This window comes from Parasteatoda tepidariorum, chromosome 5, assembly GCF_982258835.1.
Source record: "Parasteatoda tepidariorum strain Cologne lab strain chromosome 5, Ptep-v5.0, whole genome shotgun sequence".
NCBI lineage: Eukaryota > Metazoa > Arthropoda > Arachnida > Araneae > Theridiidae > Parasteatoda > Parasteatoda tepidariorum.
In genome coordinates, this window is record NC_141759.1 from 1,301,749 (window position 1) to 1,445,927 (window position 144,179).

General features: G+C 29.8%; 4 protein-coding genes and 1 long non-coding RNA gene across 10 annotated transcripts; 1 reads left to right on the forward strand and 4 right to left on the reverse strand.

Annotated features, from left to right (window-relative positions):
- Positions 1 to 557: 557 nt before the first annotated feature.
- LOC147808473 (uncharacterized protein F54H12.2-like) lies at positions 558 to 1,989 on the reverse strand. Its single transcript, XM_087165064.1, has 3 exons — positions 1,650 to 1,989; positions 805 to 1,511; positions 558 to 653 (listed from the first exon to the last, which is right to left on the reverse strand). Exons 1-3 carry the CDS (start codon positions 1,987 to 1,989, stop codon positions 558 to 560), a joined length of 1,143 nt encoding a protein of 380 aa, XP_087021190.1.
- Positions 1,990 to 4,635: 2,646 nt separating this feature from the next.
- On the reverse strand, positions 4,636 to 6,248 carry LOC147808474 (uncharacterized). The gene is made up of 2 exons (XM_087163098.1): positions 5,707 to 6,248; positions 4,636 to 5,591 (listed from the first exon to the last, which is right to left on the reverse strand). The coding sequence occupies exons 1-2, from the start codon at positions 5,779 to 5,781 to the stop codon at positions 5,088 to 5,090; spliced, it is 579 nt and encodes a 192-aa protein (XP_087019224.1). The 5' UTR covers positions 5,782 to 6,248; the 3' UTR covers positions 4,636 to 5,087.
- Positions 6,249 to 38,514: 32,266 nt separating this feature from the next.
- LOC147808475 (uncharacterized) lies at positions 38,515 to 41,428 on the reverse strand. The gene is made up of 2 exons (XR_015433573.1): positions 41,374 to 41,428; positions 38,515 to 38,914 (listed from the first exon to the last, which is right to left on the reverse strand). It is a non-coding gene; the product is annotated as an uncharacterized LOC147808475 (long non-coding RNA).
- Positions 41,429 to 58,537: 17,109 nt separating this feature from the next.
- On the forward strand, positions 58,538 to 75,058 carry LOC107444659 (uncharacterized). The gene is made up of 2 exons (XM_016058869.4): positions 58,538 to 58,734; positions 74,216 to 75,058. The coding sequence occupies exons 1-2, from the start codon at positions 58,543 to 58,545 to the stop codon at positions 74,645 to 74,647; spliced, it is 624 nt and encodes a 207-aa protein (XP_015914355.2). The 5' UTR covers positions 58,538 to 58,542; the 3' UTR covers positions 74,648 to 75,058.
- A 22,660-nt stretch (positions 75,059 to 97,718) lies between these two features.
- LOC107444662 (DNA damage-regulated autophagy modulator protein 1) lies at positions 97,719 to 119,327 on the reverse strand. 6 transcript variants are annotated; one of them, XM_043049056.3, is made up of 7 exons: positions 119,165 to 119,327; positions 112,026 to 112,171; positions 109,749 to 109,816; positions 105,901 to 106,043; positions 102,199 to 102,376; positions 100,864 to 100,949; positions 97,719 to 97,996 (listed from the first exon to the last, which is right to left on the reverse strand). In XM_043049056.3, exons 2-7 carry the CDS (start codon positions 112,160 to 112,162, stop codon positions 97,802 to 97,804), a joined length of 807 nt encoding a protein of 268 aa, XP_042904990.2. In that variant the 5' UTR covers positions 112,163 to 112,171; positions 119,165 to 119,327; the 3' UTR covers positions 97,719 to 97,801. The 6 variants fall into 6 exon arrangements, with proteins under 6 accessions (XP_042904990.2, XP_042904991.2, XP_015914360.2 ...); XM_043049057.3 differs by lacking the exon at positions 102,199 to 102,376 and adding an exon at positions 102,840 to 103,017; XM_016058874.4 differs by lacking the exon at positions 119,165 to 119,327 and adding an exon at positions 117,259 to 117,372.
- Between the last annotated feature and the right edge of the window lie 24,852 nt (positions 119,328 to 144,179).

Below are 144,179 nucleotides of genomic sequence, written 5' to 3' on the forward strand. Positions count from 1 at the left end.
TAATGTTTTCTTAAAAGATAGAAAAATTTTGTTAAAACGTTTGAAATATTTTTACAAAAACAAAAAAATATTATCTTAAAAGAGAAAATTTTTTGCAAAAAACAAATATTTTCATAAAAGATAGAAAGTTTTCCTCAATAATAAAAATATTTTCTGAAAATTTTGTTAAAAAGAATTAAAAATGTTACACTATTGCCTACATAACAATATTTAAATGTAAAATTTTATAATAATGACATGAGAGACACTAGATTTAGTTTCATTCCTTTTTTATTTTCTAAACACAAATCTTACACCATATTTTTTCTTTACAAATTGATACATCTGAAAATCATTTACATGTAATTGATTTGAAATATGATACATAGAATAGCCTTGACAGCGTTTGAGTAAAAAGTAAATACAATATTGTCCACATACATTGGATGTAGGTGATTGAAACACTTTGGAATTCCATAGTACGTCCGTGTAGGAAGCGGTATTCACGTTGTAAAATCCGGGAGGTTTCCCATATGAGTCATAAAACTCTAACTGTCTTTGATCATTCACAAATAACGCTAACCAGTGAGTTCCAGGTTGTGATGAGTCATCTGAATTCGTGATAGCACATGTGTTTTCTCGGAGACTCGGAAGCGTATCTCTTGAATATACGCCTTGAAAGTAAGGTGTTGTTATCTTATCTTGCGATAAAATGTAGAATAGTTGCAATCCATCCATTCTTCAATTTCCGAAGTCGAATAAAATATTTCTTGACTTGTTAATTTCAATCAAATTTTCAAATTCGGCAAAAACGATAACGCATACTGTTTTTTCCAGTGATTTGGCAAATTTCAGTTCTAATCTCAAATTGCTATGCTTAATCAGATTTAAATGTTCTCCTGAACATAGATCTGGGGAGAGATTAAATCCAAATAATGTATTTCCGTTCCTGTAGTCTTCTCTGGAAATAAATATTCCTCTATCTTGACCCATTCGTTCCGTTCCATCAAATAAAGTTTGATAGGCACGAATGTATTGGTTTTGTGAAAAGTTGAGTTCCAATGGATTATGGGGGACAGGTTGTCCATCTACATACACTCCAATAAAATTTAAATCAAAATGTTTAAAATCAAAAGGAGATTTTGTCAATGTTCCATGAAAAGCTTCATTATCTACACAACCAATAATAACCTTTTTAGGCATTTGACCCGAAAATATATTATCTTGAATAAAAGACATGCTCCCTTTAGGAATTGAATACACTTTGCATAGGACTCGATTAATGGGGTATTTTGCACTTGTTTTCTCGAGTGCTTTAGCATGACCAAGAAGCACTCCAGGGTTCACACGAACTTTTCGAATGAATAAAGAGACATGATCCAATACTACTTTAAATCCTTCAGATCCTTGTAGACAAAATTCTGGCTTACTTCTTATTAGTTTTATTTTCAAATCCACTAAATTGAGTAAAAGACGTTCTTGATGAAACAAATCTGAATGAATGCAGCCAATCATGTCCACTGTTGCGCTTTCTTTGAAAAAAGCAGTTCTTTTATTTAAACCATCCTCAGAATCTTTATAAAATAACTCAGCAGTTAATTGAGATGTTTTGCTATCATATCCATGGTTTAGGAGAGTTTCAATGTAGGCCCTATAGGGATAGGTATTACTTGAATTGGAAACTGTACGATCGTTTAAAGACACATCTACTTGAGAAAATAATGAATGTAGAAATAAATTCACAGGTCCTATAACATCATCTTTAGTGATAGCTGTATTGTTCGTTTTTACTATTTTCGCTTTCACATACAATTGTGTTTGACTGAGATCTATGTAATCTTCTACACTTCCAGAGACATGAAACTCTACGGGAGCATTATCAAAAACGTTAGAAAGAGGATGAAATTGTATCCATTGACCATCTTGAATAACTGTTTGAGTTCCAGGTAAAGTAAAAAGTTCCAATTCCGATTTTACGCACTCAGGAGAATCTTTCAACAAAAATGCCATTTTATGGATCAAAAATATCACGTCCACTCACTTTGCGTGCTTTAGATGAAATGAATCGTTTTTGCTTCTTACGCTTCCTTTTATAGTTTCCTTTTCCGACCATAGACTGCACTTTATCAATAGCTTTTCGTGCTAGATGTTTTCCACTTTCTTTAGTTCTTGTTTTGACGGCTTCCTCAAAGTTTTCGCCAGATAATACATCAGATGCTACTCGAGTTCCTGTTTTTAAAACTTCTTTTCCAATAGTTTTACCACCTCTTACTAAAAAGGGTAGTGCTGCTCTAAATAATCGACGAAATATACCACCAAGTCCATAGCCCTTTTGGAAATTAATACCCTTATAATAGGGCAAACCCGTGCCAATTTGACTCGCATAATGATCTTCGAATTTTTCAGCACAACAAACGTACGGTACACTCATCTTGACGTCTTCTCTTCAAATGAATGATTCAAAAAACGCATCGTACTATTTATAGTATTTGTCTCATGCGGAAATGTAAAACTATAATCACTTTACCACTTTCAAAAGGTACGAAATCACCTGAATTCAATCTGAGCTCCACATGGATAGTTTGAAAGGAGTGTCTCGTTAAAGGTAAGTATTGAGGTCTATCATAATACTGGCTGATTGTTTCACCATCATGTCCTTTTATTCGAACGATCCGCAGTAAAGGAGCTTGTGTATCTCCGACAATTTGTGGTGAAATTAAATCTGAGTAGACGTAAAAAACGGAAAAATTAGACCACGCGTCAGCCACAAATTCGCTTCTCCGGTTACCCGTAATGACTGCATCAGGTTGGAATCCTAACAATTCACCTAACTTTTCTAAATGAAGGCTGCAACCTTGAACGGCGTTAATTTTAACTCGTTTCGTAGCTTTATTGTAATTTATTGTAAATCGACTAGGATTTTTAGGTAAAGCAAGTTGTATAGCTGATACAATATCGAACATTGATTCGTAACACCCCACATCAATTGTTTGCCTCGCAGTCGATATGATATTACCGTTACTTATCTTGTAATGAAAATAATTGTTACTTTCATTTACGTTCAGCCAAGAATGCGGATAGATGATTTCAGATAGGCCTACTTCCCATTCCGCTTTTAGATTAACTGGTATCGGTAACTGCGTCTTAAAATGGGAAATTTTGTTGTTAGGAAAAAACTGCATGGAGCTATCAGAAGGTAACGTCACATAGAAAGACATTTTTGAGAATGAGTCTTCATAGGTTAAGTTTCACTATTTATACTTTTTGAATATCACTCACCCAGGCATTAAACTTTTCAGGATAACCTAGAAATTTAACAAAATATTCCGTGCTTCCTCCTTTCTTTCTCTTTTTGATAACTTTTTCTACGGGATAATAGCCCGAGTTGACTACTTTTTGTAATTCTTCTGCATAAAAGGTACCTTCGATTGATTCATTCATTAAATCTTTCAATTTATACACTACAGGATTTCGATGAACTATTTTATCTATGACAAATAATTCTCGAGTCCAATTATTTTCATATCCTTTCTCAAATGTAAGTTTTGATTTACTAATGCGAACAGTGTCACCTACTTGAAAAACAGGGTTATCAATATTCACCTTATCACTATATAAATTATTCCAGACTTCTTTTTGATTATCGATATTCACTGAGGCTGGTTCCATTTTTATACTTCTGTGTTTGGTATGATTATAACTATCGATTAATTTAGAAATGACGTCAATATATTTTTTCGTATTATATTCTGTAAAGTATTTCCACATCTTCATTTTTAAAGTACGGTTAAACCTCTCAACAATACTTGATTTAGTTTCGTTATTCGTTGTAAAGAAATGAACTCCTAAATTTTTAAGATACTGCTGTATAAGTTTATTAGTAAATTCTGTTCCTTTATCTGATTGCAGTTTCTCAGGTTTTCTTTCTCTAAAAATAGCTTTTAAAGCTGGCAATACATTTTTGGCTGATTTGTCTTTAATAGGAATAGCCCACGCATACTTTGAGAAACAATCTATACAAGTTAACAAATATTTGAAGCCATTATTAAATTTCGCTAAAGATTGCATGTCAACTAAATCAATTTGAAATTGCTCATCTATACCTCCAACAATTACTCTATTACGTTTAAATTTATGCCTCACAGGTTTATGCAAAGTATAAGAATCTTTAGTCTCCAACCATTTCTTAACGTCGCTTTTCTTCACCTTACCTTTCACAGAATTATAAATAGCATTTACACCTCCAAAACTTCCTGGATGCCCAGGTTTCGTATAAACAGATGAAAGTAAACGATTCATTGTATATTAAAATTAAATCAAAATCAATAAAATTCTACTGTAATTTTGTTACTTGCTAAGTTTTAAGAATTTTTAAAAAAATTACAACTGAATCTAACTCTTACAAAATATATATTTTAAAAATGCTGGTAATCAAGAAACATTTCATTTAACTTTTTAAAATTCTTATCTAACATGAATATTTCAAAAATAACGATAATAAAGATAAACATTCTGATAAAAGAAATACCCAGTCAGCTGAAAAAGAAAAAAATGTCTAGCAGCTTAAATAGAAAAAAAAAATCCAATTGATATCTGAAATAAATACACTTCTATACTATTTATGCAAAAGTAAACAGAAAACAAGTTTAGTTAAATTTAAATAATGTTTTTTATTAATTCTAATAGAATGCAAAAATAAATAAATAAATAAATTATATACTTATATATACTCTGGTACAGTACAATATTGTTACACATCCATAGATTTGAAAACATGTTCGTTGTCTTCAAAGTATTCATAGGTATAAGGAGGACAAAGAACAGACTTTGCATCACTCAATACACTAACTAAATTAATGTTTTTCAAAAACTCACTGGTCACATAGGAAACGGGCTTTAATAGTAAAAGTTTTTGGTTAACAAATAAGTTATCGTAAAACCTCTTTGCTAAATCCATAACATCGATAGATAGTGCGAGGGAATTGAATGTACTTTCTTTGTTTGCCCACAATTCCTCAGCTATCGTAACTGGTTGTTTCAATCCACCTTCCTTCAAAATTTCGCACAATGTGTTTCGTAAAATTTGTGAGGCAAACTCCTGACCATGACTAACGTCCAATGAGGGGGGGTAAAGTTTGGTCAATTGGCATTTCACAAAATTGCGTATAAGCCTTTGCAAAGTCCATAACTTGAAATACGTAATCCAGTACACCAGAAGAAATGCCATCATAATTCGAAATCATTTCGATCCAATGAGAAAATGTTATAGTTATTTTCCTAATTGTGATCTTTCGATCAAGGCCACAAATGTAACGTTCGAAATGAAAATCAACGAAATTATCACTTGTAATCCTTAATTGTCCTTCAGGAATGTATGCACACTTTAGCTCACGTTTTGATTTAGGAACTGAAGCTATTCCCATCAGGTACTCAATCCAATCAGGTTTCAAAGTAACTCCTTGTTTTGTGGGGTAATACTTTCCTCCGTACTTGTTGTATCGTCTCAAATGCACGACAACACTTTTGTTAAAGCTGCTAACTATTATAAACACATTATCTCCAAGGGCAAAGACATTGTCTGGCATGCTGCCTTCAACAAGGACACCATTCATCTGAAAATAAAAAGAAAATGAGAAACACGAAGTATGTGACAAATAAGGGATGACATACTTAAATAATCAACAATGCAGACAAAATACATTTTATTTAAAAAAAAAATCAACTTACTTTTGAATTATCCGTTCGGGATTTTTTGCAAACTTCTTGTTCAGAAACTTCTTGATCGCATTTTCTTTTATCCATAATAAGTCAAATTCAGTTATAATATCTCGCTCTTGGAAAAAGTCCTTTGCAAAAGTTATGGTAATCAATAACGAAAATCGAATGTACACTCCTCGAAGTAATGCCTGAAATAATAACTGGTTCAAACTAAATACTAACACATGGAGTTTGGTTGCCAACACTATAAAATAAAATTTTGATGTCCAATCACTAAATAGTATACTGGTTTAACATGAATTGAAGTGAAGCAAAAGGGAAAACGTCACTTGTTTAACAAGTATTGAACGTTCCCTATCGGTGAGATCCTGTTTCTGAAACATACATACGTCATGTATCCGAGATTACGCTTGATAAATCGTGCCAGAGCAGGAAACCCTTATCGTAATCAGCCGTGATGTCAGTTCGTTATCACCACATGATGAGTTCAATCCTCAGCATTAATTATATTTAAATTAAATAATAAAATAGATTTAAAGTTATTTTATTTCTAACATTCCCACACAGATGGCGCCACTAGAGTTAAAATATGATATCATGTATTTATTATGTTATAATTAACACGTGTATGGTCAGTACCGTTGCCATCCAGAGAAAGTTATAATAACATTAAGAGGGGCAGAAATAAATATTTAATAACTGTCAAAGGTTAAGTGAAAAATATATCGATTAAACTGTATTAAGATATCGATATCAAACAGTTTTTTATTTATACACGTGTTCACTATACAAAGGTTTAACTTATTAACACATATCTAACCAAGCATTCGTGGGTCAGTGGTTATGATATCCAACTACTGACCCACGAAGGCTTTTTGATGGCGTGAGTTCGATCCTCAGCCTTAATTATATTTAATAAATAGTATTAAAAGCAGAAATAAATATTAAAATAGATTTAAAGTTATTTTATTTCTAAAATTCTCACATAGATGGCGCCACTAGAGTAAAAGTATGATATCATTTATTCATTATGTCATAAAAGATGACGTCATAACTTCATAATATACAATATCTCCCCCAAATAACAAAGTTTACAAGTGTTGCCATCCTTAAAAACTAATATTAAAAATAATAAGTGATGCCACCCTCAAAAAACTAATAAATTAAATAATATTTAAAAAAACGAAACTAAATTAAAAACAGAAACCGAAACTAAAATATATTAGGCTTAAGAAAAAAAAGAAATAAGCTCCCCATGACGCTGCAGACGAAGTTTCAATTTTCAGGCGGGCAGAAATAAGCAAACGGGCAGAAATAAGCAACTTCCGGTTATAGGTGGGCAGAAATAAGTCACTTCCGGTTTATGGGCGGGCAGAAATAAGCAACTTCCGGTTGGGGCAGAAATAAGCTCCGGTTGACTGTGACGTCACTTCCGTCCCCTATATCGCGGCCCTTACTACTATCGGGAAATATTAGGTTAATGAGAGCATCTTGTGAATCAATGATTGTGCAAAAATCGTCCGGTAATTTTATGCCTCCAGTCTCATCCTTACTAACTTTTCCATCACCGATATCTAACAATTGTCTTGAGAATGTTTCAGCAGAAGGATCTTGAGTATTTGGACGCGCATATTTACTTTTAGTTGAACTATTTCAACATTACGCCACAGTGGAGATAATTTCAAGCAAGCATTGATCTCATCAGCGTACGTTGAACGTGGAATGACGGGAAGTGTTTGTCTGAAATCACCTGAAAGGAGTAATAGAGTGCAGCCAAATAATTTGTCATTGTTTTTTATATCTTTCAATGTCCTGTTCAACGCCTCAAGTGAATGTTTGTGTGCCATAGTGCATTCATCCCAGATGATAATTTTACAGTGTTTCAACACTGTGGGCATAACGATTACTTTTTGATGTTGCACACTGCATCTGGGTTGTTTTGAATATTTAGTGGCAGCTTAAATACTGAATGAGCTGCTCTGCCTCCCTCCAATAAAGTTGTGTCGCGATGCCAGATGATGCAACGGCCAACGCGATGCCATTATTTGATCGTATTTCAGCGAGAATTAGCGAAATAATAAATGTTTTGCCAGTTCCACCTTTTGCATTCAAAAAAAAAAACCCACCTTGTCCTGCCGAAACTGCGAGCAAAATGTCTTGTCATAAATGTTCCTTTGTTCCTCATTCATTAGTGGAACATTGCGAGTAACAATCGCTGCCATTTCTATCGTATTGTATTGAAGTTCACGATTCATGTCAGTGTTTAATAAATCAGGTGCACTTCGATTTGGCGAAGGCATACCGAAATGACTGTGTGGCAAGTTGGCAATAATAATGCAAAGATCCTCAATAGCAATCAGTGCTTCGTTGTACATAGCATCGCTGAATGCTATCGTTAGATCGTTGCAACGCGTGCGATGTTGATACCGTATATCATCAGTCATCGAATCTGTGTAATTATCCCATAACGTTTCTATACGGGCCGGAAAACATGTAGTTAATACTATAGCAAATAGTAGACGAATTTGCTTTGCAGTACAGTTCAATGCTGCTTCAGCAAGCATACAGTCCCACTGGTTGTCGTCTTCCAGCAAGCCGAGTGCAAGGCATGCATCTTTATACGTTGGATGCTGATGTCCATCGACTTTACGTATATCTTGAAATGACAATGAGACCTTAACCAACAACAGTCGAAAATAAAAGCACTCAGTCTGCTTTGGATTGACTGTAAATACTCTCCCCTAGGCGTTTGATTTAAATAAACCGCGACATGCATCAACCGGTGTGCCTTGCTTGCAGGGTGTCCATTCTTTTGCATGAGCCCATGTGAAATAGTGTGGTACTTCTGAGTAGAGTAATATCCGTGCAAAGGCACCAGAAGCATCCGCACGATTACACAATTCACAAAAATTCGGTGAGTGTAGTTTTTGGTGGATTTATAGCTCGGTCAATCGCTGTCTCGTTCGTGAAATATACGCTCTGACCGTTTTCAAGATGGACGGCTAAATGAATAACGGTAGGATCCCGTTCATGAATTGGGAATCCAAAGATACGCCAAACAGCTTCATTGGAGCTGATGTACCGGCCAATTTGGTACAGCGTTATTTAATCGTTGTTATTCAATGGAAGAGCAGCCACATTGGTATTTTCAACTCGAAATATTGCCATATCACTGCCTTTACTCACATACTTGCAAATATATTCGATGCTCTTCTTTTAAGGGCGAGCATAAGTATTAGAGCTAAATTTGTCTTGTTGCAACGTGCGTGAATATTGTTTTTGATTTATTATGTTTCTACGTCTAGTTTGGATTCGAATACGATTAAGTAAAGATATATTTAAAATATACGTTAAATTTGTCCAAAAAATGAAAAAAAATTAGTTATAAACCTATTCTCAGACCTACTGAATATACATGTAAAATTTCATCAAAATTGGTCAAGCCATTTCGGAGGAGTTTAAACACTAAAACTGTGACAAGAGATTTATATATATAAAGATATATAGTATATTATCAATTAACAATTTGTTCTCAGCAGATTAATTTTGCTATAAGTTAAAAATATAGTTTCATTAATTTTGTTCCTCACATTAATTTTTCCATATTTCTTTGTCATTTTTATGTTTTCTATTTCAAATCACTTTTGTTTCCTCTCATTCACGTCTGGCACAAATGAAAAATGAACGCCTGTTTTTGAAGCGCTTGAAACATATCGACTGTTATTTTCTATTTGTATATTTTTGAAGTTTTTAATTAGATAACATCCTGCCGCTTCAGTATCTTTGAATTATTTATTGAATAGATGCATGTATAGTATTTGACCCATGACTTGAAATAGTGTGACATTTTATGAAAGACCTCTATATGAAAGGTCGTTCAAAGAAAATTCTAAACTTTTCAACTTATTTATTCGTGTTTTGACTTATTCATAAAGATCCATAATAATTTAACTATTTATTAAAGGTCAATGTGTATAAAATCAAATGAAGGTGCAAAATGTTAAAATGGAACTCTCAAACTCGCCTTAAACTTTGATAAATATATTATACACCTTGTGTGTTAAATAAGGAAAAACTAATGGTTTCACTTGACTGATATAATATCGATAACGTAACAAATTAAGCTTCGCCAAGCAAATACATTTCCTCTCACCCCATCCCCCCCCCCTTTTTTTTTTATCCCGTATTGCTGACAGGATAATGATTCATTGTTGCGTTATATTGCGTTCTGTAGATATATATATTCCCCATGTTCTGCAGGTGAACCCCCGCTGAATGTGGTGAATTTATCAACGGGACATATAAAGTACCTCTTTCAAGATTATGACTTCAATCTTTCTTTTTTTTTACTTCTGCGGGGAAATTCACTGAGTAACTAAAGCAAATAAAGATAAAAAGGATTAACTCAAAGATAATATCTTCATCCAAATAGAGATAATATCAGAAAAGTTATTTTGTCAACATGCCTTAAATGCTAGAAGATGATATACTTCGGATGACGTTTTAGGAGTAAAATAATATATTTTTTAAATATGTGTTGTATTATATTTTTATCCGCTTAAAGACTATGCTTAGCGAGTATTGTAAATTATTTAAAATTTCAAAATACTGATAAAGATGCATTTTTGATCACTTAAAAATCTTTGTTTTTTATAATTGACGTTACTTAAAGTATTTATAGGCTTTCCTGAAATTTCGTTGAACTCATATTCTTTGAATGAAATGTAATTCAGTTTGTTAAATTTTAACTTGAAAAGAAATTATTTTTAGAGAGTTTCTATAAATTTTATTTTGGAATTTTATTTTTTTATCAATGCGCTTTACAACAGTAATTTCTTCAATAATTTTTAAAGACTTTATAAATTTTATAATTGTAAAGAAAAATAATTATTTCTTATAAAATTAAGTAAAACGAGAGGACAATAAAAGCTAGAGTCCCCAAGAATCGCAAAAAAGTAACACTAAACCAAAAAGTCCAGAATAAAGGCGACGGAACGTAAAGCACTTCCATGAAGAAAACTACTTAAGAGACATTCCTTTTTTTAAATAGTAAGAAATAGGAAAAGTTTATCTCTTTAAACTTTAAATTAATCCATTTATATGAACTGCTTTTTTAAAGAAAATTTCTAATTTCATTGGAATAATTGTTTGATTACATTATATTCTGCCTCAACGGAGAGAATTGAATCGATTTATATATTCATTCTCTTCTCCGCTCAATTTATTTCATTTCTTTAAAATTCCGGCCTTTATACTTAAATAACTTTAATTCATTACGCTAATTATAAAGAGCAATGGTTCCCAAAAGGTGTTCCTCGGAACCCTGGGATTCTGGGAAATGGTCCAAAGGGTAACGAATGTTAAAACGTTATTTTTTTTTAATGTACTCATTATTATTATTGAAACCTGTTATGATATTTATATTCAATTAAAACAATCCATTATTTATTTAACATTTCAGTCATTTTTATGAAATTATTTAAGCAAAATGTCAGTGAAAAATATGTTATTTAAAAAGATATTTTTTCTTGTGATGTATTGAATAACTTATTTAAATGATAAGAAATTATCAAAGATTTGCATTCCTTCATCAAACTTTTGAATTTTAGGAGAATAATAAAAAGTGTGTTTCTTTCATAAGCGTGTGATAACAGTTCCAAACACTTTTATCATTTATATATATATATATATATATATATATATATATATATATATATATATATATATATATATATAATGAAGATAAAACAAAGAAAAATTATAGACATATGAAAAAGGGGGGAAAATAATAAGTAAAAAAATAACAAACAACAGTTTAAATTAAAAAAAAAAAAGGATTAAATTTTATTCAAAAAAACCGGGGAAAAAACTTATTACTTATTATTCCCCCCCTTTTTTTTAATATGTCTATAATTTTTCCTTGTTTTATCTTCATTAAGAACTTATCTAATGAGTTCTGTTTACTTGCAGCTTATGCGCAATAAATGAAACTTATTGTTTTTCTTAACTTTCTTCGTGTTTTCTTGTATTTATTTATTTATTCTATATATATATATATATATATATATATATATATATATAAATTCAAAATGAGGAATAAAACAAAGAAAAATTATAGACATATGGAAAAAAAAAGGGGGGGGGGAATAATGAGTAAAAAATAACAAACAACAGTTTATATATATACAAAAAAAAAATGAATGAATGAAATTTTATTTAAAAAACCGGAAAAAAAAGATATAATCTTTTCTTCAGCCCACACGATTATATCCGCAAAACAGAGTGCTTTCTGATATTGAATCAATAAAGCCAAAGCAAAATATATTAATACAATAGTGTGAGGAGCACTCAAAAATTTTTTTAATAAAAATGACAATAAATAAAATAGATCACAAAAAGTAAAAATAAGTAAGAATGACATGTAAAAACAGAAAATAAAATGAAATAAAAAGAAAAAACATTAAAAAGGGGATATAAAGCGAGTAGCAAAATCAGATCAACTTACATGGACGAAAAATTTTTCAAGAATGATTTAAAAATGTTTTCGCAAAAAGATTGCCAGATTACAAAATATGAAAACAAAAGCGCAAATTAAGTGTAACAAGAGGGTTTTAAAGTGTCGTTCTTACTGCACTGCTGAAGTGATTTGTTATTCTGAGATTTGATTTGTTAGTTACCAAGGATGGGCCCGAAATGGATGTGCGCAAGGTAATATTATACTGGATAAATTTAAAAATTGATCATAAATAGTTTTAGAAGATAGATGTTTATTTAAGAAAAAATATAAAAGAGAAACATAAATTGCCTGTTTTGCAAATAATTTTAGCCGCGGATTTGCACGATATGGATTAACACATAGTAAAATTATTTAAATTATCAAAGAAGAAAATTTTAATAGATAATTTTAACACGGATTTGCCCGAAATGGATTTGCACATGGAAAAATTAACAAAGAAAAAAATTTTAGTAGATAATATTAGCCACGGATTTGCCCGAAATGGATTTGCACATGGAAAAATTGTATAAATTAATAAAGAAATTTTTAGCAAACAATTTAACCCACGGATTTGCCCGAAATGGATTTGCACATGGAAAAACTGTATGGATTAACAAAGGAAATTAATTAGTAAAGGAAATTTTAGTAAATAATTCTAACCACGAATTTGCCCGAAATGGATTTGCACATGGAAAAATTAACAAAGAAAAAAATTTTAGTAGATAATATTAGCCACGGATTTGCCCGAAATGGATTTGCACATGGAAAAATTGTATAAATTAATAAAGAAATTTTTAGCAAACAATTTAACCCACGGATTTGCCCGAAATGGATTTGCACATGGAAAAACTGTATGGATTAACAAAGGAAATTAATTAGTAAAGGAATTTTTAGTAAATAATTCTAACCACGAATTTGCCCGAAATGGATTTGCACATGGGAAAATTATACAAATTAACAATGAAATTATTTTGTAAATAATTTTGGCAATGGATTTACCTGAAATGGATTTGCACATGGTAAAATTATAAAAATTTACCAAAAAAATGTTTAGTAAATATATCCACTATAATATACGATTAATTCAATGATTTTATATAAATTTTTATTACTTCAGTTGGGTATCCATTGTTTTTTATCAAATTTTGAAAGAGTTTATCGATTTGTTTTTTGGATAAATATATATTACTACATATTCTTTTAATTCTGTTCATTTCATTAAAAGTGGTATTTAAATAGATGCTCCTAGAAACATTAGAATTCCAAGTAACTAGTTTATTATATCAAAATTAAAATCATTTCTTTTATCGTATAAATCAACATAGCAGATATTTTCAACTTTCATAATACCCAAATCCAAAAAATTGAAATTAATATTATCATCATGATTACGAAGTAAGATTAATTCCTCAGGGTATATATCACTCAATAAAATAGTAAAATCTTGGAGATTAAAGATAATTAAGTCATCAATATATCGAAAAACAAATTTAATACTAAGAGTATAATTTTTTTCATAATAATGCGAAAATAAGTTAGCTAAGAAAGATGAATAATTAGATCCTTGTGGTATTCCATTAATTTGAAGAAAAATATCCTTTCCATTGTAAAGATAATTACTAAAAAGACAAAAATTAATTAGAATTTCCCAATAATCAAAATCGCAACAAAGGATATTTTTAAAATCATAGTAATAATTCAAAAGGACATCTTTTAGTTTAGAAAGGGGAATGCTATTGAAAAGATCCTGGAAATCAAAAGTCGCAATAGAATTAATTTTATTATGTTTAATGAAATCTAAAATCGGTTGATTATTAGTGATAATCCAAGAGAAACCTTCTTAAGTAATATAGTTAACAATCTTATTTAAGTAGTTAGATAAAATGGTGCTAGGTTTAGTTAAATAAGTATTAGACCCACATGTGATAGTTCTAAATTTTACTGGAATTTTATGAAATTTAGGACTGATAATTAAGTAAGGAAATTGTATATTGCTAATTTTAATTTTTAATCTCTTGTAAAAAGCTAAAATTTTTTTAATGACAACATTATTATTGAAATTACTAAGTTCAAATTTTTTTTTTTTTTAATTCCGTATTTAAAAGTTCAGCATAGAATTTTTTACAGAATATAGCATAATTATTGTTGGCTTTGTCTATGGGAGTAATTACAAAATTTTTTTGAAGTTGCTTAATTGATTGAACAATATTAGAAAAATTTGTTGAATTGTTATTCTTATTTAAATTATCCTTATTATTGAAAATAAAGTTTTTAAAGTAATAATATATATATATATATATATATATATATATATATATATATATATATATATATATATATATATATATATATATATATATATATATATATATATATATATATATATATATATATATATATATATATATATATATATATATATATATATATATATATTTCATTTTCAGCTTATGCATACATAAAGAACAAATTCTAAATTAAAGCCTCTTCAGACCCGGGATTTCAACTGTCTGACATGTAATTTAATTTGAAGACTTATATTGATAAAACAACAATAAAAAAAAATAACATTAATATTTTCAAAATGATTGGTAGTTTTTCTTTGGTTAAGTTTACAATTGCTAATGAACATTATTTATTAATCGCCAAAAGAAGGTTGATTAGTTACGGTTACGTAGCCTTCAGAAATTGGGAAGCTTAGATGAAGAAGCTAGATTTGAAAAATCTCAAAATGTAACAGAATGTAATAATGCTTCTAAAAATGTAATAAATACTTAAAAAAGTGAACAGAAATCGCATGAAGTAAACACTTCTGAAGTTATTATGTGATTCTTTTAGTATTTCTTGAGAAACATGAAAAACTGTATTATTAGTTTAGAAATGTTTTCATTATTTTGTCAATCAATCTGTTCATAAAAAAAATGCTTACAAACGAAATAAACCAAATTGGTGTCTTGGTGTCGCCATCTAGAGTTCAATATAAGAAGGTATTGCAAATGATGTGAAAAAGAAGAACTTCATAATTTATTTTAATTTTAAATGATAAAAATTTCTAAATGTTAAATACATTGTTTTTTAAGATAAATATTTTATTTGATTATTTCAATTTTTAAAAATTTAAGCTTGAAGAGAGAGAGAAACAGACAGTAAAATCGGAGTTAAATTATAGAATACAGAATTATTGAGATTGAAAAATTTATTTTCCCCTTAGAGAATTATTTTAGAATAATTAAGCATATGTAGTTAATTACTTAACAATAAATCAAGAATTATCATAATAATATTTTTTTTTAACTTACTTAAATTTTAAGAAATGTTCAGGGCATATTTATGCCAAATTATAAGAGAAGTAAAGTGTTGAAATTAAGATTTTTTTTTATTTATTAGGCAGAAAATTTTTATTATTTCTGTTTTATCTGTCTAAACAACAAACTCTTATAAAAGCCATGATGGTTGAGATTAGAGGAGATTAAAGATGATTTACTTTTTTAAAAAATATAATAAACTATGATCACTACATACAACTTATTCAGTTGTATTAACAATAAAATCATTTGTGTGGTCTAAGATTTAATGATTAGGATCGACATACTTGGTTTTACAAGCATTCTTGCTCAACTTTCATTAATTTCTTTTTTCTATTTATTCGGGTCGTTTCTTTAAGTGTTAATGAATAATGCGATGATAAAAACGTGTATATCTGGCGTAACTACCACTACGATAATTAAACATCAATTCTCTAGCATATGAGGCATGCTACCTCGATTTAATCTTGAATTACCTTTTGATAACTGAAGATTGACATTGTCCATTTCTACTTTCTCCAAATTTATATTTATTAATTAGTTTTTAAAAAAAAGTAATTTGCGAATGCAACGTAGGAGGTGTTGTTATTTGAGGCGAATGACAGCAGGCAGAACAACATGATCATCAGTTGGATTAGAAATGTCTTCAGTATAGCATTGTAACGTCCCTTCTTTCTTTAGTGTGACTTATTAAACAAACAAAAAATTAAGAAATTTGGTATTCTTTCTTATGCAAGCGAAAACAAAATGGAACATGTTTTCGTTTAGAGAAGGAACATCCAAAACACATCAAAAAAATATTTGTAAATAAACAGGAAAAAAATTTATCTTCTTAGAGTTAAAACCTAATGCCTGCGAAATCGCTCTACAAAACTTAATGATCTAATATGAAAGAGTTATTTAAACTTTACATTAAATATTTTTCTGAATCATATTACTTCGCACAATAAAATATGCAAAAAGTATACAGAAACCATTTAATTTTGCAAAAAAAAAGTTTCTTAACAACAAATTTCAATAAAAAATCATTATTTATAAACTAAAAACAGTAAAATAAAAAAATGCTCACTTCATATATTTATTCTTAATCAGTCGCAAAAAACCATTCTGTAGAGAACTATTATCAAATTAGAAAAAAAATTACTTTTATGGAAATTTTTTATAATAAAAATCATAACGCTTACCTGCTTTATAAATCCATTGAATTTCAAAATGAAAAGTTCTTCGTTTGAAAATGTCCTTTTCAGATAATATATTCATAGATTATCCCTTCATTACTTTAAGATGAAGTACCACACAATAAAATTTTATGTTTGTAAGATCTGATATGAATTTCAATGTGTAACTTAAAAACAGAATAGCTGAATTCTAGTTGGAATTAATCACTCAAAATGAAAAAAAATACTAACCAAGAAAACGATAAAAAGTTATTAATAATAAACACAAATCATACTATTTCAAGTAATTCGGATGATTCTCTATTGTTGTTTTCCGAATTATATAGATACAGAAATATATACTATTCTATGAAGAAAAAGAATATTCTTTAACTATTATACAGTTCTGTGTACGTTCTGAATTCACATTTATTCATTGGAATGACGAAAGCAACGTTGACTTCACTTTAACTTATAATGAATTGAAGACAAAAAACAGAAAAAGGTATTTTACCGTCATACACACATCTGTAACAGTACGCCATCGTGAAATCGGAAATTATCTGCTGCGAGTTTGTTGTTAATAGAAAGGAATAAATTACTGAGAAATTGTATTTTAAATGTTGGGCGCGTTCTGTTTTAGAATGATTTACCAATGTTCTGGGTCGTTTCTTCAAGTTCTTCTGCCACTTCATTGGGGAAATTTTGCTTTTTATTTGTTACTAAAAAAAAGGGGGGAGGGGTCCTACTCTAACAATGATTCTGATGAAACTAAATGAAAACTTAATAAATAGTAGCCTGAAAATATCCTCCCAACTAGAGGGCGTATTCAAGTGTTGCGATCGCGAATTGTGTAGAATGCTTTTCAAAAATCTTTGATGCTTGTCCTATTTAGCAATAAGTATCACACTTTTTTTAAGGGTGTTTTTCTTTTCGACCGAAGTCTTGGAGGCGGAAGAGGAAAATATTAAATATGCTTTTTATCAATTTAGTTTAATTTAAAAAAAATAATAAGCTAAATGGTGATATTTATTCTATTTGACAATATCTTTCGATACGTGTAACATAAACGGTCGTTATCCAATCAGAATTTGAAATATAAAGCGTCCGGTTTTTCAGATTCTCTTTAAATGTTTCTGATAAAATTATACCATTGCAATACAGCAATAAGCAGTTTTCGAAAGGTATTTAAGTAGTATGTACTGTCTGCTTTTAGATTTTTGATAAAATATCTTTATTTTAGGATTATGAATTTAGATTAAAAGAATTTTTTAGCATCATTCAATTCCGTTTTCGCAGTTTAAACTAAGGAAAAAATTAAGAAATTAAAAAACTGAAGAAAAAAAAATTTAAGTTTTAAATGATTGACTCAAAACAACACATCGCCTAACACTATTGGTTTAAAGTTTTGAGGAAAAAGGAGTTTCTGAAAATAAGCAAGCGTTATTTTTCTTCATCTAATAAAGCTTTTCCACCATTTTTGAAAAGTATTCTTTTGTCTAATAATACTCCATCATCAATAGTTTGTAGCTGAAAAAAATATTAAGAAAATGCAAATTGAAAATTGAACCTAAAATCCAAATGGCGAGGGTTGAGACCTTTAAAGGAAAAAAGAACTGCAATACTAGGATATCACTTTATTTTTAATACAGGTGCATTTTCAGTTAATGAAATTTTAAAATTTTGGTGGTTATCATCAATTACATTGTAATAGAAAGATATCTACAGTATCAAAACTTTTTGAGCAACTTATTCCATTTTTTTATCAAAATTAAAACTATTTTTTCGAAATAATTTTCTAAAATCTAAATTTTTAACCGTAACAAAGTCCCTTATGCAGTATTATAAAATTTTCCAAGGAAACGGAAGAAAGAAAAAGATACTGACCTGGCAAAGATATTGACTTGGGCTGTGAGAATAGTCTTTTTGAAAACGAAGTATTTTACGCTAAACCATAAAAAAATTATTGACCTATAATTGTAATCTGCGTTTTCCCTTCATGCTGTGATGAACACTTTTTTAAAATATACCCATTATGTCTATGAAGAGGAGCTTTAAAAACGTTAGTTTTATTTTTCACCCAAAGATGGCAGCATTAAAATACAGTAAAATTTTGAAAGAAATCACCCAGTAACTTGATAAATTCTGTAGATTCTTTTATCGTTTTGAAGTTTATCAATTGTTGATGATAATTTAAAATTTTCCAACCAATCATTTTAACCCAGTTTGTCAGTTATTGTCACAGCAGATAAGGACCTTAGCTATTCTAATTTTCTTTTCCTGCAATTTCAATTACCTTCTGCAAAAAATAAAGATCAATATTTCCGATTTGTGAATAAGAAAATAATTAATTAAATCTATCAGATGCCTACGAAAATAATGAATATAAATAAATGAGTTAGTTATAATTCAAGTTATAAAGATAAATAGGAGAAAAGGAATGATCTTTTTTAAACATATCTCAAGACGCTTTTCGTTACCATGTGAAAGCTTTTGACCTGTAAGTTACAAAGCAAAATACATAGCAGTTTGGAATAGATATTTTTTTCTGTGGTAAGAATGCGATCTTTAAAGTTTGATCTTTAATGAATTGTTCTTAGTAAAAAAAACATTTTCATTTAGAATAAATTGAATTTTTTATTATCAAACGATGGACAAACACGATATTATAGATAAATCATTTTTAAATACGCATGCGGCAGATGGCAGCACTACTTACACATATTCTAATGGTTTGGGATTTTTTTTTTTTTTTTTTTCAGATTAAAAAATTTAATTTTAAAAAATTTAGTATTAAAATTAAATTAGAAAAAAGACATTTGAAAATAGGCAAATGTATAATTTCAACGGACTTCCCGCAACAGTTAATTTCTTTACATTTTTGAGAGAAAAAATCTATGAATTTTTTAAAATTATGAAACATTATTTCTTGAAAAAAACGACCCTAATGTTGTTTGACACTTTATCATCAAAACTTATTCATTAAAAAAATATATCAAGAAATGAAGGGATAACTTTTCTCTTAAGAGACCTCCACCCTCGTCATCTTGGAGTTTAGGCAAAAACGTTAGGTTTGCGTCTTATTAATATTTTTTTTCTTTTCTCTGCATTAAAAAAAAATGTATAATATTTTATTCAACAGCAGAAAACCTTTAAAAAATAGATATATGTCGCTTTATTGAATTAGAAGAAAATACGAGTTATTGCTTGGAAGTGATCCATGTTAAGAAGTTTTTACCTTCCACGCAGAGAAAGACACCGGTGTTTCATGTTTTACTTCATAACTCTTAATTATTGAAAGGCTAAATATGATATTTTCTCTTATTTTCACATAATTTAATATAAAATAATAAAAAAAAGCATAAAACATCTGTTTAATACAAGTTCTAGGTCAAAGTGACCCAGAAGTAAAAATGAACACAAACAGCAAAAAAATTTTTATTCTTTTTGGTGTTTTCAGATACTTTAAGAGCGAGATATTATTTCGTTTTATAAAACAAGATGCTCTCTGATGAAACATGGTTTCGTGCAAAAGTATTCTTTATCTCGTTTTGTATGGTTCCGAAGGCCAGAATAAAATCTTTGTTAATTATTTTACTGGTCCTGCATCACATCAGAAGTATTTTATTTTATAACCGTCGTTGAACAGCCGATCCAATTTTTGGATTTACGGCTGTTAATGTTCAACGCCGTAGCCTTGTCATTTTGAATCCAATCCAGAAGACAAAGGAACTCCTGGATCGAGTATTAAGAGACATTTGAATTCGTGGAGGACTTTTTGATGGAACTCACCCGCAATTTCTTTACATGAAAAGGAAAACCTCCCACGGATAGCCTGACGACAAGGCAACTCTCACCCATGATCCGTCTACCACTGAAGATCTTTTACGTCAGAACTGTGGTCGGTGTAAACCAGATGCGGATTTCGAATCGACCAGCCATCACTGGGATTCGAACCCGGTTCACTCAGTGAAGGCGAATGCTCTATCCCCTGATTATTAGAACATGGAACAAGCCGAAATGGTTGCAAATTTCCGTTACGACAATTGAAATCCCTCAGCACCCACAAATAAAGTGCCAAATAAATGAGTTGATGGCTCGATAGTTTAATTTTACGTATTTCTTAATTTTTGTTTTATTTTAAGAATAATTTTATGGTAAAAAAAAATCATTTAAGAATATAGTTTTCATTTAACTTATTCTTTTAATTTTGCTAGTTAATTTTCTCTCAAATTGTCTCTTTTCTTGTGTGTTTTAGATGACCTGAAAAACATTTTATATTTTATTTTATAACCGTCGTTGAACAGCCGACCCTATTTTTTGGGGGTTTACGACGACTCATATTCAACTCCTTAGCCATGTAATTTTTAACCCAATACAGAGGACAAAAGAACTCCAGCATCAAGTATTGGGAGAAATTTGGTTTCGGAAAGGAATTTTTGAGGGAACTAATCTGCGTTACATGGAGAAGAAGAACACGAAAACCCCCAACTGTTAGCCTGATGGCAAGGGGACTCAAACCTATGATCCGTCTACCATTGAAGACGTTGTATTCGTACCGACCAGCCATTGCTAGGATTCGGACCCAGGTCGCCTCATTAAAAGGCGAGGCCTCTGAGCCATCGTGCCTCCCTCACAAACATTGTCGTCGACATTAAAAAAGGCTCGAAACACCGGAACTAGTTTGTTAAAAAACGAGTTTTATTCTAATAGACTTTGTACGAACCAAGTACGTTATTTCAAATTTTTTCATTACAGCTGAGTTCAACAAGAGAATGTTATAAGCAAGTTAAACTGTATATCTCTTTACTCAAAATGATTTGTGTAGGTTCGTAGTTACCTGACTGAAATTTTCAGTCAAAAATTTACCCTGCGGGGAAGGGTTAACCCGAACTAAAAAAAAATATATATATAAAATAATAAATAAACAAATATTAAGAATTATAAATAAATAAATAAAAGCAGAAGGGATATTTCCTTGGGTTAAAATCTTTCAAAGGGGCAAATGAATTGATACAAGACATTCAAATAATTTAAATTAAAGGAAAACTAAAAAAAAACTTTTGGGGGGTGGGATTGGGAAAGATTGCTTTTTGGTGTCTACCAGTGTAAAAAGAACATTTTTTTTCTTCTTTTTTCTGTTATTTTATGACTTAATTTCCTAGGTTATTTAAACAAAGGAATCGGAAATTGTGTGAGAGGGAGAACTGACTGATATTCCTTTCATGTTGAAATCTGAACAAAGAATTCCACATTCCAAAAGAAAGAAAAAAGTGGAATTAAAAAAAAAGTATAATGAAAGTGAAGAAGACTGGGTCCCGGCAGAAATAAAATAAAATAAAAAATGTGAAGGACCCAAAAACAAGGGGGTCCCCTCTAATCATGGAGCTCACCTGCTGATCGTGATCGTGCAGAGGGTCTCCGAGTCACGACTTTTCGCCACCCCATCGGGAAGGGGGGAGGTATAACGCAGACGATACAGTTTTCAAACGGCATGACTAGTTGTTGCCTGGTCAGCCAACATGATTGTTTCCCCTCTATTGAGGAGAAAAAACGAAATTCCTTTTATAATTGCAAAAAAAATTTTTTTAAGTCTCTTTGTGAAAAATATAGTTTTGAACCTTGAGTACAATACATGCACTCTTATTATTCTAATTCATCGTTTCTTTGTCTTTCTTCTATTATCAAATTAATTATTTACAGAAATTTTATTATTTTTTTGTGAATTCCATTTCGTGCAAATTAAACGATTACTCAATGAAACCTTTGTGTCTCTCTCTCTCTTTTCCTTTTCGAAAATTTATTACGGAATGAAGAAAAAAAATCTAAACGCAATTTAGACTCTATACAAAAAAAAAAAAAAAAAAAAAAAATTATATATGAAAATATATTGCAAACACCTCACATTTTTCTTCGAAAAAATAATTATAACGAATTATTAGCAGATTTTAATTATTTCTTAAAGAGGTAGATTATTATTATTGTAATTATAACTATCTTTAAACAGCCCATCCAAATTTTGAGTTTACGACTACTAATGTTCAACTATATAGCCATGTAACTTTGAACCCAATCCAGACGACAAGGGAACTCTTGGATGAAATATTTGAGAAGTTTGCCTTCGTGGAGGACGTTTTGATGGAGCTAACCCGCATTTGCGTTACATGGAGAGGAAGACCACGAGAACTTCCCACGGTTAGCCTAACGGCAAGGGGACTCTAGCCCATGATCCGTCTACCACTGAGGATATTTCACGTCAACACTGTGGTCGTAATGAGCCGGGTGCGGAATTCGAATCGATCCGCTATCACTGGGATCGAACCCGGGTCACCTCACTGATAAGTCGAGAGATTCTCACTCTCTCTCTCTCTTATATATATATATATATATATATATATATATATATATATATATATATATATATATATATATATATATATATATATACTGCAAACTAATTATCGATTGTAAACATTTACAGGTGAAATCAAAACGTACCAACATTATAGATTTAACGCATATTAACGGATATTTAGCGTACTGTGTAAACGCGAGTGATCTTGCAGCAAACGTTTTGCATTTTTTGTGTTTAGAGCTTAAAAACATCCTTTAAATTGTATATGGAATCTCTATTTGGGATAAACTTGAAAGAAAAAAAGTTCCTATACACTACTTTTCGTGTCGTTCAACACCAAATTTAGGGAGACCTTTAATTTACCAGATTTACAAGACCTTTAATATACTTTCAATCTTAATGCTCAAATTAGGTATTTTTAGATAATTTTATTCCCTGCTTTGTTCTTATAACAGAATATGTCATTCTCATTTGATCATTAAAATGTATTCATTCGAATAAAATCAGTTCATTTGATTCCAATGAAGTGAACGCTTTATTCGAGTTCTTTTGTCCTAACCCTACATGTTTACTTAAAATTCTGTTGTATTTTAAACTAATCCGCTTCATTCATTCATAGCAAAAGAAGGTAGAAATGAAGGATCCATTGAAAGGTCGTCCTTCAACACCAAATTTACAGTTAGACTTTTATCGGCATCCCGTGGGTGCCATTTAAATGAATTCAATAAATTACGTACAGGAATCCTACAACTCAACTTCAAATTATATCGAAAGTCTTTATGTCAGTCACGTTCCTGTGCTGGAATGATGATTGGTGAATCCCCCAAGCGTTTTAAGGGGGAATCGAACAACAAATTACTTGGAAGTCGAAGAAAGGAGACTATCGGGAGTTAAACCACGGGTGGTGCATTACGGGCAGAACATTTTTCTTTCCTTTTAGAAAAATAAATCATAAATCACAAATACTGATTTTTTTTCCCCTATTGGTTAGAGTCAGAATTGTGGTGTCGTTGTAGAAATGTTCGACTTCATTAAAATGTCCTCCAGGAACATTTTGATATTATTACGAAGACAATGTTGATTTCAAATTATATAGTCCTATTCTTTATATACGTTTACAGCAGTGATCAAAAGTAGCGCATTACAAGTAGCGAAACTACTGTAGTCGCTACTTTTTCCGTAGTTTGTAGTGTAGTGAGCTACTTTTTAAAAGACGAAGTGTAGTGAGTAGTGCGAAATAAAAAAATAAAAAAGCAGTAATTTGTAGCAATTCCTGGCAACTACTTATAACGTTAGTTAAATAAAGAAACAAAGTTAAAGCTCAAATAAAAAAAATCGAATCTGATGGGTATGAATAATTCGCATACCCATCAACATACGAAATGAGAATGCCGCCGTGCGTTCATAAGATCTGCGTCTGATGCTCGGAAATCAGTGCGAAATCGGTCGAACTGTTTCTAGGAAAGCGAAATTTAAATGTATGATTTTTTTAAAATTCGATTTCACAGGAACTATAAAGTACGTTTTTGTGTCTGATTTCATAATTGAAAATATCTTCTGCATTCATTAATTAGCATGTTTGCAGTCACCCCCTCAAACCATTAAGATTGAGTCCTAGAACGTGAAGATCCGATCATTCGATCAAAAGCTATTCAGTGTGGTCCGTTTTTCGCACAGTACTTTATTTCTCGGAGTATATAAAAAAAGCACTGATCACTTAAATCACAAATATTTGATAATTTCCTAATGTTTCTTAAATTACTATCGAGAAAAGCATAGAGTTTGAAATCTAAAAAAACAAATAAGTAAAATGTGCTTCAGAATAAAAAAAACTATTTCATGTAAACATGAATAAAAACATCTTAATATCTCCTCACATTTGAAAAAGCAATTTTTTATTTAAAATCACTTCGAACGTTGATGAAAAACTGGGTTTGTCTTCTAAAAGTAGTCACTACATTCGAAAGAAGGTAGTTGTTTCGATAAAGACTACAATTGTGATAAAGTAGTTGTTGTCAACTACAAAGAAAATGTAAATTTTCCGACCACTGGTTTTGAGTAATTATTTAAAGTTTTTTATTCTAACACAGCTGTTCGAGAAACAAATTTTACTAAATATTGAATCTGTTCACCACATTGAAAACCATTAATTATAAGAAAATATCAAGATCTTACATCCATAATCGCACATATATGCTATCATATGTAATGAAGTTTAGGGAATATTCATAATCTAGAAAACTATTCAAATGTATGAAACACATTAGATTATTTTATTTTTTTAATCAACTTAGCATTTGAACTAAAAAAATTTGGTTCTGGAATTTAGAAATTAAAGGATAATTTATTAATCATTCATTTAGTAATCTTGATTTTTTTTTAATTATTTCGATGATTTTTTGTGTAATTTTTTAAAAGTTCGGTTAGGGGCTCAAAAACATTCGAATGCAAGTCATTAAGTTTGTAATAAGTTATAATTTAAACTAGGAGGCTTCGCCCCCTGCTCACTGGCGCTCGTCAACCCCCGGAACTGCTTTCGCAGTTCATTTCGGATTGCTTCGCAATCCGATGCTCGCTTTGCTCGCTCATTGGATACGTTCTTAACGTCTAGCCTTTGTATACTTTTTTGAACACTGAAGTTCCGAAAACCTTTCACTGTAGAAAATTCTAAACCTGTGCATTTCAATATTAATTTGAAAATGCAAACAGTTAGCATATTTTTCTTAATCACACTATTCTAAATTTCAGTTGTTGAGAAAAGTAACTTTTGTAAGTTTTGTTTTAAAGTCTTTCCCACCAGAGGGCTAAAACCATGTGTTGTAAAACAATATGAAATACACTGTAAAAAATCTCGGTTAATGTTTATCCAATACTTGGTGCAAAGTTTGCTAATTGCACCATAAATAGGATAAATCGAAAATTATTTTATCTAGGTTGCACCATAAATTGGAAAATATGATCAAGAAATGCGTTTATGGCGCAATCGATTGCCCCAAACTTTCGTACTATGACAGGCACGTGACCGATGACTTATTACGTAGTTGTTGACAAGATGGACGATTTTGTTGTTGAATCTTGATATCATCTCATGCAAGTTGTCTTTGAGTTGTCAATTTCTTTTGAAGGTAAGTAAACTTTTCTTAATTATTTGCATTAATTACAGTTAATTTCTTTAATATCCACTTTAAAAATTTTGTTGTCTGTTCTGAAAGTGTTAGCTTCAAATTTCTTCTAGGAAACTGTATTCGTTGTATGAATAATTAAATATTTTAAAATCTATATTAGCTCTTTTTCAGTAAATAAGGAGATACAACGATTTTGTGTGCACAGAAAGTGTATTTACAGTTTATTTGGCTAAAGGAGCATAGCTTTCCGCCAAACTTACTGCCGTTGAAAGTTTTCTAGGTTCGTGTTTTTATTTTATTCTACCGAACAAAAAAATTCTTATGTGCTTTCTGTTAGGATTAAAACTTTTTATCAATATCTATGCTTCTGTTTTGATTTTCATGTTCTATTTTGCTCATTTTCGTTTGTAATGTCACATAATTACACGAATTTTGGTCTATACATTGTAAAGTGCTTCTGTTGTAAATTTTTCAATGCGAATTATTCACTTCAAATTAATACTAACCGTTGTCATGGAAACTAGATTTTTCTTTACGATCGTTGAGCGCACGAGGTAGGAGAAAAATATAGTGGGTAATATTAGTGTTAAAGAAAACAAAGCGATATATTTTTTTTTTAATTCACCAGGAATACCTTACTGAAATTTAGAACAAAACACCGGCACGAACAGGATTTGTTATAGAACATTTAGAAATAAGCTGATTTCTTATTATAATTTTTTTTTAAATATATTTTATTTTTAATATTTTTTAACTAAGCCAAATTTTTTTTTAAATGAAGCAAAGTATTGTATTTAAAAAGATAATAAATATATATTTTTTTAAATACAAATAAAAAAACACTTTGATACTCATAGATACTCTGCTTTAGATACTTATTTTTCTATGTTTTTTTATTTTTACTTATTTTTTTTATTTTTTTTGTAGCTTTATGTATATTAATTTAGCCAACATTTGTGTTTTATGGGTGAGGGGAAGAATAATATAACCATGAAATTGAACGTTTTCATTGATCCTCAAAAGTGTCATACGTATTCTTTATGATACTTACAGTTGTTTTTGTTTTTTTAAATATTTTTTTTTGAAAAGTTTCATTTTAATTATAAAAGTGAATTTTTTTTATTCTGAAATATATGTGCTTCTATGAAACAAAAGACCTTAGTTAAAAAGGCAATCCTCACAAACAGTATACATGTGGAGTTTTAATATTATCCACATAAATACTGCTTGTGTGTTAATCAGCAGATTCCACCCTCTTAGACTCAACACGAACTCTTTTATCTATACGAGTGATGATCAATTTGTTTATTTATTATTTTAACTGTTAACAGTTCCTTCAGCAAATTTTTTACTGTGCCGCTTTGCATAAAATTCAATTCACAATTTCTCAAGTGGAGAAATTCTATTTTGGTGCTTTAGCGCATTTTAACAATAATAATAATATTTTAAAATATCAATATCTTTCTTTCCTTTCCGGGATCTTTGTGGGTGAAAGGAGGCTTAAGATAAACCCCCCCCCCCCTGCATAAATAGTTGGTCTCGAATTTTTTTTTAAGTTAGTGAAATGTTTTAACATTTTCTTACATGAGAACTCAATTTTCTTTATATTGATTTCAAAAATAGTAATTAAAATATGACTTGCTTTGATTTATCTTTCTATGTTTTAAAAAAGTAAGGATTCAAATTTTGTTTCTTCTGTACATTTTATTAGCATAAATTACATTATTTTTAATCTTCTTTCATTAGCACAAGGGCACCAACAATTTCAATGATTTTAATTGAGAAAGAGACACAGGAAAAAAATATTGTCATACCCAGTGCCGAACCTATTGATAAAAATATTTATTCTGCCAAATTCACCAGAATTCCGGAAGGTTATAAACAGTTTTTTCACACTTGAAAAGTGCTAGTTTCAAGAACAGCTTACAAACAAGGAATGTGCATAGTTTCAAGTTTTAAGAATGAAGAACCTGTGCTTGGAAAAACAATTATTCTTTTGTAAATTGGCTCCGAAATTTTATTTGTGTGTAATCTTTTTAAATCTTGTTGTGTTTTTTTACAATCTACTGAAAAATGTGATAGAGTTAAAGTAATAGCGCCAGAAAATCTATAATAATGAATATGTAATAAAAATATTGTTTTTTCTCAAATACTCACCATTATTTACTAATTTGTAAAAAAAATTACAGTATTTTTTTCCAAACTGTGTGAAATTTTACTCTTTTTACCAAGTAGTAAATTATGCTTGTAAAAAAGTAATTTAGCTATATTGCAGATTTTAATTCAGATGAGGCAGAATATAAGTATCAAGAAATTTAGTATCTTATTAAAATATAGAAAATTATTTTCAGATGATCCCAAATTTCAAAACTCTAAACATTGAGGCATAACATAATTTTTATTTTAAATTACTGTAAATTTAAAATAAGTTTGAATTGAATGCACTCTCTTAGTAACAAAAACATACTATCTATGACATTTTTGAGTGAATATTTCATTTTTTAAAATGCTGCGATATTTATAAAAAGTATAATATATTTAAATTTTAAGATTTGGCTAAAAAATTATTACATTCTGTCTATGTATACAAATATCAAAGTGATTGTAAATGAATAAATTATGTTCAAATATTGATTTGTATATTTTTTGTTAATATTTCCAAGTTATTTCATTATTTTTACATTTCTTAATTTATTTGAAATTTAATATTTCCATACTCCAATGCAATTAATAATGTTTCCTTAATTAGAGATTGAGGGTTGACCAATACAATATTTGTCTACTTTTTTATATAAATTTTTATTTGTGAAAGTAATATTTTCATTTTTAAATAATAAAATAATTTCCAAGTACATAAGAATTTGATTCAGCCTAAAATTGAAATTTTTTTTTATTTTCTCATTAAAACATTAGCGGTATTAACTCTATAGCATTCGTTGGTGCTTTAAATGAAATGTAAAAAATAATTCAAATTTTTCATATATGTATCAATTTGAAGTAAGAAAAAGTTTTTATATGAACGAAAATATTTTTAAATCGCCAAAAAGCAGATAAAGTTAGCATCATTAATAAACATTTATAAAAAAAAAGAGAAGATAATTTAAATCAAATTATAATTTAATTTTTATTTATATTTAATTTTATTTAATATATATATATATATATATATATATATATATACTAGCTGTACCCTGCGTGCGTTGCAACGCTTTCAGTTTGAATTTAAATTTTGTATTTAAGTGTGTAAATGAGATTTGTGGATTTGTGATTATGATTTGAATAGAGAATTTTATTTAATGGTGAAAAAACCAGTGATAGTTTCAACAGTTAATTCTCCAGGATATCGTTAGTGCATTTTCAAACAGACATGTATGGTGATGCACACCGACCATGAAACATATTTTGGATGATGATCTGAAATAATTCTGGATCAATGGCGTCATGAATATTTCTGCTGATATGAGCTGACCAATTTGTCCTGGTGTGAGTTTTTCAATAAGCCAAATCATGTGGCAATTCTCTTTTTCTGCCGTTCAATAAAATGCATCAAACACCGTGTCTCTCTAAAAACATGACTTTTCGCAATAAAACCAAGTTTAGAGCTTAATATTTGTTTTAACTCACGTGTGATAATGTATCATGAAGATCCGATGATGTTTGCCTAAGTTACTAAAGCTCTTTAATTTTAGCTCAAGCAGGATTGCATGTGAATGTAATAAATAACTCTAGCTGTCCATATGCGCACCGATACTTGTAGCAGCACCGAATGAAGTCATTTGGAAACACGAATGTACTGACCTATATTCGCCAAGAAAAGTTTCTATTGATTTGCTTGACCCGATAACAACGTTGATAATGGCTCGGCTGGCGACGTTAAATCTGGTAGTTACACTTTGCCTCCAGAACAGCAAATTCCAGCTGTTTCATTCTTAAATTTGAGAGCACTACAAAACATACATAATTGATCCATTTTTCCGATGATGACGCTTGGGTGAAAGACTATAGTTGGTTGTCGGATCATAGTGAAATGCACTCAGATTCAAATCAGAGTATTGGCAGCGTCTGAATAGCGAAGTGCGTTCTTGATTGATTTTTATTCTTGCATCCCGTTGCTCTGATGTTTCCGACGAACGGGCTTGATAAGTGCGTAGTTGATTTGTTAACAGTCTTCTTTCCCGTTGCTCTGATGTTTCCAAGGAACAGGCTTGAGTAGTGTGTAGTTGATTTGTTAACAGTCTTCTTTCCTGTTTCTCAGACGTTTCTAAGGAACGGGCTAAAGCATTGTGTTCTCGATTAGTTTCAAGTCTTTCTTCCCGTTGCTCCGATTTTTCTGAAACACGCTTAGTTCTCTTCTTGCGTGCTTGAGATGTTGATCGACTAAGAGCGATTCGTTTAGGCGGCATATTTTTGCAAATATTCTCTTTCAAACAAAAAGAAATGTAGAAGTTGACAATGGTCGCAAATTTGCTAATTCGAAAATTCACGTATTTATTTTAAATAATAAAAAAGCAATAAAAATGAAATAAATTAAATAAGAAATATAATAATGATAAAATTTAAAACAAAAATCTATTTTTGGTAAAAATATACTTGTGGGTGCCCCTTGACGAAATTGGTAACTTATGTTTATCACCATTCCTGTTTGCGTGGAACACCGCGGTAACAGGAATGGCTGCCGAAACATAATGATATTTTAATAATACATTGGAAAATTTCAGCAAGACATCGGCCAAAACTTTATAAAATTGCAATGAACCCAATGTAAGCAAAATTAATAAACCCAATAAAATGCATTTTGAATCGAAATAAAAATTAATGGAGTAAGCACAGAAAGAAAAGGAAAAAAAAAACATCTCACTTATTCATTAAGCTTGAATTTCCTCAGTTTTAGGTGCACAGAATTCTCTAATAGCAGTTAGATACTGTCTAAATTTATCATGAATAGAATCTGTGTTCCTCCATCGCCACATAAATTCGGCGAAATACGAATTGAAAATGGCGTCTGTGGTATCGGAATGGCGGTGACATTTTTTTCTAAAGTCCCTTTTTTATGACTGCCCACATACCTTCGATCCTATTGATCAGAAGCAAAAGTAACCTAATCAGCCGGTATCCAACATAGAACTAACGGACTTCTGAAATTACATATACCGTTGAACATTTAAAAATAACGCTGAAATTTAAACGAATCAGAATCACGATTGGGATTCAACATCGGCCAGCTTGGAGATCAACCGCTATCACAACTTGGTGAGAGTCAAGGGGCACCCTCAAATATAGTCTACTCCTATTTTTTAAATGAAATAATTAAAATGAATGTGAATTCGCAAACTTTGTAATAATAAACAATCTAATAGTTTTCAAATGACAACTGTCAGCAATGAAAAATTGCATACTGAATTGAGCTAAAATTGCATACTAAATATAAATAATTATTAAAAGCGTGCAAGATGAATAAAATTTGCTTTTGCCTTGATTTTTATTAAACAGTTTTCACAATACTAAATCCGTGATACGACCAATAATTACGAAACTTATTCTCGTTGATTTTACGTGCTTGTGCTCACCTGAAATAAAGAACCGAATTATGATTAAATATTAAAGTATATGTAATTTATTTTTCTAAAATAATAGAGCTATAAGATAGAAAATATCACTGTTGTTATCTTCAAGATATTTGAAAACTGATTCGTATACAGCAAAATTTAAAACAATGGCTAACTTTTAACCAATCAGAAAATTCCATTTCGATTTTCGCTGATACCGCTGGAACGGTTTGTGGCAGAATGTTCTATTGTGAATCTAAACCATTCTCGAATCCTTCTGAAGGTACACAGAAAATTTCATTTAAATCAGTCCAGCCGTTTAGGAGGAGTTCAGTGACATACACACGAACAGTCGAAATATATATATAAAGATATATATATATATATATATATATATATATATATATATATATATATATATATATATATATATATATATATATATATATATATATATATATTACAGATTTAAATAATTTAGTTATAATTTGATTTAAATTATCTTCTCCTTTTTTTATAAATGTTTATTAATGATGCTATCTTTCTCTGCTTTTTGGCGCTTTACAAATATTTAATAATGGTGCAACCTTCCTCGCTTTTAGTTCCCTTCAAAAATACCAAATCATGGTGCAACCTTCCTCCATTTTTAGTTCCCTTCAAAACACTTATTTTTGGTGCAACCTTTCGCCACTTTTAGACTCTTTCAAAATTCCGATTTTTGGTGCAACCTTCTCTCGTTGTTTGGAACTACTGAAAGCACCAATATATAGTAAAACTGAGCACGACTTTATGTAGCCAGCAAATGAATACCAATGTTTGGTGCAGCATAGCTCGAAATTTTTTACAGTGTAGTACTGAACGCCTGATGTAAAGCATCGGCTTCGATGAAGATAATTTTGGGAGAATTTTTTTGATAATTCGGTGAGAATTCACCCGATTAGACATAAGATGCTCACTACGAGCTCTTGCGCGCCGAAGCCTATCAATTAAAGCGTATTAGCGTTTTATATAATATAGATTAGCCATATGATGCTCACTACGTGCTCTTGCGCGCCGAAGCCTATCAATTAAAAATGAAAACTGTTGCCAACGCGAGAAAAGAAATATCATCGGTTTTATTGATACATACGTATTAGCGTTTTATATAATAGAGATAATTGTTATAATATTTATTCGTGCAATATTTATATTTACGTAATTATAAATATTTTTCATCCGATCAAAGAGTTTTCTTTTCTATAAACAGTTACCGAATCTAACTTTAAACTACCCGGAATGAGAATCTAGTAAATATTTTTGACTCCAACTCCCATTCTGACTTATGAAAAACACAATTTTTTGATTATCAGGGGAGAGTGCTTACGCCTTCCAATGAGGTGAACCGGATTCAAATCCCAGCAATGACTGGCCGATTCGAATTTCGCACCCGTCTTGCGCTGACCACAGTACTGACGTAAAGTATCCTCAGTGATTGACGGATCATGGCCTTCATGGATTAGAGTTCCCTAGACTAACTGTGGAAGGGTTTTCCTCTCCATGCAACACAGATGCGGGTTAGTTTCTTCAAAAAGTTTTCTACCAGGGCACATTTCTTCCAATACTTGATCCAGGAGTTACCTTGTCTTCTGGATTGGGTTCAAAATGACAAGGTGTCGAACATGAGTAGTCGTAAATCCAAAATTGGGTTTAAGCGACGGTTTATAAAATAAAATAAAATCATATTTAATCTCTTAACATTGCTTTGATGTTATGATTTTTATAAAATATTACTAAATGATTTTTAAATTTATTCTTTAATCAGTAAAAAAAAAATTTAAAAAATTATTCGTATCATGACTAGTGGTACATTTAATATTGAGCACGAAAGTCTTGTTAATCACTTAAACACTTAACAATTGTTTATTATTGTATTTAACAAATGTGCAATAAAATTTACTACATCCGTAAAATTCATAAAAATGAAAAATATTAAACTTTTTAAGTCTTTTAATTGAAATTATAAAATTTCTTACTTTTTAATTAAAAATATTTTTTATCTCTCCTTACTAAAAAATCGCAGTTCGTAAACAGGTCCCCCGTCTCTGTTTTGGATGTTCACCTTAACGTTGCATTTTGTTTAGCTGCGAAAATTTATAAAACTTCGAAACTTGAAATTACTCAGACAAGTGCACTGGAATTATGATTGAATAAAACAGAACATTCGATAATGTTTAGTTCGAACTGTTAAACTCGTTAAAAAAAAAAAAAAAAAATACTATACGGGCTGCTCTACAAGCTAGAGTTAAAAGTTTTTTTTTTCTGTCGTATAAGATTTTTTAAACAGTTCTTAAATGCCTTCGTAGCGATGATTTCAAATCTGCAATCGGTTTCTCGCGGCAAACTAGAGTACCGTCATGTGGGGCTACTTTGTGCAAAATCGAATTTGGCACTTTTCAAGTGCTGTTATTCAGTATTATGTTTTTTTCACGTTAAAAATGTGTGGAATTTGAAGATAGAAGTCTCATCTAGTACTACAAACATATTTTCGAATTTTAAAACAATCTCAGAGTGTGTTTTGTTTATCCAATGTCAACAACTTTCCGAGAACGTCGGACGTCGAAAAGTGTGCGTGGAAACTTTAGCTGTGAAATGGAAAGACGTTGATAAAACAATTGTCGTAAGTGCAAAATTTTTTATTTATACATTAATGAGCTATTATATCATGCTAGCTCTAAAAAAATTTTAAAATTTATAACAAATAAACGGAAAATGAAAAAAAATGCACTCTGGGGCTACTTTGTGCAAAGTTTCATTCGTTTTTTTTTTTTCGACCGAAAAATTGTCAGACGTTATAAAAAAAATACATCGAACGAGAAATTACTGTGATTACACTTTAGAAAAGCTGCAACAATGTTTGCAAGTAGTTGCTGGTGGTATGTCGATTGCAGAAGCTTCTCGGAATTACAAAATCCACAGAAATACTATCTCTAATAAAATTCACAAGAAACACATGAAACGTGCTGGTAAACTATTATTTTTCTTCTACAAAGGTTTTCTAATGAATTAATCAAACGATTTAACACAAAAAAATATACAAGTATTTTGTAGGACATTAGGTGATTTTGACAGAAACTGAAGAGCAAGTTCTGTCGTGTTCATTCAAGCATGTTGTGTTCAAATTTATCAATATTATAAATGTTAATGAACATGTAATAATTATTATTCTTGAAATTTCATCCATTTCAATGTTCAAAAATGTATATGGTTTCCTTTTGTTTAAACTCAAATGTTTTGAAATAAACATTCCTTTTAAGAAAAAATTCTTCATAAAAAATGGTTTTTTAACGCTGAAAATTATTTCCAAACTAATATCTTTACATATCTTGATATTTTTGTTATTAAAAATGTCAACAATTAACTTTTTTAACAATTTTATATCAATATTTTAATAAAAACATGATTATTAAACTGAATTCCTATCGCTGCACAAAGTAGCCCCACTTGGGGGCTACTTTGTGTAAGGTAATTTTTGACTTATTATTTGTAAATATTACATACAAATAATGCCAATATTGATCGAATTCACTCGACTGAGTCCAGTTATGAATATAATATCGATAAATTTTACTAAAGTTTGAATTAACATAGTTTTTTAACATGTCAAAGTTCAAAAACTGCGAAATCCTGCACAAAGTAGCCCCACATGACGGTATTCTTTTTTTAAACTGGCATTTTTAGTCTGCCTTTTTTTGGCAACATATACAAGTTAAAAATCGTTATATCTATCAGAGAATCGCATGTATGATGCGACGAATTTCTAGGGGAATTGGCACACAATATCAGAATAAAAATTGCACAGGAAACCATGCCCAAAAATGTCGTCATTCGCTGCTTGGGGTTCTTACCTGTTCTGAACTGTTTCTTCGCATACTTTGAAACAGGTCATAATAGGGAAGCTCCCACAAGCCTCATTAAAAGACATTTTCGGCAAGGTATATTATGCATTTTCGATCCTGATGATTTGAAATACCTCTTGTAGAAGTTTGTCGCAATTATAAAACAATTCGAGGAATTGTCCTCTTACCCCATAATTACTCACATAACGCTCTTAACACATGATTGCTTGGAGTAAAGAATTTCTTCTAAAAACTTTTGATTACTTATTTCCAGGCACATTTTGGTATTCTTGGAAAAATTGACGCTCACTTTATAACATGGACAGAATTTCAAATGATTTCCTCATTGCAAAAAATTCGCCAACTGTCCTCCTGCTCTTCAAATATACATATGCTCTTAAAACAGGATGGGTCGGAGTAAACAATTTCGTCTTAAAACTTTCGATTATTTATTTCTTGGCACATTTTGGTATTTTCGGAAAAATTGGCGCTCACTTTGTAATGTAGACCGAAATTCAAATGATTTCCTCATTTCAAAAAATTCTAAAAAATTCGCAAACTGTCTTCCTGCTCTTCAGTTATACATATGCTCTTAAAACATGATTGTTCGGGCTAAATTATGTCTTCTAAAAAATTTTGATTTCTTATTTCTTGGCACATTTTGGTATTTTCGGAAAAACTGTCGCTCACTTTGTAATATGAACCGAATTTCAAATGATTTCCTCATTTCAAAAAATTCTGAAAATTTCTCAAACTGTCCTCCTGCTCTTCAAATATACATATATATGCTCTTAAAACAGAATTAGTCAGAGTAAACAATTTCTTCTTAAAACTTTCGACTATTTATTTCTTGGCACATCTGGGTATTCTTGCACTCTAAAAACTGTACCTCTGATTTCAGAGGCACATTTGGATCGTTTGTGCCTCTGAATTTTAAGGGCACAACGTACCTTTAAAAATGAAAGGCACAATGAACCTCTGATTTCAGAGGCAAAATCAGATGTACCTCTTAGCTTGAAAGGTACATTGTACCTTAGATTTTGCTTTTATGAACCACTCATTGAAATAAGCATTTAGTGGTACCAAAACCTGTTATTTACCAGATTTGAACACATTTTTTTTTACCCATTTGTAATTTGCTTGCACTTCATATAAAAAGGGGTTTACACTATTACCAAGATATTAATTATAATAATTCTTAATGAAAAATATTTCTCAATTCTTTGAATATTGGCCACTTGAGGTGATCATCTCAAGGGATTCCATCTAAGGCTTTTTCATAGGCAATTATAAAATATGTAAATTTATACAATTTCTTTAATTATGTAGCGTTTAATGATACTTCAACAATTACAATGATGTTTTTCTAATCAGATATAGGTATAAAAAAATAATATTTATTTCTGTTAAACCAAGTCAATATAATTCATGGATTTTTTTTCCAAAAAGTATCCTCAAAATAGAAATTTCTTATAAATTTAGATATTTTTTAAATATTTAGAGATTTAATAAAATAGCTTTATAAGAATCAAAATTAAACACTAAATATCATGAAATCTAATATCTTTTATTTTCACACACAAAGAACAATATTACATAATTTAGTAACAGTTGCACAAATATGGAAAAACATAGAACTTTCACAATATTTTAAAATTATAGATGTAGATTTTGAACAATTTGTATGTTTTATAACATCAAATATGTTTAATCAAATGACTTTACAAGTGTAAAATCAAAGATTTCTTTCTACTGAAATGAATTTTTTTTTAAAAGCCTGATTTTGGCGAAGCATATTAATCCATTAGGCGCCATCATTCCCATTTTGCGAACATTAGCTTTCAATTTTTTTAGAACTAACTGTACTTAATATTATTTAATTGACAATTTTATTTGAGCTCTGAATATATGAAAAGCATTTTGCAATTTTGTTTGAAAGCTTGTTTCAGAACTTTTATTTTTTATAGTATTTTAAAAATCGTGAAATTCCGCATTTTTATCCCCAATCATTAAACATGCATTTGTTTTATAAATATTATTAAACTAAAAATTATTTTAACTTAAACTTGATTACAACAATCTAATGTACAAAATAAAACTAATCCATAGAGAAAATGTACAATGGCTAGTTTACAATTGAAGAAAAAAGGCCTTGTTCCCTTTTGGGGGAAAGTATTGGCGAAAGCTGTTTTCAAACGAAAAACAAGATGCAGATTATTTTAGCAGAAAAAATATTTTATCATGACAATAATATATGCACTAATTTAAAAACGCAGAACATAGCGTCGATTCACATTTATCTTTATATTACTACACTAATCTAATACGTTGCCAAAAATAAACCTCAATCTATGTTTATTTCCTCCCCTCAAACACGATAAAACATCTGCATTTTTCAATCTCTCCCCCATTCATTGCACGTTTACTCCTCCCCAACAGCAAAATGACTCTAAATTTCTATTTGCATTTTTATAAAATAATTAATTTATAATAAATTTGTATTATGCTTAAAAGTTTCCTACAGAAAAAATCTATCATAAAAAATTTCTAACATTTTCCTTTGGCTAAGAATTTTAAAATCTGGCAAATAATTTGAAATACTTAGTATAGGCTATGTCTGTATATATAATAATATCGTAATTAAAGGTCAATAAAGAAAAAGTGCAGGTAAAAAAAGAAAACACAACACCGGAAGCAAAATTATAATGGTAAACATACTTAATACAATGAGTAATTTAACCAGTGAGAATAGCCTAAACCAAATTTACAAAAATTATAGTTCAAAATAAAACAAAATTAAAAAAAAATAGCACTATAATGAGAAAATAAAATATCATAGTAAAAGGTGATAACATATAGATAAATTTGCTTTACAGAGTGGAACAACTGTAAGTCAATTTTACTTGGAGATGGTAAGATTCGTTTAATGCAGACTCTCATAAAAAAAAAGTCCGCATGTTTCGCAGAGAACTTTTATTAAAACATTTTCCAAATTTTGAAAAAAATCAAATGACACACATTTTTCTTTCTTTTAGTTTTCACTAGTTATTAATACAGAATCACAATAATTCGGAGAAATAGCAACGGACATTTAAAGGTTGTATCCGGAAGAAAAAATGCTTAAGTTAAACACTTTGCCGGGGGAGGTACATGGGCAAAGCATTTGCAGAGGAGGCCTGATCAAATCCTTCCCACAGCATCCACATTATTTATAGTTTAGCATTGACCACAGTGCTGATGTAAAATACCCTCAGAGGTAGTTGGATCATGGGTTTGAGTCCCCTGGACGCCAGACTAACTGTAGCAGGCTTAGTGGTTTTCCTCTCCATGTAAGTGTTTTATCATGCATTCAGCTCGGCTAGAACATTTAAAACAGGACTTATCAATGTAAGAGTATTTTATTTGAATAAGTAGTTAAAAGTTTCTATCACAATGTACACAAATACATTCATGAAGATTTTATTACATTAAGAATAGGTTTAGCTAAAATAATTTTTATATATAATATTATTGAACTAATTTAACACGTTGAATGCCATAGGGGTCACCGGTGATTGGTGCTGAGTTTTTTCGTAGAGCCACTGGGGTCACCGATGAACGGCGAAACCTAGATTATTCGAAATACATAATTCGAACAAATTTATAATGCTCTAATTTTTTTTAATATTATTATTATTACTAAAATGGTTTATATACTGAAAAAATCATTTTGGCCAGACGGGCAAGCCATGTAAAATTAGTGTGGCATTCAACATGTTAAAGAAAAAAAAAGTGTAAATCTATCTAAGCTTAAATACATAAGAAAGTGCAAGGATTGTTTTTAACACAAAACAAAATTGGAGTCAACAAAGAAAATTCAAATGTAAATCGAAAAGTAATTATTTATAAAAATAATTATTATTTATAAAAATATTTAATAATTAAAAACATTTTTTTGCATTTACTGGAACACAGTCAAGACAGAAAATAACAGCAAAAAAAAACTATTAATCATTTAGTTATACTAATAATATAAATTTAGATTACACAAACATTAAATTGCCTTTCAGAGAGCAAAAAAAAAAAAAAAAAAAATTTCACTGTATCAAGTTTATACACATATCAATCCTTACAATCAATATATTTTCTTTCTAAATATTGTTATCAAAATTGCTTCGCTTCATATTTTTTTTACTACAGTTCAGGAAAAGCATTAGTTATAGATTAATAAAAGTTTTTTGATAATGTTATTCGAAGTAACACAGGTAAGGTAGCAATAACAATAAAAAAAAATAAAAGTTTCTTAAAAATTATTATCACTGATGCTGAATTAGAAAGTTTTACTAGGTAGCTTTACGTAGCAAGAAAACATGGAGTATAAGGTGTTGAGCATTGAATATGAAGTACCAAATATTTTTTTAATAAATTATTCAGTATATATCGATAAAGCATTAAGAATTTATCTTGGAAAATGCCAGTGACACAACAGCGATTCTGCATATCTAATCCATTTGTGATCCAATGAATGTTATGCAAATAATTTTTTTATTTTTTATATATAGTTATTGATATCAAAATTATGTAAATTACCCTGCTCTAGTTAACAATACTTTAATATTTTTTAAAAAGTTCAAGCTGTTAAATACTTGGCATTATATTATTTTAAACAAAGAGTAAGGTACTCATCACCGCCCATCACTCAACCATGACCAAAAATCCTATTTCTAGGGCTTTACTTTTTAACGGCCATGGTTAAAATGCCATGTAATTTTGATACTGGTCAGATAAAGTGGACTCCGCTTGAGCTAGCTCGTTTGAATCTTCTGCATGATAACCAATGAGAGAACTTTCAGTTGTGGCAGAATTTATATGCAAAGTATACACGCCAGTTGTTTTATACATTGCCAGGATCTAACTCATTACCCTAGTTCTCTAATAAGTAGTGTGAAAGATAATTTAACCAGCTGTGCCACAAGAGCATCCTGGAGCAAGCTATTAATCCTTTTAAAAAATCAAATAAATTAAATTTCAATTTGAAATGTTAAAATTTTTAAAAGGAGTTTCACAGTCGTAAATAATTATATATCCCATGTTATCTATTTTGAGTCTTAAATTCAAAACTAAAGTTTGAAATTATACACTGAAAGCTGTGATGTTAGAATAAAACATTTTTAAACATTACTTTTTCAAAAAAAATAATAACTAATTAAAAATTTATAAACCATTAGAAGATTGCCTTTTTCTCCCATGCTTACACCATATTTAAAATATAAATAAAGCATAATCTTATTTTTTTCTTCAGGCTTATATCAACTGTAAGTTTAGTAACAGTTTGAAATAATTATAATTAGATATCAATGTCAATTGTTTTCTAAAATAGCTAATGATTAAAAGTATACTTTTCATAATTATAATAAAAATTCGAAAACATTCTTCGTTGTTTTTTAAATTATTCAATCATTCTGTGAGAGAATTTCTGTGATAGCTCTCGAATGTAAACTAAGATAAACAAAAAAGCAAATTGGTATTTCAAATAAAAATGATTTCTTATTCATAGCAATCGCCACATTGAAAACCTCATACAAAATTATAATCAAACACTACAGAACAAATATAGGGCACTTTAAAAACATTCCTCTAAATATTATAATGATAAAACATAAATAATACAACTACAACAGAAATGTAAACATAACTAGGGTTAGCTCTCTCGCTTAACATTTTTATAAGATTTGTAGCATTAATAATTCACTAATAAAAATTTAAATGTATTAATAAAAAAGATGCCGTCGTTACTTAGGAATTAATATAAAAATAAGATATAAGTATTAAACTTACCAAATTCAAGCATTTTTATAACATCAATAGAACACATTTGTAGACAAACTTCTTCCATCGGTAGCGTGGACAAAAAACGTATTTCGTCATAAAATTTTTCACTGATGTGCGCATGCGCTTGTTCTCCGTTACATGATCGTACCGAAGAAAAAGAAATGAAGCGAATTTGAGAGGCACAAAAGTCTTTTCGTACCGCGCATTGACTGGCGTTTGCTTTGGTGCCTTTAATTTCTTGTGGTGCCTCTCATTTTTAAAGGCACATTAGTTATGTGCCTCTTACGCGGGAAAATACACGGTACATTTAGCTTGTGCCTCTGAAATCAGAGGTACAGTTTTTAGAGTGTGGAGGAATTGACTCTCACTTTGTAACATGGACAGAATTTCAAATGATTTCCTAATTGCCAAAAATTCTAAACAATTCGCCGACTGTGTTCCTGCTCTTCAGTTATGCTCTATGCATATAGATATGCTCTTAAAACATGATTGTTCGGGCTAAATTATGTCTTCTAAAAAATTTTGATTACTTATTTCTTGGCACATTTTGGTATTTTCGGAAAAACTGACGCTCACTTTGTAATGTAGACCAAATTTCAAATGATTTCCTCATTTCAAAAAATTCTAAAAAATTCGCAAACTGTGTTCAAGTTATTTTTTTTCTAAGTGATATTTTCTTTTAAATCTGATTATTTTTTTTAATCCAGCTCTCTTTTGTTTATGCTTAACAAGTTAAAAGAAAGTTTTTAAATATAATTATGCTTTTTCTAAACAAAATTGTCTTTCTTATCGCCTTTTAAGAAAAAAAAACTTGATTTAACAATTTATTATTATATATTTGAATTTAAATATATATAAATATATATGATTTAAAAAAAAAATCAAATAAATTTGATTATTTTTCTATTCTAGCTATACTTTTATTTCGTTACGATTAACATATTAATTAAAGGTGCTTACATATAAATATAATAATTATATATACTAAGCATAATTATAAATTAGTAAATAAAATTATCTTATTTTTGCGTGTTTTAGGAGGAAGACAGGAACTGTTTTTCCACACCAAACGCCCACTTTGTAGAGTTATAACTCTCGGGGAGATGACGGTCCCAATTTCCCCCCCTTTTTTTTATTTGCCATAATTTAGTCATCCTCAAAATACAACAGATTACAATCCAATCGTCAAACCTGTCGATAGTTCTAATAAGTAATCTTTTACACGAAAATAATGACTCAGATATGTGTTTTGCATCTCAATGGTGTAGCGAAATATATTTCATCAGAGACACACGACAATTTGCATAATTTTACTCTGATGAATTTCTAAAACTTTTTCCTGTCTTTGATACAAAAAAAGTATTGTTGTTAGTATTTTTTTTAAAAGCACAGAACACTGTTTCTTTCTTTTCTGTTAGCTATGAAAGGCAATTTTTCCAGGCAAAGCTTTTAATACTTGACCAATTTCTGAATAAAAAAAAAATTTTTTTTACTCCGTTATCCCGTTTGAACGGAAAAAAAATTTCTTTTATTGCAGTTTGGCACCGAATATTATTAATAAATTCAATCTCGTGTGTCATTAGAAATAATAAAGTGTCAGTATTTTTAAAAACTACAATAGACGAAATAAAAATTCTACAAAAATACATTTCCTTTCTTAAAGTGGCATTCAGGTGTTTAAAAACTGTTTAACTACATTTTCTTCATAGTTTAAAACAAAAATATTCGTTCTTTTGTTCGAAGCAACATAACTTTTACTCACAGAAAGTGTTTCTGGTAAAATTCCGATATTCGGTAATTTTTAAGGGAGATCACGTCCACTCATTATTCCTGCTGCTACGCCACCCGACTTAATGAAGATTTTGTACTCTTCTCATTGTACTCTCATGTACTGAGCTCTGAGCAACGCAGTTACCGCAACTGAGCTCGCGCAAGTCCTATGTACGGGAGAGTGCTTACTTTCACAAAGCATTTCACACTTTCGAATGTTTTGTACGTGCGTAAATGAAAGATGCTAAGTGCTAAATCTTTCTGATGGAAGATTCGAATCCCAGCTAGTCACTCAGTATACTGCTTCATCCGCCCACGGTACTAAGGAGATGTAACCCCAGTGAATCATGGATTTGAGTTTTCTGACTGGGAGAGGCTTTTCATGATTATCCTCTTCATAAATAATGAGTTTTAGTTTCATTCACAATATCACGAGAGCAAGTTTATCCCAATGCTTGATCCAGGAATTTTTTATCTTCTGGACTAGATTAAACGTTGAAGTTAACGTGCGGGGAGACGAAGTAACGTACAAAGTTAAACGTTTTTATTGCCACAAATGTGATATAGATGGGTTGTTTAACGCCGATGATAAAAAAAATAAAATGTAACGGTTGCTTCAAAACCTTTTCAGTTTAGAGTGTGGTTTTGAAAACGATGACTGCTGGGGGAGGGTCATTATGAACCGCAGTGGACTCTTTGCGGAAGGAAATGTTCCATAAAACGTTCCCATGTTTCACAAGAACCCCCTCTCCTTTCCACTACCTGAGAAGATAATGGCTTTTTACAATTACACTTACATTACCTGCTGATGAACAGTGCGCTTTATTATTCTTTTTACCTGGAACAAAATAGGAGGGGGGAGGTATAAACGAGTGTACGTTCCAGAAGACATTTTATTTTCTCGTCTGAATCGTGACGAGGCCGGACCCGACAAGCGAAAAAAAAAATCGAAAACAATTTCACCATATCGTCTCCCCACATCGCAAAAACCATCATTTTTTACATCACCTCGAATCACTTTTCCCACGCTTTTTATACCTTCTTCTTGAACTCAGGTAATGGGCAGGTGAAAAGGCACTTTCCACCCCACACGTGACCCCTGGGCATCGTTCACCCCCCCCCCACTCACATTCCACAGCGCGGATAGTTTTCGGTAGTGCACCTTTGTTTTAGTTTCGTTATTTTCCCCTTATTTTTAGAAGAAAGCGCAGTTCTAATTGCTTGTTAGCTATTAAAATGAAAAGGCTCAATAATCCATAAAAGTAAATCTTACATAAAAAATTTTAAATCTGAGCTTTTCTAAAACATGATAAAAAAATATGACCATTCTTAATATTATATATAAACACGAAATAGACTGAAATGATAAAATAAAATGAAAGCTTTATAAACTGAGCGTTTTAAGTGGTCTAAAAAATAGCACAGTCGAACTCATTTATAACGAGTACGAAGGGGACAGCAATATTTGCTGGTTACAACAGATGGTTCGAAAACTAATCCAAAAATTCATACACTCTTTCTAAATTTTAAATACAGTACTTGCATAATAGAGTACTTGTTTTTTCTTTGCGTACAGTACAAAAGAAGTTATATAATTTGCTTCTTATCGTCTTGCATTCTTCCAGAGAAAATAGCGGCCCGAAGGGAGTCGCAAGCGTCAAAAAGGAATTCGTCGACCCGAAAATCATCCAAAAAGGAATTTTTTCTCAGAAGGGATTTTCTGAGTTGTGGAATCAAGTAAAAATTTTATGAACCACAAAAATTAATTCTCGCTAAAACCAGAGTTTGTTCGTTAGAAACCAGGTATGCTCCAAGAGATTTAACATTGTACTCATCCATTATTTACAATTTCTTCATTACATTCTGGTTGTCGTTCAATCAAGGCTCGCTATAACTGAGTTTCGCCATACTCTTTTACAAAAGAGTTAAAACGCACCATTTTCGAAGATTTTCGGGGGTGATTGAAGTATAGAATGTAAGTGATATGTATTAGTCTATTAAGTGTGACAAAAATGGAGTCATTTTTACCTTCAATTGTCAACTTTGAGCATTTTAATTTAATTTTATTAGTTTTATTTTTTTTTAGGTAATCTGTCTATTCTTCTGTTTATGGAAAGTGGTCAACGTTTCAACTGGCAATAAAATCGAGAAACTATTTGTTTACAGCAATTTGTATTTTCTTCAGCCACGAAGAAGCTTCAGTTGATATTTGAGCACTCAACCCAACTCGAGATTAGATAGACGATAAATTCCATTTAGAGAAGGTAACAATTGAAACTTTTATTGCCAGAAACATAGTTCACATTTTAACTAATTTACAGTGACAAAATGTGGTCGAAATTTTTATGGAGGGCTTCAATTCCCACGTACCCCCCGGACCACAATGGGCAGGTTTTGCTTTTTACATCAATGCACACGCCTTTTAAATTATTTTTCACCAAACATAAAACGGCTGATCTGTTTTGGAATTGCAGTAGTCCATATTCTGTCCCCTAGATGTGTCATTTTAAACCCAACCCAGAAGACATGGAAACTTCTGGATCGAACATTAAGACAAACCGGCGTCAGCAGATGACTTTTTGAAGGAATGAATCAGCATTCGCTTTAAATAGAGAGGAAAACCACTAAAACCTCCCATGGTTAGGTCGATGGGAAGGGGGAATATAATCTTTGATTCGTCTACCTCCTTCAATATTTGACGTCAGCGCTGTCAAAGGTGTTTTTGCCGCACTTGCGCAGAGTATAAATTCATGAGTTGACTCAGAATTCCTTTCATTTACAAGTCGAGAGAGTGTGTTTTCCCTTCAATAACTAAACCCTTTATCTTTCTCTTTGGCAGAAATATTTGGGGGACCAGAAAGTAATGTCATTTCGGTGCATTAAATATTTGTTAGTCTTAAAAACCAATTCATTTTTTTCGATTCATGTGTTGCTATCGAAGGTAAATATATTACTGATTAAAAATAAAATGTTGATAACAAGTATCAAAAGCACCGAAACGACATTATTTTCCGGTCCCCCTAATAGTTCTCCCTTCTCTCTTTGTGTAGGTTTTCCTTATTTATTAGTTTTATTGCCTGTTACGTGTACAAAATCCAAGTATTAAACGAAGAAAAAATAATAGTAATAGATTTCTTATTTAGAAGGAGAATGAACAAAAATGTGAACTGATTGGGTGGTTCCTCTCTTTCGGTATACTCTTTGTCCACTCTGTTGTCCTTCGTCCCACTGGGCAGAGAGGGTGGAGCAGTTTAATTTCAGACCATCCACGCATATTCTCACGCTCTCCCTTATATTTCTCAACATGAGCGTCTCTGCGTAGGCACACTCTCTTATCGCGTATTTCTTAGAAGACACCTATTAATTATTATTATTTGATGGAATAAAACAATTAGATACAAATAGGAAAAGTAGATTAGTCATGCTAAACTCTAGCCGAAGCAGTTTTTCTTTTTCGACTATGTGTTTCGTTTTTCCTTTTAAATAACTCTTATCGTTTACTTTTAACTTTAATAATTTTATTTTCAACCGAAATAAGATCATTTTCCAAAAACTGTGTCAAATCGAAAAAATCAATTTTTAAATTACAATAATACAATTATCTGTCCATCCAAAATTGGGTTGATTCAGAATCTTAATTTCTCAATGACAAAAATAGTATGCACTTTCTCCGATATTCAATTGTGTCAGAAACTCAATTTGTAAACGGTCCCCTTTACTGTTGTTTTATTTAAAGGGCACTTTTTAATGTTTTTAGTGAGAGAGTCAAGAGATCAAGCTCTTTTGGACTTGAAACAGAAATTTATCGGGATGCGCTAAAAGAGAGAGGAAGAATGGGGAGGGAGGTCACGTGTGGGTCAAAGATGAGGGAGGGAGGGAGAGCAGAGATCTGATTTAAGCAGAACCTTACGATGAAATGCTCTTTTTCGAGACCCATTGTGTTCTGCGGTATTTTCAGAAATTCATTTCTTTAAAAAACACTTCAAGATGAATGTTATTTTTTCAAAGTGTCTTCTTTATTTCTTGCATTTTTTTTTAAAACTTGAATAGCCTATGTGACTATAAGAGATTACAGAGGAGAGTTTTTATTATTTTTCGTGCAGTAAGAACCGTCTTCGAATGTTTTTCTTAGAAAGTATAATGTGTCTTCCCTCCCCCTAACATTCTTCTTGAATTTAAAATACATCGAATAAATTATACGTGAAAAATGCGATGGATGAGATGCAACATTGCATAACTTCACCTCGTACGAAATTTAAAATTCTTCATTTTTCACATTGTTATGCAACAAATACTTATTGATTTACAATTTCTGATAAAGAAATTTGAAACTATTAAATTTATTAGAATTGAAACACGTCCCGAAATTTTTGCAATTTTAAGCCGTTCTTACGAAATTCGGGCATGAAACGAGAAAAAAAAAAGTACTTTCATCGTTAAGAGATATTTAGAACCATTTTCTGGTCATTTTACTGTATACAACAGTCATATACCACGTAATCAATAAGTATATCCGAAATTCATGCAAAAATTGAATTTTAGCCACTTGTGCAAAGTTTCTGCATGAAAGGGTACTTATATGTTTTTCAAAACAAAACCTTATACTGTGTCACTAAAAATTTGACTTGCATCTTATACGTCTGCATTGACGATGTTTATACTCTTTCTAAACGAAAATGGCGTCTCAAAATTACGTGATTTTTCCACTCTCCACACTTCTCTTCTCTTTGTTACCAAGGTTTCGGCAAATCTTGCTTTTTTTTTTTTTTTTTTTTTTTTTTTTTTTTTTCTCATGACAGTACACTTCGGTAAGAAGTTGGAATATACTGCGTGAGGAATGAAATATGATTTGCCAATAACAAAATTATATACAGAAATCATTGATATCTCTTCAGTAATTATCAAGAGAATTGTGCATTAGTTCGGGTTTTTTTCACACGGGGTCTTATTATTTCATTTTATATTTCATAACCGTCGTTGAACAGCCGACGCAATTTTTTGGGTTTATGACCACTCGTGTTCAACTCCGTAGCCTTGTCATTTTGAGCCCAATCCAGAAGACTTCCTGGATCAAGTATTGGGAGAAATTTGTCTTCGTGGAGGACTTTTTGATTTAACTGACCCGTATTTGCATTAAATAGAAAGACCACGAATACTTTCCATGGTTAGCGTCAACACTGTGGTCGTAATGAGCCGGGTGCGGAATTCGAATCGACCCGCTATCACTGGGATCGAACCCGGGTCACCTCATTGGGAAGCTCTATCCCCTGAGACATCACGGTTCATGGGGTCTTATTAGTAGAATGGCATAAATATTACATTAATTCGTTTTTTAGTTTTCTTGTTTAACTTTTTGAAAAAATAATCGTAAAACAATTCGGTCGGCATAATCTTAAATCATACCTTATTTTGATCCATTTTCTGATTTTTATTTTCAATTAAACAAATGTTTAAACAATTCTGAGTCACGCTATATGCAATATATGGTACTCTTAATCCTAAATCATGTAACCAACAAAATAAATAATCAATAATAATCCTTGTTTACTAATCTGATTCCTGAAGGGTGTCTCTTTCCTCCTTGACTGTCATACGGAACTGTTTGCTTTGAATCCTCTTTAATTAATTTTCCGAAATAAACTGCTAGTAGATATTTACTCTAAGATTAAACTCTAATTGGTAGATATTTGCTCGAATGGGTAGATATTAACTCTAAGATTCTTTCGAGACATACAAATACAAGGCCGTCATCCAATAGGAATCCTTTTTTAACTTAATCCTTTTAGGAACCCTTTTTTAAAGACGCAACAAATTGCGCAACTTGTAATTTTAATAACATCTTCGATTTTGAAATTATTAAAGATAACGCGAAATTTAGCCCCGCCACCGCTTTTTTCATACGTGACGGTATTTTATCAAAATACTTTAACTAATATAAACAATTTTTAAGTACTCAAGAAAAACTGTATCACTCTTCACCAATGAAGCCCTTCGGGGGGGGGGCGAGGGAGTGATGCAGGGATTCAAGAGTTGCGCCAGATCCTCAGCATCCTTTCGCTCTTCGAGCATCCGCCAGTTCTTCGATGTATATATGTATATTAATTCGTAACTTGTATATATTTTTAATTATTCTATACGTGCCTATTTCATCATTTTTTTGTATTTTTATCGTGTATTATATTATATAACCCAGACTGCGTATTTTATTACGCTTTATATTTTTTCGTTTAAACATTGTTTTATTTCATATGTTATACGCTTGCGTAATCATCTAATCCCCCTTCCTCCCTGATGTTACTACAATTTTGATGAAAGTGTAGATAGCCCTTCGGGCTAGGAACACTGAATAACATAGCTTAAATCGGTAATAGGAATGGGGGAAAAAATATAGGATTATTCTGGATTTTAAATTTTTTTTTCTGGAAAAAATCATGCAAATTCAATCCGGAAATGACAGCCATGGTGGTTAAGAGAATAGAAAGCTCACCTCCCCATGAGATGACCCGGGTTCGAATCCTACCGTAGGCTGGTGAATGTGTATTTTGCCCCGGCTCGCGTCAACCACAGTGCTGACTCAAAATATCCTGAGTGGTAGACTGATCATGGGTTAAAGTTGAGTCTCCTTGTCGTCAGGCTAACCATGGGAGACTTTCGGGGTTTCCTCTCCATGTAACGCAAGTGTAGTTTATTTCCATCAAAAAATCTTCCACTTAAGCAAATTTCTCCTAATACTTGAACCAGGAGTTCAAACGTTTTCTGGATTATGTTACGGAGTTGAACATTGGTAGTCGCAAGCTCAAAATTGGATCTGCTGATCAACGCCATTGACAAAATAAAATAAATCATGAAATTAGTATTATTAGAAAATGTATTTAACATTATAACAGTAGCCTGTTTTCATATTTTTGAAAAATATCTTTGTCTCTGAGTAATTTGCGATAAGAAGCGTCTTCTATCTTCCTCTTGGACATCGATTTGATTTTGCTTTGAGGTTTTTTTCTGCATAAGTTGAAGGATTTAGTGTCATTCGACAGCACTACTAACTTTCAGAAAATAAAGTATTTTATTATATGGGGAGAAAAGCCACAATGGCTCAGGGGATAGAGCGTTCGCCTTCCAATGAGGTGAACCCGGGATCGAATCCCAGCGATGGCAGGTTGATACGAATTCCGCATCCGACTTGCACTAACCGCAGTGCTGACGTGAAACACCCTCAGTAGTAGACGGATCAAGGGTTAGAGTCCCCTGCCGGTCAGTCTAACCGTAGGAGGTTCTCGTGGTCTTCCTCTCCATGTAACGCAAATGCGGATTGGTTCCACCAAAAAGTCCTCCACGAAGGCAAATTTCTCTCAATACTTGATCCAGGAGTTTCCTTGTCTTCTGGATCGATTTCAAAATGACAGGCTACCGAGATGAACATAAGTAGTCGTAAATCCAAAAAATATTGGGTCGGCAGTTCAACGACTTTTATAAAATAGGAATAAAATATATGAAAAGAAATAACGCATGATTATTTTTAAAACTCCCATTCATTTTTTCGCAAAAATGGAAAGCAATAAAATGATACGATTTGGGGTCTTCGCATAAGTCATTTAAATCTACACATCTGCCTGCTTTCAGACTTTTTTTTAAAGGAAAAAAAAGTTTTTTTATTATTGTTCAGATGAATGAAAACTGATTTGGATCAATGCTAAAGTTTTCTTCATCTAAATGACTAAAAAACAATGATATAATTGAAAAATCTAAAAATAGACATTTGTATATTGCTGAAGCACGTTTGAAGGAATTCTGATTGTGTTGGGATAATTTTATGATGGGAAAAAGATGAACAGAGCACGCTTTATATCTCCAATGATCGCCTTCTATTTTACAAGTATTGAAAGATAATGTCGGACAGAGAAAATATCCACCATTAGTTTATTGGCTAAAATTAAATGTAGAAAACTTAATGCAAAAAGTAAAGAACAAAATCTGAAAGTAAAAAGTAAAGAACAAAATCTAAATACAGACAGATGTACATTAGTAAATTACCCATTCAAAACGACTCACTGCATTGTACTGTTTTTCAAATGTTTATTGTAATTATTTTTGAAAAAAATCATCCGTGGAAGCTCTTTAAATTATGAAACGCTATTTCTCCCAATTTCATGTATCGACACAGTTATTTCACAACTTTTCGTGGAAGGTATAGAATGATGCTGTATCCACAAAAGTTTAAAAAGAAAAGTACTTTATTTAAGTCGCACTAAATCTGCACGATGGGCTATTGGAGGCGGTCTGGGAAGCATCCTTGAGGATGATCCGAAGACCTGCCATCGCCATATTGATCCTCTGCAGAGAGGATGGCTCCCCTGCTTCGGTATCCCGACGACCTGCGCGTGAAGTCGTGCACTTTACGGTTGAACAGTTAAACGTGGACCGTTACCGCACACCCTCGGTCCCTGCGAAAGGCTGATCCAAGTAATCACGCATCCGCTTACTGACCGCAACCAGTGATGCTTGACTTCTACTGGGAACCTTGACTTCACTGCGGGACTTAAAAAGAAAGGAAAATCAAGAAAACGAAAATTAAAAATTTAACCAAAAATCCAAGATTGCCAGATGAGGAGATTTTGTTTTCATACTATTCTGCGGTTGTTATGCGTCCTTTTTTTCAAATTCTAATACTGATCCTCCTAATTAAAAAAAAAAGGTTATTGCAGTTTGCACCACACTGGTTAAAGGATCGGACCCCGGTCCGGAGTGTCTGGGATTCGATCTTCGACTCCTCTAAAACCCGCGGAGTACGTGCGATATACATGCTTGTAAAATCTGTGGAAGTCCTGTGGTCGGTAGCTGATCAGTACCATAGGTACAGATACCTGGCGAAAATTTCCTTTCCTTTCAGATCTGTGCTTAAATTGAGGAAATGACCTTACAAAAGGGTGATGGTTTGTCCTCACATCCTTCCTGTTTCATCCTCAGGAATGTTTCCCAGGCCATCATCACCCATAGCCCATTGTGTAGCGCTAACGCGACATAAAGTACCTACCTGTTTATTTATTTTTCAAAATTTGAATAAAAAGAAATCAGAAAAACATCGAACCAAATGCTTTTAATCCTTCTGCTATAAAACCTTCATCTCTCACCAAACGTTTTTACGCTTGTTGAGGGAGTCACCACCTCTCACGTTCCGAAAGGGATCAAATGATTGTTTTATGGTTTGAAATAAAACCGCGAGTGACTGACCCTTTATCAGACCCTTTGTTTCACCGATCTGTTTGTTATGTACACACTGATGAGCCATTCTCTCCACCCCTCTCCCATTCCCTGCAACCACAAAACCATTCCATTTCACTTTTTTGTTTCGGCTCCTTCCTAAAAGTTATCTTTTAGCCTTCACGTGTTTACGAACAAGAACTTCAGATTCAGTTTTTTTTCTCCCCTTTTCTATAGTAATGGAAGCTAAAAGTGACAGCTTGTACGGTACCTGTGAGATCAAGAAGTGGAGAGGAGCTTTTTTTCCGTAATGGATGGTTTTCAATCGGATCGTGTTACCTGTTTAACCGCAAATATAAACAGAGTTGAAATAGATTGAAATGTTTGATTTAACACATTTAAACGTACGACAATGTGAGCAAGACAGACTTTACCCATCTAATAAATCAAGATTGTATGTTGAAAATGCTTACGTAAGTGGTAAAGAAAAATAAATAAATTTACGTTCAAATTACATTTTTATGCCAGTCTTTAAAAATTGAATGATGACAATAAAGTTAACAAAATGTCTTTGTCCTATTGTTCCAAAACTATGAAGTGATCAGAAAAATTCTAAATTTCGAACGAGAAATAAAAACGCAATTATTAAAGCTTTGTTTTTATTTTAATTATAAATGAAAATAATTTTTTCCTCAAATGAAGGTATGTCTGTTCCAGATTTTGACACATGATTCCGAGAAAAATAAGAATCTCAATGTTCATGGTCCCATAAACTAATATATTTAAAAGAAAAAAAAATAGCTTTTCTTTCTTCCTCCTTTTTTCTTATTTTCCAGCTTTGAAACTAAAAAATCAAAATCATTCAAAAGATCAGAAAATAAAAAAAAATAAAAAAAAATCGATTTTTTATTTTTATTTATTTATTTATTTATTTATTGGAAAAGCATATTACACTTTCCAAGCTGTAAAGTTAACTTTTAAAAATTTTTAACTGAACTTTTTTCATTTTTTTAGGCTTTTTAGATTCATTGCTGCTGGAAATTAGAAATTTAATGAAATAAAAAGAAAATAAAAAATAGCAATAAAGGAAAATAAATGAATGAATTGCGTTGTGCAGTGCAGCCTTTGTTGTTTTAATTCTTCAACATCGCTGTATTGAGAATAGTTTAAAAATAAACTAAAGAAAAGATGAGTCAATTTCGAAATCATTCCAAATAAATTAGTATTACTCTATCAGGAATGACTCATACACATATATTTAAAATGTTTTTTCTTTCAAAACAAATTTTTCACGGTTCAAAAACCTGTATTCCAAGAAGAAAAAGAAAAAAAACAATAATTGACCGGAAGAAAAAGTCTGGAAAAAATCCCCTAATTATTATATTCGAGATATTGCATTGAATACGATGTAGTTAAATAATAATTCGAACGTAATCAGATATTTCTGAAGAAAAAAAAAACTAATTAATGTACGAGAATTAATTTAAGGTTTTCAGATTAATATAAAGTTTACGGTTTATCATACACTTTTTCATACTATTTAACAGAGTGTTCAGAACTTCTCAACAGTTATAAAATTGTTCTGAATTCCATTCACTTATTACATGAAGATATAACAATATACACATTATGCTTTATTACAAGATTTTTTTGTAGCTAATTATTTTTTTAAAACTGTATTTACTTGAAATGCTTACAATTTTTTTAAATATTTCGAAAGTTTCACTCCTGAAAGACATTGATAAATTATTTATAACAATACTATGATACATTATGTCATTGTTTTGCAATTCAAAACTTGTTGAGTATAAATAATTCCGTTCAGTCCATTTCAAATTAAACGTTGCAGTTTAATAATACATCAAAAAAAAATATGATCAAATAATTATTTTATAACATTAAATTCGGGTTCAACGGAATATGACAGAATATGACGGATATCAAAATATCGAATAAATATAATAATATCAACGAATAAATTCATATCAAATCGGATATAACAAATATTTCGAACATTCACCAAAGCGACTATGTGATTGTTGATATTCGCTAGTGAAAGTCGACATTCTCTTGATTTTGGTCATTCACGGTGGCATAGAGATGGAGCTTCCAAAATTTATAATAATGAAATGAAGAATTTGTTTGTGTGTGGGTCCCTCTCCAGAACAGTTCGAGCTGGCTTTACTGAAAATTAGAGACTGAGTAAAAGGGTACTTTTGTACCTTCCCTCAAAAATTTAAATTAAATTGTTCCTGAGAGACAATTAAAAAAGAAACTTTTCTCATTAGTATAGAGCTAACGTCATTGGTATCAATGAAACTGTAGACGATATTAAAGATAGCGTCAGTGGTGTTTGCTTGCTTTTAGCTCTCATTCATCAAAACAATGAGATTATTGGACGTTCTTAGATATTTAATTGTTTTTTTATTCGTTATGTCAGATTACTTCAATGTTATGATCAACGTGAGCGTGGTAGCACAGGCCTACTACACCAAAACAGAATTTATTACGAGTATATCACACGATGAAAATTATCGGCAACGAAACCCGGCAAGTGAACCGTAAGCGCAGTCTTATCCTCCACTTCCAACAAAAATTGCTCGAAAATCCTTCGTGTGAATCACGGTTGCCCGAAATATCAACAACTGTTTCTCTCAGAGAGAGAAAAATTGCCTATAAATAAGAGCAACTCAAACTTAAACCAATCAGATCGTTTGCTTTTTATGGTGTATCAATTCTATGTGAAGACGTTTACAAATGCAAATAAAAATTTCGGAAACGTTGATGAGGACGATAATCGGATGAAATTTTGAATGAATACATTAAATTAATCGAGTTATTACATAAAATTAAAAGGATATCTAATTCTAGAGTGTCTGTGATTTACTTTTTCTTCCTTTACACACATCGTAGAGAAAATATGAGATAATAACATCAGTTGAAAATATATATATATGTGGTGATTAGGTTAAATATATTAAATAAATTTAATTTAATAAAAATTAACTATCAACACAGTTTAATAATAATAAAACATAAAAGAAATTATATTAGGTTACAAGTAGAAAGACGAATAGGATTAGCGACAGCAGCATTTCAAAAATGATGTAAGTTCATCAGTCAGCAAGATGGAATGAATGTTAGACAATTGACCTGTTGCCATTTCTTGAAACTAAGGTTTTAACTCAGAGATGTTGCCATCTTATAGAAAAGTCATTTCCTTGAGGGGAAAGTTTTATACTGCCACCTGGCGAGCAAAGTTTATCGCCATCTGATGAGAAGGTGGTTCACCACATATATATTAGCCAAATGTAACAAGAAAGTTACAAAAAAATGGTAACCCTATTACGAGCAACCGTTTGGGCTCCGAACTGCGAAGTTGCCTTTAGAGTGGAGGTTACGTTTACGATTGCTGATATTTTTCTCTCGTGTGATATACGTATTAAATAATTAAAATGAAACCACGTGTTTATTTATTTATTTATTTTTTGTATCTAATTATTTTTAAAACCCATTGCTACCAAACTAAACAATTTAATATCAACAATAGTTGAAATAAAATAAAAAAATTTATAAAAGCAAAATTAAGGGATAAATTTTGACTAAATCATGTGGAGAAAAAAAACTAAATCATTTAGGCGAAATATAAAAAATTGCCATACATTATTAATGTCAATGATGCTTGATTTATTTTGGTAAAAATTACTAATTGAAATTAAAAAATAAGATAATATATACTAAAGAAAAAAATTAAGGGATAAATTAGACTGATTCATGTAGGAGAAGCCAAGTAAATCCCCACACTATTATTTACGTCTATGATGCTTCATTAATTTGGTAATAAGTAATAACTAAAATAAAAATTATAGGCTATGTACTTAAAAGCATAATTAATGAAGAAATGGTAGTAGTTCGTCAAGAACAACAACAAAAACTCGCCATTCTATTTTGGACACCAATGATTCTTGATTAATTTTGGTAATAAGTACTATAACTGAAATTTTAAAAAAAAAAGCACTTATCAAAAACAAAAATAGTGAAAAAGTATTGTTAATTTATTTAGTAGGAAATTAAAAATCGCCATACTATTTCTGAAGTCAATAATATCTAATTAACTGTAATAATGGGTATGAATTAAAATGAAACTATAAGCTGTGTACTAAAAAGCAAAATTAAATAGTTAAAATTAGTTAATGTAAAACGTAAAAAATCGACATACTATTATTGACGCTAATGGTGCTTAATTAATTTTGGTAATAGGTATTAATTGAAATTTTAAAAAAATAAGTTTTGTACTGCAAAATTAATTAAGAATAGAACTTAGGAGAAATATTAAAAGTTACCATACTATAATTGATGCCACTGGTGGTTAATTAATGTTGGTAACTGGTACTTTTGGAATTATGGTAATTGGAACACTTTTAATCAATATGAAATATACAAATGTAGGAAAATTTAGTACATGTTGTACTTGCGCAGTAATATCATTCCAAAAGATATTGAATATAGTTATTCGATATTTTGATGGAATGAACTATAAGAAAAAAATCATCTATCTATATTATATAAAACGCTAATACGTACGTATGTATCAATAAAACCGATGATATTTCTTTTCTCACGTTGGCAACAGTTTTCATTTTTAATTGATTGGATTTGGCACGCAAGAACACGTAGTGAGCATCATATGGCTAATCTATATTATATAAAACGCTAATACGTTTTAATTGATAGGCTTCGGCACACAAGAGCACGTAGTGAGTATCATATGTCTAATCGGGTGAATTCTCACCGAATTATCAAAAACATTCTCACAAAATTATCTTTATCGAAGCCGATGCTTTACATCCGGGGTTCAGTACTATTTCATATTGTTTTACAACACATGGTTTTAGCCCTCTGGTGGGAAAGACTTTAAAACAAAACTTACAACAGTTACTTTTCTCAACAACTGAAATTTAGAATAGTGTGATTAAGAAAAATATGTGAACTGTTTTCAATTTCAAATTAATATTGAAATGCACAGGTTTAGAATTTTCTACAGTGAAAAGTTTTCGGAACTTCAGTGTTCAAAAAAGTATACAAAAGCTAGACGTTAAGAACATATCCAATGAGCGAGCAAAGCGAGCATCGGATTGCGAAGCAATCCGAAATGAACTGCGAAGGCAGTTCCGGGGGTTGGTGAGCATCAGCGAGCAGGGGGCGAAGCCTCCTAGTGTTTTGTTAAACTAATAATGTAAAGCCATCGGCATTGACAAAATGGAATAATTTTAGCTTTATTAATTATGTTGGTATATGTCTTTCGGTTTTTATACATTATTTAGTAGTGTTGTTCTGTTTGATAAATAATTTAATTTTTTTTTCTCCCTGAGGACGAGTATTCAGCTAGTGATGATATAAAAAGGCGGTATACGAAGGCAAGGTTTAAGCACCATTAACGGCAGAGGTTTTTGTGCGTGTGTTTCACATTTATGAAATGCAAATGCGACTTAGTTTCACTCTTAAGGCTCTACAACAAAGATAACATTTATTTCCGAAATTCGAACGACCCAGATAAACTGACGACCTTATGAAAATGTTGAACATTAAAAGTAACGAAAAAATCGCTTTGAAATATTATCATACAAAAAGTTGGTATTTTTAACAAATTATTTAATAAAAGAATCCCATTTCAAAATCTCAAAGTACATTTTCAGAAAAAATCGGTTCACTGCTAAACCATAATATTGGTACTTTAAACCATAGTACGGTGCGTACTCTAACTAACGTGTTCACGTTCAGATTGATAATAAGATTTAATTTACCTCGACCCTGTTTGAGTAGGCAGAAAATGTGTTGCTCGCTCATTCCTCACACATTTCGGACAGAACAGAGTGAAACGGATTTCATCCGATTATTTAAATTTGTGAATGGTCCCTTAATTATTTCAACTAACTGATGAGCGACAGCCGCGGTGAGCTTTAAAACATTCGGAAATGAACGCGAAAGTCAGAAAAGATGGGAGGGGGGGGGCAAAGAAACAAAAGATCACGATCGGGGGAGGTTTGAAAGTAAAAAAAAAAATAACGAGTGAACGTGGTTTTTCGGGGGAGGGGGATCAAAGAGAAAACTTCTCACGTTAATGCCGTGACCCCGTAAACCGCGGGTTCAAACATAAAAAAAGTGGCTGACTCCCCCTCCCCCACACCTCCTCGCTGATCATTCGGTATGGTACGATGGACAAACATACCTGCGCGTGCTCTAGTCTGGAACAGTTCTTTTTCCTTTAATGGCATTTGCATATGTTTCTATGTTCTTAACCGTGACTGGTATTACGCAAACCCAAAAGACAAAGACTTCGCACCCACGGATATAACTAATTGTGCGGTTAATTTATCGTCGGTAAACATGTGGTGTCGGGTAAGTGGTGATTAGAATTTATTTATTTATTCCCAATTTGAAGCTCTAATAGTTTTTATTCAATGTTCTTAAGCTCGTATATAATTTATTTTAATTGCGGTAAAATATTATTATAAGCTTAGCTATGTATATATATATATATATATAAAAGCTATATATATAATATTAGTGAAAGCAATTTTTTTGTTTATAAGATCTTTATTGCTTTATTTCCTAATGTTTTATTGATTAAGAGTTCATTTAAAGCCACGCATTGATTTCTTTTTTTGATATTGAAAACATATTAATAGATTGTTATAAATGTTTTTATGTATTTTGTTTCCTTAATTATTAGAATTTGATATTTTATTTGAGCTCCGACTTTCAAATCCAATTTTTGCAAGAATTTTTTATTCTAATTTCATAAAAATGTTCAGAAAAAATTCTATTAATAGCTCTCTTAAATCTTTCATAAGAAGGATATGACATAAATTAAAAAAAATAATAAATACTGGTTTAAGAATACTTGTCGAATTTTCATAAAATTTCATAGAAATTGATGCATTTAAAAGTTATAATAATCCAACCATAAGTGCTGCTTAAGAATTTTTCTCATGTTTCGTCATTATTTTCTTTTCCTTGTATTTTCAAATAATTTAGAGTATTTTAAAGTAATTTCTTTCTTTTTTAAAATAATTAAACTAAATTTATTAACTCGCAACTAACACAAATTAAAAATAATATAGTGCTATCCCTGTTCAATGTAACTGTTTTAGTATTTAAATTATTATTAAACATTTATTTATTGGTTAAATATTTGAAGACGAGAGGGAAAGAATGGTTTTTGTCCATTTTTAACAAAAATGGCGATTTGATCATCATCTGTTGTTGCATTTTGAGGATTACAAAGTCCAATAATTCAATAACGTGGAAAAATCGGTCTTTTCCCCACAAAGGTATTTGCGAAGGATTTTAAGATTAAGAACATATGTAATAATTGCGAATAATTTTAATCGGAAGAACATATTTAATTTTTAATATGCAGTGGATATTTAATATTTTCAAATAATTTTAATTGTAAAGACATATATAACAATTGAAAACAATTTTAATCGGAAGAACAAATATATTTGAAAATAATTTTCATTTGCAGAACGTATATAATATTTGGAAATAACTTTGATTGGAAAATCATATAATATTTGAAAATAGTTTTACAAATTAAAACATAGATCACACTTGATTGTAATTATAATGAGAAGAAAATTTGCAATTAGCTTTAACTAAAAAAAATACCTAAGAAATGTTAACCAATTGTATACTTGTTGTGGCTTGGTATTAATTTACATATTAATGTTATGTATAAAATTAAATATCGAAAACTAAAAACCTTATGGAAATAATACTAAATTTCAATTTGGGTCAATATGAAACAAAAAAATAGATGTTTTTTTTTACATTAATTAATAAAAAAATGCTATAATAATAAGATATCTGTTTGTTTGTTTTTTTGTTTTTTAAAATTAAGTGTAAGATTCAAAAACTTTCAATGTGCTAAAAATAACCTTTAGAATATAAAACAGCAATTTAAAATATAAAAATAAGTAGAAAATTATTTATTGCTCTAAAATTATATGAAACAAAGTATTTTAATGTATTAAAAGCAAATTTATAATAATATAAGCCTTTATATAAAAAACAATTAGTACATCAAATTCTATTTTAGTTACGAGAAGAAAAAAAAAAGAATCAAAACTCTCTGATAGCAATCTACATTTTAACGTTTGATTTATGAAAAAAATTGCTCGTAACTATGACGAAAATTTAACACATCATGTACGAGCCAAAGAAATTAAATTTTCGTAGAACATTTTAAAAGAAATTTTCAGGCATAATAATTATATATATAAAAAAAATCTCACAATTTCAGTTAATTGACTTAAAATTTGTAAATAGTCCAAGTCTTAGAGCCAGGGCATTAATTCACAACGAAATAAGATTACAGTTTTGGATATTTATTGTAAATTAGTCAAAAGAAACATCTGTTTTATTAACGACTATGAATACTAAACAATAAATACTAAATTATTTAAATTTTAAAAACTCTATTAAGAATTAGCTTTTCACACTATTGCTATAAATTTTCTACTTGGTGAAAAATACTTAGCGAGGTTTTAAATTTTATGCAACTATATGATTATCTCCAAAAAAAAAACATTAAATTCATTTTTTAATTATAGTATAAAAATATAATTATCGCCTAAAATCATAATTATTGCATTGTTTTTAAATTTGATGTAATCATGTGTTGATCATCGAAAAGGAATATTGCAATACGATCATTTTCTTACTTGACGATAAAAGCAAGCACCCTAGTATTGCATAATTATTCAAAATTACTTCACTATTTAATAAAATCAAAAGTATAATACAGATGTAGAAAGAAAATAAATATTGAATCAAGAATATTAATAAAAGATAGTAATCTTTAAAGTTAAAATAGTTGATATAATGTAAATTTTATGTGAAATTTAAAGCATTTTGTGAAATAAATTAAAATACAAAACCATGTTTGAGTTGATGAAATGTCATCAAATGATACAGCGTTTATTATTCATCGAATAATTGATACAATTCACTCGAATTATTATCATTATAATTAGTTTAATTCTCTTTAGAACTTTATCGATGTTTTGTTTATGAATATTTTTGTCGATCTTTTACAATTAAAACTCGGAAGTGAAGCTAATATTTTATACGTTTTTATTCAAAGTGTCGGGGAAAAAAAAATAAAAAATATTTGAAAATATTATCCGATATAAACTTCAATATAAGAAATTATTTTATTTGTTTCATCTGAATGCAAAAGCATTTCCTTTTACTAAAACAAAAAAATAATTACAATGTTATTTGTTTTAAAACATAAGCCTTTTTCTGAGAAATACTGCAATAAATAGAACAAATGTGATTGTTACACAGTATGGTCCAGCTCACTGTCCAGTCCTTTAGCTTGTACTCGAAACATCACGTTTTTCTATCTTTAAAAATTTTCGAAGTAAAAGGAAAATAAAAAAGGAAAATATCGTTTAATAAGGAAATATACATTATTTCTTTTCGGATAAAATTAAACATTTTGTTGTGTTCTAATGTTTGATTTTGAATTCGAACTTGTGCCTTCTTGGCTTCAAGCTATTGTTAATTCTTGGTACAGTTAAATCCCGATTATTCGAGGAATTGAGTAACGCAACAGCCGCGAGAAAAAAACAATTTCCGTGAATAATCCGCAAAATGTTAGGAAGAATAGAATATCACTTACTTATTTTGTCCCGTTCAACTCTTTCCATGAAAATTTGTTTTGTTAAAATATTTCGCATATAAAAAATACAATTCCATAATTGCAAAACAATAATAATAATAATATATGTGTATGTATGTAGGTATGTACAATATATAACGATGTAGGTATATATTATATACGCATGTTTGTAGGCATATAATATCTATACATAATAAGTTTTATTTAGTCCGCGTAAGCTGAAAATACATAAAACCCATTAAATAAGTTAAAAATACAAGAAAGCAACGAAAAATTATAATTTAAAAAAAAAAAAACGAAAAAACAGAATAAGGACCCTATATAATCTCGTCCTCCTCTAACACGATTATATCCGCGAAAAAGAGTGCTTTCGAATATTGTATTACTGTAACTGAAATATGCAGAACATATTTCCTATCATTTAAAAAATCCTTTTTCATTCAATAGAAATCAGTAATATATCTGTCATCTTTTTATACCACCACCTTGAATTGAGTACAGAATGAAAATCTATTTTTAGAGATTCCCTCTACTTCTGCCTAACATATTAGCATAGAATTTGAAAACCGCGTTATAGGGTTGCTAATGTTTTAATTTCATTAAAATTCTCTATGATTTCTCCCGATTTTCCTTGGCGAAAACTGTGCTAACATTACACTTGCTTGGCCCTGCAGCAGCACCAACCATGCCATTTATTAATTAATACGCATGAATCATTTTTTTACTTTGGAGCTCCATATGGTTACACATAAATTTCAAAAACAAAACATTTTTATTTATTATAATTTGATTCTTTATTAAACAATCTATGATTTTTGTTAAATAATTGCTTGCCTACATCAGACTGGAATAATACCAATCAACATTCTCTTCAACGAATGATGAATTCATAGACCTTCTCAAACTTAGGGTAAGAACATCCAACCTCTTCAACCAGTGGAATCGAAACCAAACTTGTACTCATCAACATTTTCAACTTACGGTATACGCTAATCAAGCCTCTTCAACAAAATATAAACTTCATCTAAAACAATCATAACTATTTTCCTTGATAATAACCAAAGCAAAAAATATCGAAATAAAGGGAGAGAGAAGTTCAGAATGTAGAGAAAACATGGAAATTACAGAATAATGAAAAAAGAAAAAAAAATTAATAAAGCACTATATATATATATATATATATATATATATATATATATATATATATATATATATATATATATATATATATATATATATATATATATATATATATATATATATATATATATATATGGAAATGGTACAGTTTTGCTCATTTCTGTACTTTCATTTGTGCTTTATAAAAAAAAAAATTCTTTTTGCTCTAGTCTTTATAGTACTAAGTATACCCAATATCGAAACTTGGTTCAATGTAAATTTGTTTTAATCTATTAAGTGTTAAGTTAAATTTGTGATTTCACATATCTTTCATAGTGGAAAAAAAAAAACCACTTTGGTAAGAATAGGCTTCTACTCAAAGTGGAAATTGCAATCTAATTTGAACAACAATATTAAATTTTAAGTTATTTAACGAAAACTGATAGGAAATAAAGGGAATGAAAACATTTTAATTAATGTTTTACGAAATTAAAGTATTTGGAATTTAGCAATATTTATCATAAAAGAGTTTTATAATTATATAAAGAACTGTCGAAGTAATATAATCAAAGATTGAAACTGATTTAAGCAAATTCAGGAAACAGAAACATTTTTTGTGGGATATGTTATGTGTTGGCAGTTACTTGACATTTTTCATCACGTCAATTTGAACGTCAAATATTTCAAAGTTTCCTTCGCGGTACACACCTCTTTCATTTACTAATTCTAATTCCTTTAATTCCTATTCGAAAAATAAATAAAAGTTTGCAGATTGTTTTTTTAAAAAAGCTTTGGACCCTATAGTTTTGTTTCTACTCTAAATAGAGTATTATGGCATGAGCACGTTTAATAAAAAAAATATACTTCTAAATTTTTGGTTGTCATCTGTATTTATTACGCATTCTCCACTCTTAGAAAATCAGTTCAACTTGAATCCGTAAAATCGATAACTTGAACTATAATCGGGCTCTGATTCGATGCAATAAGGTATATTAAATTTTCAACTGTGCATCCGTTCAAATTGAACCCTAGTACCCCGTCATCAAGTTGGAGGACTATGATCGTGAAGATTCAATTTAGTACGACGTGTATCAAATTTCAAATAATTGATTTCTAACGTTGTATCTTTTAATAAGTTCGCAATTTGTTAAATATTTATCACCGTACTGTTGTTATTCCTCAAAGCTATATTTAAATTAATTCATAATTTATGATCAAACATTTATACTAAAAATACGATTTAAAATAATGTATGTTCAACAACATTGAAATCATGTTAAGGATTTTATTTAATGCATTCACTTTTTAATCATTTATTACAATGAAAATAAACAACCTGATTTTTGTTTCTAAAATTAGAAAAACATGTTTCAATTCTCGTTGAACTATCACGAACAGATTTAGTTAAACATTTTTGAAATTGCAAATAATCGAAGAAAACATGAGATTTTTGAATTTTTTCTAAATCAAGTAAAAAAATATTCTTTTCATTATAATTTTATTTTATTTTATAACCGTAGTTGAACAGCCAACCCAATTTTGGATTTTCTTTATGATTGCAAAACTTGACGAAAATATATTAAATGCACCTGTGAAAACAGTAAATGATCAGAATTAATCAACACTCACGCACAGAACTGAAAGACGCAAACAATTTCCAATATTGTTTTATTTTTATAATTTTTTGCTTTTCTCGGTGGTTTTAAGATATCAAATGAAGCAAAACATGTTTTAAGAAGTTCATTCCTTCAAAATAAAGATTAATTGTAATCTATTTCCAATTGGTATCAATATTAGCATATTTAGCACTTATTTAAAAATACCAATTAACATAATAACAGTAGTAACCAATATAAAATTAATGAAGTATCCAAAGGCCGTTTTTTATGGTTTTCCCAAATGAATAAGTACTTTTTTTCTCACTAATTTAGCTTTTTCGAACAAAATGTATATTTACATTTTAATTTGTACTTATTTACAAAATTAATTAAGCATCATTGGCATCAATAGCAGTATTTTAAGTTTTAATACACGAATAATCATATTTTCTAAATTATTTAGCATTTTGATACATTTTTTTTATATTTCAATTTGTACCTATCACCAAAATGAGTTGATTGTAGTTCACAAAACTGATTAGAAACGACCCTACTATTTTTATAATCATTTTTAGAAAACAAACTAATATCGGTACTTATTTCAAAGGCCGTAAAAAATCACCCAATGGGATTTTTTACGGCTTATAAACCGTATAAGTTAAGTTATGAGTTTTAAGTTTACCGTTAAGTTATAAGTATATAGAACACGTTGACACCCATAATTCTTAATGAAGTGGGGTATTATATACTTCTGATATTAGTATTGTGATAATGAGAAAATATTATGACTAGGTACATAATATAGGTACTGTGGAGAAAAAAAAATTTAACACCCTCCAAAATGGATAAATACGCTAATATCACCATCCAGCGCATTCATGACAAATGATAGAAAAACTTTTCTTTTCTTTGTAATCTATTCCGGTGCGGCTTCATACTATTACATTTAGAAGTACAATGAGGAAAATAAGAAAAATAATAAAAACAACCACCCTGAATAACTTTTGATCTAATGATGGGATTTCCACGCTCTGGGACTCAATCTTAAGGGTTCGAGAAAGCGATTTCAAATAAGCTAAGTAATTGGTGCAGACGATATTTCAAATTACGAAAACTCACACAAAAACACACTTTTTCTGAATAAACATATCTTTTTTTCGACGAATACGGATTTCTGCCAAAAAAAAATATAGAGCCGCAATCGGGGTAAAAAAGGTCCCAATAGTTTGGTCATGAGAGCGATCCAAAATTTGGACCTCTAAATATTAATTTTACGTTTTGCGTATTTCGCTATATCTCGGGAAGTTTTTAAGCTAATTGAAAACCTTTTAAACGCAAGTATAAAATTCATTTATAAAAAGATAATTCCTTGCAAAAAACAATCTTCAGTAAAGAGTCCTAGAACGTGAAGATATGATCCTTAAAGCAAAAGTTATTAAGGGTGATCCGTTTTTAATTTTGCACTCACTAAAAGAAAGATAAACAATATATATTGTATTATTTAAAATGTTAGATTCAGAATTTACCATATTCTTAAAATAGGGCTTTTTTATCTTTCTGAGTTTCCACTCATTAAGTTTACTGAAACACGTTTTAAAAGCTTGAATATCCATATAAGAAGGTTTCATATACCTTTACAAATTCAATTTTTCTGACGTCAGCATTCCCATACGTTACGGCATTGATCGTCAAGATTGATTTTAGTTGAGATTATCTAAGATAGGAACAAATAATTCATAAGAACGTGCGATATAACTCATTTTTGAGATATTAGAGTCGAGAGAAGTACTCATAAAATATTTATCAAACACTGTGGAAAACTCCTACTTTGGTATCGTGAACCAATATTCGGAGAGAGCTTTAAATGAGACAGGTGCACCGTGTCTTTGAACGTATGCACACCAACATGAATGCAGATCGGTTCAGAATTGTGCATTTGTGTTGAGGTTAATGAACATATAAACACTCTGCTAGCTTTAGATAGATTTTAATATAATATTATTTATGGTAAGGTTTATTCTAAACTGTGCAACCTATCGTTCGGACGCAATACATCTATTGTAAGAATGGTTTTATTTCATAACCGGTATTAAACAGCTATCTCATTTTTGAGCTTACGGCTATCGATTTTCATCTTTATAGCCTTGAAATTTTATCACAACCCATAAGACTTCCTAGATGAAGCATTGGGATAATCTAGCCCTCGTTTTAGAAGTATCGAACCCACATTTACATTACACGGAGAGAAAAACCCCGGAAATCTTCCATAGTTAGCCAGAGGGATTCTAACCCATGATCCATCTACCAGTGAGGATATTTTTACGTCAGCACTGTAGTCGATGCGAGCCGGGAGCAGAGTTCGCATCCCTCGATCACCTGATCCACCGAGACTCCGTATGGGTCCCCTAGGGGAATCCGGCTGTTTGCAAATATCGCCAACAATTAAATTAGTATTGCACCAAATTATTGAAAAAATTTTCAGTATATTTCATTTTTACGGAAATCAATTAATGTTTTTAGACTTATTGGAAAATGTGTAAAACTTTCAGTGAGTCTGAATTCGCTTCGGCTGATTGCAATAAGTCTTGTTCTCGCCTACTGTTTGAATACAGAAACATAGTGCATCCATTCAATAATTATTAGTTTACATGTAAATGAAATGTAAACTGTAACTGAGTTGCGTTTAATACTGTCATACGACTGAAAATAGCGAAAGGATTTAAAAACTGTTTGTATCGAATTAGAAAATCAAAAGTTTATTTCTTCAATTTTCTCATGTAAAATTTGAGAATATAAGAATTGCACAAATATTATTTGAACCTTTATTTTTAAAGTGGAATAAGAGTGCTTTTGGAGAAGAAAAAAAAAAGATGACGTATTAGTGGTTTTAGTGTAAACTAGGTGGTTAAGCCCACTATTCGCTGCAGCTCACCTAACCAGATGATACATATTCCTCTTTACTCCGAATTGAAACATAAGGCTTCTATCATTCTATTTGTGACCAAATATTTTGACTCTCTCCACGTCTTTCCAATAATTTTTAATTCGTTTACAATCGCTCTATGCCCAGCATTTTTAGGTTTTCCTAAGCCTAGTTAAGTGCCACTGCCTACACTGATGTTTTTTAAAGGTTTTTCACTGCCCGGTATGCCCTACATCAAAGGGTTTTTTTAAGTGCCACTGCCCAGTATGCATTTAACCGGCACTTCGAACACTGATGTTTCTCCTAATATATCCTCAACAGATATTAAAACATTGAATCAACGAATAACTTAATATCAAATCAGATATAACAAATATTTCGGACATTCACCAAAGCGACTATGTAATTTTAGATATTCACCGGTGAAATTTGACATTCTCTTGATTTCAGTTTCTTCATGATAACATACATAAACCCTGAAAACCTATTACAGCCATAAAAGTCTTACATTACCTCCAGTTTATCATAAAAACCTGATTGTCATTATCAATTAAATGAATTATTCGCGTCGATTCCTTTTAGTTAATATTTGTTTTACATCAAAAAAATCCACTTCAATAATGCCAATGTGCATAAAAATATGCTTTTCTAATTGTTTTTGTTTTGTATTTTGAAAGTGAAATAAATCAAGTTGCAGCTAAAAAGAAAATCATTTATTCGTTATTTTACCATTTTAATAATCATTATTGCATTTTAAAGTAAATCACATCATTTTATGGTTTTGACGTTGAAGCCACCAGCACATTCATAACGCCTCGGGCTAACTCGTTAAAGAGAACGATCAATGTTCGTGCGCACAATTATACCGAACATACAACCATTGTTGATGGAGCAAAGAGATTTAACTCTGTGTTTAATATTATTATAACAATTGAAATACTATTAACGTCTCACTGATACTCATAGGTTCATTTACATGAAGAAATCAAAGGAAAGCGCAAAATTAGTAATTTCTCGTTCTGGAAGCTTTGTTTAACACAAATTAACTCATGACCATAAGGGCGATTTTCAAGCATCGAGAAGAACACTTCACAGTTGTCAATTACTAAAAAGTAATGAATGTAATCCAAAGATGACAGCGCCTCTCTCTCTTTCTTTAAAATTATACACATAATTTTAATCGATGCATGCATATCTGAATAATATTATAGTTCACAGGATTCACCGACGATTCAACGAGTGTATGCATTTCTGCTATAAAAATGAATTATTATTATTATTATAATTATTTGAATTCATTGGCGGTTCTTATGACGTAGGAGTTTTAAAAAAATGCCGTGAACAGAAGATGGCTGTGAAAAAATTAGATCAAGGCGTTGAGTATTAACTCAAAAAATAATGAATCAGCTTAATTTTTTTAATACTTATGCTTATAGTATATATATATATATATATATATATATATATATATATATATATATATATATATATATATATATAAATGGTACAGTTTTGCTTATTATTAAACTTCTTTTTTCTTTTGCTCTAGTCTTTATAACACAAAGTATACCCAATATCGAAATTAACTTTGAATTATGGTCCATTATAAATTTGCTTGATTCCATTAAGTGTTAAGTTCAAAATGTAGGGGAACATGGAAAAATTACAAAATAATAAAAAAAAGGAAAAGATGACTATTGAAAAAAATTTTAATAAAAATCTAGAAGAAAAAGGATATAACCTCTTCATCAGCTCACACGATCGTATCCGAAAAAAGGAGTGCTTTCTAATACAATATCAATATAGCCAAAGCAAAGTATATCAATACAATAGCGTGAGGAGCACTAAAAAAAAAAACTTTTTTTTTAGAAACAAAATAGAATAGAACATTTTAACTAATAAATATCGCGTAAAAACAGAAAATAAAATGTGAAGAAAAACCTGAACAAAACATAAAACGAAATCCATAAAGTGAATAGCGAATTCAAATAAACTTTCATGAACGGGATAATTATCAAGAATGATTTAAAATATTTTCGTAATAAGATTGCCAGATTACAAAATATGAAAACAGCAGCGCACATTGAGGGATTTATAGAGCGCTTACTGACTGCAGTACTGAAGCGCGTTTGATTTGTTCGTTACCAAGGATAGGCCCAAAAATGGATGTGCTCAAGGTAATATTATACTGGATAATTTAAAGAAGTTTATAATTAATAAGGTTGATATTTAAGCATACAATTTAAATAATTTTAGAAAATTAACTTTCATTTAAATAAAAAAAGAGAGAGAGAAAGAAACAAAAATCGCATGTTTTACTGATATTTTTAGCCACGGATTTGCCCGAAATGTATTTGCGCAAAGTAAAAATTATATAAATCAAAAAAGAAGTTTTTAGTAAACTTATTTACAACAACATACAATTAACGCAATGATTTTATATAGAATTTAATTACTTTAGTTGGGTATCCATTGTTTGTTTGTTTTTTATCAAATTTTGAAAGAGTTTGTCGATTTTATTTTCAGTAAATATACATTACTATATATTCTTTTGATTAATTCTGTTCATATGATTAAAAATTGTATTTAAATAGATGTTATTGGAAACATTAGAATTCCAAGTAATTAGTTTATTTATATTAAAACTAAAACCATTCCTTTTGTCGTATAAGTCAACAAAGCAGATCTTTTATAATACAAAAATCCAAAAAATTGAAATTAATATTATCATCATGATTACGTCCTTATTTAATAAAACTGTATAATCTTGAAAATTAAAGATAATTTAATCATCAATAAATCTAAAAACAAATTTAATATTACGAGTATAATTTTTTTTCTCCATAAATAGTACAAGAATAAGTTAGCTAAGAGAGATGAAAAATTAGATCCTTGTGGTATTTGAAGAAAAATATCTTTTCCATTGTAAAGATTATTATTAAAAAGACAAAAATTAATTATAATTTCCCAATAATCAAAATCGTAATCATGGTCATTTTTAGAATCGTAATAATAATTCAAAAGAAAATGTTTTACTTTAGAAAAGGGAATGCTATTGAAAAGATCCTGGAAATCAAAAGTCGCAATAGAATAAATTTTATTATGTTTAATAAAATCTAAAATAGTTTGATTATTAGTGATAATCCAAGAAAAACCTTCGTTAATAATATTATTAATAATTTTATTTAAGTAGTTAGGAAAGTATTAGACCCCCTCACGTGATTGTTCTAAATTTTACAGAATTTTATGAAATTTAGGACTGATAATTAAGTAAGGAAATTGTATATTACTGATTTTAATTTTTAACCTCTTATATAAAACTAAAATTTTTTTAATGGCATTATTATTATTTAAATTACTAAGCTTGGAATTTTTGCTATTTTTCAACTGCATATTTAAACGTTCAATATGGAAGTTTTTACAGAAGATTGCATAATTATACTTAGCTTTGTCTATGGGGGTAATTATAAAGTTTTTTTGTAGTGTCATAATTGATTGAACAATTTTTAGAAAATTAGTTGAATTCCTTCTGTTATTTAAATTTTCCTCATTATTGAAAACAAAGTTTTTAAAGTAATAATAAATAGCCCTTTTCTAATCTGTTAACATGCCTAAAAAAGAAAAGAATCTATTTGATATCTTCAAACAAAAACTATTAAGATCATTAAGTATTTTAGAATTTTATTAATTGATGTATGGTAAATGGGTCTAAATTTTGTGTCTTTTATCATTAAATTCCCAAGTTCTACGTTTTCTATAATATTTAAATTACCAGTAATAATATGTTTATGATGTTTATCAACAAAATCAAAATATTTCCCTCCTTCACAGTGACTTTCATAATTGGATAAATTAACCCTTCCTAAATTTTTGCTAATATTAGTATAATTGAATATAGTTCTACCAAGAGATTCATTATATTTAGAGCTTTTAATTATGTTAAAATCTTTTGATGAAAATAAAATTTTTAAATTTTCAAATATATTATGAAATTTGATCTTATCGAAAATAGGGTTTTGAAAGTTAAATATGAAATACAAATTATCTAAATTTTTCTTTTTGATTGGAACTATTTTACTCATTTTAGCTTTTACAAAATTTAAAAGAAGGAATTTTGAAGTGTAAATTAATAGAAGAATAGTTAATAATAAGATCTTGAAGCTTACAGACATCATTATTCTTAAGGAAGAAAACAAAATCCTTCATTTGTTTAATATTATAATGATTATTTAAATCTTTTTCCTAAATAAAATTTGTAATTAATTTGTCACTATTAAGAGAGTTTTTATTACTTCTTGGTCCCCGTTTACCTCGATTTGTACTCTTATCTTTAATTTAGAAAAGTGAATAAGTTGAGGATTTATTAAAGTGAATCTGTGTATGTTGGAAGGTATCGTTTAGCCCATACGGCAGAATTGTTTTTTATAGAAGCATGTAGTAAGTTTCTTTTTGTTGTCTTAAATTAAAATCGTCTACTATATCTGAAATATAAATTTTGACACTGTTAAAATTATGCTCGCTAAAATGACTCAATTCCAAGTTATTGATAATTTTTTTATTGTTTATATCTGAACGGTGTTGATCAATTCAAATATTAAGAGAGTAACTGGTTTGCGTAACATATTTCATATTACAAAAACCACAGGTTAACATACAAATAACATTTACAAACAAATTTGGAGCTATCGTTATTATGAATTACACGTTTTTTGTCAATATTAGGGCAATCTTTTATTAAAAGACTTCAGGTATTGAATATAATTCAAAAATCTTTTACTTTCAGAGTAGCAGGATGTCGATCCTCTGAATTAGGCTCTTCGTACCGGTTACAACGTGCAGAATAATTTAAATATTGAACATATTTTTAACCAGGGACTAAATTGTTATAGCTGTTTAAATCCATAAAAATAGGCTCAACGTCCCAAACGCACGAAATTGGAAAAACGAAATAAAAACGGAAACAAAAGGAAAACGAGAGTAAGTTATTAGATAATATTAAGCGCTAAAGCTTCATCAAATAGGATCACTAAAACATATCTCAATAAATAAATACAAAAAGGAAAAAAGAGAAAAACTAAGAAAAACAATACGTTTTATTCACTGCGCATAAGCTGCAAGCATGTAAAACTTATAAGTTCAAAATGTAGAGGAAACATAGAAAAATTATAAAATAATGAAAAACGAGATTTTTTTATTAATAAAAATCCGGGGGGAAAAAAGATATTATCTCATCATCAGCTCACATGATTATATCCGCAAAAACGAGTGCTTTCCAATATTGTATCAATGTAGCCATAGGCGAAATATATCAATACAATAGTATGAGGAGCACTAAAAAAAAACATTCTTTTTTTTCTAAACAAAATAGAATAGAACACATTAAGTATTAAATATCAAGATTCAAAGAAAAAGATATATAAAAGCAGAAAATAAAATGCAACGAAAAAACAGAACAAAACATGAAACGAAATCCATACAGCGAGTAGAGAATTCAAATAAATTTACATCAACGGGACAATTTTCAGAAATTATTTAAAATATTTTCGTAATAAGATTGCCAGATATGAAAACCAAAGCGCATATTGAAATTAAAGTGCGAATAGAGAGATTTTTATTTTAAATAATTTTCTTCTCTTTTTTTTTTTTTCTTTTCTTTTTGTATATTGCGCTGTACATGCATATATATAGAGAGATAGATATAATTATTATGAGAAAATATAAATATAGATTCTTTTTCAGGTCAAAACAGACATAAATTAACAACATTGAAGCAACAAACGGCATTAGGTTAAACATAGAATAACGAACTGATATTGATTTCACGACAAGTTCAAGTTCAATGTCTGCTGCAGAGACTTTTATAAAACACTGAAAATAATTTTATTCCCATTTTACAGGAATAAAATTAGCAGTTTAATTTTTTATTCTGTTGAAATTAATGATACACTTAATTCTGATGACTTTGCTGAATTACATTAATGTTACACTTAATACTGAGCTTGACTACTTTTATACTGTTTCTTGCTTTAACGTCTAAAGTAAAAATATTTTTTTTATAACTACATTATTTTTATTCTGTTAAGATACAGTGCTGTCTACCTCACATTTTATTCTTTACTCTGTTCCATGTTTCATATTTACTCACTCCAGTTTCAGTGTTTACTTCATACTACAGTCAACAACAAGACTACATTCTAACTTCGAATATTTAAGGTTTCTGCTATCATATATTAACATCAGCAACAACACTCCGTTCTTACTGGCAATTTAAACGCAGTTATAACATCATCAAAAATGTTTATATTATACTACAGTCAGCGGTAAAACTACGTTCATTCTTACAGTATTTAATATGGACTATAATATGCTGTTACCTTAAATTACTTTCAGCAACAGAACTTCGTTCAGTAGAAACGAAATTTCAACTGCGTAAAAAACAAAAAAAAGGATGTTATTAAATACGGTGTACTGTCGACAGCAAAACTACTTTAATGCTTACGCTACTTAACTTACTTTATTTAATGCTGTTGAATTCTTTTGTTTCAGGCATTGTTTCTACTGGTGACCGTGTACTTCGCCGAAACAGCTGTCATATCCAGGCGAAGCACCACAGCTGGAATCTATGGAAGAGTGGTGCCCATTCCTGCCGGTACCAAAGCCCACTACAATATCCAGAACTTTGCCGGTCCGGGCACCTACAAATTTGGCTATGATACCGGATCCGGTCCCAATCAGTCTTTTCGTCAGGAAGAGAGAGGTGCGGATGGAAAAGTGAAAGGACGCTACGGCTATGTCGAACCATCCGGTGCACTGAGGGTTGTAGAATACATGGCCGATGCTTCAGGTTTTCACATCATTAAGACCAGGACAATGGTGCCGGACATGAAACCCAAGCCAGCGGTGAAAGTCCGGACACCTTTCGTGGGACCCTTACCTCCCTTCATTCCGACAAGTTACGTCGTCAACTTAGCCGGTTAGTCAGCATAAACAGTCAGCATAGATCCCGGTGTATACGACATATATCTGCTGTTGTCTAATCTTTGGTTCAAATCCAAATGTTTGTCTGTGATATTTCTTTTACTATACTTTGACTGTAAATATAAAGTGCAGTGTAAAGGGAACTCTGCTGCATGCTTTCATTTAATGAGGCAACTATTTATTCTCTTAGGGACAATTCTTATGTGTCATCGGCCTCTGTATTGTGCCATAACATTTTTTTTAAAAACAATAATTCCAGTCATGCATCCATTTACTTGTACAAAAAATTTTACATGATTATTGTGTACAAAGTATTTTGTTTATCGTGTTTTATTTTAGCAATATTTCATAGTTCATCATTTTGGCTTTGAATTCTGTAAATAAACAACGATGAATTTTTGAAAAGAAAAAGGAGTATTTCATTACATGTGTATTATGTGACTTGCTGTGTTTGGGGTTATCGAAATTTGAATATTACAATATACAGTAAAGAAATATTAATTTATTATTGAAATTTTGATACATTAATTGATTTTTCCAATTCATCTAAACAACATTAGTTAATTTAGTCAAACTTTTATTAGTAAAGTGAAACTTAACAACATTCACGATAACATCGCGTTCGATAATTATCCTCATGCTTTCGATATTTTCGCATTCTTATATATCGTTTCTATAAAGATCATTATATCGTCTTTGTGATAACTATCGTTATCGATACTATTCAGGATATTATGTCAGAATGCATTCCGACATTTCATGTTCGGAATATATCGCTGTCGATACTGATCACGATATAATTGAATTCGAAAATGATATGATATTCGATATATATTGTAAAGCGCTGTAATTAAATGAGAATACTTTTTTAAAATATTGGTTTCATGATGTCCAAGTAATATCGATATTTTACTATAAATCGTTATATCGCCACGCAGTAGTGATTTATCAAAAATTTTTACATAATTAAAGAAGAAAAAAAATCTGGAAGACGAACTCACTTCATAAAGAAGTAACTTGTTCTTGAAATGGATCACTTTAACTATTTTTTATTTTACTTTATAACTGTCGATGAACAGTTGACCGAATTTTTGAGTTTATAACTACTACTGTTCAACTCAGCAGCCTTGTCATTTTGAACCCAATCCAGAAGACAAGGGAACTCCTGGATCCAGTATTGGGAGAAATGTTGCCTTCGTGGAGGACTCTTTGATGGAACTAACCCGCATTTGCGTTACACGTAGAGAAAGAGCACGAGAACCTCTCACGGTTAGCCTGACGGCAAAGGGACTAATAACGCATGATCCGTCTACCCCTGAGGATATTTTATGTCAGCACTGTGGTAGGTGCAAGCCGGATGCGGAATTCGTATCGACCAGACATCGCTGGGATTTGAACCGGGTTCACCTCAAAGGAAGGCGAACGCTCTATCCCCTGAGACACCACGGCTCCATTAAAAACCATCAATTAAGGTACTTTTTTGGAGTATTTCTATAAAATGAGGTTAATTTGATGTTTAAACAACGTTAAAAATTGCTCTCGCCTAAAACAAGGCGTGACATCAAAGCAGCGGTTATTTCAAAAATTTTTAAGGAACACTTAAGAATTGTTATTTCTAATCACTTTTCTGATTTTCTTAAACCTCTTAAAACAAATAACGGAATTGCCGAAGGATAATCACTTTCCGTTCTTATGGTATAGAATTTCTAAAAAATAAGAAAGAAAATATTTTGAAAGAATAGAAACAAAGCAGATTACATTTTTTGCGTCATTGTTACTTGAACTATTTGGTCTTATTAAAATGTTATTTTTTAAATACGATTTGACTTTGCATAAGGTTTCTGTATTTTTGCAAAGTTGAAAGAAGTGATAAGCGGAAATTGATTTAGAAATTATCAGCAACATTCTCAACATTAAATTTGAATCGTGAATATTTGCGTTAAATAAAAGGAAATAAATAAAAATCACTTTATTTAATTGAATATAGATAATAGATGGAAATAAGTATAAGTATCAATGTCTCTCTCTGTTTAAATGTGTAGTGAATTCTTTTTTTTTTTTTTCTTCTTTAGAATTCTTTCCGTTGATGCTATTATCTGTACTTCAACAGATTAGAAAATTTAATGTATGTCTGCGCAAGAAAATATTTTCTTTTTTTTTTTCTTTTGAAAAAAAGTAAAATACATAATTATTACAATGGGGTAAACTGCAATGAAACCATGTTCTATCAATTGATATATTTCAACGCTCTTACGAAGCTTTGCATGATCTATAGAGTATATAAAAAAATTTTAGCTGAAATACCAAAATCAATATTCTAATTGACATCTGCTTCATTAGACGGTTTTTAAAGAGTTTTATGTAATGAATCGTATGTTTCGTATTTTAATTAAGAAATTTTGTATTTGAATTTTAATTTTTGAACTGATTTTTATCTTGAATAAACTCGCAGATGAATATATTCAATTGAAAATTGCACAATAAAACCTTAAAATTTTAAAGCACTGAGTACTTAACAAAATCTCATTTACACTACTAGGTAGTCAGTAGATTTAAAAGTTTTATTTATTTATTGTTAAATTTATTAATACGCAGTTTCAATAGAAGCAGATCACTATTAATATCCTTTTACATTGTTTTTTATAATAAAATCCCCCTACCATTACTTCAAAAAAAAAAAAAAAAAAAATCTTGGAGGCTTCGCTCACTAAGCTCAACAATTGCTTCCAATTCATTATTCTCATTTTTTTCTTAAATGTTAATAAAAAAATTATTTTGCTAATTAAATACGTATTTGTTACAATTTTGTGTAAGCATACTGCCTAATGTGTTGATTGCTGCAAAGTAAAATCCTACCTGGATTTAGAAAACTTTCAACAGTAGGGGAGAGTGGGGTCAATTGTAACATTTTTTACTTAACTATTTTTAACTGACAAAAATTCCAATATATTATTAGTATTAATTGACAGACGAGTAAAGTAGACTATCCTCTACTAGAAAAAAAAATAAATTCCTTATTTTAAATGTTATTATATCAGTTATTAACAATTTTTGACAGTCGTGCACTTGTTACAATTGTCCCCACTTACGGGGTCAATTGTAACAGTTCATAAATTCGACTAAAACATAGTTAATTATACATATTATCATAGTTGTGATATATTTTTTTATTGATCAAAATAGTAATGATATTTCAGGAGTCAAAATAATGATGAGCAGAGACCTAAAGGGTTAAACTTTAAGGAGTTAAAAATTTTAATTTATGCTGTGAAAGGTGACAAATGAAATAATGCACATGCAACATAATATAAATGATATAAGAAACTATTGGTGGTTCTTAAAGAGTTAAGTAATGGTTTGTAAACATAAAATTATTTATTTTCAGCTGTTACAATCGTCCCTTTACTTATTGTTACAATTGTCCCCAAGACGCCATTTCAGCTTCATTTGTTAAAAACAATGCTAGTTAATTAACAAAACTAATCTTTTTTTTTTCAAAATGTTAATTAAGGTGTCCAGTTACATATTCGGTTAATAATTTTTATTTGTTTAAACAAAATTACTTTGTTACAATATAATATTCTAATACCAAAAAAAGTACTTACGTAGCGTGAAAATATCTTTTGTGTTGTAACTCTTTCAAAAGTACATAAAAATGGTTGCCAGCAGGGGTGTACATGTAGATTTATTAAATACACCTTGTTCGCCACCTAGGAACCAAATCTAGAACCCGACACTCGAAATATTTGCTCTGTTACAATCGTACCCTGTTACAATTGACCCCACTCTCCCCTACTTAAATATACTGAGCGTACTGAATGAAAAACGTACTGAAGTAATAAATCAGGAATAATTTTACTTGTCAACACTATATAATCCTCACTTTATCTCTTATAACAATTTGCCTCGTAATGAATTTTGTTCTCTCTTCAATTTTCACATTTTTTTAAAATTTCGATAAAATGTTAAGATTTATATCTAGCAACATCTAATCTCTCTCTCTATCCATTTTTTTTATTTCTCCTTTTTTTTTTTTTACTTTTGTAAGAGAAATAAATGTTTTTACAACTTAAAATTGCTTTTACAACTTAAAATTGCTATACATTTCGAACAAATTGGAACCTACTCTCATTAATTTTATAATTCAATAATTGGCCTTATCAGTATGTCCTCTCCTTCGACAATTGAGTTTCGGTCGAGAGGAAAAAGGATTCTTAATCATCAACTTTTCCGCATTGGAAGTTCTAATTATTTATTAACTACTCTTTGACACTATGCATGTAATTATGTATGAAAAACAAAAGTTCAAATTTTTATCAAATATATATATATATATTCGATATGAGGAAGCCATTTTATGGGCTTTTTATAAAAACCAACTAGACGCTTCTTGCTTTTTTAATGTTTTTGTTTTTCGTCTTCAATTCAGTTAACTTATTTCTTTTCCCGAATTCCACCTTAGAAAAGAAACATAAGTTAAAATATTTTAGGTATTGTTGTTTGAGGCTTAATTATGAACTGACCGTGACTTTAAAAAAAATTAAAAAAAAAAAAAAAAGAAGGATTTGTTTTGTATCACGCATCACTCTAATTATTCTAATTGAATAAGATGGCTTCCTCACAATTTAAGAATCGTTTATAATTTCGGCTTTTCTAAAAGGAATTTTATTTCATTTTCGGATAATTTAAGACAGATTTTTTTTCTTTTTTTGCATCACACGGATTAAACGATATAAAATTATTGTGAAACATCCCAGTAATCGTTTCAAGCTCTAGTTTCTTTCTTTCATCTTTTTTTTTCTTTTTTCTTAAGAAAGGAAAAAAAATGGAGGTTCTTTAATACTTGATAAACCTTTCAAACGCATTCATTTTCTTCGCTATTTTTATTTTAAACAGTATTTTATAACCTGTACTAGAGTTCAGCGGGAAAAAAAAGGGGGGGGGGAGACCTCGTTTTTACATATTAAAACTAGAGTGTAATCTCCGTTTTCTCCTTGATTTCCAAACTGTCGGGATAAAATATTTATAGTTAGGTGACTGAAGATATATCCAGAAAACAGTACGCGGGGTGAACTCCCCTCCCAAATCTTACTTTTACTTAATCCCAGCATTGTTATATGTTGTTATAGGTACCTATGAAACACTCATAGACAATTCGATGTCTAAAATTAATAATAAATTATTAATTTATTTTACAACCATAGTGATGATGAATGATGATTAAATGGAGGATTTGTAAATTCCATTAGAGATAAATAAAAGGCGATAGAGATAAAAAGTTTGTTGCCTTGTGTTTAGGAAGCAAGTGTTACTTATTATTAAAAATTTCCGAAATATTAATTGAGGAATCAATAGGGAGTAATCACTAATTCAGACTGATTTATGATGAGACAACATAAAAAAAAATGAAAAAAAAAATGAAATTGTTTTGACGGAATATTCCTGCTGAGCTAATAAGAATTTCTATTAAACCATTCGTCGAAAGGTATTGCTGTACCATTATGGACCATCACGAATTTAACGATCATAAACAACCATCATCCCGATGTAGGAATTCGGACTGATTTATGATGGACCAACATTAGAAATAACGAAATTGTTTTGACGGAATATTCCTGCTGAACCTACAAGAATTACCACTAAACCATCATAGAAAGGTATTGCTGTACCATTATGGACTATCACGAATTTCCATCATAGTATCTTAAAAATATAATATTGGAACGATCATGAACAACCATCATCCCCATGTAGGAATTCGAACTGATTTATGATGATCCAACATTAAAAATAAAAAAAAACCTAATTGGGAATTTTGATGGAATATTCCTGCTGAACCAACATGAATTCCCATCAAACCATCATGGTTGGCACCATCGCGGATCACCATGATCCATGTCAATCAAACTCCTCTCGATGGTTAACCAATTAAAGTAGTATTTTCCATCATGGAACGATGGAAGTTTGTTGGCATATCAAAAACTATGAATGCATAATGAAAAATGTTGGATGACGGTGACCATCCAATGAAGTTGGGCCATCATGAACTGTACTGAAACAAACATAAACTCTCAAAATGTTTTGATGGAATCATTAAGAATTCTGATTTGGCTATGTTTTATTGACGCCAACTAAAGGGAAGAATTTCCTCACGCGATATCCAGTGAATTGGCAACGAACGTATTAACGCGTCTTTACCTCGTCTCTTCTGTTATAATTCAATGTTTCTGCTTCGATTTAAAAAAACTATGCTTGTATCACATTTCTTATACCAAATTTATAATTCTTCTTTAAACTAATAAGAATCAATTTAAGCGTGCTTAATCCTAATTTTAAATTTTTGAGACAACGCTTCTCATATTATTGGATGGGAAAATAATTTATATCTGTAATGTTCACGTGAATTGGCCACTTTAGGCACGCATTACTTCGTTTTAGAAAAAAGTTTAAAATAAGGCAACCATGTACTCAATTCATTTGCGCCTAGCGCCCTTATGTAAAAATAATTCCCTTTTGGAGAAAAAATCCCTTTTGTTAAAAAAAAAAAAAAAAAATACTTAAGTGGTAGCAGAAATATTTCATGGATTGCAGAAACAAGATAATCTTGACAATCATAATGTAGAAATAATATTATATTTCTATCTGGATCTAAATTCAAAGCTAGAGGGGTTTTTTTTTTTTTTTAATTCAAAGTTGTCAGTAACAGAAAAAAAATGTAATCATGATAAAAGCGAATAATGAATTACTTTATTTCACGTAAGTCTTTCTTTTATTTCAGTTATGTTTTGTGACTGGGCTTTGAGAAGTAAAAATATATTTTTTTTTATTTTTATATTAGGCAGTTGGTAATTTTTTAACTATCTTAAAGGAGTTACAACTGTTCAAACTAATTTGTTTTTATTTGATGTATTTATTCATTTTATTAGTTCATGGCTACTAAACTTGCATAAAACAGTCATCATCCTTTCTGAAAAGAAGGGGGGGGGAATACACTAAGAAACCAAAATTCTTCTTTGGCCTTTGATAGCACTTTTAATTCAATCGTGTCATAGCCATCACTGTAACCGACACCTGAAAGTGATATCTTCCCCCTCCCCTCTCTCCCGATAAAGGTCAATGAAAGGTGGTCATTCAAAGTGATTGAAAAGGATTAAGCCATCTCCGCATTTTTTTTTTTTTTTATTTACGTCTTTTCTTTTTTTTTTTAATTTGAAATTCGGCATTCGTGAAATAGCAAAAAGTGGTGGGTGGTCTGTTCCTTTTTTTCTCCTTATCTCTTTATCTGAGTGACGCAAAAGGTTCTTCTCAAATTCGTTATAAAAATTGAAAAATACTTCTTATGAATACAATTTTAGAATATTAATTTGACAATCAATTCTTTTGAAATTGCGTTTGTTATGCGTGTTTATTAATGATATGAATGTACACAATAGAGGAAGAACACACTATGAATACAGGTTATCCTTAACTAAACAGCTAGTTTTTAAAAATTTATTTAAGGAAAACGGCTAAAATTAAAATAATATCAATAACAATTCTAGATGAAAATTCATACTGCAGCCCCCCCCCCCAAGAATTCCTTTTTATAGTTCTAAAATGCTTCAATTGGTATAAATTTAGAACAGGAAAAATGTTGAAGTTTTTTTTTTTTAAGAGAATATAATAATAAAAATTTCTACAGCGTATTTATGTGAGTGGTCATGCATTTTCCTCCCCAGAATGCATTTTTACAATTCAAAATTGGTTCAACTGACTGCGCTGCAATTAAAAAAAATTTATAACAGAAAAACGGTTAAGATTTTTTTTTAAAAATGGCAACAAGCTTATGTGACAAGCCATACATTTTGACCCCAAGAATACATTTCTCTAGTTTAAATTATTTCAAGTGATGGCACTGCAATATGTAAAGTTATTGTAAATAAAAGAAAAACAACCGAGAGTTGCCATGACAATCATGTGACATCATCGTTGGAGAGAATTAATATACATCAAAGCACAACCGAAAAACACAAATCAGAAGAACATCACCTGTCATAAAATTCATAAACCAATACTCTGGGAGAAATGATTGACGCCTTGTTACACGCGTTTAATGCAAGAATTATTATTTTTTAACATCAACCGTTTTGTTATAAATTTATGAAAACTGTCATTTTATATTAAGGATACGCGCTGTATAGATAGAACCATGGACACCGTATCGAGGGAGAAACCTTTCTTTCATGACTCTTTTTACTACATTATTATTATTTATTTTTTTGACTCATTTATTTTATTTTTAAATGGTTTTTTTTTAAGCTTTCGAGTTTTAAAAAAAATGGAAGAAAAAACTTGATAATACTGCTGACGAGCTCTGGTTTCTGGGAACTCACATCTATAGCAGCTGGTCTAGAATTTGATCTAGAATCTTAGCAAACTCCCATAGGATCGTTGGTTTGTAAAGGTATTTCAGTTAATGAATGTCACGCTAATACTTATTCGAAAACGAGTTTAATTTACTTTTTCTCCATCATGTAGGTCATTTGTTCGTATATTCCATATGCTTTGGATGAAAAAGCTTGCATACTGATCTAACATCGTTTAATTAAGGAAACGAATTAAATCTGTCACGACAAAGCACCGGCATCGCAGATTTCAGTGTAGTGGAGAAAAAAGGACAATCTGAATAACTTGGTCTAATGGGCCGATTTTCGCTTACACATTTTTAGATCATTTTAAAGAATGTCATTTTATATGAAAAAGTGAAAAATGTGGAAATTTGAAATTCGAAAAATATTACGCGTGAAATCAAGTTTTAATTAAACGACTTCTTTAAGATTGATAACTCAGAAACTATGTGATCGATTGTTTTCAAATTTTGTTCTTTAGCATTTAAAACTAAATTCCTTAAAATGATGTACAAATTTGTATGCTTCGCAATTCAAACTTCCTTTGACTATGATTAAATAAATTAAAGAAAAATAATAAATAATTGCTAAAAATTGTTTTTTTACAGGGAATTATCTTTCTGTCAACACATTTTATAATTGTGTAAAAAATGTTTTTGGTTCGCTTAATGTGTTCTCGAGATCGAGCGAAATAAGCAAAAAATGTAATAAACATTAAGGAGTCCAAACTTTGGACCGTTCTCCTCACCATATTATTGGGATCCTATTTTTTCAAATTACGGTTAACCCCACATATTTTGAGGATCAGGAATCCGAATCCCTCGAAGAAAAATAATTTTCATTCATAGAAAGAGTATTCGAAATGTCTTCTGCTCTAATTGGTTAGCATATTTGAAGTCAGGCCCTCGAACCATTATAAACACTGAATCTTAATACGTGACACCGATCATTAAACCAAAACTGATTCAGTTTTTTCTTTGTTTCTTCGCTTTTTTTTAAGACTGTTTATCACAAAGATGCATGGTTTAAACGAAACTCTGAAATGAACAAAAATATTACTCAAAAGAATATTACGACAAATAATTTTCACAATCCAAATCACAAATTTGAGCTTATATATATATATATATATATATATATATATATATATATATATATATATATATATATATATATATATATATATATATATATATATATATATATATATATATATATATATATATATATATATATATATATATATATATATATATATATATATATATATATATATATATATATATCTATATATATAAAAATCTCTTGTCACAGTTTTAGTGGTTAAACTCCTCCTAAACGGCTCAAGCGATTTTGATGAAGCTTTATATGTATATTCAGTAGGTCTGAGAATAGGTTTATAACTAATTTTTTTTTCATTTTTTGGACAGATTTAACGTATATTTTAAATATATCTTTATTTAATCATATTCCAATCCAAACTAGACATTGAAACATGATAAATCAAATACAATATTCACGCACGTTGCAACAAGTCATATTGAACTCTAATACTTATGCTCGCCCTTAAAAGAAGAACATCAAATATATTTGCAAGTATGTGAATAAAGGCAGTGATATGGCAGTATTTCGAGTTGAAAATACCAATGTGACTGCTCTTCCAGTGAATAACAACGATGAAGTAACGCTGTTCCAAATTGGCCGGTACATCACCTCCAATGAAGCTACTATGGCTCTATGGCTACAGTGTTGAAACACTGTAAAATTATCATCTGGGATGAATGCACTATGGCACACAAACATTCGCTTGAGGAAACAGGACATTGAAAGATATAATAAACAATGACAAATTATTTGGCGGCAGTTCAGGTGATTTCAGACAAACACTTACCGTCATTCCGCGTTCAACGTGCGCTGATGAGATCAATGCTTGCTTGAAATCATCTCCAGTGTGGAGTAATGTTGAAAATGTTCAACTAAAAGTAAATATGCACGTCCAAATGCTTCAAGATCCATCTGCTGAAACATTCTCAAAATAATTGTTAGATATCGGTGATGAAAAAGTTACTAAGGATGAGACTGGATGCATAAAATTACCGGACGATTTCTGCACAATCATTGATTTACAAGATGCTCTCATTAACCTAATATTTCCCGATGTTCACTGGCAGAAAGGGCGATTTTAGCAGAAAAAAATGTGGACGTCAACGAATTGAATCTGAAGATACAACAGTTATTGCCAGGTAACTTGGTGACATATAAATCCGTTGATACAGTTTGCGATCCTATTGAAGCTGCAAATTTTCCAACAGAGTTTTTAAACTCATTGGATTTACCAGGCATACTACCGCATGATTTAAAACTCAAATTTGGATCTCCAGTTATTTTGCTTCTTAATTTGGACCCACCACGCAACGGCACGCGATTAGTCGTTAAAGAATTTATGAACAATGTTATCGAAGTCATTATTTTAAATGACAAATTCCGGAATGAAAGTATATTACTTTCACTAAACCCTGTTATACCCACACATGTGCCAATTCCATTAAAACGCAATCAGATCCCCATTAGATTGGCATTTGCATTGACAAGGCCAAACAATGTCTTTATGTGTCTTAGATTTGAGCACACCATGTTTTTCACACAGACAATTTATACGTGGCATGCTCTCGAGTGGGCAAACCATCCAGCTTATTTGTGGTAGCTAAAGATGGAATGACAAAAAATATTGTACACTCCATTGCACTAAGAGATTAACATTGTTGACTAATATTTTCAGAATTCGTTGTATATATAATTTATAAAAAAAGTTACAATACATTTAAAAAAAACTATTATTTGGTGTGTTGTTTCACATTCCGTCATCGTTCACAGCGCTCCATGCCTCTTATGCCCCATGTCACAGCGCTCCATGCCTCTCACTCATATACCACACTTACAATAAATAAGATATATATTCATACTCTAGAAATAATTCATATGGCGAAACAACGTTTGCCGGGTCAGCTAGTATATATATATATATATATATATATGGATGCAGTCGGACCTAGCAGGGAAACAGACACAGGATTTTAATGAAATCAGATGTATTTTATTTAGATCATGTTCTTATGGAAGACCAGCGAAAAGTGATGTTAACACCATTCAGGATCAGTCTTTCTGGTAGGGAAAATCTTGCAAAAATCCGAAAATGTCTCTATTTAGGGAATAGAGGGAAATCTTAGAAATTACTATTGGTTAATTGGTTAAAGAGCTTGCTCGAGTGATTCCCACGGCTTAAAAGGGAAAAAGGTCTCTACGTAAATTTATGCATAGTTGGGCCAAAAATAGAATTAGAAACAGGATGTAGCTATTAAAAGTGTGAGAAAGCAATTCGATTTGAATAATTAATTAGTAATAAAAGTAGGAGTTGTTTTATAGCGAAGAAACTAACATAAAAAGATTAATAGAAGCTTTTTATGTTGCATATATATATATATATATATATATATATATATATATATATATATATATATATATATATATATATATATATATATATATATATATATATATATATATATATACATATATATATATACATATATATATATATATATATATATATATATATATATATATATATATATATATATATATATATATATATATATATATATATATATATATATATATATATATATATATATATATATATATATATATATATATATATATATATATATATATATATATATATATATATATATATATATATGAAAATATAATATAATTGAATAATATAATAATTGAATATATATATATATTCAAAATGAAGAATAAAACAAAGAAAAATTATAGACATATGAAAATATGAAAAAAAGGGGGGTGGGAAATAATAAGTAAAAAATAACAAACAACAGTTTATTTAAAAAAAAAAAAAGACAATGAAACGTTAATTAAAAAATCGGAAAAAAAGCCGGAAAAAAAAGATATAATCTTTTCTTCAGCCCACACGATTATATCCGCAAAACAGAGTGCTTTCTGATATTGTATCAATAAAGTCAAAGCAAAATATATTAATACAATAGTGTGAGGAGCACTCAAAAATTTTTTTTATAAAAATAACAACAAATAAAATAGATCACAAAAAGTAAAAATAAGTAAAAATAACATGTAAAAACAGATAATAAAATAAAATAAAAAGAACAAACATTAAAAAGGGGGGACTATAAAGCGAGTAGCAAAATTAGAACAACTTACATGGACGGATATATTTCAAGAATGATTTAAAAATGTTTTCGCAGAAAGATTGCCAGATTACAAAATATGAAAACAAAAACTGAAAACAAAAGCGCAAATTGAGTGTAACAAGAGGGTTTTAAAGTGTCGTTCTTACTGCACTGCTGAAGTTATTTGTTATTCTGAGATTTGATTTGTTAGTTACCAAGGATGGACCCGAAATGGATGTGCGCAAGGTAGTATTATACTGGATAATTTTAAAAATTGATCATAAATAGTTATAGAAGATTGATGTTTATTTAAGAAAAAATATAAAATAGAAAAGAGAAACATAAATTGCCTGTTTTGCAAATAATTTTAGCCGCGGATTTGCACAATATGGATTAGCACATTGAAAAATTATTTAAATTATCAAAGAAAAAAAATTTAATAGATAATTTTAGCACGGATTTGCCCGAAATGGATTTGCACATGGAAAAATTAACAAAGAAAAAATTTTAGTACGTAATTTTAGCCACGGATTTGCCCGAAATGGATTTGCACATGGAAAATTGTATAAATTAATAAAGAAATTTTTAGCAAACAATTTCATCCACGGATTTGCCCGAAATGGATTTGCACATGGAAAAACTGTATAGATTAACAAAGGAAATTATTTAGTAAAGGAATTTTTAGTAAATAATTCTAACCACGGATTTACCTGAAATGGATTTGCACATGGGAAAATCATAAAAATTAACAAAAAAAATGTTTAGTATATATATTCACCAAAATATACGATTAATTCAATGATTTTATATAAAATTTTATTACATTAGTTGGGTATCCATTGTTTTTTTATCAGATTTTGAAAGAGTTTATCGATTTGTTTTTTGAAAAAATAAATATTACTACTTATTCCTTTAATTCTGTTCATTTCATTAAAAGTGGTATTTAAATAGATGCTTCTGGAAACATTAGAATTCCAAGTAACTAGTTTATTAATATTAAAATTAAAATCATTTCTTTTATCGTATAAATCAACAAAGCAGATATTTTCAACTTTCATAATACCCAAATCCAAAAAATTGAAATTAATATTATCATCATGATTACGAAGTAAGATTAATTCCTCAGGGTATATATCACTCAATAAAACAGTAAAATCTTGGAAATTAAAGATAATTAAGTCATCAATATATCTAAAAACAAATTTAATACTAAGAGTATAATTTTTTTCATAATAATGCAAAAATAAGTTAGCTAAGATAGATGAATAATTAGATCCCTGTGGTATTCCATTAATTTGAGAAAAATAAATAGAAAGTGGGGATTTTGATGAAAAAAAGTCATTTATTATTTTTTAAGTACTTGACGATAAGTTTTTTATTATTTTACTGTCGAACAGAAACGCTGTTTTTTTTTTTAATTATTTTCTAGTGATTATGAAACAAAATTTTAAACAATCGCAATTCCAATGAGAAAAAAAAGATTATAAAGAGATTAAAACATAGCAATGAAATTTAGGATTGCAAAACAAAAATTAAATAAATAAAAATTTATTTTCAGATACAAATTTTAAGGAACTTTTTAAAGGTTGTTGCATATAAATAATCTTAATATCGTTATTCAGATAACAATTAAAAAAAAACTGCCTAGAACAAAGAAATATATTTCAGCATAAATGAATTAAGGTCTAAAAGTCTGTTCAATTAACATCTAAATTATTTATTTTCCGAAAAAAATTTCTTCATTCAAAAAAATTGTTATAAAGGTCTGAAATAGTCAACTGATATAAAAAATTGAGAGCGAATAAATAAAAAAAACTCATCTTCATATTAAATACGTAAGAATTTTCTTATATGCTATTGTATTTTATTTTGAATGCTTTAATATTACTTTTAAAAACTTTCGGATAATTACTTTTAAAAATCATTATAAGTATTCCCATTATAATTAAAAATTTATTCACCTCATTTCTCTTAATTATTGATATAAATTAAAACAATGCAATCGAAACCACTTCTGTTGATTTTTACATTCTTATAAAAAATATGTCAGTAATTTCTCAAAATAAAATTAAGCAATGTCACTGAAATCATTTTGAAAGGCTTTTACATTCATGCTATATCTATTACAATTCATTGATAAAATATGATTCATTATCATATGATTCATTATTATCACATTCATTAAAATATGATTCATTCATCACTGTTAAAATAATATAAAATTATTGTAACCGAAATCATTTATGTAGATTTTTACATTCTCTTCATAAATAATTCAATTTATTCTTAAAATAAAATGAAGCAATGTAGCTGAAATTATTTAAGTAGTTTTCAAATCCCTATTATAAATTATTTAAATTATTGTTTAAAAAAGTAATTAGTTTAATTGAAATCCTCTAAGTAAATTTTAACATTTTATTCTTAAAATAAAATTCTTTAAAAATTTAGCTAAAACTGCAATGTTGCTTATTCCATTTTAAAAATTAGATGTTTCTCGACAAGTAGAATGAACCGATATATTTTCTGGGTTTTTAGTTATTCTAATGAAACACCTTTCTCAACTTTTTTATAAATAATAAATAAATAAGACATAATTGTAATACAGTCTTTTTACAATTTTTTGTTTCAAATAGCAAATAATGAAAATGAATGCCTAATTAGCACTTATCTAAATAAAATAATTTGCGAAAAAATTTATAATACTTTCTCAAAAAAATTAGGGCTCCTTGCAAATCAAAATTAATAATGCTTTCACAAGTATATAAGTGAATAAACCTTGCACAAAAAGTTAATATAATCCTTACCACAAAAAATTAATAACTATTGTACTAAATAAAAAAAAAAGAGTTTAAGATTATTCTGAGCTCAATTTAAATAAAGTGTGACAGTTTTAAAAACACAAAATTATAATTTATTGAAAATTAATTTATATTTTCTCCAATATAAGGAGGAATCTTTTAGAAAATGTAATAATTTCTAAAGATTTAAATATGCCATTTTCCTTATTCTAACATTTATACAAAACCAGATGGCAGCACAAAACACAAATATCGAAAAACGAAACACATTTTTCTCTAATGAAACAATAATTTGAAAACTATTCGCTGATAGTCTCGATATTGTAAGCATTTAAACCTTAATATTTGTTAAAATTCTAGGAAAAAGAGTTAAATATATTTGATAGCTTGATTTGACTTTATTTACTTAAATGAACATTCATTCAAAAGTGTCATTCAGTAAAAAATTAAATAATGTTAACTTTGAATGTAATAATAAGTAGTTTATTTTTATTCCAATAGATGGTAGCACTAAGGCATTTTGAATTTTTAAAATATTAACCTTTTCAACTACTGAAGTAAAAAGAAATACAGAAAAAAATATTTTACAGTTCCGAATTTCTATTTTACAGTGATAATAAGATGAACAAACTATGGATTATACTGCCATATAATTTTAGGTCTACATCTATTTAAATACAATCATACAATTAATAGATGAAAAATGAAAAAATACGTTACTTTTTTATGTTAACTAACGTTTCAGTTTCGAAATAGTTTAAAAGGCGCTTTAAGTAAGATATCAAAATGAAATTTTAAAAAAATTAAGAAAATAGTTGAAGAAAAGAAATAGTGTCAGCTGAATTTAAAAAAAAAATTCATGCTCCTGGTTTTTTTTTTTTTTACTCCTCCATTTTTGTGAACTTATAAGAATAAGAAGCGACTATTTTACTTTCGTTTAGTATTTGTTTCATTTTATATTCGAAGAAAGCTGTAACTCATCGAACATACTTTAATGACTTTTAAATGTATAAAGTGAATTAAATTTAAAATTGATAAAACTAATCAAACTTTTATTGGACAACTTGATTGTCAGAAAAGGGGAGGGGCAGCCTATTTATTTTCGTTTTCTTGCTAGTTATCAGACAAAGTCTTTGAACTCCTTCCGGTATCTATTTTATATAACTATTTCATAACTATCCGATATCTATAGTTTATTACCTCTGTTGTTTATCTTCTATTATTACAGACGAAAATATTATAAATTTAGTTTCAAGTATATATTTTCGCACTCACACCCAACTTGAAACGGCATTTTCAAATTGAATAATTTGTAAATTAAATTAAAAACACAAAAACTAATTAATCAAAGAAAATGTATGCAGTGTTTCGAATTGAAGAAATTTTTGTTCTTTGCAATGGCGATTGCATACCAAATGTTGAAAGCAATTATAATGTGTTTAATTTTAAGCAAACAAAAACCCATTTGTTAGTTAACCATAAGTTATTGAATTCTGTTATGTCAAAAAAGTATTTATTTAATTAACAATTTTTATTTAATTTCTGTAATTAACAGTAATATATTATTCATAAAATTATGTTTCGATCGTTGGAATTGAACTTTTTATAAAAAGCCGATAATACACCTGACTTCAATAAAGAGAAAATTTTGATTTCGTCACTGAAGTAAGTGAAATATCGTTGCTACATAAAACTTGATCAATGTTTTGAAGATTTCACTTTTTTTTCTTCTTTTTTTTTCTTATAAGCTGATGTAAGCAGAATGACAAGCATCAATTTCGTTTTTGAGGTGAATTTTTTTTAATATTTTTATTAATACTATTATTATTTTTTAACTTCTAAAAAACTAGATTATCTATTCTGTTTCATTTTCCCTATTTTCTATTCATTTGATCGTCAAGCAAAATGATGTTAAAACCGAAAAAATAACACTCCATGTTAGTGTCCATGCTTTGGGATGATCTCTATTACCCTAAGTCGGTGGGAAAAAAGGGCTGCAGAAAAAAGAGCATCTCGTCAGTAAATATAAGAATTTAATAAACGATTCAATTCTAGACTTTGTGCAAAATTTTAATGTAATTACACATTTATTCGAATGAAAATAATAAATTTATAAGGATTCATTTAAAATTGCTCCATTTTATACTTCTTAATAAAATGGTTAGAACTCTTAAACAATTCCAAAATTGCTCTAAATTTCTATAATTGCACTCACTATATTGTGATATAACAATAATATACAAATAATTCTTTTTCAACTAATTATTTTTTTAAAAATTTGCATAAATTGAAATACTTCATCATTTCTGTTAAATTCTTTTTGACTAATCAAAAGATCAATTTTGGGGAAACTATTGTAAATTGGTACGTTATTTATAATAATATTATATAATTGGTTTCAAATAAATAAAGTATCAAAAAAAAATTCCAGTCGAATTCAAACTGAAATTCGTATATTAATTAAACTTCATATATTTAATTTTTAAAAAACTATCTAATTTCCATCCAATAATTGTTTTATTGCCAACATTTGGAATCAATGACTTGATTTGAATCAGACAGTAAATTTATGTAATCTTTAGTGAGGGGCTTTTCTTTTTTTTCTTTTTTTTTTTTCAAGTCCTTTTTTCTTGATGATATTTTCTGGGTTATTTCTTCCGGTGCTCTTTTTAGCATGATTCATTACCGAAACTTCGGTGAAAGAGACTTTCAAAGCTCCTCTGGAAATGAAAGCAATATCCGACTCTTTCTGTTTGCTTCCGTGATAATGGACAGTGCGTAAAATAAAAATAGGACCATACCGATTAACTTTTGATCTAATGATCGGATCTTCACGTTTTAGAACACGAATTTAATGTGGTTTGAAAGAGTGACCTGAAATATGGGGATTAATTAGTGCAAATGATATTTTAAGTTACGAAATCAGATACAAAAACTTACTTTCTCTGAATAAACATTCATTTTTTTCGATGGACTGGGATTTTTGACCCCCAAATTACTGGGGGGGGGGATAGCCGCAATCTGGGAAATGGGGCCCCAATATTTTGGTCAAGAGAGCGCTCCAAAGTTTGCATCCCTTCATGTTAATTTCCCTTTTTGCGTATTTTTCTTTTCTTTAAGTTCAACTTCACTTTTTCTTAACTTTAAATTCAACAACTGTTTGTGTATTTACTTAGAAATTAAAAAACCAAGCGAATAAATGAATGTTTAAGGTATTCGACTAGTTTCGATAAACTTTATATATATATATATATATATATATATATATATATATATATATATATATATATATATATATATATATATATATAAACACAAATTAACATGAAAAACATGAATAAAATAAAAATAAAAAACTAAATGGTAGAGAAACAAGAATGGTAAAAGCAAATAGTCGTTGTCAAGACACATCTAATTGCCATAAATAATGCGATATTTCTGAATAAAGAATAATTATCCTAAGATAAAAATTATTCTTTATATGTGTCGATATCGCAAAAAACCTTATGTTGTTAAAAATCATGAAATAAAAGAAAAATGTAAAAGGAAATCAAACTTACCGGCGTGAATTAAAACGCGGTTTAGGTTTAAAAGTACAATAATAAAACAGTTAACAAAAATCGCGAAGATGTAAAATATTGCTTATAGCTTGAATCGAATATAATAAAATTTAAAAAAAACATTTGATCGAAGAAGAAGAAAAAAATGTTTAGGTAAAATATTAGTGCTGCCATCTATGAGAAACAATTAGTAAAAAGGTAATAAAATTGAAATAATAATAAAAATGTTTAACGGATTGAATAAATTAGCAGTCTTAAAAAAAAAAAAAAAAAAAAAAAAAATCATTAATAGGGAAATTAATTTAAAAGTCAGTCTGTCAGGATAGAAAGCCGTTTATAGACTCATCCTTCATTCATAAAATCTAACATAATTTTACAGAATACACATATCCATCTTTCATAGGGTGACTTATTTAAAAATCAGAGCCTGCATACAGGAATAGAAAACCGTTTATAGGTTTTATTCTTCATTCATACAACCTTACATAATTTTAAAGTATACACGTATCACCTGCATTCATTTGGGGTGGTTCTTTACGAACCAGAGCCCATTCCACTTATACAAAAATAAAAATAATTAAATAAATAAATAAATAAATAAATAAATAAATAAATAAATAAATAAATAAATAAATAAATAAATAAATAAATAAACTGTTTATTATACTGGACAATTAAAATTAAATTAATTTTAAGAGGCTACAAATATTAAAAGGTAACTAAAAAATATTTAACTAATCCAGTATAAAAGGTCATACATCCAAACTATTCCGTCCAGTGGCTTTAGGAATAGTTTATCATAGTTAGTTCCTACCTTGAAAAAAATCAGAGCTTATTCTTAAAACAGAAAAATTAAATAAAAATTAAAAATTAATGTACCAAGTTTTTTAAGATTTTTTTAAAGTAGAAATTAAGAAATGAACTAGGAAAATGGCTATTAATTAAATCGTTTTTATATATATCAGTATCTAATAAAAACTCGTTATAGTTAGAATTATTCCTGTAAAATCTATGAATTTGATTGGCAATAATATTAGAAAAAACCTTATTGGCTAAGTTAGAGTTGAAATCTATGCATTTTTTAACTGGAAATTTAAATTCATTTCTTTTGTCAAAAAGTTTAAATGTAATATTTTTATCTGCATTAATATTAAGAGTCAAATCTAAAAAATTTGCTGAAGAATTACTATTATTTGTTTTATTAAGAATTAATTCATTTGGATAAATATGTTTTGCTAGAATATCGAAATCATTAAAATTAATAACTAATAGATCATCAATGAATCTGAGAAAGAGAGAATCAATTGGAAGATTAACATGTGATTTTACAAATCTATATTCTTGTAGAAAAAGAAAAATATTGCAGATGTTAGTACTGAAATTATTTCCCATGGGAATACCATTAATTTGTTGAAAAAGGTGGTCATTGAAAAGAATATAATTGTTGTTAAGGTTAATATGTACTAGAAAGTTCCAGTTATCTTCATTAATAATATCACTGAGATTAAACATGCTATGAATTTGAAGAAGGTCATCATGAATTTTATTAGTTGGAAGGGAAGTATAGAGGTTTTCGAAATCAAAACAGTGAATTGAATCTACATTTTTTTAAAGTTTTTAGTGTATTTAAAACCTGAATGCTATTTTTAATATTCCAATTTAAATAGTTATTATTTTTAGTAAGTTTATTAATTTTGTTATAAACTTTTTTAAGAATGTTCTCAAAGTAAATACCGATTTTTTTCATGTTACTATTAACGCCACTTGCAATAAACCTGAATTTGGTTGGAGTCTTATATATATATATATATATATATATATATATATATATATATATATATATATATATATATATATATATATATATATATATATATATATATATATATATATATATATATATATATATATATATATATATATATATATATATATATAACTTATAAACCTGGCAAAAAAATATTATTATTATATGCAAAAAATAAATTTTAGCAAATATTAGTCGAAAGAATTCTGAATTGTAAGGCTTACAACTTCTTACATCATTTTAATGTATGTAATTTTACACGGCACGATACGAAATTTTAGCAAAATTGGTTAAATAATTCCTGAGAAATCGAATGTTAAAAATGTCAGATGTTTAAAATTCGATTATTCAGGAACTATACAACCGATTTTGCACAAATTTTGTATTTTGCAATGTAAAATTGTGTTTGTTAAAATGCTGTTAAAAACTGTATACCTTACAACTCAAAACTTTTTTTACCATTATTAAGTAAAATAAAAAAAAAAATAACACATATTTACTTAGAATTATTTATTGCATGGAATTATCGTTGGAAAAACGAATTTTTTAATTTTGTGCAAACATTTTTCAATTCACTTTAAAAGTTCTCGAGATATAGTGGAATACGTAGAAAGTTAAAATCAACATTCAGGGGTCCAAACTTAAGAGCGCTCTACCGACCAAACTATTGGGACCTTTTTTCTTAGATGTCGGCTACACCCTATATTTTGGGGGGCAGAAATCCGAATCTGTCGCAAAAAAGGAATGTTTATTCAGTGAAAGTACGTTTTTGGCTCTGATTTCGTTACTTAAAATATTGTCTGCACTTATTAATTAGCATGTTTGAGGTCATCCCTTCGAGCCATTAAGATTGAGTCCTAGAACGTAAACATCCAATTATTAGATCAAAAATCAGGTTGGTCCATTTTTTCTTCTTTTTTTGCGCACTGCATATTAAATGTATTAATTTTTTTATAAGATACATCAGTGTTACTTATTTAAATATAACAGATCAGCTCTATAACTATAGACACCAATAAGGGTAACACCTTGGTTCTATTTTATATAAGACCTCCTGACTAGTTCAAAAACACGATTTTGTACAACATTTTCTAAATTTAGTTTATTATAAATTTAGAATCCCTGTACTCTTATTTTTCTAAAAGATGCCTCAATTTTGTTTGTACTTCAATTTTTTACAAAGTTGTAGCAGTTTTTGTGCATGGTGATAACAGTGGAGAGACTGATGAGTTCTAGTCCTTAAATATTCATCTTGAAGCCAGATTTCTTTTCCCATTTCACACCACCTTAAACCCGATATGTCATGTTGTTTTTAAAATAATTGTCTATAATTTTTCGCGAGTGTTAATGATTTGAACAGCACACATGTTTTGAACAGCAGACTAAGAGAAAAAAGTAGAATTTCATTTTGAATGCATGTTTTTTCGCAAAGACCTATGCTGAAATTTTTAAAAATTTGCGTATTTAACTACACCGACCCCTAACTCAATAATATATGCATTTGCATTTAAGATAATAGTTCCAAACATAGTTGATAACCTTTTAAATGAAGTCCTTAAAGGATATTTTTACAATGTATTGCGTATATGCAGCGAAAAAAAGTCTTAATTATATTTAAAAATACCAATTTAAAAATAATAATAATATTTTTTTTGCCAGGTTTATAAGTTATATATATATATATATATATATATATATATATATATATATATATATATATATATATATATATAGTTTATCGAAACTAGTCGAATACCTTAAACATTCATTTATTCGCTTGGTTTTTTAATTTCTAAGTAAATACGCAAACTTCTGTTGAATTTAAAGTTAAGAAAAAGTTAAGTTGAACTTAAAGAAAAGAAAATTTTAATTAATTTTAGGTTTTGTAGATGCTTTGGGCAAAGATTTGTTAGTGGATCATTTAATTTATTTATTAAAATTCATTCTCAATTAAAGCTCTTCATTTCTAATGAAATTAGACACAAATGTCTTTCAATATTACAAGAAAAGGTTATAATTCTGGAATATATCTTTGGTGGCTTTTTGAAATCTCGCCAAGTTGGCGACTATTACTTGGAATTAAATTATTACAAATTTATTAAAATACTTTTAATAAAATAAAATAAAAAATAATCAAAATAGATTCTCTGTAAGGTTGCAACATATTTCCCTGAAATATCTTCCAGAAAACTAGTTTGGCGAGATTTCAAAAAATTGCCCAGGAAGGGGCTTATCAAGGATCCAACCCCACCCCCAAAAAAGCTCTAACACCCTAAATCATTCTTTAAAGAAAGCAAGAAGAAAAGACAACTGAAGAAATTGTTTTATTATTAAAAAAGATGATCTGTAACGATGATGACGAAGTAAAATTGAGATTTAAGAGAGATATCACATGACCATGGGTGTCCGTTCATTGGCAGTGTTGATGTCCTGGGGTTCTTCATCGAAATGGGTGACGAGAAGTTGCACCCTCAAGTGCATGAACACTTTTCCGAATTCACGGATAAAAGTAAAATAATAGGCGAGGAACGATAGAGCCATAGCCCATTCAGCTATAGCGCTTCCCAACATCAGACCAAATCCCTGCAAAAAGTAAGAAAAGATGGAATTAAAAAGTTTAAAAAACTCAATAGATTTGTCTATAACTACAGAATGTAATGTTCAGAGGGAGGACTGACTCATTTCAAAATTCACTTTTGAATAGTTACAGAATTGTTGATACATTTCACAAAACTGTAATAGAGAAGAAGTATAATTGCGTTATATAGTGTTAATAAAGTTAATTTATGAACAATAGACCGCGTTTTCAAATTATGACATGCAGATGAAAGTTTTGAATGAAAAGCGTTCATGAAAAGCTTTCGCAAATGTCGAAACTATTGCTGTCTGAAAAACGTTCTCAAAAATAATGACGATTTGTAACTTTTTCTGATAATTAATAACCTTTTTAATTTGTAGTCAGATTTTACATGTTATTTTACAAGATTAGTATACCGTGTATGTTTTTGTATTTTCTATCATATTAGTCATCAGAATTAGATAATTTTTTTTCACATTTATATTAATTTTTAACTCCTAATATATATTTTGTTATTTCTGTTTTTAAAGTTTTAAAAATGTATGTTTTTTTTTTTTTTTTTTTTTTTTTTTTTTTTTTTTTTTTTTGTAAAAACCTGCTTAAAGAGGAAAAAATAATCACAAACCGTTGATTTTTAGTAATTATTTTTCTTTAAATCTGTTAAAGAGAACCTTGAAAGCTATGCGTTATTTTTTTGTATTAAATTACACTAATTTTTGTTCCATTTCAGTATATATATATATATGGGTCATTCTCACGAAAACTGTCATTTTTCAGTTCATAAAATCCCAAAAAAGTAAAGTGAAAAAAAAGCTCTGAAACTTTTTATATTAATAGAAATATGTAATGGCATTATAAAGAAAGTATATATCCTATAAATTATACTTAATATTTAAATTAATTAATTTTTTAAATAATTAATTAATTTGTAATAATTAATAATTAATTAATTAATTAATTTAATAAATAAATTAATTAATTTAATAAATTAATTAATTAATTTGTAATAATTAATAATTAATTTATTAATTTAATAAATAAATTAATTAATTTAATAAATTACTTTATTAATTTTTTAATTTATTTTTCAAATTAATTAATAAGTAAATTAATTATTTTCACTATTTGAAAAGTGAGGGAATGACACTAATAGTGAGGGAATGATATTTAATTTTAATACATGTTTTTATCTAAGTTACATCTACCTAAAGTTTGAAAATGATTACATACTAAGTATATCTAATATTTACTATAATTTAGTCTTATATATTTAATAGTTTTTACAGGTTTGGGAAATAAAATTGGCTGGCACGATAGAACAAAAAAAAAAATTTGATAATATACTCATCTTGAATCATTCCCTCACTTCAGCGTCATTCCCTCACTTTATACACTAGTGAGGGAATGACGAATTCAATAAAATTTAAAAATAACAGTTAGGCCTAATTAATTTCTGAAGTCAAGCACATACAATTATGTTCATACAAGAAAGCAACATTTAATTATCCACTTTCTCGATGAAGTTGTATTTTATTTTACTCTAAAAAATGACATGAGGGAATAACAAATGTAAAAAATTTTACCTGGTTTGATTCATTCAAATTTATTCCACAGCAAAGCTTCTTTAAGTTGAAGATGGAAACATACTGCAATTTTGTTCTATGATGCCAGTTGTTAACTTCTGAAGTTTTTATTAAAATATTTTTATTCTAAGAAGATTGCAGGTCGTGATAAGAACATTGTTGTGAGGGAATGACGCGAAACACTGGGGACAAAGTTTAAAATAGTGCTGTGTTAATATTTTTATCAGAAATTAAATATAAAATTGATTTTCTGAATGCTATATTTCAGTATTCTGAAATAAAAAACACGAATTTGTAAAAAAAAGAAATTTTATTTCAGAAAATTTTTTTTTTCTTTTTTTAAATCAGCAGTGGGGACAAGTGATTTTAATTACCTAAAATAAATAAAAAATAAAAATTGATAATTTTATTTTTATTCTTTTGTTAGCTTGCATTCCGAAGGACACTTTCCCTGAAATTTCTTTTTTCGTAAACTGTAAAACAAACATAAAATATACTGGGGACATGAAAATGACTGTTTTTGTGAGAATGACCCATATATATCCACAGTATTCCCGTCTTGCTCAGCTAATTTTGGCAACAAAATAAAATGTTTTTTTTTTTTTTTTTGTTCTTTGGAAATAATAAATTTAACAAAAATTAATTTTATAATTAATTTTATGAGATTAACGGGGAAACTCATAAAAAAATCCTAATCTTCTTTAGTTACCGAACATAAAAAGCATAGCAGAATTCATAACCAATCTTACACTTTTTCGCTATTTAACTAGCCTTAACTAAAAATCAATGATGCTATTACTTTCTATCCAAATCAGTCCATTAAATCTTCTGTTTAGTAGTCTCTACGTAAAATGCCAGATAAAAAGAATGTTTGGAACCCGCTGGGGGGGGGGGGTTGATTGTTTGTGACGTAGGACTAACCTTCTCTGATTTGCATTAGGCATGACATCAGGTGCGCAACGTCACAAGAGGAGGGAAAACTTTAAATTTTTTTTTTACCACCGTTTCCCAAATCTGTTTTCATGCTAGCATTGTCCAGTGAAGAAAACTTCGGATCAGGACTAAATTCAGGAGCGTCATGATTGGCTCTTTGCGTTACTTTCCGATTATCTTTACAAAGTAGGGCTCTTAACGTTCGAAATGGTGTATATTTGACAAGCCTATGACGTCAGAAGACTGCTTTCTGCCTTTAATCTTCGAATAAATGGAGGTGAAAAGATTAAAAAATGAGGTTGACGTAAGACAAACGCTCTGCTGCAAATGATCAGTGATACCTTGTCTTAACTTACTTTATCATTTGGTACTTTACTTCCGGTCCAGTGGTCGTGATATACAGATGACCATTCATCAAAGGCGAAAGGCCCTATGACCAGCACTGCAATTAAAGGAGTCAAGGAAAATCACAAGCACCAACATTTAAACAAATAGCTAAGCTGTTTCAATTTTAAAATTTCATTCTAAGCCAAAAACAGCATTGAAGGAAACATTTTCTAGCTATACCAAAAACAGCATCGAAGGAAACATGCGATCTTCTATGAAAGCAGAAAATAAATTTTGGTTCTGATTTTGTTTTACGGATGCAGTCAGAAACACTAAGTCTGCACAACGCTTTCAGAGGATAGAGCGTTCGCCTTCCAATGAGGTGAACCGGGTTCGCCTTCCGGCAATGGCTGGTCGATACGAATTCCACATCTGGCTGGCATCCTCTACAGTTCTGATGTAAAATATCCTCAATGGTAGACGGATCATGGGCTAGATTCCCTTGCCGTCAGGCTACCCGTGGGATGTGATTGTGGTTTAGCTCTCCATGTAACGCAAATGCGAGTTCCAACAAAACGTCCTCCACAATGGCAAATATCTCCCAATAAATTACATTTTTAATTTTCCCAGCCTTTCGTATTTTGCTCCGTCATAATTTTGTTGAGTGCTTTATTTTATTTTATAACCGTCCTTAAACAGCTGACCCAATTTTGGGTTTATGACTACTCATGTTCAATTCCGCAGCCTCGTCATTTTAAACCCTATCCAGAAGACAGGGAAACTCCTGGATCAAGTATTGGGAGAAATTTGCCTTCGTGGAGGGCTTTCTGATGGAGCTAACTCGCATTTGTGTTACACGGAGAGCTAAACCACGAACACCTTCCACGATTAGCCTGACGGCAAGGGAACTCTAACCCATGACCCGTCTATCACTGATGATATTTTACGTCAGCACTGCAGTCGGTGAAAGCCAGATGCTGAATTCGTATCGACCTGCCATGACTGGGATTCGAACCCGGTTCACCTCCTTGGAAGTCGAACGCTCTATCACCTGAGCCACAGCGGCTCTTGATAAGTGTTTAAAAAAAAGAAAGGAAAAATGGAAATTCCTCTTCTAGTTATTAATTTTGGGTTGAACATTAAAAAGGCATTTTTTCATGCTTTCAAAATTAAAAAAAATTCACCGATGATTTGCCCATTCGTGATTTCTTACAGTATGGTAGGATGAACCAAACTAAAGAAAAAGAAGAAAAGTCATCATATTTATATTTTTAATGTAATTTAAAAGAATCACTTTCAGAATTTACTTGCTTCTTGCTCTAAGTGAGCATCCTGTATGGGAAAAAAAGCATATTGAAGGATACATGCAATAAGAGATAGCACGCCGAGTATGGTAATCACTAAGCGTATGTAACAAATTTGTTTTCCGTTGTAATAGGGTGACATTTTGAAACTGATCCACGTCTGGAGAACGGCATATATGTTCACACCAATGAACAATGTATTCGCCCCAACATTATGAGCCTGGACAACGCTCGTCATCTGCAAAAAGATACATCTCAATATTCTTTTTTTGTAAATAGATTAGGCAATACATTTTCCCTTTCCGTTTCCATGGTTTTGTCATATGTTCTTTCTTACCTGGCATGTATATTTCAACTTCTTTTCGCTGCCATGCAAAGATTTGAGGAGACCATAGAAACGGAGAGGGGACATGTGTGGAGAGTTAAGAAATCACGCAACCTTTAAAGGTCTATTCTATTTACATAAAGTACAGTCACACGCAAGACACACTGTATATAATGATACGCAGTAAGGAGTTGAGTAAGATGACGAACTCTATTCCGAAAATTATTTCCACCAAATTCGAAGAGCTGACCGAGCTTTCCTCAACTCCTTGGAGCTTTGGAATTCAACTTGAGGCATTTCTCTTTGGATGGAACATCTCGCGTTCATTCAATCAGACTGTGACTGCGAGTAGAAAGAGGAAAAAACAAAAGGATACTGGCTATGAGGGAGATGGCTGCTATACACGTGACTATCAACCTAATGTGACAAATGGTGAGACCATTGTAGGTGGGTGACATCTTGTAAGTGAGGAATGTCTGCAAGATGGCATAGATGACACCTCCCAAGAACAGAACGTTTGCTCCGATGCCGTGGACCGTCCCGATGCTCGTCATCTACAAAAGGCTCATAGATTAAAATGGACTCGATTAGTAGTCTGAGTTTCTGCAAACAAAAATTTCCACATAAAGGGATTATATTAGATCCCTTTATAATTCAACTTCTTTTAACGACGGAATATTTTGTACATTGAACACGTTCTTTTCAATGTAGTTGATTATTATGATTTGATCTTCAGCAAAAACACATGTAAAGTAATACTAAACCTTTTGCATTTATAAGGATTTCATACATTACTAATGTAACCACACATCGATATTTCTGAAAATTTATTGAAATGGAGTACTAAGTTAAAACAGAACAAAAGAAATCTGGAATCAATACAAGACATCTTCAGGGCCTGCATACATTCACATCTTTGTTCTGTTAAACATTTATTCACGGAAATGCTCCAAAATAAATACAAATCCCCTGACAAAGTCTTGCAATGCATATATGTTTATTTTGTTCTGTTTCAATTTATCTTCCCATTTCAATTAAGTTTTTATAAATACACGAAAATTAATTAAATAATATAATAATTTGGCTAAATTGACTAAATTTAACAAAAATAATTTCCTTTGTTATGATCCTGTAATACCTGGCCGAGTTGGAATATTATGAGTTAATATTAATGGGAGATATAGGGCCATGTATGTATGCAGTATAGTGTAGTAAAATAAAATTTAATGTCTGCAGTAAAAAGAATTGTGGAATTTTGCAAATATCGGCCGTCATTTTACGATACGACTTGTCAATTGAAAAAGTCATCAATATTTTCTTAGCAACCTAAGACTTTTAAGGATTGCTGTAGTGAGCTCAAGTATTTTTAGATCAATTAAAATAATATATTTAATAATAATAGTATTGGAATATAATAATAGTCCTGATAATAAATTTGGGCAATTACTGCTGAATTAGCCAAATTTTTATTATCTAGGCTATTTGCAATAAGCCCAGAGTAGGGAAGGCTTATTAAAAATTCACTTAAAAGACTTTACTACAAAAAGCATAAATGAATTTCGTCTAGAAATTCTCTGAATATACTTACATTGGCCTTTAAAAGCATATAGCTCAATGTAAAAAGCCTGAATGTCTCAGGCTAATTAGAAAATAGCGAAATAATTCAAATTTTGACAAAATACCAGAGACATTTGCAAATTTTTTTTAATTTACTTACGATACAATAGATGATAGAAAAAAGAAACGTTAAGAGCTGTTTTCTAAAAGTTCTTTCGTCACACAAATTAATGAGTGCCATTTAATTCATCTCAGGCTTTAAAGAAGTGACCCCAAATTTAAAGCATGGAGAAAGTCCTAAGTTTTCTTTATAATTTAATTTCTTAATAATACATTTTTGACAAAATTTTATGTGCTTCAAGTTTCAAACAGGCTAATAAAAATGTGCAGAGAGGGAGAGTAATTTTTATTTAAACTAAAATATCTCATCAAAGGGATAATTTTTAGGCTATTTTAAATTTTGGTATTCATTTTTGTCCAATCGATTTGTTTCAGCAAGATCGTTTATATCGTACGCATTAAAAGCTAGATCTGCAAACTCGGCCGTCCCATTGAAAACTAGATAAGCAATCTCGTTCTTTTTAAAGCTAGATCAGCAAGCTCTTACTCAATGAAAGCAAGATCAGCATTATCGTCCTCCCTGAAAGTTAAATCAGCAAACTTGTCCCATTTAAAACTAGATCAGCAATCGCGTTCCATCGAAAACTAGATCAGCAAACTCGTACTCAATGAAAGCGAGATTAGCATGAAAGCTAGATCGTCAAAATCATACACATTGACAAATTTACTTCAAGTTTAAAAGTAATACAAAAATTAGCTTTTTATATTTTTCTAAGTGAAATAGCTCAAAACCAGCCTTAATACAAACTAAGAGTACATGTAATGGATTATGCAAACAATCAACGATTCGATATATCGTATTGGGAACACAGCATGAAGTAAAGGAAAGTGAGTGTAAGATGACGAACTCAATCACAGTTTGGGGTGTCATGGCAAGTTTGTCATCATACCCAAAAGGATTTTGTGAAAATTTCAGTACTAAGGGCACAAATCTTTCTACCGATTAGGACGTAAATGAAGCGAGATATAGACACTGGACTTGTGATTTTGTAAATAAACTCATTGACCCATGACTTTTCTTCATTTTTTGTCTTTATGTTTTTTTTTTTATTATTATTAATGTGTCATCATATTTATAGTGTAATCTGTGCCTTTTTCACTAACTTTTCTTAAGTGCCAGAATTACTTGAGTGAAATTGCCTTCTTTGAAAAAAAACCTTTAAATCTAGATTTATATTGTTATCTAACCAAGTTTATTTGATAAGATGTCGAAAACAACTTTTTTGAAGGGATATTTTGCCATCTTCCTGAAAGAATAATTTCATACTTTTTTCACAAAGATTAAAAGAAATCATTCTCCAGAGTTAGGTAGGTAGGTACTTTATTTTAGGTTAGTAGGTACTTTATCATACTTAAAATCAAAGTGCAAGTAGATAGGCTGATATTTTATTTATGCCGCACTAGAACTGCACAATGGGCTATTGGCGACGGTCTGGGAAACATCCCTGAGGATGATCCGAAGACATGCCATCTCAATTTTGATCCTCTGCTGAGGGGATGGCACAACCGCTTCGGTAGCCCAACGATCTGCACGCGGAGTCGAGCACTTTACGGTAGAACAGTTTAAGGAGGACCGATACGGTGCACCCTCGGTCCCTACCCAGGTTGATCAAAGGGGTCACCCACCCGCTTACTGACAGCAGCCAGTGATGCTTGACTTCGACTGGGAACCGTGAAGTTAATAAAAAATCTTTTGAATTTGAGTTCGTCACCTTACCACCAATCAAAATGAAAGGGATAACTGCGGGATATAGATATACCGGATAAGCTGCCACCACAACCATTCCCATGAGTGCTATGAAACCAATGACAATGCTCGCTCTGTTCAATACGTCCGTCATGCGGTCAATTCCTTTGTTCAGTTCGGCCACAATCATGTAACGGACGAACATTGTTGATAAAGCTGCAAAAGATGGAGAAAATATTCATGGTATTAAAAAAAATAATCAATTTCATGCTAAACAGATTTCCAAAAACAATCACAAAAAAGTGGACTGGCAAATTTTCGTGGATTTTATAATATGGAGCAGATGTTATCATTCTTTATGATCAAAGCAATTCTTTTATCATAAGCTAAACATTCTGTGTTGTTGAAAAAGATTTTTGGAGTTTAAAAACAGGCTGTTGTTGTTGTCTTAGGCCATATAAGGCAAGGGGTGCGTTTGTTCTTGTTTTCTAGTGGCGCCATCTATGGCCAAGAATTCTACTTCTGCCACATCCATACGTCACACCCATCTATAGGGTGGACCCATATATACACCCATTCATTCTTCCTCAAATCGTAATTTTGACCTGAACCAGAGAATGGCCCATCTCCACCAGAGGTATAATTTTTTATGGGAATATAGTGGACTTTGTGACCCGACAGATTTTACGTGCACCAGTCACCATCTACTACACTGGGAGTCTTCCACCGGCTGGATTCGGCTCCCGTTTTCACGAACGTGTGTCCAGCGCAATACCAAGCAAGCTCTCCTGGCCCCTTTAAACCGGGAAAATATTTTAGTTGACTGTGGGGAAGATATATTTTCTTTCCTTTCTTTGGATGAAAAAAAAATTTGCGGAACAAAAAAATTATGACGAATTGTTGTTTTCGTTAGAAGCCACGAGATAAAATTTTTCATAGCAAATTTTCTTTCTTTTACAAAATTAATTAAAATTTGAAGGAAAGTGGATCTAGAGTAAATCATGAAGTTTGAAATGTTGAAAAAGTATTTCAAAATATCAGAATGCAAACAAATTGCTGCAAGATTACAAGGGGAGGATCAGAATAATTTCATTCTGATTTTTCGAAAACACTTTTTTAACATTTTAAGCTCCATAGTTTACTCAAGGTTTACATGAAATCTTCTTAAACTTTATTAAAATAATGGAGGAGAAAAAAAAATTGCAATGAAAAATTACTTAAGTCGGTAATAGTGTACTTTTGAAAGCTTCCTCGATGTTTTCAAAACAATGCTTTATTAAAATAAAAATTAATCCATTGTTTTCAAAACTTTTGATAATTGATTATTATTGTTATAACACAATGTCTTTCAGAAGAAAAAGGTGAAAAAAAAAGGCCACTTTATTAGATTTTTAAGAAAAATATCGCATGGCTATTTGAAACTTCTTTTTCTTTTCAATAATTCGTCTGAGTTGTTTTGATTAGTTTTTTGGGCTGGTGATTTAATACTGTCAGTGTATATGTAAATGAATTTTCTGAAAATGTACCTTTTTCAAGATCATTTATTTCACATTTATATCATAAATGGAAATTACCAGCTTATTTTCAATAAACTGTAACAAATAACTATAACTAATAAAAGGTTTTAACTCTTATTCAGGTTTATTATATGAAATTATGACTCAGGAAGCTCATTCATTTTTTAAATCTTAAGGTCTCCGTAAATGTGTTAAAAAACTTCCTCCTTTGAGGACAAAACGACTAAACATCAAACAATGGATTGATAGTTACTGATTGATACGTATTGATTGATGATGCGATCAGTTTTAAAACGCATCAAGAATACAGATTTTTTTTCCTATTGATCAGAAATAAGGGACATTATTTTAGAAAAATTCTTCCGATATTTTAATTCAAAATTAAAAAGAAAATAATAATAAATAACAATTTATAAGAATAGAAAGTGCAAACATTTTAGTTTTCATGAAAGCGAGATTAAATTGATTCACGGCATCAAATACAAATTTATTGCATGTTTTTCAGGTAAAGCAGCTATTTTCATTATAACTTTAAAATCTTAAAAAAAAAAAAAAAATTCAAACCATGATTTTAGATTGAAATCGAAGCTCTTAAAAGTTAGTAAATCACATTGACATATTTTGTTTCTACAAGATGAAATTTAATAAAGAAATAATTTCACTATCAGTTTTTTTCTTTAAAAAAAATTGTGCAAGAGAACTGTACAAATTTTCGATGATACAGTATTATTAGACAGTCACAATACTTTTCAAAAAAAGGAGGAAATGGGGAAGTTGCTTTTTTGATTACTCAGAAATTGGGTTGATACTTTTTAGAACTTAAAACTATAAGGCAATAAAATGATGCGATGCGTGGTTTTGAATCAGGCATTTGAAACCTTACATTTGTCAGTTTTTAAATTTTTAGAAATTCATTTTTATGGCACTTTAAACTTATGATTACTGACTTGAATGATGATAAAAAAAAATTTATAACATTAATTGTACAAAAACGAAGACATTGATCAAAAGTCTCAAAACAAATAAATGTATATTATCTAACTGCCTTTCTAAAAATGTTTATTTGCTGAACTGCATTGGTATAATGTTGTCAGACAAAATGAAAGGAGAATCTGAAACGATTTTTATCACGAATTGTGATTGGACCACGGAACCATGCTTGAACATATTAAAAAGATACTGCCGAATACAATAAATATCCACCATCAGTTTATTTATGAAAATAAAGAGGATTAAAGGTGCATTTAGCATTTTGCTTAAAAGTTATGTCTGAAACCACAGCAAGGGGAAGCGGTATGAAGCAATCAAACAAAAATATTTATATTTTTTCAAATATTTTCCTTTTTTTTTTTAAGTTTAGTTTTCTTAAACTTTACGTTTTATGCCCTCTTGAAACTATGCGACCTTTTTAATACAGTCATTCATTTTATTCATTTATTTACTTACTTACTTATTTTGAAAGTTTTAATTTTTAAAAATAAAAACATTCTTAACTATTTATCTTTAAAAACAATTTGCATCAATCAAAAATAGATTTTGTTAAGTTTCACAAGAATAATAATAATAATAAATCTAACTTAAAAAAAACACCAATTCATTATTCTCATATCAATGTAATCATTGTGAAAGCCTGAATTATTTTAAGTGGCGATATTCTTCGATGAAATTTGACATTCACAAAATAACTTTGGATACATTTTTAAAAAAATTTATGTCATTATTTCGCACTTAAAAGCAAATTGTTGAAACCTGTTTATACAGATGCTGATTAAAAATGTATTTTTATCAATTTTTTTAAATACTGTCCATCCCATTAAATACTGTCCATGTAAAACAATTTTTTCGCCATCAACATTCCCAATACTGAGATTTGTCGGTGAGAGCCAAATTGGCTCAAGGAATAGAGAGCTCGTCAAGATGACCCCCAAAAAATTGTCGACACTAATCTTCGAGCATCAGAGATGAGAGTCCTTATTATCGTCAGGCTGACTGTGGGAGGTAATTGTAGTTTTTCACTCCATGTTATGCAAATGTTGGCTAGTCCCCCACAAAGGGTAGTTTGTCCCGATGCTTGATCCCGGAGCACTCTTGTCTTCCGGGTTGGGCACAAAATTATAGGACTAAGGAGTTTAGCATTAATAGTCGTAAACAGAAAAAAAATCTATTTGTTGTTCGACGCCGGTAATAAAATGAAAGTTTGAGTCCTAAAAAGTTTGCCGGTTAAAATGCTTTTTTTAAGAGAAATAATGACATTTAAACAAAACATTTTCGTTCAACATTTATTAAAATAAATTATATCTGCGAGTGTGACATTTAAAAAAAAACATTCCTCTTGCATCGACTTTCAGCATATTTTAAACTTTCATTATAAACCTTTGAAAAATAAATCTTAAATATTTCTCACCTATTGTACTCGTAAGATAGAGGAATATACTAAATAAACCAGCTTCAGGGAATTTTCCACCCGTCTCACTATTAAAAATGAAAAATATATTTACTTAAGGAGAATATTCTTACTCAATTATTTCATTATTTATACTCACAAATATAGAAAGAGAGAAAAGACATTATTTTGTCCTAAACCTGCTCTACTTTTTTATGTCAAGAAAAAACAAAGGTTTTTATGTGGGTGTTTTGCATCGATTATGTGTCGACAATGATATATAAATATTCACTAATAATGCAAAAGACACTTTCAGTTTTAGGCATTTTTTAAAAATTTCTTAATAGATGCTTAAGGAATTATTTTATAACTTTGAAAACATACATTTTTACACTCTTCAACATGAAATTAAACAAAGTTTTTGGAGCGATTTAATATTAATTACAAAATAAATGTCCTAGAAATTGAAGAACTGCGTAAGGCATTAGTATTTAAAGTAGCTCTTTAATAAATTATTTAAATATTTAAATACATACACATATATATATATATATATATATATATATATATATATATATATATATATATATATATATATATATATATATATATATATATATATATATATATATATATATATATATATATATATATATATATATATATATATATATATATATATATATATATACATATATATATATATATATATTTGAAAGCATTTGAAAGGCCAGTTGTGAGAGTCTTAGTATAAATAGAAAGATAAAATAGAATTTTGATGAATTGACGAGCCGAGCGGATATCAAAACAATCTATTATTATAGAATTTTCGGAAGGAATAAAATAATATTATAGTACCTCTATTATACTTTTCATTAGCCTTGATTTATATATATACTTGATTTATATATATATATATATATATATATATATATATATAAAATTTTTTTGATAAATCTTTAATCAGTTTATTAATGACCAAAAAATGTTTGAAATGCATTGTATTGTAAAAAAATTTTACGTTCTCTTAGATAACGTAAATTTTAATGATAAATCTAAAATTTGATTAAAATCAATAGGATAGTTTCTGAGCAAACAAAACTTCAAGAAGTTCGTGTCTTTAAATGCTCGTTTCTCAAGATTTATTCAATTCATTTTGTACAAATTTCAAACTAAGTCATTCCTAAATTCCTAAATTCAAATTTTTAATTACTTGAGTATTCTTAATTTTCTAAAGTTTTTGAATTATGTAATAATATTTTACATAATCGCGAAAAAGTATTTTTCAAGGAATCTCTTTCGGTTAAGTTAGTCTCATAAATGTGTTCAAAGTATTTAATTTTACTTTTTAATAGATAAATACGCTATTTTCAAAAACTAAATTAACAATCCAAAAATTCAACTTAATGTTCTTACTTTTTATTAGCAAAAAAAATTGCAATGTTATTTTAAAACAATCAAAAGATTTTAAAGAGAGAGAGATTTTTCAATATAACTAGACTCCCACGTTCAATTTCAAATATTTCTTTAAAAGTGAAAGAGTGCACAGAGCAGTACTGACCAGTATTACTCTCCAAATCAAAAAATATTAAAGGGTTAGCGCAAAATATTGAAAATGATCACATACTTAGAGACACATCGGTTCAAAAATTTAAAAATACACTTATGACATATTTTCCAAAAATACATTCAATTTTACCTAACTCAATCACTCAGCCCAACCCTGCTTCAATCATTGAGGTGTAAGTGGCAAAGTTTAAACATAGAACCCTCCTTTTTTTTTCATTGCAGTTTTGAATTCTGCAGAAAAAAGTACTCAAACTGAAATATACAAGTTTTTGCGCTTCCATTTTGAAATATCGCTGTTGCCACAAAATGAAAAGTAAGTTCATATTGTTTGAAATGGGAGGCTGGTGATCAAATTTCATATAATTGAATGCATCTTTTGAAATTTTTTCAGATACGTATTTTTAAATTTTCGATCCAAGAAGAACTTTTTAACTCTTATCTTACATGCTTTGGATACTCTGTGCATGCCATGTTTCCATGTCTATTTTTTTTTACTTTTTTTTAAATTTAGGAACCACCGAATTCTGTTGCATTTTATTGCCTTATGCAAACAGAACTGCCATAGTCAGGAACTGAAGTTCCATCTCCAACGGAGACTTGAAGCCCATCCAGCTACACATCGATTGGTGACAGTTTGTCTGAGAAGTAAAGGTGGCTTGTGCGCTGTACTGCTCATTTTCTCTTAAAAGCTGAAGTTATCTTTTGATCGAATAAACTATGAGTACATACCTGATAAAAGGCACATATGGACTGACATCATTTCTAAGGACTGCAACGATGTAGCATGTGATTAAGCCTAAGGAACATATAACACCCATCGTCATGGGAACATAGTTGAGTTTCAAGCAGGACCAGGGAGACGACATTTTCACCCCCTAAGCGGCGACAACATTCATTAAATACAATATTTTTTATAGTCAAAGATATGTCATTCATTCGAAGAAAGAATATCATTTTTAGATTTATAAGCTATGAACTAAATACAAACATTGTTGCAATTTAAAATAATCATCTTTTCTCATTATTTTGTTATTGGAGAAGGTGCTTAATGACGAACAAGTTCATCCTAAGAGTGGAAACCTTGAGAAACAAGTTTCGAAGATTATACGTCACGGAGCTTTCTCTCGCACATGTTTGATCTTTTTAATTTCATGAAGGATAAAATATTTTTTTCATTATATAACTTTAACTGAATGTATTTTCACCATCAAAAATCTATCATTAACTATTCGATTTTTTTTAATCTATAAAATGATAAAATTAAAAAGTGATGCATAGGAGAAGAAAAAAAAGTGATTTGGGATTTATTTGGTATGAAACGACAATCCACTTTCATCATACGTAGATAAAATGAGGAAAAAAGATATCGAAGGAATAAAAAAGGATAATTATTCAAAATTTTAGTCACATCCAGAAGCAATCCATTATTTGGTAAGAAAACTTACTTTTTGTGTTGTCCTAAGACTCCGTTGCCCTTTTTTTAAATTTCATTTATTTACACTTTGTGATGATTTATAAAAACATACGAGAACAGATAAAACTTCACAATAATAATTTTTTTTCCAATGCCCTCCTTTGGGATGACCCTTTCGTCATACAGGCATCTGAAGGACAGATTTTTTGACCACTCTATCAAAGGCACCCTATAAGGTGGGCCAACGTTGCTTCCACTTTAAGGACAGATATTACAGAGAATGAAGGAACATCTATGCCTTGCCAGGGATTTGAATCCAGAACATTTCTGATGCAAGGCCTGTTCCCCTACCCCTACACAAGGCCGGTCGGCATAAAAAAATTTTTAAAAGATGTATATATTCCAACTGTCGAAACTATTGTCCTATTGTTTACACCAAGCTCTGGTGCTCAAATTTAATTTTGGAAAAATATCATTAAAATGTTTGATTTGAATAATAAAAAATGAAAATAATTACGAAATTAAATAAACTACAAAAGTTAAAATAAATTTCATTTTTATCGGACTAAAAGAGGAGACGTGAGGCGCTTTTGAAAAAATCGTTGGAAAATTTTCAGAGATGATGAAAGTTAGCCACGAAAATGAAGTCCCTTTCGTATTTCACGTTAGTTTTTGCAACAAAAAAAAAATTTATAATTATAATCACAATGTACATTTTAGTCTAATTTTTATTATTTTTTTTCTCATCGTTTTGTGTCTGTTATTTTTTCTTTTACGCCGGAAAGAGTTCGAAACTTTAATTAGTGACACACTCGTTTTTGAGATAGTATAGTTATAAATTCTGTTTGTACCGGTCAGGAAGCGATTAAAACTTTTTCCAGTACAGAGCTTCAGGTGGGATTTCAGCTCTCTAGCTAGATAGAAAGAAGTCAAGATTTCTAGAACAAGATTCCTTTGGCAAGGACGCAAAAGCGAAGTCAATTAAAACGTGTTGAAATGAGATATTTGGCAAATAAGACTTGGAAAAAGCAGTATTAAATTCAAATTTCTCTCACTCCTCTACTTGTTTAAGAGATGATTTAGATATCCTTTCATTTTTGTTTACAGAGACTTATTCATAATTAAAATGTAAAATATACACACCTTTCCAAAATTGTATATTTGTAAAATAAACTAAACTAAGCTAAACTCAGTGGCGCGACAGCCCATAGAGGGCCAAGGCCTACTGTGCCCATCTCAGTTTTCTTGACCTTGGGCTCTGGGGTGCAGGAGCAGATGTTCCGATTAGGTGGTCAGTCGAACGCGGAATCCCCAGTGTTTAGTTCCCAATCATGCTTGGTACTCATTTATCGACCCATTGAAGGGATGAAAGGCTGAGTCAACCTTGCCCGGCCAGAGGATTGAACCCAGGACCGGTGGCACGGGAGCGCGAAGCGTTACCACTCAGCCACCGGGCATATTTGTAAAATAATAAATATTAATCACCTTAAAATTTAAAAATTTTTAAATTCGTCCCAAAACAGTTTTTTTTACATTAGAAGTGCAGTAGGGGTCATTTTGACCGGTTATTGCAATTTATTGAGTTGTTTTTGATAAAGCACGTGAGATTCGAAGATCTTTTTTTTTTTTTACTTTTCCTATATAGTTTCTAATTATACTGTATAAAAATTTCATGACTTTATGTGGATTAGTAAAGTAAATAATCATAGAAATGCATGAAACTACCATAAAGGGTCATTTGGAGCCTCATTTTTGGTAGTTTACGTCTGTTTTTGGTTTTGCCAAAGTATAAACTTTAGAAAGATGATTTGTAGAACAGAAATGAAGAGAAATTAGTAATAAAAATAACCAGCATTAATTTCCGTTAAGTTATATGATTACTCACTTCGTTTAAAATTATGTACAGGTTAATTAAAAGCAGTTATTTTTGTTATAATCTTTAACAAAAAATAATTGTTTGTGAACAGTTATTGCTTAGTAAATTGAAATGCAAATTTATCGAATAGCGAAGAAGCCGCTCAACTTTGACTTTTTTTTTAAAAAAAAAAAAAATTCTTTTCTTAATTGTTGCAAAATTAAAAAAAAAGACGACTGACTGAATTACAACTAGGGGAAAGTATAGTGTTCTAATTATGGAACAACGCCTAAACTCCTGTACGAACTATGCGTACAGTACAGACGATAGGATAGTACATCTGAAGAAAAGACGCAGCAGAAAGAAACAAAACATAGATGCAAAAGAAAGTGAAAGCCATTATTCTGTATAATATTAACACGTAAGTTTTCGCAGGCGACAGCACAGAGTAGAAGCCTGTCACTTACTTCATTCGTACGAAATGTGACCTACACTTAGCGGACTAAATACTGAGGAATTATTTCCACAAGGTGACAAACTTGCAGGGGGTTAGTATGTTTTTACAACGTTTGTTGAATTGCTATCCTCAATTCTCAAATAGCTTTCAACTAATATTTTGTCATTCCAATTACGAATTGCAAATTCATTCCTTTTATTAGTTCGAGGACCACGAATTAATATTTTGCACATTAGATGGTCTCTGATCTAAAATCAAGTAAATATTCTTTTTAATAAAAGAAAGAAGGTTAAAATTCTTGATAAAGATGATAAAAACCAATTTGTTGTATATTCGCATGGCTACACTGTATGCATACGCTAATGTCTAACTAATAACGTCATTTCAAAACATGTTGGGTGCTCTAGCGTATAATTTGTTTATTTCTTGAGAACACGTGAATGAGTAATCTGAAACACAATATGACACTGTTAGTGACTCCTAGAAAAAAATGGTTGAATAACAATTTATTTAATTGTTATTTCACCAAATTCAAACAAAACAGTGAAATAAACTGAGATAAGTTGGTATGCAAATTGTTACATAACAGAAAAACCTTTTGTTAACTGCGTATAGGGTTAAACAACCAGAATTTCATCACACCCACTAGGCCCACCCCCATAAAGCAGATGGGAACACAATATAGCAGAGATGGCCAATCTGTCAAAATGCTAATCAGTCAAAGTCCGTTAGAACGGGTATTCCCCCCCTCCCCGTGCAATAGAAAAATCGTCGTAAGCGACAAAAAATTCAAAATAGAGATTTTTATATATTTGGCATCTACACCCTTGTGCAAATTAATTGAAACAAACTTTTTTTTTCGTGCTTTTTAAAGAAGATGTTTTGGGGTTGTTTCAGTTACAATGGGGTTGGACTTTTGCAGCCTATTGACGGTATGATGCGTTCTGAGCAGTACATTACTATTCTTGGTAAAAAAGTTGTTCCAGAGTTGAAGAAACGATACCCTGATGGAACAGGGATTTTTCAACAGGATTTAGCTCCTTGCCATACATCCAAAATTGTCAAGAAATTCATGTCTGAGAATCAAATTGAGACATTGGAATGGCCAGGGAACTCTCCGGATATCAACCCAAGTGAGAGTCTCTGGGCCATATGCCAGAATCGCCTATTAAATATGGACTGTACAACTATGGAGAAGCTAATCACGGCGTTAATTCATGTGTGGTACAAGGGCACAAGTATTATAAATGACTGTAAAAAATTAGTGGAATCCACGCCGAATCGTGTCCAAATGTTAATAAAGTGTCGTGGAGATCATATTATGTACTAAAAATTTTTAAGTTTGTATAAATTTAAATAAAATAGCATTTTCTCTTAGTTTTCTGAATTTATTGAGTTTGTTTCAATTAATTTGTACAAGGGTGTATCTATGACACATTGCAAAAAAAGTTTTTCAACTAGAAGTTTTGTTCTATCAGTTCCATTTTAGCGATCATATCATTCGTAATAGAAAAATAGGCGTCGAGTCTCGAAATCTATCGTTCACTTACGTTGTTTTTTTTCAATTGCGGTTTTCGAATCCTAGCGTTGACACCTTTCCGTATATGAAGAGTGTCCTACATTCCTCAATTTGTAACCCTAGACTATTTGAATGCGATACTCACGCATAGGTGGCAGCACCATAAGGCTGCAAAATTATCTCTAATGCCCAATTAAAGTTACATTTCTTTTTTACTGTTTTGAAATCATGCTAGTTGTAACCGTACAGGTTGGTATTCATGATTTTTTACCCAAAGTAGTTGTACATGGTTTCGAAACCGTAAAGGAAGAAAAAGTTCTTTACCGTAAAGTTCATGGTTGATTGGATGGACAGACTGAGACCGGTTATTTCAGCATTATTTTAGAACGAAAATTTTAACAGTGTAATGACTATATGTCTTTACAGTAATCAATTAAAGAAGAACGAAAATTTAATCTCTAAAAATTCCTCCATGCTGTATTTTTAACACTATATTCTTCAATTAATTTTTTTTTTCTTTGAAATGATTTTAATTTCCTAGGAGGGTCAAACTGAACCTAAGCTCAGCTGCTCTACTGTTATAACACTTGTACCCATTTACCATTTTTTTAATACCTTAAAAATACAAAGAACAAACAATTTTACAGTCATTGCGAGTTAGTTTATACTGAGCTGGAGTTCAAAAAATAAAATATACTTTAAAAATAAATACATTACCTAACAATACACACTCCACCCGCAATCTCAAATAATTCATTTATGTACGTTTTTTATTATATTTTTGCAAGTATATTTATCTTCTTTTTTTCTGAAATTGCATCACGAACTTTTTCACTCCGATAGTCTTATCTTATCAGATAACTTTTTTTCTTACCTTAATAATAATTATTATTATTTTAATCAGTTATTGTAAAGCACGTGTTTTTCATCTTTTTATGTCCTCCATTTTTAACGGTCTAAAATGCGGTTTTTTTTTGTTTTTTTTTGAAGCATTGCTCTATACAAAAACATTTCATTTCGATTTATTGATAGAGTCTGATTAAATAGATAATTTAAATTTCTGACGAATTGGATCAAAGTACACTGTGAGAAATGGATACTTAAATTTCACGAAACTCTCTTCATTTTTAACGAAACCGTTTCCTGTTAAATGATATGAATGAACATTTCGACAGTGACGTAATAACTATCGTCACTTCTTTAAGGAAACGAATTTCGTGGAAAATAAAGAAGTATTTCGTCTATCTATTTCTCTTAACGCCTCGTGGAGTCCAACTGGTATGATTATCTATTGTTGTTGCGTGGGCACCAATGTTGATAGAAACGGTATCGGAACCTCGTTTCTAGTCTCACAAATACACTGAGATGAAGTTTCGAGTTGAGGAACATTTTGGTCATGTATCTAAGAGTTCGCGTTTTTATCAAATCACGTGATTTCGTGACGAAAGGATTATCAAAATGAACGACAGCTCAAAGATTGCCGAATCGTCAGAAGTGAAAGTTTTATTTCTAATAGTGTATTTGACATTTGTGTTGATATTGAAAGCAATTTTGATGTAGTTTTAATTTTGTAAGTTAAAATATAGTTGTTTTTATTTATATGTGAGTGAATTAGATGCATATTTCTATTTTATGGCTAAAGAATAAAAGTGACCTCCGGTGATTAACCCAACAGCTCTTAAGGAGTATTCTAATTGATTCGACTATCATTGAGATTTTTTCCCTTTATTTATATGCTTGCAGATCTGACATATTAATTTTTTTATAACATTCGGACAGCCGACCTAATTTTGGGTTTGCGACTACTAATCTTCAACTCCGTAAAATTGTGAAAAATTGTTAAAGAAAAATGTAATTGAGAGGAAACAAAAGTAAACGAAGTAAATTTAAAATTAAAAAATTTATTATTTCAATTTAAAATAGTTTAAGTTTAAATATTAGAAATAATTCAATAACATATTCTGAAAAAGAATGGGAAAAAATCATGTTCCATTAATATTCTTAATCTCCGTTACTACACTTGTTATTAAATTCACATTTCTTATACTATGAATCAATCGTTTCGGGCCATTCACGATTTACTTATTCACACAGACTGAATATTATAACAGTCGGTATGATTTAGGGAGCAAGTGGTACGAATTTAATAACCAGTTTCCTAAATCATACCACTAGTAGGCTTAAAACCATTCTTTTTTAGTAATTACTGACAAATATTGTTGCCAAAAAAATAATTTAAGTAAATGATTCACTGTTTTTATTATTATTTTATTTCAAATATAATGTAAGATTTAGGTTACTTTACTAATTGTAAGTCCAACGCAAAACAGATAAATATAAACTCAATATATATATATACATACAACAACAAAATAAATAAATACAAAAAACACGAAGAAAATTAAGAAAAACAATAAGTTTTTTCCCCCCTTTTTTCATATGTCTGTAATTTTACTTTATTTTACCTTCATTTTGAACTTATATATATATATATATATATATATATATATATATATATATATATATATATATATATATATATATATATATATATATATATATATATATATATATATATATATATATATATATATTGCATATATATTAAAAAATTATACATTACCGTTTAGGAAATGAGATGGTAGTTATATTTTTCAACTGTTAAATCCTTTGACGTGTTTAAAAGGTGTAAACATTTCCCGAATAATCGCAAATTATTTCCTCTTCTTTTGCAATGACTGATTTGAGTTTGAAATAGTTAAAGAACTGTTGAGCTAAAATAATAGAGATATCTTTATTTTTATATAACAATGATAAACGTCACTAAAATATTTAATCACCGCGGAAATGGCATCAAGATAAATTTTAGTTGATACTGCGTGAAATGAGGGAGAGAAGAAAAAAAACAATTGTTTGAAAATAATCATTTTGTTTTAAATATGATTGTGTCATTGTTTACAATGACTTCTCGAGAGAGATTAGAATCGATCTTCCATCCAAATTAGAACAGTTGTTATTTTGTTAAGAGACCTTTCCTCTCCTCCAACAAACTCATCTGTCAAGGGGGTGGAGAAGGGGTGGGAAAATTCGACATTTAATCAGCGGTCGGAGAAACTATATTTTCTTTGTAGTTAACTACAACTTCCTTTTCTTAAAAAAAATATAGCGACAACAAACTACTTTCGAAATGTAGTCACTACTTCACTACTTTTAGAAGAAAAACTTAACTGGAGAACTTAATTTTCACCAATATTTAAAATGATTTTGAATTTAAAAAATTGGCTTGGTTAAATGTGAGGAGTTATTAAGAAGTTTTAACTCATGTTTACACGAAATAGTTTTTTATTCTAATGCACTTGTTACGAATTTGTTCCTTTAATCTTCAAGCTATATGCTTTTCTCAACAGTAAATATTTAATGTAAGAAATTATCAAATATTTGTCATTTAAGTGAATGCTTTTTTATATCATTCAAGAAATAAAATACAGTGTTAGAAACCAAAAACGGACCACCCTGAATTACTTTTGCAACTCTCTCTTCTCTTTTTGACGTTCAACTATGCTAGTTAATTAAAGCATGCGATATTTTAAGTTACGAAATCAGACACGAAAACATACTTTATAGTTTCTGTGTAATCGAATTTCAAAAACGTCATACATTTAAAATTTGATTTATCGGGAACAATTCGACTGATTTTGCATTGATCTAGCCGAGCATCAGACGTAGATCTTATTAACGCTCGGCCACAGAAGCATTCGAATTGCCTGCGTTGACAGGCCCGCGAAGGATTTACATTTGAAAAATATTTTGCTTTTGAACTTTGTTTCTATATTTAACTAACGTTAAAAGTAGCTACCAACAATCACTATAAACTACTGTTTTTTTTTATCTCACTACTGACTAAACTACTTCTTTCAAAAAGTACAGCACTACACTGCAAACTACGGAAGAAAAAATTGGGACGACAGTAGTTTTCGCTACATGAAGCGCGCTACTTCAGCCCACTCCTCCTTTTTATTTAATATTCGCAAATAAAGTGATGATGAAGTTCTTTCGATACATATTATAATAATTATAATATGTAATATATATATCTAATATAATTATAAACATTTTCCATAATGAGGGTTTTAGATTTAACTGCATCCTTTAAATTGTCTTCTTTTTTCTTTTTTTTTTTAAATGCTTGTTTTGGTGGAAAAGGAAGTGTTCTTTCACACACCGTCGAATTCGGAGTAGCATTTTGCAGTGTAAGATTTATCAGCAATTTATCTCTCCTCCTCTTTTCAACACTTTTTTATCTTCAATTCAACAAAATACAGATTTGATAACTAAAATATGCTATTAAAATCTTCATTGGTAAAATAGTTCATTTAACGCTATTGCGGTATAAATTCTATTAGACACTTTCGCATTTGAACCTTAGGCTTGTAATTTTGTAGATAGTATTTTATTGCTCTTGCATTTTTAATGTGTGCGTTATATACATCATTCATTGTGATTCTTTTTTCCGATTCTTCTAACCCTTTATAAGAAGAAAGTCTCAAATAATTGAAAAGCGATAAATTCTCACCACATGCAACGTGATGCCAACATATATCTCATTCAATAGCTAAATCAAGTTTAAAAAATTTTGACCACATCTTCAAACGATATTAAAAAAAGAAAACTGATCAAAGAGCATTCTTTCCAGATAATAAAAAAAAAGGAAAAAGAAATTGACCTCACCAACCTTTAAGAGCACCCACATAAAAGCTAGCCTTATTCTTCCAATCTTTTATATAAAAAGTTTTGGTTCTAAACACCCCCTCCGGGCATTGGGCGAGAGGCATTTTAGAAATGTTTTGTAGAGTCTTCAAACGACAATTGACATTCGTCAGTTGGCAGCACTCTGGTATTATTATTATTATTATCGTCTGCGAAATATGATGCAAAGAATGGGGTATTTGAATGAGGGAAAAAAAATTCTTTGTTGACATTTTAGCGAATTCTTGTCGAGTTAAATTTTTGTTCGATTCTTATGTTGAAAGGAAAAGAAATACGTTGATGATTTTATTATACTCGACTCTTTTGTAAAAAGGTCTTAAAGAATTTTAAATAGAATAAACTGCGTCATCGATGCAAAATTGTCCTCTTAACCTTACCCACCAATCACATTCAAAATACTTTTTTTTTCACTCATTTTTGCATAATTCGCTTAAAATCTACCCAGAACGTTAAAAAATAAAAAAAAATCAGAATATGACAGAAGTAATGATAATACAGTAGAGTCCCGATTATCCGAGTTTCCGCTTTAACCGAGTTATCAAATATTTCAAAGAATTGTTTTTGCTTTAGTTTATTTTTTATTTTTAAAACTACCGCCAAAAAAATTCTGAATTTTATCTTGCAAACATTTAGGAAAACAAGCTGACGGACGACACGAAATTACTGAGGAAATGATCGTTTATATCGTCAATAATGAAAATGAATCTAGCAAAGATGATGAAGACAGTGACGATAAAAATCAACCTATAAAAATCTCTCATACAGATGAACTAAACGCTATCGAAAGTGCAATTGAATATATAGAACAACAAAAAGAGGTGACACTAGCCTTCTTATTATCCATAAAAAATAGCGAAACATGGCGAAACAATAGCCGCAGAAAAGCGCCAAAGTAAAGTAAAACACAAAACGATTAAGTAAAAACTCTTTCGTTCTCGTAATATTTTTAAGTGTTTTTAAGAAAGTTTTTAAATTATTATTAATAATTCATTATTAATAATATAATTATATAATAATAATATTTATTCCTTTTATCAGAGGAGCGAGATGTCATAGAAACTTTTCTTCCAATCAAATTTAATCAGTTACCTATAATATTCAAATTGGACCTCGTATTATATTACCGGGTAATAATGTACCCCACCAGAGGAAATGATTATAAGCTTATTAGGGGGGTACACAATGCGGTCCTATAGGTTACAATGTATATATATAATTAATAGCGTTTAAACGAGGAAATTCGAAGTCAATATTCTGTATAAAAATAAAATTCTAAAAAATCATCGGATTGCTTTGCAGGAGTGTTTGCATAATTAGTACACGATCTTTTATGAAACTGGCTGAGTTAAAAATGAGTTAAATTTTAGAAAGGTTGACTTATACTTTTTTTGGTTTATTTATTGCAGGAGCTATTTAAGCTTAAAATAAATAGCAAAAATTATTATTTTAGCTTGAATTTTTTATTTTATAAGTCGAAAAGTGCCTAAAAAGTGTCAAAATTTGATGTATATGCAAAACATCGTAAGTCCAAAACAAATTGATATTTTCTAATTCTGTAAAGTGTTAAAGAATTAGAAACCACTGTTGCCGGGAATGAACCACTTATAGCTCTGTTATTCAATATTTTAAAAATTAGCAACCATTTTAAAAAAGTAACGGATAAAAATGTTACAAACCAGAAACTTTTTTTTCAAGATAACTCCTACAAAATGTGAGAAAATCAATTTAGAACCAAAAACATGGTTCATTCCCTAGAACCATATAATACGAATGCACAAAAATCTAATGAAAAGTTTGAAGAGTTGAAAAGTTGAAAGCAGAATGACTTCAAAGCATGTTAATATTTTTTAATATTATTTGTGCTTGAAATGATTTTGAAACACTAAATCAAGCACTGAACTATGGTGAAACATTTAAAAAGAACATTTTTCAGTGTTTGAAAATCTGAGCGATAAGATTTTTTCTTGTTTTGTTTGCTTCGATAATTCATAAAAATGCTTTTACATTGATTTATGTATGGTTTTTTCTTTTTTAAAATTCTTTTTGAGTGCATTGAAAAATTCAAGAAATAATTATAAAAAGTTATTGAGTAACTGTATTTTACTATGAAAATAAAAACGATGAAAACACATTCAAAAAAGTTCTAAGGCACTTTGATAAAGTGAAATGCAAAAACAAATTGAAAAACATTTCACATTATATCTATGATTATACCTAATGATATTCAATGTTATATGCACGTATATTAATTTCTAGAAAAAAGAATGAAATAAAAATTGAAATTCATACATTGAAAATATTCATGTAAATAAAAAAATTTATGCAGCAGTAATAAAAATTTTGAAAGGAAATGGTTTTGTCCAACGGTGTTGTGTATGCATGGAAAGAATATGCATTCATGCACTGGGTTATACTATGTAGAATTTGATAATCAGAACATTAGAAACATCCAAATGCTTATTTATTTTTGTAAAACTTGTAGACGTTTCAAGATTTGTTTGCAACTTTTGTGATGAAAACTGATTTCCTTGGAAGCGACGTTTTCGTTTTCTGGCGATAGATTTTCCCATAATTGGAAAGTAATAACAAGAAATAACGGCAATAAAACAAAATATAACGATAATAAAACTAAATAACACAGCAGTAAAATAAAAATTAACAAGTAATTATCAAAAATAAAAGCAATTGAAAGGTAACTAATTCAAAAGGCTATCGCAAGTTTAAAAATAAACAAGGATCTGATTATTGACTTTGTTGCCAGATCAAAGTTTCAAAATAGTCTCTAAATTTGTTGTCATTCCAAATACATAATAATAAAATTCATTTTAAATCAAATCTATTCAGTAATACGACATTTACGATAATTTCAAACAGAAACTGAAACCTAAAGGGGTAAAACTTCGACTTCCGCTTGAGAGAAAACAACTTCCGATTTCAATATTTCGTGACAGAGCTTTGCAAAAAATGCTATAACTCAAGTTCTACTGCACATAGAGACAAAATTCAAACGGATTTAGAAAGATAAACGTTTGTTTTATATAAAATTATCAAAATCTAAAAATTGATATTTCGATTGTTTTTCACGGAAAAAAGGTGATCAGATACCTAAAATTTAAGAAAGTCATAAAAAAAAGTTCCTCGTTGATGCTTTCTTGATGAAACTACCTTAACCTTGACCACCATAAGAATATTTATGAAATGCATTAAAATGCTTTTTTGAAAATTTTAAGACGCTAATTTTCCTGAAAGTGAAAGACAATATAAAAATTAATAGAGTAAATATAATAATGAGTAAGAATAATAATGATGTAATAGAGAATATAAAAATAGTACACAACATCTTAAATAAAAGAATGAATGAACACTTTGCTTAAGAGTGGGAGGAAAGAGGAGATCAGGTTGGCGGAAATGACGTTTAACGCCAGCTGTATACAAAAAAAACTAATGATTTGAATCGGCAGATCTTCTTCCGGTGGGGCACGCGCCTTACAACAATGGGAAGACTCCCGGAGACAAAAGAAAAAACTATTTTGCCCGATTTCCGGCCGGAAAGTATGGTTCCGATTGCCCAAGGGTTGACCGCCCGATCGCCCTGCCATCCCCCTTATCCGCCCCAAAAAATTTTACATTTAGTTTTCCTGTAAAGTAATTTTTAAAGGTTTTCAATTTCGTTATCATCTCTGCCGATTTTTTAATATCACAAATTTTCATCATTCTGCGTGAATTTTTCTCGAAAACATAATATTCTTGATCTTAAAAATTTTCATACTTGGAGTCAAGATTTTGAAAACATTTGAGTTGTTTATTAAGTGTTTTTAACAAAGAAGTGATCAATTCTATATGGAAAACCCAAAAAATTGTTTTGCCTAAATTTAAACACACCACTAAAGATCATTGTTTTGTTTTAATACAGTTTTGAAACATGTGTTAGCAAAAAAGTTCTTCGTTTCATATTCGCGTGGTGACACTTTTTAAGGTCATGAAAACATACTAATCCGGTTGATTTTACTAATTATTATTTCACTAATACTTCATTTTATACTTTTTACGAAGTTCTTATTTTGTACTTCTAAGTATTTATTTTTACATCTATAGATATAAGAATAATATTAATATCTTTTTTATTTAAAATTAATATTATACTTTTGCTTGTTTTGGGATGTATATATATATATATATATATATATATATATATATATATATATATATATATATATATATATATATATATATATATATATATATATATATATATATATATATATATATATATATATATATATATATATATATATATATATATATATATATATATATATATATATATGTATATATATATGTATATATATATGTATATATATATATATATATATATATATATATATATATATATATATATATATATATATATATATATATATATATATATATATATATATATATATATATCGATAGATAGATAGATAGATATATGTATTTGAAAGGAATAATGCCAGCTGTGAGAGTCTTAGTATAAATAGAAAGAGAAAATAGAATTTTGATGAATTGACGAACTAAACGGATATCAAAACAGTCTTTTATCATAGAATTTTCGGAAGGAATGAAATAATATTATAGTACTTCTATTATACTTTTTATTAGCCTTGATTTGCTTCTATATAACTTTAAACGACATTTATATTTTATGATAAGGCAACTTTAATGATGATCATACAATTGAGTTTATTTAAACAAAACATTATACTATACATTAGATACCATTAAAAAGTATAATTCCGTAAAAATATAGTATTTAAGATTGAATAATATACTTCCCTTTCAATCGAATAACCCAATTAATTGAATTGGCTTAAATCAGTGGTATTTTTTTAAGCAAGATTGACTGCATGTTCAAAATAAAAAGCTCCCCAATGATTTCTGAATATGTGTATAATATGTGATGTGATGTGAATTCTGAATATGTGATGAATTCATGGTTTATACATTATAATAGGTCAATTATGATTTTTTTTTATATGAAAACAAGTTAATACAATATAGTATTATGTAAATACAATATTTCTTAAAATAAAATTAGTTTCTTAATTTAAACATACACACAAGCAGAAACAGACTGCTAAAATATATTCAAACTACGCTTAACTGTACCAAATTGAATAGAAGTGAAATATTATAAAATTATTGAATGCAATTGAAGGATTTCTATAAATCTCAAATGTAGTTCAAAATGTAGAGAGGACTTGGAAAAATTATTGTTTTTTTAAGTTTCTTCGTTTTTTTTTTATTTTTGTCCTTTTTGTACTTATCTATTATGATATATATATATATATATATATATATATATATATATATATATATATATATATATATATATATATATATATATATATGGGTCATTCTCACGAAAACTGTCATTTTTCAGTTCATAAAATCCCAAAAAAGTAAAGTGAATAAAAAGCTCTGAAATTTTCTATATTAATAGAAATATGTAATGGCATTATAAAGAAAGTATATATCCTATAAATTATACTTAATATTTAAATTAATTAATTTTTTAAATAATTAATTTATAATTATTAATTTATAATAATTAATAATTAATTAATTAATTTAATAAATAAATTAATTAGTTTAATAAATCAATTTATTAATTTATTTTTCAAATTAATTAATAAGTAAATTAATTATTTTCACTATTTAAAAAGTGAGGGACTGACACTAATAGTGAGGGAATGATATTTTATTTTAATACATGTTTTTATCTAAGTTACATCTACCTAAAGTTTGAAAATGATAACATACTAAGTATATCTGATATTTATTATAATTTAGTCTTATATATTTAATAGTTTTTACAGGTTTGGGAAATAAAATTGGCTGGCACGATTGAACAAAAAAAAATTTAATAATATACTCATCTTGAATCATTCCCTCACTTCAGCGTCATTCCCTCACTTTATACACTAGTGAGGGAATGACGAATTCAATAAAATTTAAAAATAACAGTTAGGCTTTATTAATTTCTGAAGTCAATCACACACAATTATATTCATACAAGAAAGCAACATATAATTATCCACTTTCTCGATGAAGTTGTATTTTATTTTACTCTAAAAAATGACATGAGGGAATGACAAATGTAAAAAATTTTACCTGGTTTGATTCATTCAAATTTATTCCACAGCAAAGCTTCTTTAAGTTGAAGATGGAAACATACTGCAATTTTGTTCTATGATGCCACTTGTTAACTTCTGAAGTTTTTATTAAAATATTTTTATTCTAAGATGATTGCAGGTGATAAGAACATTGTTGTGAGGGAATGACGCGAAACACTGGGGACAAAGTTTAAAATAGTGCTGTGTTAATATTTTAATCAGAAATTAAATTTAAAATTTATTTTCTGAATTCTATATTTCAATATTCTCAAATAAAAAACACAAATTTGTAAAAAAAAAAATTTATTTCAGAAACAATTTTTTTCTTTTTTTAAAGCAGCAGTGGGGACAAGTGAGGGAATGACATATTGGCATATTTTTATTACCTAAAATTAATAAAAAATAAAAATTGATAATTTTATTTTTATTCTTTTGTTAGCTTGCATTCTGAAGGACACTTTCCCTGAAATTTTTTTTTTCGTAAGTTGTAAAACAAACATAAAATATACTGGGGACATGAAAATGACTGTTTTCGTGAGAATGACCCATATATATATATATATATATATATATATATATATATATATATATATATATATATATATATATATATATATATATATATATATATATATATATATATATATATATATATATATATATATATATATATATATATATATATATATATATATGTTACGGTGAAACACCGAAATCTGGAGAGTGTCAACATTCACGTAGTCGCTTGGTGTATGTCCGAAATATTTGCTAAATACCCTTATTTCTGACTCTCACCGGTGAATGTCAACAATCACATAGTCGCTTTGGTGAATATCCGAAATATTTGTTATATCCAATTTCATATTAATTTATTCGTTAATATTATTATATTTATTTGATATATTTATATTTATTCTATATTTTAATACTTACTGACGATAGATTAGAAGAAACATCAGTATTTGGAGTATCGGGCAAATATACACCGGGCAATGGCACTTGACCTTAAAAAAACATCAGTGTAGGGTATACCTGGCAAATGTATACCGGGCAGTGGAACTTAACCTTAAAAAAACATCAGTGTAGGGTATACCGGGCAAATGTATACCGAGCAGTGGCACTTAACCTTAAAAAAACATCAGTGTAGGGTTAAAATATCGAATAAATGTAATTATATCCACGAATAAATTCATATAAAATCGAATGTAATAAATATTTCGGATATTCACCAAAGCATAGCTGTGATTGTCGACATACACTGGTGAGGGTCCGAATGTACAAGAATGTAATGAAATATTCAATCTTTCACCGACGTATTTGGTGTTTGTCGACATTCACCGGTGAAAGTCAACAACCACCGATTTCGGTGGTTGTTGACTTTATTTTACAATTTACAAAAAAAATTTACAAAGTAAATCTTAAAACGAAAAGTGAGTTGTTAAGAAAGATCCACTGTTCATAAGAAATATTCAACTTTCCAACATTTAAAATGGCCGCTCTAATCATTAAACCGGAAGATTAACTCAATTTTGTAACTCTACTTCGGAGATTTTGAAAGTTCTGAATGCAGTGTTGTTGACGTAGGCAATTAAGGCAGTGGGGGTGCGTTTGCTCCTTTTTTCTAGTGGAGCCATCTATGGCCAAGAATGTGAATTCGGACACACCCATACGTCACTCCCGTTTATTGGGCGGAATCATTCATACCACCACTCATTCATCCACAGATTGTAATTTTATCCTGAACCAGAGAACGATCCATCTCCAATTCAGTAATCCTAGAGGTATTGATTTGTTGTCCGAACATGGTGGAGTTTGTGACCCGACAGATTTAAGGTGCACCAGCCATCATTTACTACACGGCGCGTCTTCGGCCGGCTGGATTAGAACTTCCGTTCTCGCAAGCGTGGACAACAACCATTTTGCCAATGGGTAAGCTATGATCGCCTTGCGGCGATCACAATTTTCTTCATTTTGTATTGAATCGTATATTTACTTTTTTAATTTTTATTTTTAGTTCCAAATTGTTCCAAGTTATTCCAAGTTATTGCATTTTTTAAGTCAAAACTTCTAACGTTAAATTTTGTTTTCCATTGCAAAATCCATTGCAGACTTAGAAAGTTGAATTAAAGCAGAAATGTATAAAAATAGACTGGGAGCTTAGTGGAGTAAAAATAAAAAATAATGAAATAATAAGTTCATCAATAATTAACTAGTACTAACTTAACTAACTTAATAATAAATTATCAATAATTAGCAGTTAAATTTGTAGCAAAAAAAAATAATTAAAAAAAATAAATAAATAATCACCCTGCAGGCCGCAGGAATGTGACTGCAGAGTTGAAATTTGTAGTGCCGAAAGAGCCATTTTTATTTAGAATCATGAGTTTAATTTCCTCCAAAATTTCAATTTGTTCGAAAGTTATTGAAATTATAAATACTTTTTTTTTTTGCGAATTTTTTCCTCACTTATTATGCTTTAAATAACGATTATATTTTCATTGTTGAAAAAAATATTTATTCATCTCTCTCAAGATTTTTTTTATAAGTTTGCGCTGGAGTTGATATCGGAAATAATAATAATAATAAGTAGAAAAATTAAGAGGAGAAGGTTGAATATAACCAAATCAATATTCATCTTGAAATTTTTAAAAATATATTAAAAAAAACCTTAATTCAAGAGTAGGACTGGGCGATATTAGAAATTATGTATCGTGATACATCGTCAGTTTTGCATCGGGATATAGCGATGTATCGCGATATAGTCCTTCTTAATTTCATTTACTTGTAAGGCACAAAAAGTCAGATTTCTATCAAAATTTCATACTCAGATTGATTTAAATCAAGTTATAAATTTGAAGATATGTATGTTTTGCTTAAGAAAGATATTAAATAAATTGACTACAATGTACAAATCTTAATTAAAATATTTATTGAAATGTTTGTTTAGAAATTCATAATATGCGTAAAACAAAGTGTTAAAAACTTTTTTAAAGCGTTTTTTACAAATTAATATTTTCTTGTACTATTATGCATAAATAATTACATAATTGTTAAGTTCGATCGTAATGTTCAATTTCTAAATGAAACGTTAAAAATTATTTGTATGTTTAAAAGAAAGTGCTAAATAAATTTTAGAAAAAAAAATGCTTTTAAAACACTATTTTTTATTATTATCATTTCAGTTCTTATAGTTCATTTACGTCACACTAGAGCTGCACAATGGGCTATTGGCGATCGTCTGGGAAACATCCCTGAGGATGATTCGAAGACATGCCATCACAATTTTGATCCTCTGCAGATGGGATGGCACCCCCGCTTCGGTAGCTCGACGACCTGCACGCGAAGTCGAGCACTTTACGGTAAAACAGTTTAACGAGGACCAATACCGTACACCCTCGGTCCCTACGCAAACTGATCCAAGTGGTCACTCACCCGCACACTGACCGCAGCCAGTGATGTTTGACTTCGGTGATCTGCAGGGAACCGTGCCTTAACGATCAGTCCACTGCGGGACCTTATCATTTCAGATAAATAATTGAATTAAATTAAATAATGACCGAATTATGAACGAAAAACAAAGTAAGATTTAATTTCTTAAAAATAACAAAACTGTGATATTCGATAATATATTTAGCTAATTAACAAATAATATGAAAAGAATATTTTTTTAAAAAAATTATTATACTCTTTAATAAAACGAAGTGCTAAATGATTTAAAAAAATGAATAAAATACGCAAACCTTTCAAATTTTTTTGTATAAACAAAGTTCATTGACTTATGTCCAAATCCAATTGACGAAAATAAATTTTATTTTAACTTTATTTCTAAAAGTACAAACAACAAGATTTATAAATTTAAAATCAGTAATAAAAACTCATTAAATTATTAGAAGTTTCATCCAAAAAGTTTTTAATAAATTAAAAAAAAAAAGTAAAAAAATAACCTAACAAATTCAATTCTTTATGGGCACCTAAATTAGATTGCCGATAGTTTTTACATTTAAAAATAAAAAGAAGTTTTTTAAAAAAAAGACTTATCTAATTAATGAAGAAACTCTTCTTTATATATTCTTTTCAATAATAGATTGCCTTCAGAACAAGGTAACATCGGCGATCACGAAGTTAGTCCAACTGAAAATAATCTACAAGAAAAGTCGCGACAAAGAAAAAAAAGCTAAGAGGTGCGAAAAGAAACATGCGATATAACGATATGTGTTCTCAAAACTCTGATTCTTACTCTACAGCTCACCAATCAAGGCCATTTCAACATAACGAAACGAGCATCGTCTTTCACAGCGGGAGTCGACATCGGAACGTAAGAGAAGAGTCTTAAATCGCTATATCGTTTTCTTATATCCTTGCGTGTCTTATATCGCTATATCGTTTTGCGCTCGTTGTCTTTACTCGACGGCTTAAATCAGATTTCTGATGCATCGCCTTGAATGAAAGTCGCTGTATCGTCTTGCCGATATATGCGTTAAATCGATATATCTCGATACATCGATTTATAGCCCAGTCCTATTCAAGAGTAATTAAAACTATTTCCTATTTGAATTAGCCTAATGATTGTACGTCTCCTTAACTTGTAAAATTGTTTCTTATTTATTACTTCTTATTGTGTCCCATATTTCGCATTCCTAAGTTTAAATTTGGTTGTTTTTTTTTTAAGCACAGATGTTTAATTTTTTATATAGGTAGTTAATAATTCTTCTCGTTACAGTTAATACGTTGACCATTGTTCTAACTTAAATTTATAATAACTATATAATTTACTAAAAAAATTATTTCATTTAAAATAGGTTAAAGAACTTTGAAAAAAACTCTTGATTACAAAATTTAAAATTGAATAAATAATTACAATTGTGTTTTGTTAAAAGTCAAAACTTTAATAAACACATATTTCCTTTTTTGTTGCATTGGAGAGGAACATCTCTTAAGGGGAGGGGGGGGGAGACTACTCATAATAAAATCACTGCTACCACCGGAAGGAAGAGAAATTACCTGATTCACCGATCGCTCTGATTTGTTCCATCACCCCCGCCATCCTGATCGGTCACGTGCCGTTTTTCAGATTCCACCCGTGAAAGGAAACAAGGAGGGATAAAGAATAAATTTGTCCATCACCTGGATGAGATGGCCGTCACAACTGTTGCATGTCGGGAAATCAGGATGCAGGAGATGGTCACGTGCCGATGATACATCCTTTTAATTAAAATACAGAGAACGTTTGGGTGGTTCATTTCATTTCATCATCTTTTTTTTCTTTTTCTCCCTTCCTCTGTAAGAAATGCAGATATTTAACTGATTTTTTGTAAATTTTGAGACACAAAACTGTCGATTTCCCCGATATCCGTTTGCTCCGATTATCCGGCACTCACTTAAGCACATCTGAAGACAATGCTTCGTTGAAAAATTCACGGAATAGATTTATTTTATTTTTCCTTCCCGTTTAAGATTTAAAATTATTACCATTTCACCCGTAAATCGTCCACAACATGTTCACACTCAGCAAATGAGGGGATGAATCCACGTTGCTTTAAAGTGTCATTTGTTATAGTCGGGGACCTATAAAACATGCGGAAATGTTGTAAAAGTGATGCGACAAGGATGCGGTAATATATAGTTTGTCTAAAAAAAGAACTCCCCTAGCCATTCATCTGAACACGTGGCTGTGTCTATGGAAACGAGGTATAAATATTTCAAGTAGGGGTGTGGGATCACTGTTTAGTACAGTTTTGGTTTCGGTTCGGCGAGAGAAAAGTAATCTCTTCCCCAGAGTGAAGAGAACCCCTTTGAATGCACTATTCTTGTTTCCATAGCAGCAGACGGCCTCAGACTATGTGGCGGGGGGATTTCTTACAGTAGACAAACTATAGTTTAAAATTATAGTTTTTGCATCGCATGTAAGGCACTTAAACTGCTGTTTTTTCTTTCATTTCACCGGGCGCAAGAGCTTCGCTGTTAACAAAACTTTTATAAATGGTGCTTTTTGTATCCGTGCAAATTTTTAGAAGCTATCTCAAAAGGAGGAAGTTTCCTTGCTTCTTCCCGAATTGAATTCATCGAAACCATCCTATCAGTTATATTTTCAATTATATTCAGTTAGACTCTCCCGAGACATGCCGAATGAAGACAGACGCAACAAAAATAAACGAACCACCTTAAATAATTTAATCGTTCTAGGACACAATCTAAATGGTTCAAGGGGGTCATTTCAAATAGGCTAATTGATTAGTGCCAACGATATTTTAAGTTGCGAAATCAGACACAGAAACGTACTTTCTATTTAAATAAATATACTTTTTTTTCGAGGAACTTGGATTTGTGACCCTCAGAATATAGGGTGCAGCTGCAATATAGGAAACTGGATCTCAATAATTAGTCTGAGATGCAATCTAGAGGGCTGTCCAAAGTTTGAACCCCTTAATGAGGATTTTACTTTTTAAGTTTTTTGCCCTATCTCGGGAATGTAGGGTGCATTAAAATAATTATATGCATAAAGTGAATTAAAATAATTTTGCACACAATTACAAAAATAGTAAATATTTATTATTTTTATTTATTAGTAAATATTTATTATTTTTATTATTTTATTCAATAATAGTTGAAAATTTAATTGTAATATATACAATCTTTTATGTAATTTAAAAGTATCTAATTTTAAATTGTAAGAAACGAAATTTGAGCGAAAACGATCGAATAGTTTCAATTTTAAAAATGCGGCTGTTTCGAAATTTGACTTCTCAGGAATTGTTCGATTGCTTTCACACAAATTTTTCATCTTTCCTTACCTTACAATTCAAAATTGTATCTAATTCTGAGTTAAATAAAAAAATAATAAACATTTACTAAAAAATAATTTTTGCAAGGAGTTATAAACTAATTTCATAATTGTGTGCAAAAACTTTTCAATTCACTTAAAAAGCTCTCAAAAAATGGTGAAATACGCAAAAAGTAGAATTAACATTATGAAATCCAAAATTTGGACAGCTCTCATGACCCATCTACGGGGACCGGACCCTATTTCCCAGATTGCGGCTACCGCTTATATTTTAGGGATCAGAAATCCGCATCCGTTAAAAAAACATGTTTATCTATTCATAGAAAGTGCATTTTTGTGTCTTATTTTGTAACTTAAAATATAGTCAGCACTAATTAATTAAAATATTTGAAGTTACGCCCTGGAGCCTTCAAAGTGGAGTCCTAAAACGTGAAGATCCGATCATTTGATCAAAAGTTATTCAAAGTGGCCCGTTTTTTTTTATTTTCGTCTCTGTATTATATTTTAACAATTGAAGATTATTTCATTTTTGGATATGTCTGTGGTGTAGGGTGATAGAGGCTTATTGATATCTATACACATGGCCACTGATACATATAAATATTCATAAACTTATTATAGCAATAGACATTTTTTAGAGGATCGCAATTTTCGGATTAAACTCCACGCATTCGTCTAGTTCGAATAAAAGATATACTTTCAGATCTATACTTTTCCATATTTTTAAAATAAACATATGATAGAGTATCTTAACGTATCATTAGTGACAGAAGCAAAAAAGATGCCGGACACAGTAATGTATGCAAAGCTGAGTGGCAAATCGCCTACTAAAGCTCGCACAGGGACCGCATAATGCCATATTACTCCCCCCCTACAAACCCCACCATTCATTGGACAACCTATACATAATAACCATCTCCTTCCACATGGCTTTTTAACAACAACAAAAAAAGAGAGAACCCTGCATCCTATGGGTGTGTGACTATAGTACCTAAATAGGTGACACATTTTGTTAAGCGACACCCATTTATGGAACTTATTATGTACTTAATGATAGGGATAGAACGAGGAGAAAATACTATCATTTTTAGTTCTGGAAAGCTTTATGTTTTTATTCCGTTTTTTTTTTTTTTTTTCGTGTTTTATTTATATTTTTTTTTAAAAAAGAGGGGAAGATGGTTTTAAATAAACTCTCTCCTCCTCTGTTTCTGAACTTATATTCTTTTAGTTATGAATTGCTAGCTTAATACACGTTATTCGTACGGCGTAAAAAAATAATAAATGAATCAAGAAATTGATTATTGATCAATAGTACGAAATCATGCATAAAACTGAACGACATATATCGACACAATTAGTAAGCTAAAATTATTCACATTTTTTTATTTTATTTATTTGGCATTATTTATAGCCTTTTAGGGTGGTTTTACTTTATAAGATGATGCAAAACATGTTTTTCGAAGTTCAACCCACGAAAACAGAGATTATCTGTATGCGGTTGTTGCTCAAAGCCAATTGATGATATTCAAAATATACCACAACCACGCCCTCTCCTACGGTACCTAACCCTTTCTGAGGGCAGTAAGAAACATACCTTGTGTTAAAAGTGTGTTGTCCTATCCAACCTGTATTGAAAAACTCTTACGATTTGTATATAATTTTAAGTTAATGCAGAAAAGAGATTCCATTACATACTTTAAAGGACTTTTGCTACTGTGAATGACTGGAATGGGTGATTGTTGACTTTCTCCACTGAATGTTGACATTCACATAGTCGCTTTGGTACCACTGCCCGGTACCACTGCCCGGTATGCCCTTCATCAATGTTCTTTTAAAGTCAAGTGCCCAGTATGCATTTAACCGATACTGAGAACACTGATGTTTCTCCGAAAATATCCTCAGCAGACACTAAAATATCGAATAAATTTGATAATATCAACGAATAAATTAATATCAAATTGGATATAAGAAACATTTCTGACATTCACCAAAGCGACAACGTGATGGTTGGCATTCGCGGGTGAAAGTCGACATTCTCTTGAATTTGGACATTCACGGTAACAAAATTTAACATCAATAATTCATTAAACTTACAAAACATTCGATACCTTTATTCAATTCATGGTTGGCAACAGGCCGGAGGATGCGTTGTCGCATTTGAATGCTCCGTAAATGCTAGAAAATAAAGGTAAAATGTTCTTCTTTTTTTTTTTCCTTACTTTTTTTATGTGTGTGTTAGAAGTGAGATAATCGATGACTGAAAACTCCATCTACACATAATGCGTGAGTTGACACACAACATTATTTTCGAAAATATGAACTTTTTAATCTTTGATCAATGAAGGCGGGCATTGCAGCATAACTCTGTCCAGCTATTGACCCCAATGCATTGCTGAAGAGCAAGTTCCAAGATCATAGTCTATTATAGGACAAGCAATTTCAATCTTCTTCGCGTATTGAGCTGAACAATTTTTTTAAATAAAGGTATAATCATTCAATTTGTGGGTGTTTTACATGCTCATTTGACTTATAATCAATAATTTATCTTCAGAAAATAATTAAACTGTTTATTTTTTTTAAATTTAAAAAAAAATGGAAAAAATTCAAAATTTTTAAATCCTTAAGGCTTTTTTATTTTAATATATTTTCAAAAAAAATTTTTTTTCTTAGTGATTACAATATTCATCTTAAAATTTTTGTGCATTCATTTGTTAAAATAACAATTAGACTATTTTTATAGATTATTTTGTAAAAAAGTAGCAAAAAGAGGTTAAAAATTCCTGTTAGGTATGTATAACGTGCTGTAAAAATTTAAATATCTCATAAAATGCTTATTCCATGCACAGTTTTAAAAAGTGTATTATACTTGAGATAAAAAAGTTTACTTCAAAACTATATCTTCAATGGAAAAAATTCCTTAGGGATTTAACTAAGATTAAAACACGAAATTATCATCTGTGAGAAAACGCACTTTAAAGTCTGTCTGCTGAGCAAGCTTCTGCATTAGGGTAATCTAAAAGCATTCATAAATTTTTTAAAAATGTAGATAGAGAGATAATTTTTTTTCAGTGCATTTAAAATAATTTGAAGTTTTATTATAAGCAATAAATTTTTTTTCGATGTTTTGGTCATTTTTTGGATACTGTGACCCCTTAAAGACGAGAAAATTTCAATCCTCTTTACTGATTCAGTGAGAATATAGATCGTGGTCGATTACTTACAGAGTAGTTTCAATTTTCTGGTCGGATCTATCTGACAAACTGATCATGTAAAAGGTATGTAGGTTTTCAGTTGTATAATAAAAACATTTATGTCCTTCTAAGAAGATTTAAAGAAATCTTTCAACTGTATACAATCATTTTATAATATTTCACTTCTATTCAATTTGGTTCTGTTAAACTTAGTTTGAATTTATTTTAGCATTCTGCCTGCGTTTTCTTTTACAAAAAAAATCATAATTGACCTATTATAATGTATAAAAAATTAACTGGACTCCACATATTCAGAAATCATTAGGGAGCTTTTTATTCTGAGCATAGAGTCAATCTCGCTTAAAAAAATACCATTGATTCGCGTCAATTCAATTAATCGGGTTATCCAATCAAAAGGGAAGTGCATTATTCATTTATAAATGCTACATTTTTACGGAATTATACTTTTTAATGGTATCTAATGTATAGTATAATGTGTTGTTTAAATAAACTCAATTGTATGATCATCATTAAAGTTGCCTTATCATAAAATATAAATGTCGTTTAAAGTTATATAGAAGCAAATCAAGGCTAATGAAAAGTATAATAGAGGTACTATAATATTATTTCATTCCTTCCGAAAATTCTATAATAAAAGACTGTTTTGATATCCGTTTAGTTCGTAAATTCATCAAAATTCGATTTTTCTCTTTCTGTTTCTACTAAGACTTTCACAACTGGCATTATTCCTTTCAAATGCTTCCATATATATATACATATATATATATATATATATATATATATATATATATATATATATATATATATATATATATATATATATATATATATAGAGAGAGAGAGAGAGAGAGAGAGAGAGAGAGAGAAGAAGAAGAAAAATTATTTAAAAAAATAAGAAATTTGGAAAAAAAATTCGATAAAAATCCGGAAAGAAAAAGAAATAATCTCTTCGTCAGCTCTCACGATTATATAGACAACAAAAAAGAAGTGCTTTCTGATATTGTGTCAAGAAATCCAAAACAAAATGTATTAATACAATAGTGTGAGAAGCACTAAAAAAAAAAACTTTTATAAACATTATAATATTAAACCAATGAAAGATTTTGTTCTCGCCCTTATGAATAGTGATGTATATAAGCTTCAAGATCTTATTAATTACTTTTCTTTTATTATTTTACGCCTCAAAATTCTTTGTTTCAATCTTGTAAAATATAAAATGAGGGAAATTCCCCCAAATAAAAAGAAAATTTGGATAATTTATATTTCGTTATTAACTTTCAAATCCCTATTTTCAATAAGATCAAATTTCATGATTTCTTAAAAATTTAAAAGAGTTTTTTCCATTAAAATATTTTAACATAATTAAAAGTTTTAAATATAATAAATCTCTTGGTAGAACTATATTTAATTATAATGATAATATCAAAAATTTAGTAAGGAGTAATATATCCGATTATGAATGTCACTGTGAAGAAGAGAAATATTTTGATTCTGTTGATAAACATCATAAACATATTATTACTGGTAAGTTAAATATTATAGAGAACTTGGAACTTAGGAATCTAATGATAAAAGGCACAAAATTTAGACCCATTTACCATATATCAATCAATAAAATTCGAAAATACTTTCTTAATGATCTCAATAGTTTCTGTTTAAAGATATGAAATAGATTCTCTTTACCCTTAGGTATGCTAACAGAATGGAAATGGAGAGTTTATTATTACTTTAAAAACTTTGTTTTCAATATTAAGGAAAATTTAAATAACAGCAACAATTCAACAAATTCTCCTAAAATTGTACAATTAATTAAGCAACTGCAAAGAAATTTTGTCATTACCCCCATAAACAAAGCTAACAATAATTATGCAATCTTCTGTAAAAAATTCTATGTTGTACTTTTCAATACAGAGTTAAAAAATGGTAAAAACTTTTAAGCTTAGTAAATTAAATAATAATATTGTCATTAAAATAATTTTAGCTTTATATACGAAGTTAAAAATTAAAAATAGCAATATATAATTTCCTTTCTTAATTATCAGTCCTAAATTTCATTAAATTTCATATATGGGTCTAATGCTTACCTAACTAAACCTGGCACCATTTTCTCTAACTACTTAAATAAAATTATTGACAATATAGTTAAAGAAGGTTTTTATTGGATTATCACTAAATAATTGATTTTAGAATTTATTAAACAAAGAGTAAATAGATAATTCTATTGTGACTTTTGATTTCCAAGATCTTTTCAATAGCATTCCCCTTTCTAAACTAAAAGATATCCTTTTGAGAATTATTGCTACGATTTTAAAAATATCCTTAATTACGATTTTGATTATTGGAGAATTCAAATTGATTTTTGTCTTTTTAATAATTATCTTTACAATGAAAAATATATTTTTCCTCAAATACCACAATCTTAATCAAATGAATAGAATTAGGTATAATAGAAAGAATATGTATGTCCGGGAACTGGCCTAGAATCAGAAAGGTTCTGGGTTCGAATCCGGGTAAGGCATTGACGTTCTTACATTCTCTGCGCAATCTGTCCTTACTGTGGGAACAAAGTTGGCCCACCTAATGCCACTGGCAGAGTGGCCAACAAATCTTCCATTCAGATGCCTGTTTGACGTTGGTCATTCCCCAGGCGGGTATTTGGGGGGGGGGATATTAAATTAGTTTTTAGATTTATTTATCTTTAATTTTCAAGATTATGCAATTTTATAAAATAATGTTTACCCCGAGGAATTAATCTTGCTTCGTAATCATGAGGATAATATTATTTTTAATTTTTTGGATTTGGCTATTATGAAAGAAAAAAATATATGCTTTGTTGACTTATACGACAAAAGAAATAATTTTAATTTTAATATAACTAAGCTAATTACTTGGAATTATAATGTTTCTAAAAACATCTATTTGAATACTATTTTTAAGCAAATGAATAGAACAAAAGAATATGTAATATAGTTTATTAATTCCAAAAGCAAAGAAACAAATTTTTTTAAAATTTGATTTTTAAAAAAAATGAATACCCAACTAAAGTAATCAAATTTAATTTAAAATCATTGATTTAATTGTTAAGTTTCTCTCTCTCTTTTTCTTTTTTCGTATTTTTTTAATCTGGCGATCTTATTACGAAAATATTTTAAATCATTCTTGAAAATTTTACCTTCTATGTAAATTTGAATTCGTTACTCGCTGTATAGATTTCGTCTTCTGTTTTGCTCTTTTATATTTAATTTACATTTTATTTTCTGTTTTTTACGTACTATTTATTATTTAATGTGTTTTATTCTATTTTGTTTCAAAAAAATTTTGAGTGCTTCTCACACTATTCTGTTGATATATTTTGCTTTGGCTATATTGATACAATATTAGAAAGCACACCTATTTGTGGACATAAACGTGTGAGCTGATGAAAAGACTATATCTTTTTGTTTTTTCCGAATTCTGGCCGAAAATTTTTTAAAACAATTATTTAAAATAATTTTCTTCTTCTCTTTTTTCATTATTTTGTAATTTTTTCCAAGTTTTCTCTACATTTTGAACTTATTTTATGAGTTCTATACATTTGTAGCTTATGCGCAGTAAATAAAACTTATAGATTTTCTTAGTTTTCTTCGTTTCGCTCTTTTTTCTTTATGTCCTTTTTGTATTTATTTATTGTCCTATATATATATATATATATATATATATATATATATATATATATATATATATATATATATATATATATATATATATATATATATATATATATATATATATATATATATATATATATATATATATATATATATATATACTGGTGTGCAAAACTTAAGCAACAAGTGCGTTTTTTGTCATTACTCTACGAGAAATCATCCGATTGACAAGAAATTTGAATATGATGTACATTATTTTGTACTTAATCGATGGTAAAAGAATAATGGCGCAGAAATGAATATAAAGCTTAAAGTAGGGAATGGAACAAAAAAAAGGCTTTATTTGACATATAGTGGCGTTACACATGATTGCCTGAAGAAGCATAGGTACAACTGGCAGATGTTCCCTAGTATGGGATATGCCGTCCCCTTACTCTAATTGTTGCCTGGCATCGTCTCTCCATGCTAAGCACCAGATTATCCAGAAGTTCTTGGGGTAAACGTCTCCATTCCTCCTTTAACGCATCTTTCAGCTGATGGGTGTTACCAGGAGGATACTGTCGTGTCGCAAGACGTCTCCCTAATGCATCCCACACATGCTCTATGGGATTTAGATCTGGAGAGTAAGCTGGCCAATCCATTCGCGTGATATCTTCACTTTCCAGTAGCTCTTGAACATTAGCAGTACGGTGTGGCCGGGCATTGTCATCCATAAAAATTGAAGACTGGTCCAATGGCCCCTCGCAACAGACGCACATGGGGTAGGATTACCTCATTGCAGTAGCGGTCTCCAGTTACAGAACCTCGGTCGAAGATCTGAAGCTCAGTCCGCCCATTCAACATAATGCCACCCCAGATGACAACTCCAGGACCACCGTAATGATGTCTTTCCGCGATGTTATTGGGATGAAATCGAGCTCCAACCTCTCTCCAGATCAACTGACGTTGAGAATCTTGTAGCACTTAAACGACTCTCATCTGTGAAGAGGACGCGACTCTATTGATGAGGTGTCCAGGTTTCGTGTTCTCTGCACCACTCTAAACGGTGCCGCCGATGGCAAACCTTTGAAGGTATGCAGCGTTCAGGACGTCTGGCAAATAAGCCACCTTTGTGGAGGCGTCTGGCCACTGTAAATCTTGATACTTGTAGTCCTGTGGCTGTGCACAGTTGCTGAGATATGGCGCTCGCTGACTGAAAACGGCTTCTTTTCGCCTGGAGGACAATGTAATGGTCATCTCTTGGTGTTGTTTTCCTTGGACGGCCACCACCAACTTTCCGAACAGCTGTACCAGTAGTTTTAGAGGCATTCCAAGCACGAGAAGCAACACTTTTGTTGATCCCGAACATTTTGGCGACACTGGTCACACTACGACCCTCCTCAAGCTTCCCAATCATTCTTCCTCGCCTCGAGTAAAGTCGTCTAAATGATTTCTTTAGACACAAAACAAACCACTTGCACTTGCAGCGAATGTCTTTAACTACGGTGCTCTTCATCCTTTTATCACAGCTTTGACCTGCGCGCGCCGACCCACAAGGTTTATATACACTTACATCACCTACGACGTTTTATTTCTAAAATTTGTATACAAATAATCTTTTTACTGAATTACGTGCATATTATACTGCAATTTCATGACTATCTTATATTTTGTTGGGGAGCTGTGGCCGAAAAACCACTTGTTGCTTAATTTTTGCACACCAGTGTATTAATATATATTAAATTCTTTAATGTGATGTCCCCCATTTGTCTTACGTCGCATTACTTTTCTGAAAAGATATTAAACGTTAAAACGAAATTTTACCAGGTTGTCTCAGTACCTATAAACTAAATTGACGTTCTACAATTTTAGATTTTTTAAAATCACTTAAATATTTAGTACTAAATGAACATTTTCATCTTTAATATACTCAGAGTGCAATAAAGGATTAGAATCTTAGGTTTTGACGAAACTGCTTCCTGGTGTATGTTCTGAGCAAAGTTTTCGTGAAATTGACAAAATAACTATCATCACTTATTCGAGGAAAGGAATTTCGTCAAAAATTAAAGAAATATTTCGTCATTTTATTTTCAAAAAATTTTTAAGAAACTTTGTAGGGCTTAAAGTTATCTAACTTTTCTAATATTCTCTTTATCCTGGGCACCCTATAGGTAAATCAACATCGCAAAAACAAATCAAGAAGGGCTGAAAGATTAATGACACTCATGTCTGAAGTAGAATCAGAACCTGGATCTTCCTGGTGGGAGGCTAAGTCCTTGACAACCCTACAAACTGGTCGGCTTGCTTCGGCACTTTATTTTCGATCGTTTAGTGTTCTAGTTTAGTTAACAATTTTCCATAATGCAAGGCCATTAGGTTCTTTGCTGAGAAAACACTTTGTTCGCTTGTTTGAGATTTTACGTTTCGCCACACAACACGTGATGAAATGATTCTCAAAATGAGCGAAATACTGCTCAAGAATTGCTAAAACGTCAGAAGAGAGAGAGTTTTATTTCTTATAGAGCCGTGTCCTGAATAAATAGCTCACAGACGATATTCTGTAAATTAGGATATTCAGAACTTGCAGAAACGTATCAAAATGCACACACTGAACGACATTCTGGAAATTCAAGTTACAATTTTTGAAAACTTGATTTAGTCAACGCTTCTTTGGCCTCCAACGAATTCATAAGTCAATCTCTGATAGACGATAATGGGTATACATTTAACCCGATGGGAAACACAAATCGGGACAACAAAAAAAACAGTCATTCTTTGGTGAATTTTTGAAGTAAAAAAAGGCAACCCTCAACAAGAAAATCAAATGTGTCGTCGGTAAGCTGTTCTTCCCGACGTTGAAGATAACATCACTGCAATCCTCTATTGATGAACGGAATTTAAAATATACCTCACAGTCGCTTTCGAACAAGTTCTGCTTTCCGACTTTTGTGAAACACGATGGGGGACCCATTTCGGGTTGCGCTCTTTTCTTCAATGGGAACCCCCACACCGGGGTCCCTGTTTTGCTCGTCGTCCCTCAGTGATTCTGGGTTTCTGTCTAAAGATTGAGTCCTTTTATCAACAATCAAAAGAGTGT

What these genes read in the sequence shown, in the direction of transcription:
- LOC147808473 (XM_087165064.1), bottom strand. Translation starts at nt 1,989, where the DNA reads ATGGCATTTTTGTTGAAAGATTCTCCTGAGTGCGTAAAATCGGAATTG. An exon ending in TCGTACAGTTTCCAATTCAA is followed by an intron (nt 1,512 to 1,649) that starts GTAATACCTATC and finishes CTTTTTTCAAAG; the next exon opens with AAAGCGCAACAGTGGACATG. An exon ending in CCAAATCACTGGAAAAAACA is followed by an intron (nt 654 to 804) that starts GTATGCGTTATC and finishes CTTACTTTCAAG; the next exon opens with GCGTATATTCAAGAGATACG.
- LOC147808474 (XM_087163098.1), bottom strand. Translation starts at nt 5,781, where the DNA reads ATGGATAAAAGAAAATGCGATCAAGAAGTTTCTGAACAAGAAGTTTGC. An exon ending in CCCGAACGGATAATTCAAAA is followed by an intron (nt 5,592 to 5,706) that starts GTAAGTTGATTT and finishes TTTTATTTTCAG; the next exon opens with ATGAATGGTGTCCTTGTTGA.
- LOC107444659 (XM_016058869.4), top strand. Translation starts at nt 58,543, where the DNA reads ATGGTACGATGGACAAACATACCTGCGCGTGCTCTAGTCTGGAACAGT. An exon ending in CGGTAAACATGTGGTGTCGG is followed by an intron (nt 58,735 to 74,215) that starts GTAAGTGGTGAT and finishes CTTTTGTTTCAG; the next exon opens with GCATTGTTTCTACTGGTGAC.
- LOC107444662 (XM_043049056.3), bottom strand. Translation starts at nt 112,162, where the DNA reads ATGTCGTCTCCCTGGTCCTGCTTGAAACTCAACTATGTTCCCATGACG. An exon ending in CTATCTTACGAGTACAATAG is followed by an intron (nt 106,044 to 109,748) that starts GTGAGAAATATT and finishes CATCTTTTGCAG; the next exon opens with CTTTATCAACAATGTTCGTC. An exon ending in GTAAAGTACCAAATGATAAA is followed by an intron (nt 97,997 to 100,863) that starts GTAAGTTAAGAC and finishes TACTTTTTGCAG; the next exon opens with GGATTTGGTCTGATGTTGGG.